Source organism: Salvia miltiorrhiza, chromosome 7 (assembly GCF_028751815.1).
Source record: "Salvia miltiorrhiza cultivar Shanhuang (shh) chromosome 7, IMPLAD_Smil_shh, whole genome shotgun sequence".
In the NCBI taxonomy this organism is placed as follows: Eukaryota; Viridiplantae; Streptophyta; class Magnoliopsida; order Lamiales; family Lamiaceae; genus Salvia; species Salvia miltiorrhiza.
In genome coordinates, this window is record NC_080393.1 from 6,410,210 (window position 1) to 6,524,061 (window position 113,852).

Sequence of the window (113,852 nt, forward strand, 5' to 3'; positions counted from 1 at the left end):
TTCCTGAATCGGCTGAACAATTATCGCATTCAAGACTCAAACTGGACAGCTAGACATGTAAATCATTGATCAGATAATTCACAAGAGAACAGGCACCAGGAATCATGAATCATAAGTTGGAAGGCAAATTGATATCAATAAATCATACACATATAATTAATCAGCTATGTACAAACCCTAGGTTCAGATTAAAAGAACTAGCCAAACATAATAAAAGAAAGCAAAAACATAATTAATGAGAACGCAATTGAAAGAACTGAATTAAATAAAACTCTGAATAAAATAATTGTAGCGGCTTGAATCTTCAATCTTGTGGAAATCCAATCCAAGCTGTAAAAACTGGAAAGCAATAATAATCTAAAGCTATGAAACTGAGAAAATAAAGTTGGAAACTGAAAAACTAAAGCTGGGGACCCTAGATAGGTCAAAAGAAGACCTATTTATAGTATCAGGGTAAAATACAGAGTTTGAGCTCGAAAATAACTTGAAAAATCGTAAAAACGCGGAAGGAAACGGAAACACGCCTAAAAACGGCGACCCGTTCGGCGGTCGCCGAACTGGTCGCCGAAAATGGCCTAAAAATCCTCCAAAAACGGCGATCGCCGTTTTTCTTCCTCAAGGCCAAAATCTGAACAGGGAAAACGGCGACCCGTTCGGCGGTCGCCGTTTTGGTCGCCGATTTTGCTCATAAAATCTCCAAAATTCGGCGATCGCCGTTTAGGTCGCCGAATTTTGACTGCTGCGCGCGACGTTTTTGTTTCGGCCATAACTTTCTCGTCCGAATTCCGATTTATGATCCGTTTGCGCTCACGAACTCGTATCGAGACAATCTACAACTTCTATTTCAGAACATTGTTCCAAATTCGAACTCAATAAATCTGAAAATTCCTTCAAAGTTCGAGTAAGAATCATGTTTCACAAGATAAAGCAAATTAAGCACAAAACAATCATTCAACACTCAATTTCCTATAAAATTAACATCATATGAATATTAAAAACCATGGAAATATGAGTGTTATCACGCCCCAATAGACGAGAGCCTTTTGATCGGCTCCCTTGACGACGTTCAACGTAGCTTTGGCCAAAAAAGTGCATATGAGCGTCATCTTGGCCACAATGTACCCGCCTCGTTGCTTTTATCGCTGTCTGCATAGCAGGTATCCGCCACATCATCGTCTCGAGTAAAAATGGTGTTTAAGTTGATTCCTTCAAGATCCCCCGTAGACATTATGTTTGATTCTTGAGAGAACAACGAGAAAGTTTTCTTGGACGAATTTGAATTCCCCCGGAGACGGGGTTGAATTTTGGAGGTGGTTGCTCCAATAATTTTCCCATTCGATCTTCATCCATTTTTTTTCCACAATAAAATGAAAGAAGACCACTAAAATAAGAATAAAGAAAATAAAGAAGAAGGTGAATTTTGTGTGAAAAAAAGTGAAGAAGTTGTAGTAGTATTTATAGGAGGAGAATATAATAATACAAAAAATTGAAGAATGCCGATGAAAATTGCAACTTCTAGTTTCTTTCTTTTTTTTTTTGGCATGTTAGGTGTTGCTCAAGTTTTTCTCTATTTTTTTCGGCCCATTTCTTGATTGGGTCGTGTATGGGACGCGCTCGCCCCTTTATTCTCCCGGCTCGGCAATGGCAAGGGGCTTGTGTTCGATTCGTGAGCCCCTAAGTACAAATTTTATTGGAGTAGTAGTATTAATTAAATGCATTGTGAATATGAAAAAAAAAAAAAAAATCATGTTCGGAATAGCTTTAAAATAGAGCAAGAGATCAATCTTCTAAAAAATAATGGATAATAAAGTTTAGGTTAAATTAAAATGGTGGAGCACATGTGGTGGAATTTACAAATCTATATTAAGGATAATATATAGGAGTATTACTTTATTGTGGATTATGTCTATAAATACAATAAAATTATTTTTTAAATATTTTAAAATGGAAAATTGTAATTAGTTTCTCAAAGCGAAGAGAGTAAAATACATTCGCGAACTTTGTGGATTTCATTTGTTAAATTAATAGGTTCAAGATCAACTTTATAAATAAAATTAGAAATCATATTCATACTCATTTTATACAATTGAATAAATTGATTTAACTTCGTGCCTATTAACTAACAACACCTACACACTCAAACTCAATTTTATTACGTCATTATCGTATTTATAATTTTCTCAACAAAATCTGAAGTTGTTGCTGCTGGACGAAGATGAAGTGAAAAGGAAGTTCATCAACTCTTCTATCAGCTTTCATCTATTTGATTCGAATTCTTCTGCAGTCTGATCCAAACCCATAAATTGCAGATTCACAGAAGGAATAATGGGATCAGAGAAGAATCCTAAAGCAAATAATGCGGAAAAAGAAGAAGAAGAACGAGAAGAATTTCTTCACCCCCTTTCCGCAGATGATAAATTGCAAACCCTAACCCTCAATAGCGACGGCGAAGAAACCTTCAATGGAGAAGTCTCTACATCCAAATCCTATTCACATTACCGCAGTGCCATGACTACTCTTTCCTCCTCCACCGAGCAACCCCTTTTCCCTCCGCCGTCGGTCGCCACGACTCCCGCCGTCTCGGATCCCCTCCTATTCCCCTCTCACAACCCCTCTCTTGATTCCCCATCCTACGCGGACATGTTCCATCCGTTCCACGAAAGGCTCCCGGAATCCAACGGAAACGGCGAGATCTCCGGCGAGGACACGGTTTCGTCGCCTCTATCTCAGTCTTCTAGCTCTGACTATCTGAGAATCAGCGTTTCGGATCCGCAGAAGGAGTTTGAGCCCTCGAATTCGATTGTTCCGGGTGGGAATACTTACATCAGTTATCTGATCATGACGAGCACGAACATTGCGGATTATGAGGAGTCGGATTTTAGCGTGCGCAGGCGGTTTAAGGATGTAGTTACGCTGTCGGATCGGCTGAGTGAAGGTTACAGAGGGTTCTTCATCCCGCCTCGGCCGGATAAGAGTTTAGTTGAAAGTCAGGTGATGCAGAAGCAGGAGTTTGTGGAGCAGAGAAGAGTGGAATTGGAGAAGTACTTAAAGAGGCTCGCGAGGCATCCGATGATTCGAAAGAGCGATGAGTTGAGGGTGTTTTTGACGGTGCAGGGGAGAATGCCATTGCCCACGAGCATTGACATGGCGTCGAGGATGCTTGATGGGGCTGTGAGGCTGCCGAAGCAGCTGTTAGGAGAGTCGAGTAGTGTGATTGAGCCGCAAGATGTGGTGCATTCAGCTAAAGGTGGGAGGGATATGCTGAGGTTCTTTAAGGAATTCAAGCAATCTGTTGTCAATGATTGGGGTAACGCAAGGCCGTCTGTGGAGGAGGAGGATAAGGAGTTCTTGGAGAAAAAGGCCAAGTTGAAGGATCTTGAGCAGCATCTCACAAATGCGTCGAAGCAGGTTTCACAACATCCAAGCCTGTGTTTTTCAGTAGAGTGATTGTGAAAATTGTTAATATTTCGCATATTGAGTTTGACAAAGTTGCACTTAGTTCCCAATAGAGTTTTGGTTTTGATTGCCATGTTCAAATTCATTTCTCCTGATTTTTTGTATTATGAACTGGTAGGCAGAATCATTGGTTAAGGCACAGCAAGAAATGGGGGAGATCATGGGAGAATTGGGGTTGGCTTTTATCAAGTTAACCAAGTTTGAGAGTGAGCAGGCAACATCAAATACCCAAAGAGTGAGGGCTACTGACATGAAAAATGTAGCCACTTCAGCTGTTAAAGTGAGCAGATTGTATCGAGAATTAAATGCACACACTGTGAAGCATTTTGTAAGTCTTGACAAGTTTGCCCCGTCTATTTTTGATTCACTTATTATGTTTGTTAAGGAATATATGGTTCTTCTGGTTTTCTTACTTATTTGTAATATTTCCATTTTGAGTTCATTATTCTCTTTCAATCCAAAAAATGGAGTGATGGAAAAAAGATTAACTTTTTGTGGGCGGTAGCTGTTGCATCATCAATATAAGAGTTAAACATCTTTCAATATTCTTCTGTTAAATATTGTGATTTTATTTTTGAACTCTAATTTGCATTGCAGGATTCATTGCACGAACACATGGGAATGATGTTAGCTGTACACAGTGCGTTTGCAGATCGTTCTAGTGCCTTACTGACATTGCAAACTCTTATATCGGAATTGTCTGCCTTGCATTCAAGAGCTGATAAACTTGAAACTGCTTCATCTAAAATGTTTGGTGGTGACAAGTCAAGGGTTCGCAAGTTGGAGGACTTAAAAGATGCCATTAGGGTCACAGAGGATGCCAAAAGTTGTGCCATCAAAGAATATGAAAGGATTAAGGTATAAACTTTTAGACTGTTTCCTGAAATTATCTAAACGAGATTAATCCCTTTATTGATTTTTTTTGACTGGTGAGTTATATTGAATTTTCATTACCTGATCTTGTGGTCCTGTACTTGAAGTTTCATTTGTCTGTGTGCTTTACGATTCCCGGCATTTCGGATCTTCCTGTCTAATAGGTTTTAGTTGGAAGTCATGTATTTTCATGGTTTTCTTTTACAAATATGGTGGTGCATCAAGTGTCATTTTAGTATGTGTCTATTGCCATTTATTTTAACGGAATAAATTTAATCATCTTACAGATTTGAATGAGAAAGAAGTTGGAATCCTCTTTTTGACTCTGACATTCAACTGTAGTTGTTTATCCATTTGTCCAACTAAAGAATCTTTAAGAGAAACTTCTGCTACTAGCCAATGCAATCATGTGTATTACATGTTCCTTTTTTAGGTTAAGTTATTTTGAGTTGTGCTACTACACATGAAATTTCTAACTTGGAATAACACACTGCCTTTATTTCAGAGCTCCTTTTTTTAAAATTTATGGAGACCATTTGAGGTTTAGAATATGTTTGTACTTATCATATGGACTTTGATTGCAGGAGAACTGTAGTTGCTTTCTGTTATGACGCTTCACTTTAGCTGTTAGCTTAGAGATCCACTACTTGTTTAAACTGTGGTCATTGCAGACTTGCAGTTTTCCCTATTTGCCTTCCTGTTAATCAGATAACGAACTTTCATTGGATAGTTAAAGTGACTTTGAAGGATGAGATGATACTTTGTGATTATGGTAAATCCTAACTTTGGTACTTCATTAGAGTTTTTGTACGTAAGCACTATATCCTTGTGGTTATGGGCATTCCAGGTTTATGCTCTATCAAGAGATAAAGATCTGTAGAATGTTTTGCTGGAGAACTTCCATGTCTACAGATGTACATTGACTTCTTGTGCATTTTAGGTCTGAGTTTCCCTGATTCTCTAGAGTTAAGAACTACAAGGAACAGAATTCTAGAGTGCAGTGTTCCCACAACATGATAGTTTAATACTCAGTTTGATCTTGACTAATTCATCGTGATAAGTAGTAATTGCTTTTATGTGGAATATGGGAAAGCAAAATACTTCGCCTGAATATTATTCTATTACTTGATATATCTAATATCTTCTTGTCATGAATGATCACAAATACATCTGCAGCAACTCATGTTTTTTCTGGTGCTGGATTGCAATTGAGATAAAAATTACAGAACAATTACATGTTGGCTAGAGATTATTGTCAGTGAGTTCTTTCTGTTTTGGGCTTGATAGTTGCCATAGGTATTCAAGACTTTACTTCCTAAAGGTCAAGATATCGATCTGGTTTTGGTATAACATTATTATTCTTCAGAATGAATGGTTTCAGCATGGTTTCCATTATAAAAACCCTTCTTATATCCTTGCAGCTCATTTGCCAAGAACCCATTAAGCAAACTATGAAGCTATCTTTTCATTTCTTGCCATCTTTCTCTTGTAGTTTTTCTTAATTTTTGGTTTCAATGTGCGCTTCTCCTGCCTCTCCACCAAAAGGTGGGGTTGAGATGCCCATCATGTTTAGAAGGTGGAAAAAGGTAGCGCCGTTTGTCTTCTTCCATGGAATTGGTCCAGAACATTGATGTAAAAAGTGCTATGATCACAGGAAAATAATAGGACCGAAATCCAAAGGCTTGACGAAGAAAGAAAGGCCGACTTTGTTAACATGCTGAAAGGATTTGTTACAAATCAGGTACGTCCCTGAGCAACAATAACTGCACTCTTCCTAGTGTGGCTCCATATCTCCGCCTTTTCAAATGCATCATCTCAATAACATGTGCTGCTTCCTGAAATTTGGCAAGTTTGAAATACACGCTGCTGTCTATCTATAAATCATGTCTGGCAGGCAACTGAAACGACAGAGCTGAATAGTACTACAGAATAAGAGTTCATGTAGAAGAACTGGTTTTTTCTTCTTAGTTGAAGAAAATGCATGATCCTTCTCTCAACACCGAGACCTTAACTTTTGCCATGGTCGTCGCAGGTTGCATATAGTGAGAAAATTGGAATTGAGTGGACCAAAGTGGCGGAGGAGACAAGCAGATACGCGAGGGAGAGCACGTAGAGGACTTGTGTATATTTTCAGATTCTTCTTCAACCTTTTGGTATGAGCTTGTGAAGTAGCTAAGAGGAGTAATGGTGCGTAATAAACATCATACAGAAAGTTAGTCTTAATTTTATTTCTTCATCGCTTAGACTGTTTTTCTGGTTTGTAAGAGGTTGTTTGTACATCCTCACAACTTCGACTGTAATGCTGTAACCATTTTACTCCTATTATACAAAACAATATCTCATACTTTCTCCAATGTCATTTGGTGAGCCATTTCCAATTTCTATGGTCCTATTTTTTAATAACAATAGATAAGGAGTGTGACATCGTTTCTATCATTACCTTACATAAGTCAAAACGACGACGTGCAACCCCCTTATTGTAATTGTTTAAAATGATTGCAATTTTCACTTAGCCATCTTAAGTGGAAACTCATTTATCATGTTGAAGATTCTCCAATAGAGTCTAATTGCATAATTGATGACCTCATGAAAGAATCTAAAATTCGTGATTTAAAAAAAAGAGTTAATTGCATCAAAATACCTGACTTTTTCCCAAAATCTGGTTTTTTGACAATCGTTTTAATTGTAGCAAAAATTTCAACGAGCTTTCAATTTATTGCAATGTCCGTCCGGGGAAAATTTCCGGCCAAATTAAATCTGAGTTGGCATTTCTAATGCCAACGTGGCGTCATAAATGTCAAATCACACCCCCTCCCCCTCCCACATCGCCCCCATGTCGCCCTCTCTTTCTTCCACATCCCCCTTCCAAGTTCCCCATCTCCCTGTCGGCTCTCACCCTCTCTCTCACTTCCTCCAGATCTGCCACAACCGCCACACTATCGGCTCTCACCTCCGTCGGACGCTTCTCCTTCCCCCATCTCCCACCAAGAGAGAAAGGAATCGAGCGGCGGCGGCGAGTTCGCCTCAGCCAAGAGATCCCCTCTCTCTCACTTCCTCCACCACCCTCACTGCGTACACTCCGCCGCCGGAAAACCTCGCGCGGTGGAGGTCCCAGAAAAGGTCGGTCCTCGCTCGCCGACAGTGGGGGATAGGGGAAGGGGAAGCGAGCAGACGGAGGTCCTAAAAAGGGGATCTAGGGTTTCATAGGAGGAATGAGGATGAAGTCTGCGGTGGCTTTGGGTGTTTGTCGTTGAGTTAGAGAGATAGAGAGAGAGGCCGAGAGAGAGAAGCAACTGAGGTTGGCTTCACCTGACCACTGTAGTCGCCAGATTTTAGATTGTAGCAGCGAGAGAGGTTATGTCTGGGCGAGGAGTTCTTACTGTGTGTGTGCTGTGAGATGGTGAGATGTGGAGAGAGATGAGGCGGAGGAAGATGGTGGCGGTGGTTGCTGCCGCCGAGAGAGATGGGGGAAGAGAGAGAAAGGGTGATGTGGGAGGGGGAGGGGGTGTGATTTGGCATTTTTTATGCCACGTTGGCATTTCGGCTGCCAACTTAGATTTAATTTAGCCGGAAATTTTTCCCGGACAGACATTGCAATAAATTGAAAGCTCGTTGAAATTTTTGCCACAATTAAAAGAATTGTCAAAAAACCAGATTTTGGGAAAATGTCAGGTATTTTAATGCAATTAATCTTTTAAAAAATGTAAATAAAAATCAACCGTGTATATTCGAGGCTATAAAACAAAGAAAATGAAAATGTCAAATAGAAAAGATATGAAATAAATTGAAGACTTGCCATGTCATTCAATTTTTATAATGGATGACCAAAATTTTCAAGCAACGGTGCGATCTCGCCACATCTTTACAATTCAATTGGTTTATTGTTATATAATATGAGCATTCATCTGTCTTAATGTGCAATTCAATCATAGAAAAATATAGTTGAATTCAAAAGAAAAAAGAAAAAGAATGTGGCTCATTCTGCGTGATGCGCTAAGTATAACAATTGACTTTTGGGGGACGTAGGTTGTTAGTTAGGCAACAGTTTGTTGACTTGGTCGCAGCTTGCACAATATGTGATGAACATTAAATTATTTGGTAGGCCCATTTCATTTTCATTTAATTTTCAGATGATAAGAGTGGACTAGTCCAAACTTCAAATTTAAAAGAGAGAAGACGACCTTTTTTTTTTTTTGCAATAGTAATTTTAGCTCGTAAAATTTATAGTGAAAAACAACCCAAGAATAAAACCCGTTACACTTCTAACAAAAATACAAGAAAATTTGTTAAACGAAATGCAATTGTTATTTTGTTAGTTATATGTCTTTATAATTTGTCAACTATTTTCGTTCGATAACTTAATGCAACAACAATAATAATAAAACGTTTAATTACACAATTGACTATATGGCATAAATGAAATAAAGTAGTAAATAATAAAGTGAAAAATAAAATGCAAAATATGAATGAATATATATAAATATCACAATAATTACCTAACCGTTTTTTCACCAAGAAAAAAGGAAATGCCAAAAATTAGACTACCGCACCTCTCTGCTTCGCCTCAATCAATCTTGTCTTTTTTTCACCACTTTTACTTTTCTCTCTCAGAAATTCATCACTTTTCTCCCTTTTTCCGCTCAATTCAATTTATCCCTCTCTCCGACTCACGCAATCTGCGTTTCCCCACCACTTTGCGTCGTGTCCAGTCTCCCTTTCTCTCTCTGAATTTCTGCATTCCAATTTCACGCCCCCTTTTTCGGTTTTCGGGTTTCTGAGCTGATTAGGGCACGAGCATCGGGGAGCAGAGCTTCGTCCCACGGAAACAATGGCGGAAAACGGTGAGGAGAAGCTCATAGCCGTTGCTCGCCACATCGCCAAAACTCTCGGTCACACCGACAACATGACCGACGACATTCTCAAGATTTTCTCCAGCTTTGACGGAAGGCTGCGCGAGAAGTTGGCGGAGAAGCTCTCCGACGACGGCATGGAGCAAATCCTAGACGCAATCGACCACCAGATCTCCCAGTTCATCTCCTCCGACCGCCCGATTTGGTCGGGCTCCGCCGATCCCGGCGCCTTCCTCGATTCAGTCGATCAATTGATCGCCGCCGTGCGCGACTGGACGCCGCTCGCGGACGACAAGAAGATCTCCGCCTGCCTCGACCGCGCCGAGGATCTGCTCCAGCAGTCGATGTTCCGGCTGGAGGAAGAGTTCAGAACCCTCGTCGAGCGCGGCGCTGAGTCGTTCGACGCGACTCAGGCCGAGTCAGCTCACCCGCACCATCCCGACTACTCCGACGACGACGACGATTTCGGCGACGAGGACGAGAATTTCATCCCCGTAGCTCAGCCGATCACGGACTACGACATCGTGATCGACGCCCTGCCGCTGGGGACGGTCGGCGACCTCCACCAGATCGCTAAGCGGATGGTGGGGGCCGGGTACATGAAGGAGTGCGCGCACGCCTACAGCTCGTGCCGGAGGGATTTCCTCGAGGAGAGCTTCTCGCGCCTCGGTCTGCAGAAGCTGAGCATCGACGATGTGCACAGAATGCAGTGGACTCAGCTGGAGGATGAAATCGAGAAATGGATCAAGGCGATGAACGTCGCGTTTAGGATCCTGTTCCCGAGCGAGCGCCGCCTCTGCGATCGCGTTTTCCTCGGTTTATCCTCGGCTGCCGATCTCGCATTCATGGAGGTTTGCAGAGGCTCCACAATTCAGCTATTGAACTTTGCAGACGCCGTGGCGATAGGGAGCCGCGCTCCGGAGCGGTTGTTCAAGGTGCTCGACGTTTACGAGACGGTGAGGGATTTGATGCCCGAATTCGACATAATTTTTTCCGATCAGTATTGTGTGTCTTTGAGGAATGAAGCGATTACTATTTGGAAGAGATTAGGGGAGGCAATTAGGGGGATTTTTATGGAGTTGGAGAATTTGATCGGTAGAGATCCAGCTAAGGAGCCCGTCCCCGGCGGAAGAATGCATCCGATCACGCGATACGTGATGAATTATCTGCGCGCTGCTTGCAGGGCTAGTCAGACATTGGAGCAAGTTTTCGAAGAGAGTGTTGGTACTGCTGGAAGCAATCTTGATTACAGAAAAGGGGATGACGCGTCCTTGGCATCGTCATCCTCTTTAGGGGTCCAAATAGCGTGGATCATGGAGTTGTTGGAGAGTAATTTGGAGGCGAAGTCAAAGATTTACAGGGATCCTGCATTGTGCGCCGTTTTCATGATGAACAACGGGAGGTACATTGTGCAGAAGGCCAAGGATAACGAGCTGGGAACGCTGTTAGGTGAGGATTGGATCAGGAAACACGCGGCGAAGGTGAGGCAGTATCATGTGAATTACCAAAGAAGTTCTTGGAGCAAGGTTTTGGGAGTTTTGAAGGTTGATAGCAACTCGATGTCGCCTAATGAGACGTCCAAGAATATGAAGGAGAAGCTGAAGTTGTTCAATTCCTACTTTGAGGAGATATGCAAGACGCAGTCTTCTTGGGTGATATTCGATGATCAGTTGAAAGATGAGGTGAGGGGTTCGATCACGGGGACGTTGTGCCCCGCGTATCGGAGCTTCGTGGGTAGGCTGCAGGGGGCTTCGGATAGTGGTAAGAATGCAGATAGGTATACCAGGTTTAGTGTGGAGGACGTGGAGGCCCGGATCAGCCAGCTCTTTATGGGAGGCAGCAGTGGAAGAAGGTAAGACTAAATAAGTGGTCTTTGTTTTGTTTCTTGTATTGTATGATGGTATACATGATTGTAGCTTTGTTTCTTTATGTCTGTTTTGGCCTTTTTTTCATCTGAAACGAATTGTATGTTAAAATTGAAACCATGATCATCATATGTTGAGAATTGAGATGTATAATTTTGCACTCCCATTTTCTTGAAACTGCTTGTGGGAACTGGAAGAGTGTTCTTGATTGTGAGATTTTTTGCTGCCCACACTTGATTCTAAATTTTAAGCTTCTGAATTTATCAGAGGTTACTTGATATATTTGAGTGTAGTGTGCACATTTTTCATTCTAAGAGAAGTGTAGAATCATCGATGTTGCTTCTTTAGAATTCTTGATTAGGAATACGTGGTGCATTTTCTTGATGAATGTGGTGTTCATTTTTGGAATGAAAATTTGGAGTTGGGGGAATCTTAGTTGATGGAATTTGATAATGGCATATGTAGAAACTAGTGAGTGGTTTACAGGAGAAATTCATTACAAGAAAAATACTATTTAGATAAAACCATGGCCTTAGGTTTACCATCCCATGTAAAAATAAAATAAACATGAGACGTAATTGGATAATTTTTGGCAATCCCCACGTAGTGCTAAAATTCACCATTGGTATAGCACAACATGTAGCCACGTCATTATGCATGTCCATGAATAAATCTGTATTTCCGTCAAAAATCGTATATTCCAAGAAAATAGGTAAACTGGATAAAGTATTAAAAGGCCGTTTGACACCATTGTCTTAAATTTTTGGCAAAATAGGACATTAAGTACTTCCTAATGGGTTTAGTTTTATTCGGAGACGGATTTTGTTGAAAAAAATGCATACAACTTTTACTGTGGAAGAAAACCACTTCTTTTACCTTTCATAAAATATACAAGCAATTGTATAGCCCAACTCCTAGTTCAATTTCTCACAAGAGAGTTAGAGGTGTTTGGCTGAGTTTATTATAATTTCTTTTAAAGTGTCTGAGAAAATAAGTTTCTAAAAAAATTATAAGTTCTAAAAACAAGCTTCAAGAGCTTATATAAGCTTAAAGTTTCTCTACCTCAATTTATTTTTTCATATACTTATATGCAACAATTATTTTATAAATATTATTCAATTATAATTTGTTATTTTCATCATATACCTTTTCAAGTTTACCATTTTTTTTATAAGCTCTTCAAACCAAACACCCTCTAAATCATTAAACACCGGAGTCATTAGGAATTTTATAACCCTCTCGAATCACATGCACACACATAAATATATATGTTTCATATAAAGCTTACTTATACTTGTATTCATAACATACATAACAACCACTATATTATTACATCACAACCCATTGCCTCTTGACTTCATAATATAAAGTACTTCCTTCCTCCGTCCCACCGAGCTTGAGTCGTTTCCTTTTTTTTTTTGGCAAAAATTAGGTAATTTAAAATACTAATTAACAGATTTAATTAGTTTTAATTTTAATAAAAAATAGATTTAATTAATTTTAATTTTATATTTAAAATAATTTAAAATAACTAGTTATATAAATAACTATTTAACCACAAATTTACAGATATAATTAAATAACTAAACAATAGCTCCTTAATTCCCATGCAGCCGTGCTCAAAAGAAACGCCCCCAGTTCGGCAGGATGGAGGGAGTAGTATTATACGTACACACACGCACGCACACATACATAACAAAAGTTTATGTTTAAATTTTAATTTTACTGCTAAAAGATACTCAAACATATCTAGTTTTTATTCTCCTACCTATTAGTTTTCTTAGTTAAAAATACACTTGGAATTGTAATCAGAAAAAGTACTTATTGTTCATTTATTTATTTTTCTAAAAAATGTAGTAGTATTAATTTATACTAGGAGAAATGCATATTTAACTCCCGGTACTTTTTCTGTCTATAAATTGAGTCCATGTATTAAAATTAGGTTATTGCCTACAATTTAGGCATCTACACTTTCAAGAATTTTAAAACTATAATTCAGTGAGAAATGACCTAATTTTAACTTACATGAAAGCCACAAACTAAATTTTGCAAACCAAAGACCGTACATCTAAATTTTTCAAAAAATAAGACAATGAAGTGCTACTTAGTGAGTAAGATATTTTTCCTCCAATCATTAAGTTATTGATTTGAGTCATCATGTGAAAAAATGAGCACCATTATTGATCATTTAAAAAAAATCCAAAAACAAAAGTAGAGTACAAGATTCCAATATGTACAGAGACCCAACTAAAAAAAGTTATAAAACCTAACATTTTTATGATAACTATGAGAGTTCTCGCATTGAACTACTTTATATGTATATCTATTAAATCTGATTGTAAGTATTAATTTGGTTGAATTGATTGGATGATAGGTGTGATGAAACATTTCATTTCAAGTTTAGTAAGCCCAAATTGGAAGATATGTACGAAGATTTGCTTCGTATTCGTGGGCTTAAGTTCCGTAAGCCCAAACTGCATCACCATCATCATCACCACCACCATCATCATCACGACGATTTAGTTCACATTAAAGGCCTCAAATTCAGAAAGCCCATTATGGCCCAACTACGTCGGGCAAGGTATAAAAGCTAACTTGATGCTTCTTCTCATTCCCTTTTTGCTACAACGATTTTGGTCACAATTTTGCACTAACCATAGCCCAGCGTCGTGACGGAAATAGGGTCTAATTTAGTCGAGTCGAGTTCAGTAATAGAAAATTTGAGTTCGACTCTTTTTTTTGTTGTCGAACTTAAATTAATTTACATACACATATTGTATCTCATTATGTATTCTTATTATTTTATAAATGGCAAGGATAATATGTGCTAGATGTTTAAGTTAGTCGAGCCGAGTTATCTTTGATTAAAAAAAAAAAAACTGATTTTTACTCGTTTATTGTCGAGCTTGACTTACCAAGTAAATTCAAGGTTTATGAACTTGTTCAAGTCTTAATTCAGCTTTGTTTCTAAAAATAAAGTCTTAATCGAGCTTAAATAAGATATGTAAATATGCATTTACGTTTGAATATGTATAAGCTGATTTAAGAAAATGAATCATCTTAGAATTTAGAAATAATATTATTTATTGAGTAAAATATATTCTGTTTTTTTTTTTATAACGAATAATACCATCAATAGTAAAAGTATGAGTTAATTATGAAAACAATATTTTTGTGTTTTTGAGCTACGTCGCCAACTGAGTAATGTTAAGTTAATATTTGACTTGTTTATATTAATGGGCCAAACTAAACGAGCTTTTAAACATACGTTCTTCTAAACAGTTCATAATAGTATATGGATTAGCTTCCATTAAATTAAACATCTAAAAGTATTTAGATGTAAGAAAACGACAAACCAAATCTTCGACCACCATTACAGTATCCAAAATAATCATATAATATTTATAAAATAATCCAGAATTTCAGTTTTGCGAAAATTTAAAATTTGAAACCGAACGAGGGGTAATAATTTAGACGAGCTTTACAGAATCATGCATGATATCCTTGATATCTAAAATTAATAAGGGAATTTGTTGGGGGAAAATATCAATATGTGTGGGAAATCTCATACCTCACCAAACACTAGATTTTTCAATATTACTTTATTTTGGCAAAACATGGTCTTCTAGCTAGTATTATTTTCCAATTATTCATTTTCAGATTTCTAAAACCAATTGAAGACTTATTTTATACTTCCGAAAGTATTTTAGGGCTATCAAATTTACAAATAAATAAAATCAAAGCGTATATAACTTGTTTATTCTTATTTCCACTTAAACTAGGGGATATGAAATCAATATATTAGATTTTGACTTTTATGTAATTTGTAAATTTGATAATTTATATCTTAACTTAATGAGATTGGGAAGAGGATGGGATGTTAAACCTACACCTTTTTGTTAACAAATCTTCACTGCTTAAATATCATATTGGCGCCAAAGCGACTAGATGCAAGATGTTTTGAAACCTTCATTTTGTAAAAGTTACAATAAGGTGAAGTACTATGAGCATAGGTGATTTATAATTAATTAATTCACAGTTGCATATGTACGTGCGATAGATCAATGGCACGCTTTAATTAATTATGACAATTATGTAGCTAATCCAGATTAATTTTTGGTACTTGATCTCGAATCTGCTCATTAATCGGACGTATAATTGGACTAAACATAACACTAAGAGACAATTAATCGAGTCTAATAATTACATATAAAACCAATCCTAAATTTGTCATTACGTGCACATGGGCATCATCTCACGTTGTAAGCAATGAAGACAAAATTTGTGGTTTAGGAAATTGACAACAAATTACGATAAGATCTTCTCAACAAGAAATAATTGATTATATATATAATTATTGCTTCTATTTAGAGGGTATATCTAATTATTGTTGGCCATACGTAAACACTTATATTTCATATGTGTATGGTATATACATTATCTGCATATATATATGTGCTTTCTAGTTCCTGCAGATGGCAGGCTCTTTATTTACAGGCAATGTTTTAGGAGATATATATACTTCAAGAATATTTCTGTATGTCTCTTTCGCATGATGTAGTGTCTGAGAATTCTTTTGTTCCAGTTAGGTATCCCTCTAGACTTGCTACCATTGGTATCTTTTTGGTATAAGTATTTAATTTGTTATAGTTGTTTATAAGGTAAATACTATTAAGTGTATTTTGTAAAAAGAGTTGTAGACACATGTTTTTCGAGGGATTAGGTGGTAAACGTGGTTCACATATAAGGTGTGTGCGCGTATCCATATATCTAACATTTCAACGTGGGTCGTTGAGGTTTGGGGAATTACTAAGCATATAATATGAGAGTCTTATTGTGTAAATCATTTTGTAACTAATTATCTCTAGATAGTGAAGTGTTTTCTATGGATGAGACCTCTAACGTAGGTGTGTGTGTTATCACGAACTGGGGTTACCAAATTCTCTTGTGTTAATTCATTGCTTTAATGTTTATGCAAATGTTTCTCCCCAACGTAAAACAAGTTATGGTAGGCGCATCTCACAACATGTTCATATTGTATGTATTTTTTAATTAAATGGAGATTAAACAATATACAAAATACACGTGAAACTTTTGTTCGTTGTTTCATGTTTGATATAACCCAAGTACATTGAAAGGAAATATTGGGATACGGCGGATTAAGTAAAGAGATTCCCTAATATTAATACTTATGACTAATTAGTACAAACCTTAATTCTTCAACTTAATATCGCTCGTGCAATTAATGTCTATAAATTATTATATATCTAGTAAAGTATTTTATTATGATTAGAGTATAATTAAGATTCGATTGGCTCTTAGTTCTAGATGACGAAGCCTTGGCTGCCGGTGCACAAACACAAGGAAACTTCCTCATATTAAAGCTAAAAGAAAAAAAAAATTAAATTAGGAAGAAATTAATATTTACATTTTCCTTTCTATGCATACGGAAAATATTGCTATACATTTGCTGATCATGTGGATGCATGATAACATATAAGTTGATGACGTGTTTACGCGATAATAAATCATTTTTTAGAGTAAGAATATTCTAAGGTTTTTTTTAAAACATGTTTTACTACTCCCTCCGTCCCGTTAATCAAGTCCCATTTCTTTTGGGCACGGGTATTTAGGAGACTAAAATTAAGAGTTAAATGGTATATTTGAAAAAGTTAATGTTACTTTAATTAAGGGTCTCATGCTCATTAACACTGCCGCACCACCGCCTGTGCACTGCCACGCCACCGCCTGTGCACCACCGCACCACCACAATTTCTGAACCACACCACCGGACCACCGTAGCCGCCAGAACAGTGAACGGAAATCAAAACACCACCACAGAGAAATCAAAAAAATGGAAACCTTTCAATTTCTGAAATTAAAACAACAAAAATAACTGAAATTAAAACAACAAAAATGGAAATCTTTCAATTTCCTCTCTGCAAGAAGATGGTGGCGATGCGGCGTTGGAGCCAACGGAGGCGCGAGGCGGCGGAGGCGTTGGAGGCGGAGCAGGAGGAAGGTGGAGGCGGCGCAGGAGGATGGTGGCGGAGGCGTGAGGATGGTGGCGAAGGCGCGAGGCGCCGGAGGTGCGAGGCGGTGGAAGAAGGCGGATGGAAGGTGAAGTTGTTGGAGGCGGTGGCGCGATAGTTCTCGACGGATTTAGGGCTTAGATTTCGATTTACAGAGGGGGAAGGGCTTAGATCTCGGTGAAACCCTAGATCCCTAAATCTGCCCCTCAAGCTTCGATTTCCGACGTCCGCAACGCCGTTCCTCTCTCCGCGAATCGCCGCTGCTGTGCTCGATTTCCGGCGAGGCAGCAGGAGCTTCACCTTCGTCGCTTCCCCTCGGCTAGAGAGAGAGAGAGAGTAGAGGGTGGGGATGAAATTGAGTGTTGAGATGGAGAGGGCGACGAGGCCGACGAATAGCCGTGAGTGTTGCCGACGGCGGAGGAGGGAGGCGCGGTGGAGGCGCCGGAGACGAGATTCACAGAGGAGAGAGAGAGGGGGAAGGGGGGAGGTGGTAGAGAGAGAGAGAGAGACGAATAGTGTGTGAGGTAGATGGGGGATTAAAATGAATTCATGATTAATTAGAAATTAGTTCCCTTAAAATTTACCCAAAAAGGAAAGGGGACTTGTTACATGGGACGCCCCAAAAAGGAATACGGGACTTGAATATTGGGACGGAGGGAGTATAACATTTCAAATTCAAATTCAATCACAAACATTTTTTTAACTATTTTGTCACTCCAAGTCCAATGTGGGCATGCTAAATAAAACCTTTCACCTTATATTGTGATTGAATTTGAATTTACCCACATTGGACTTGGAGTGAAAAAATAGTTTTAAAAAAACAAAAAAAAAACAAATTATAGTACTTATTCTTAAGTTAATCAGAATGAAATCCACCTTTGAGATTTCATAATTCAAATGGATAAAAAATAAACTAGTACTGTAGTACATAATTATAAATAATCTGTAACATGCGGCTCGAGTATTCGAAGTGGTGAGAACTGAAAATTAATGGCTTCGAGTTTGTTGAAAGAAAAATACTTATGGATTTAACATGCTATTTAAATATTTTAATGACATGTACAATTAATATGAAAAAGGGTAAGTACCATGTATTTGTACACATACACGTACACTTATATTATTAATTAGTTATGCTAAACCATAAAGTAACATCAGCCAATTTATTGTCTTGTTGAGAACTTCATTTAATTATCTTAGAAAAGATCACCATATAGATCAAAGACAGCTGGAAGTTTTGGAACTATGCAGATTAATAAGTGCACAAATGTACTAAAATTCTGGATTTGGAAGAAAATGGATGTATTAAACCACAAGATTCGATCGGTGGGTTTAATATTTATTAATTTTGTAGATATTAGTTTAGGTATTTTCATGTTTGTACGTAGTAGAATTTTAATTAAAAAGTTAAGTAGATTTTGTTTTTTAAATTACTAACAAAAAGTGAATAAGATGAAAATAATTTATTACGAGTTTTGTGCTATTATATTTGCCAATAAAAATACACGATGTTAATGAGATAGAGGCAGATTAAAAATATGGTGTTCAAGGGTATATAATTTATTAAAATTGAGAAAAATTTAACAATATAGATATATTTATGCAGTCACTTTGTGGCTACCTACAATTAAACTCGCCAGATAGAAAAAACTTGATTCATTTAATTTATATTTTTAAATAAAATATAATTTTAATTATTTTACTGTATTGTCTGCATTATAACTACGTTTGCAATTTTTATTTTTATTTTATTTTCAAAAAACTTAAAAAAATACAAATAATTTCTATAAAGTAATAGCACAAATTACCAAAAACACTAATCAATAATAATACAAATCTCAACATCTCACGAAGCTCAACAACACACTAGCTAGCTACATCCTATTCTAATATTCTTAAAAAATCTCGAAGTAAATATACTAGATAAGGCTTCAATGTAGACAGCAAAATAAAATAGATTAACCCTTTTTTATTTTGAAAAATAATAATTAATTTTTTTTTCTATTTGACTAATTTATGGCATCACTCAAAATATAAACTGGCTGCAAGTCTATTTATGAGTAAAGTGCTTGTTTTCTTTGAGGAAAAAAGTAAATTTCATTCGCTACTCAAAATCCAAATTAATAATACTAGTGAATAGACTCAATTTCCATAATATGTGATATTGCTATTACGAGCAATAACTCTTCTAACGAGAAAATAAAAATAAAAATTAATCATGGAGTTAATAATACTTATAGAAATTATATGTCTATTTAACTAATCTGTATATGAAAAAAAAATATTGAACAATTGATGCTCATCATGACAATTGTTACTAAATAGATCATTAATTGTAAGTTTATATTTTACCAGTACCATATCTTAGGTCAAATTCATCACATAAAATTTGTCTAGTTAGTTTGATTTTCAGCCTATAGCAACAAATTAAAACAGATTTAACCCATAAAATATATGTATATATACCTTTTTATTAGACCCATATATATCGGAACTAATTATTATATAAAATGAATTTATCGTATAAAATAAGTTTATTATGGATTCATTTTGAAAATTGATGAATATTTAACAAAATTTAATTTTCATCACCACTTATGAATTCAAACTCTAGACCACGAATTCATTTAACAAAATCACAAATCCACTCTAAATCTTCACAAACTGATCTCAAAACAGTTCTATTTCATAAGTATAATATATACCTGAATTTGTTTGAATATAAAGTTATTTATTTGTTTATGTCATACTACTAGGATGCCTATGCCTTCGTTGTGAATAATCATACACATTTATTTTAAACCCAATTAAGTCCTCTTCATATAACACTAGTCAAAATACTCCATCCGTCCACAAAATGAGTACCAATTTATGGACGGCACGGGTTAAGAGAAATGTATTGAGTGTAGTGTGAATAGTTTAAGGGTCTCACTTTTTGAGTGTATTAATTAATTAAAGAGATGTGTGGGTACACTTGCCAAAAAGAGAAATGGATACTCATTTCGTGGTCGGACGAAAAAGAAAATATGAGTACTCATTTCGTGAATGGAGGAGAGTATATATATTAATTAAGTATGTACGTATATGCCGATATACACATAGATATAAATAATTAGACACGGTGACGGATGAATGATTAGAGTTTCTCCTTCCTATATAAACCCCCATACCCCAACTCCACATCACCTCTTACATACAATAATCAATCCATCAAAATCCTAAAAAAAAGGAACTTGAAATCATGGGTAACAGTAACAGCCTAAGTTGTTTGGCATGCATTCTTCCATGCGGAGCTCTCGATTTGATCCGAATAGTGCACTCAAACGGGTACGTCGAAGAATTAACGGGTCGGGTCACCGCCGGCGACGTCCTCAAGAACTACCCGGATCACGCCCTGTCTAAGCCCTGCGCCGGCGCCGCCTCCCGACGGGTCTCGCCCGAATCCGATCTCAAACGGGGCTCCATTTACTTCTTGGTACCTTCTTCCTCCTTGCCGCCTGCTCATCACAAAACTAAGCAAACGTACCACTCTTCTTCAAAGCACCGGACGCCGACCAAGGCGGAGAAGAAGAAGCCGTGTCTCCGCCGACGGAAGGTTACGGCGGGAGACTGGCACCCGCATTTGGACAGCATTTCTGAGGATCTTTGACATTTTTCCGGCAGCCTATTATTTTTTTATTTTTTTCGGACACAATTCCATATTTTTTGCATGGGGTGATTTCCTTCTTTTTTTTTTTTTTTTTTTTGTAGAGCATCAAATTGAATCTGTGAATACTCAAAATTTCAAATCTTTTTACTTTTTTTTCACTGTGGATTTCTGCCTGCGTGTTAAAATGGCAGAGAACGAGTTTAGAGTTTTGTAATTTTTTTTTCCTACTATACGGTTAGTGCAAATGAAATCATTTATATTCATTTCTATCCTATTTTAAAATGCATGTTATTGTTGTCTATGAAACTATACTCTCGAGAAAAATAACTAAAGTAAAAAAAATGTTTTACTTTAATCTCCTCGTAGAATCAAATAATGTATATAAAATAAATAGTTTTTCTTTGAAAAATTATGAATTGCAATTCTGTAGTTTTCCTCAAAATGTCGAGTCTTCGATTTTAATATATTTATGGGAATACCTAATTAAATATTTAATTATAATTACCTCATTCCGCGGGAAACAGATATATGTTAGCTGGCTAGCATCTTCAATGTCATATACTATAATCTTCAGATGTAATTAAATATAAAGTCAAATTATTCCCTAGTCAACTGAAATTAAATTAATAGTAAAATATTTGTTCGAATATTGATTTATTATGAATTCCTTTTAGCATAACTCCAAACGTATTTTCTTCTAAATATACATTTCAATTTCAATATCCGTTTGAGACCATTTAGTTAAAATAACATTATGTATATATCGGAGAAAAGTGGACTTCGAAATTCATAAAATCAAAAGATTTAGTGAACTCTTTAGGGCTACACATTTACGTTTAAAGATTCTTAAATCTTACAAAAGAATTTTTTAAAAAGAAAATCATAGTTGTATTACTATTAGTCCAGTCCACATTATTCTTTAATCACATGGATATCTGCAACTTGATACAACTTAAATTCGCCTAAAAAATATGGTCACACGGTTTCTCTTTTTGGACTATTCTTTCATATCATTTACATATTTAAATAGTGCAACTGTCATATACAATATGTTAATAAAAGTTAAAAATAGGATAATTTATTACATTATATAGTAGTATTGTATACGTACATTAATAAATTACATTATACAAAAAAACAAATTCTCATGTGTGGAGGGGTGGTAATTATGTAGAAGAAAGTGACTCTTGTTTTTTTTCTGAAGGCAAAAGAGAACTTTCATTATGAGGCTATTTAAATTATTAAAAGATCTTTCAAAATATCATCACTTTCTTAGTCGGACTGATTTGAATAGATTCAAATCCGTCTGCACAGTTTCCTAACTCTAAACAAAAGGAATTATCAGAGAGTTTATGTCAAAAATCATCAATGCAAAAAAAGAAGAAACAAGTTCTTAGTCGCTTCAAAAATCTACATACATCTCAAATAGAAATCCACCACAACTTCTGCATGATAGAGGATTCAACTAAAATCAGAATACCGTTTTCCTTTCTTCCTGCACATGGTTTCATAATGAGCCGCAATGATTAGAACAAGGATCAGGCAGCTTTTCCCACAAATGCACAACTATTACAATTACTTGACATTAACAGATAGGCAGCACTCGGCCACAACACATGAACCCTTATTTTTTGGCATACGTGATCACCATGGCATTCTGGGGATTTATTTTGAAGCCTTGAAGGTCCTGCATGGCAACTGAAGATTGCGAATCATCTTCAAATTCTACAAAGGCAATACCTGGCTTCGCATCAACCATCCGAACTTCTCTAAAGCCAGGGTACTGTTTGAAAAGCAACTCTAGCATCATGCTGTTTGTTTCATAAGGCAGATTTTGTATGAAGAGTATGTTGTTGGGCTCAGCTGCTGCTTCTTGTGCACTTGGCTTTCCTTGCCGAGAGGCAGCCTGTAATATAATAAGACATATTCGTTCAAAGGAAAGTTTCGTAAACCAAAGGGAAGTCTAAATGGATGACTGAGGAATCAGATCATATATTAAAGCCAAGTGCCAACAGATGTGTGATAACTTTTGCCTAACAGGCATGTGTTAACCAGAGTAGGCACTATTGAGTGCATTTGTGTTCGTGTAGGCCTGGAAAGATCTGAGCAGACAAGACGGAAGCATAGTAAATGGCGGTAAAAGCAAAATTCTAGTTGCTATAGAATATTGCAAGCAATTGCACAAGGTTGATGAAAAAACAGGAGCTTTCATAAAAACAGGAATCATATATATAGTGGATGGATGTTGTGAGTCACTAAGCAAAAGCATTAGCCTCCAGAAGGTCTGATGTAAAGTCTGCTGATGAGAGGGTAACACAGTTTGGGTTAACAATTACAGACTATTTTGGATATGAATAGCAATTACAATCTGAAATAATCATGCCACAAAAACTTCATAGCTCAATTGCATACATTGAAGCAAGCAAATAACACATTGTTCTTGTATACAACCATATGAAATGACAAGCAATAAGAACCCCAACAGAGCTTGATGGGTTAGGAAAATGAGTGAAGAAGAGCTTACACTTCCAGGCTCGGAATTAAGACAGCAGATAGATATGGTATACTAAAGAAGGAAAAAAAATCATAGTGCAAGGTATATCACACAAGATAATGAATCATTGTAGAAGTCCTATTTTTTTTTTAGCTAGCCGACAAAACCACCCATTTTCTAACAATTGCTGGCTTTCCATCTTCATATGAAAAGCACAACAGAGCCACACAAAGAAGTGGACAACAAAATCTATGTCTACATAATTTGGTTGCTTATTTTCATGAGAAGCGATAAGTGAAGTTCACATAACCAAGCCATTGCTGTTTAATATGTCAAATCACTTTGATAAATATAGGAAGGAAAAGGTAGTTAGTTAATTGAAGCAAGCTTACAGATGGGCCTCCATTACTATCAGCTCTTGGACCACTAGCAGCAGGAGCTGGCTGCCCTTCTTCAACACGTTTCTTTCTCTCAGCTGGATAAACCAAAAGAAATTTTTGTAAGCCCAAAATATTATTCAAAGACTATTGGGTGTAACAAAATTAAATGCTCAAGAGAACTTTCAATAAAGCTGCTGAAGTCTGGTGTCTTCATAAATGAGAACAAAATATAACAAAATCTAGGCTGATCTTGACGGAGGTAAGCCACAAGCATTTAATGCAACCGCAAAAGGTTTCAACGGGATTACAAAATTATATTGACATACACTCCCCACAAAGATTTAGAAGAGCTTGGATACAAACACAAAAGATATCAATGTTTACAAACTAATCTTGAAAATTTGAAATGGAATAGAACTGACTTAGTTTGACAGAAACATTACCTTTTTCCTCTAGTTTCTTTTTCTTGTCATAGGTACCTTCTGCTTTAGCAATGCAATCTGATTTTGATTTAGCATATTGGATTCTCTGTGTGACAAGTAAACAATAAGAAATGAAATGTTAGTAAAGTAAACATACATCAATACAAAAAGACAGCAAACTGAGTGATATTATAGGGGTGGCTAGACACTGAACTTAGAGGGGGAAGGGGGAAACTCAACAAAATAATATAGATCAACATTTTGATAATAAATATACACAGAATATGAAATGTAGTCAGTAGCAACAGAAATTACAACCATGACAGATAACTAGTCTCAAAGTAGTCAGAAGACTGGCAACAGGAAATGTAAACTCACGACCTCAAACTTTACTCACAGCCTCAAATGAATTTTTAAACCACAGTAATGCACATGTTTAACATGCAAACATTATGCAAAACATGTGAACTCATACACAATTACTCACCAGAGGCTTTTCATAAAACTGGAAGTTTTGCATCTGTCGTACAGCATTGCTTGCAGCTGTCACTTCACTGAACACAACCCATGCCTGCCCCCGAAGCTTGGGAGTTTTTAATGCAACGACGTCCAAAATCCTTCCATACTGCGAGAACAAGGCATAAAGAGATCTCTTCAGCTCTGTCCAGAGTATTGAAGACAAGGCACCAGCGTCAGCAAAATAAATCCATGAATATTGGTAGATGACCGTATGCAGGAGCAAAAACACCAAATATATAAAGCCCTATCTAAAACAATCCGCAAAAAAAAAAAAAATCATTATCGAGAACTCAGTTATATACAATATCATATCAACAACCGCACAGGAAATGCTACACAAGCCGGAATATCGAGAACTGTTTCACTGAAAAAATAACGACATAACATATTCTTCTAGACCACATTCTACACTTCAACACAATATCACAGCTGCGATGTGAAGACTACGCTATGCGTACCGTAAATCAAACAATCATAACAATACGCTACACCAATAGCCAGAAACAATGCCGAAAAGTTTAATAATCAAACTCAGTGAAAGAGCAAGAAAGAGCGAAGCTAACCCTAATTGAAAATCCAAATGACCGAGCATAAACCCTAATCTAGCTAGTAACGAGAAAGAGGGGAAAAAGACCTTCTTTCTTGACTTTCTCGTTGATATTCCGAATGTAAATTGTCTGGTTAGGAGGTATATCAGTTGTAAGCATCTTCGCCGCCGTTCAAACTCGCCGCCGCTGTGCGTGAGTGACCTATCGAAAGGAAGACGGTGGAAAAAGGCGCTTGAAAGAAATTTTGACGGTGTGAGTGAGTGAGTAAAAATATATAGTGGGCCGGAGCCATATATTGGGCTTTCCCATTTTAGTGTGCAAAAAAACTAATGGATTTATAAATGGGCCCGATCTTAAACTGATCGCATGGCCGCAATTCTACTTTTGTGCAAGTTAAAGTGACAAACTATTTTTTTTTTTGGAAGATTGTCGTGGACTTGAACACGCTGCATGTGGATTCATGCATTAACCACTCTGATGTATACAAAAATAATATTTCATCCGTCTCATAAAAATATACATAATTTTCTTTTTTCATCCGTCCATAAAAATATGCATAATCCATTTACACAACACATTACAAGATTTCTTAAAACTCGTATCGTCTGTTTTTATAGAATGGAGGAAGTGTATAGTTAATTTTATTCAAATATTATCTAGTAGTATGATGTTATGGACTGTAGTCTGTAAGCGCGACGTAAGTGGCATAGGTTGAGATTCACTGTCCACAATTTGTTGTATACTACCATGCCCACCATTATATTTATATTTCAATATATTTGTTTATAAAAAAAATTATTACTCCCTATCTATCAATAAGTATAATACTTTTGTCATTTATGGCATTTATTAAAATTATGACAATTTTCTTTTTAGAATATCACCTCACATATTTTCATGATTTTTTATTTTTATAAATACCCCTTATTTATAAAATAAATCACCCAGACCCACATTTAATTCAATCTCAATAACTCATTTTATACAATGTTGAAATCTTTCTCCATTACATAGAAATCACCAACCATTTTATTTATTTTTTTGTGGACGAAATGAGCATAACATTATAAATTATACTTGATTCATATTTCAAAAATTGAAATAAAAAAATTATATACCCTTGATTTGGATTTATGAACATTAATAATGAATTATTAACTAATCAAATTGAAATTAAATTTTTAAAAATAATTTATACTCTAATTATATGAAACAAACCCTAATTAATCATTACAAAATTAAAATAAAGTATATACAATTAAAAGTGGGATAACAAATATGGTACATTGTATCTTAAGTGGTCAAAAATGAAATCAATTCTCGATGTATTCATGAGGGAACTGATGTAAGTAATTCTTTACAAAAGTTCGTTTTAAAAAATCTTGTGAGAATTGTAAATTCGAATCAGCTTGTGAAAATTCAAATCCAAGGCTGCATCAGATTTATGTGCCATTTTACATGCAGCTACAGTCATTACTCATTAGAGACAACATCAACTCCAACCACTCATTGCTTTATTTGTTGTGAACATATCTCACAACACACACACACACACAGAGTTATACGAAGTAGAATTGATTCGAGATCTTGTGTTACCACTGGTGTTACGAGATACTTCAAATCCTAAAATGGGATATCTGGATGTTGTCAGCATCAAGCTTCCCAAAATTCCCTCGATTTCGCGTGGCACGAAACTCTCCCCAGTTATAGCCCTTGAACTTGGCAGGGTTATCCTCACTGATCATCTCAATCAGAGGCTCAACCAGTGTGTAATGTGCAGGATAAAAGAAATAGGGGATCGAAAACCTCTCCTTCTCTTCATTCACTATCACTCTGTGCTCCACACTTTCATACTCGTCGTTGCTCCAAACCTATATATATAGACACGCTTCACAAACAAGATCCAACCTCACAAATGCAATCACAAGTCTTACCTGGAGTATATCACCCACGTTGATGATATAAGCACGCGGTGTGGGGTTCACAAGGATCCATTCTCCATCGGTTTTCCTCTTCACCTCGAGCCCAGGAACGTCGTCCTGAGCTAGGATGGTGAGGACCCCGGTGTCCTTGTGTCGACCTAGACCAAGAGCCAGGTGAGGAGCAGGGCAGGCGGGGTAGTGGTTCAGCCTTACTCGACTAGTTTGGTCCTTGAAGAAGACGTTGAACCGATCTTTTGGCAGCCCTAAGCTCAACGCGACCAGCTCCAGCAGCTTCACAACTAGTTTCTCCATCTCTGCAGCGTGCTCCTCACAAGCTTCCCTAAAACATTGTTAATTTGCAAATGCACTTCAACATTATTAATCATCATCTCAAGACATTCACGCCAATCCAAATCTATTTGCTGCTTTTCCATGCAAACAATCTCTATCTCTGATCTCAGACTGTCTATATAAAGAAACTCATCAATGCATGTGCTCTACTTCACATCCAAGAAAAAATAATTTAAAAATTCAGGTGAATCTAAATTGTTCTACTTTCAATAGGTGTTCACAATATAGCATCTTTTGCCACTTTGTAAGATAATTTTTCATGCAAAAATCTACCTCTAAAATTCAAACTATCCATGGAGAAATCAACGCCTTACATTATATAAAACCAAAACACCGCAATAAAAAGGCGATCAACTCACAAAAATTTCGAGAGAGAGAAACACGAATCTCAATTTAGGAAAAAACTGAGGCCACTTATTGACTAATTTCCTGAGCTCCAGATCACCACGCTCGTTCCAAACCGGGAAAACGATCGGATTCTCGACGGCGAAATCGAAGACTTCCTTCCAATCCCTAACATTCTTCGTGTGCTCTCCGTCGTAGTATCCGAACGGATTCGCGGCGTCTCTGCTAACCTTCATCTTCTCCGATTTCGGCAGCGCGAAGAACTTCCTCGACGCAGATTCCACCTTTTCGCGGCATTCCGGCGGCACACCGTGATTGATCACCTGGAAAAAACCCCAGTCCCGGCACGCGCGGCCGATCTCCGCCGCCAGAGCCGACACGGAGTCGGGGTCCGCCGCGGAATTCAGCGGCGACAGATCAATCAGTGGGATGTTTTGCGCTTCGATACAGCGGGGTTTGGGCCGGTGCTCGATGGCTTGGATGAAAGCAGAGTCGAATTCCACCATGGATAATTTTCAAATGTTTGTAATAAATTCATTGCCGTGATCATTTTATTTGTTATTCCTGAAAATGCACTGCACCTGGACGTTATTACGGAATTTTTACGTGTTTTTTTCATTAATTTGTTTGTTTTTATTTTATTTTATATGTTCGCAAAATTAAACTAAAGCATAATATATAAAAAACAAATAAAATTGAAACTGGGTCATAAAATGAGATATAAAGTGTGGTGCACTGAATCTCATTCCTAGCTTTTAAACTTTCTTCTTATTTTTTAATTTTTTTGTCTTACTTGAGTTGCAGTTTTCAAACTTTTGATGTTGTTTCGTATCAAAGACTTGTGTTATTCAATAACTAACCATAATTTAATCCAATTTAAACGTATTCAAAATTTAAAAACTTAGTTGCAACATGACACAAAATTCAAAGAAAACATGAAAGTTTGTTATTTTTATTTGGATCCAAAAGCAACTAAAGAAATTCGTTACATAGTTTTTCATTTTGGAATGAAGCATGGTTTGACAAGCTCAGATAACAATACTGTGATAGAGAAGCATAATTCCCCATCTCATCTTCTGTTAAAAACGAACATTTTATTAAATTCAATAGGAAGCCAAGAGAAGTATAAGCTACAATATCACCTCATATCCAAAGCTTTCTTCCATCGAAGTATACAGCAATGAGACAAGCAACTAAACTACGGTCAGCAAATCCCGGAAAAATTGTTACACGAAACCGGTTTCTGGGGACGAAAACTTTCCCCATTCCAAGCTTGTACATGAGGCTAGTCTGCACAACACATGTAGGAAAGTGTTCGTAGTCAAAACTAGACTCAAGCACCAGAGTAAGAGAATGAGGTACAAAATATATTATGCTTTGAACATTCACAAAAAAGTTTCTGATGCAGAGATATGCCTCAGCCTCGTTGAAGTTACCATACAAGAATTGTAAAGAGAGCAACCAAACAAATTAATATTTTTTGTGTTCTTATTTTGTTCAGAACAAAGGTTACATCAATGAGAGAGTTCTGATTTTCGGCATTTTAGTAGTAAAACGAAGCATTTGTACAGAGATTTCCCAGTAAAAAGGGACTTAACATCAAACAAGAGCAAAAGGGCTGTTTTAAGTTTGTCTAACAGCAGGTGATTCATATGTAAGCATTTCTCATCTCAGTTGAATCATAAGTACGAAACAAAGTTATGGCGTAGTGTGATGTTGAAATACCTGAGCTACAATGGAGTCGCCTTTGTAGATGGTGCAGGATCTCTTGAAAGGGTTGCCTTTCATCAGTAACTCAGTCTTTGAATCTTCATTGCTGTTGTTAACAAGTAACACTCCAAACTCAGCTCTTCTGGACACATCCACACGCTTCTCTACTGTGAAGATCACTTCCTTGTCTTCACCATTTCCCTTATATCCGCGCCATGATCCTTTCTACACGAAGAACATGCCGAATGAAACAACCAAAATGCTTCAGAGAGTGATAAGAAACACCTGAGCACAATATATCACAAATCATTTCAACTTTCCCCAATATGTTCAACAGATATGTATTCTCACATTTTCTCAATATTATCGCGATCATAAATGCAGATCCCAGAGCTACCAACCACACATTTTCAATCAAATTTAGTTATTTCTGGGGACATTGAACAATATACACAATTAGAAAGCATGAATGATACATGATCATACATATAAGCAAAAATTTGAGCAGTTTCACAAGCTAAAGCTTCCAATATGTGTTGATTCTCTTCAATTAAAATGCCTCTAATCCTCCGTAATCTCGATATTCAACGCAAGAAACTTGGATGTCCAAACATTTCCACCAACACAATCCCCAGATACATAATTAGAGGAAGGAAAAACACTCAAATTCTCACCTCCACAATCAACAGTTAATGTCATTCAATCTGCTTGAAATTGCACAAAATTTGGAGATCCAACAAATATTTACTGAATTAGAGTGCAAGCTTCACATAATTCAGCTAAAAATAATAATGATGAGAACTCAAACTCCATCACATCAATACATTCAATAATCCAGAAATCAATCAACCCCACCCCCAAAACAAACGCAGGGACAGTGAGAAAAATAAAAATACGACGATCAGTGAGAAGAAACTCACGTCAACTCGGGCAATTGAGAAAAGGATATTTCCAGAAGAATCGAGGAGCTGCTTCACGCAATCTTGATCGCGAGCAGCTGATTTGTACGACGATTTCTGCACTGTGTACACCGAATTTCCGGTTGAATCAGCGAATCTAACAAATCCTCGAACCCCGAGGCCCTTGTATTTCTTGGATACGAATAGATCAAATGGGATTTCGGAATCGGCCGAGAGCTTGAACTGTTCGAATGGGATCGACGAGTTCTCCCCCATTAAATCATGGGTGATAAATTGATGGAATGAACTTTTTCCAAGAGTTGTTTCTGTTTATTCTTCTTGTTTAACAGAAAAGTAAACGTATATGGTGGAGGAAAAATGTAGCAGAAGTCCAATGATCCAATCCGAGTGAGAACGAATACGGAATAATAGTAACTGATAAGAGATTCAAAGTTGCACTTCCTTTTTTTATCTTTTTTGGGTTTAACAAATCTGGACTATATTAAAAAGCCAGGATTCAAATTCAATTTTAAATTAATTTTAAAATTTAGTGATATTTTTACTTTTTAATTTATTTATTTATTCTTAAATTGTGAAATTCAACTAATTATAAAATATTAAATATGCATATCAAATTAAAAATCACGATAAAAACTTTAATTTGATTATGTAAATATATGATTTAAAATATAAAATTTATATTTATTTAAAAATTAAAATTTTAAAAATCTCTCTCTCTTCTCTTATCTTTTTTTTCTAATAAATCTATTTTTTAATTCTTTTTTAACTTATTTTTTTTGCCTTTTCATAATATGAATTTTTATTATTGTGAATTCTACTTTATTTTTTATTTATTAAGCTCAAATATATTCAGTTAAAATTAATTTTTTATTATACATATAAATATGATAATTTGGTTGGTATTATTTTTATATAAATACAAAAATAGTTAAATATAAAATATAAAAATATTTTATGTGCATTGCATGGGGTGCAAATGCAAGTAATTTTATAAACTTCATGTCAATAAGCGGCCAATAAATTTACAGGTGAAGATTTGTCAAAAACAGAATTGCGTTCATTTTTCGAATTCAAAAAATCACAACTCATGGAATTACCAGTGTAAGAATTTTTTAAAAAAATTTCTTCAGCATGATGCCATATGAACAGTGACGGAGGGAGGGGGTCCAGTGGGGGCACTGGGCCCCACTGGAAATTTCAAAATAATTACTAGTATAGTATATATATATATAGTAATATTTATATTTTTAGTTAAATATACGTACTTTTAATTCTAAAAACAATCATAAATTCACAATATTTTTTAATTTAGGTTGATGTTATTTTATATTGTTTGTTATTATTTTTTATTGATAGAGTAAATTTGAATTTTGAATTATCTATAATGAACGATCATAAAGAAAATAGTAAATTTTGAATTTTAAATGTAACTTTTTTTATAATCACCTTGCAATTTACTTTCCATGTTTATTTTACTTTTTAAATTATGTTATGGATTGTTTGTTTTAGTTTCTTTATTAATAATATTTTTTAATCATAACTTGATTTTATTATGTATTATTAGATATTATAGTTTTCCTTAATAAAATTCCCATTTAATATTAGATATTATAGTTAATATATTTAAGTAATTAATCCTAGTTCATATCAGTTATTAGCTCAAACCATATGCTAGTGAATTAGCTAATTTTCATTTCTTTTTTGTATATATGTTATTCGTATTTACATTATTAATGAGGATTTAGTATTTCTTTAGTTATGTGAAGTAGTGCGTTGGTGAATGAATCCAATTATTACTTTTATTTTCAGATATCAAGTTATTAATTATTATTAATAATCTAAATTTTGTTATGTAAGTTTTTAGGACATATTTTGATTAATTTTAGTACCTCAAATTGAAAGAGATTTTTTTGATTCCACATCGAAAGAGATTTATTTAAATACTCCCTCCGTCCCACGAGTCTTGACACGTTTTCCTTTTTGGCAATAATTATTACATTCTCTCTCCTACTTTATCACCTTTATTATATTCTCTCTCCTACTTTATCACTTTTATTACCTTCTCTCTTCTACTTTATCAATTTTATACTTTATTAATTATATATTTAAAACACTAATCTACAACTCCTTAATTCCCGTGCCGAACTCAAACGTGTCAAGACTCGCGGGACGGAGGGAGTATTACAATGAAGTTTTTATATTATAATTTTAGAATACTAAATGTAAAAAAAATACTATATGTTACTATAATATACTTAGCAATGCCTAGCTATTAATTTTAAATGATGCATTGTACACAAAATAAATTGATAAAAAAAATATTTTTAATTTATATATATATATATATATATATATTATTTTAAAATTATTATAAATTGGGCCCCCCTGAAACAAAATCCTGGCTACGTCACTGCATATGAATATCCCTTCTCTCCCTCTGCCGCCGAAATGAATCTGTACAAATTAGTGCTCAGACAAGAAGCCAGCTGCAGTGAATCTGTACATGAGGTTTGAAGTGAATAGTAATGCTTTTCCATCAACCACCATTCATCCCTTGAGAAACGAAAACAATACTAGTAGTATATCCTAAGCATTTCACCTGGTCTAAACACTTGCATCAACACAATAAATTACTCATGCAGGCATATTGATATTGACGATGTCATTTAAAATACGCACCACTAGTTTGCAAACCCATTAACAAGTCTTTAAACATGTCAGAGCACCGGTTTCTAGACAAGCTAACAGTGGACGTACGAGGGTGATTCACACTACGTAGTGTCTAATATGATTCCAAAACACGGCTCAAACTTGCTTCCTCACCATCATCAATATGATTCTTCATCTCCCCCCAAGTCTTCAAAGTCTTCACCACCATAGTCTGACCAGTCATACGGCTCCGAACCCATGTGAGACAGACCATATGATACTTGGCTTCTGTTTTCGAGATCTTCAGATTGGCTTCCAGAAGTTGTGCTCTCACCCTCTGATTTGTCATCAGATGACCTGCTTGTGGCTTCATCGTCGTCATCCTCCTCCTCCTCAGATGTCTCTTCCTCCGGATAATCATTCAGGGGATTGTTTTCACCTGAGATTCCAAAATATGTCATTCAGGTTACTATGCCTCCCACACACATGCACATACAAGAGAGAGAGAGAGAGGATACCATTAGAATCATCGCTTTCATATTCTGGATCATCCGGGCCATCATAGAAGTCTTCATCATCATCAACTTGAATCCTGATCCAGATTATTAAGTAAGACAAAAGAAATCTTTTGTAGCAAAATCACAATCAAACACTGGAAATGAAAACCTTACATCGGAATTTGGCTAGTATAATCAGCATCCATCCCATTTACATCCTCCTCAACAGTATAGACGTCATACACATAACCATCTGACGATGCCGCATTAGAAGTAGCATATTATTAACAATAAAAAACCTTATATCGCACGAGCAACTACAGGACAGATATTGATATTTAAGTAAATAATACTATATATATATATAGGAAACATCCCTGGATGTGCAAACACCACATACACTAGGAAAAGAACAAACCATAGAGCCAGACCTTGTTTGGACATAACATCATGAATATCGTGTTCAATCTCCTCAGCAGCAGTTGGCAAAACTTCTCTCAGGAGAGGCAAGAATTCAGCCATTATCTTGTAATCATCCATATCTGCTTCCCTGGGTTGAAGATTTGGATATCAGAACGAACACATCATAGCTTGTGTAATGATGCAATATCATCACTTGTGAAAGTGCCCTACTTCTGATTTTTCACCTCAACGATGTGCTCCTCAACATCAACCCTAACAACATCATAGAGTCGGCACATATCATATATAGTTTCATCCTCCGGATCGTCTTTCTTCACCTTTCTGCTTCTCCATATTTGCTCAAAACGAGCATTTCTTGATGTAACCTTAAGGGTTGAACATAAAAGGTTAATGGGTTACAAAAGCATAACCTTAACCTCCAAAATGTGAAATGACTCAATGAGACCTGAAGTAACATCAAGCCACAGTTCTTGCTAATCTATCAAAATGTGAGAAAGGGGCTGTGTGGGTAATGCTCAAGGCCAAATTAGATACAAAGGCAAAAAAATACCAGACATCTATGTTCAATATGCAACATCCATGTTCAATATAACAAACATGAAAACCAAAACAACTCCATAATCACAAAAATATAAAATGAATAATTAAACTCACAAAGTAGGCCAATATGCAACAGTGACTCCATGTTCACATATTTTACAGAGTTTAAAATTGCATGGACCTTGCAAGTACATGCACAGGGACAGTCACCAGTTATTACTTATAGAGGTATTGGCCTCATGAGTCATGATTAATGAAATAATGACAGTTACAAAAGCATGTAATGCAAAACCTTGTATGCACTATACCTCTTGTCTCTGTCTTGCTTTGTCCAATAGCTGACCTTGTTTCTGAAACATCAACATTATAATCAACTATTAGCAATACTTTGTATTAGCCAATAGAGATACTGAAAGCAAGTCTCAGTACAAGCAACCATAATCGCAATACCAAATATCAAATTTTATCAATGTCTCAAAAGTACAATACAACAATGAAACTCATCATATGTAATCGTGAAATAAACAATGGCAAGAGCGGGGATATACCCTGGAACAACTAAGTAACTTAAACTATGAGAAGGATTGTGTGACAGAAGTACTACTGCAAGGGCTTGTTTAGGCATGCAAGACATATTTATTGGACTTAGGAGGAGGGAGGGAGAACTCACATCAACAGTCTTCAAAGTTCGCTTTCGTTCTTCAATTTTCTCTTCTGATTTCAACTCGTCAGATGAATTAGGCTGCATAGCATATACAAATTATCGAACCACCAATAGCTCTCGCCAGTCAGGAATTAAAATGACAACATATAAGACAGCTGTAATTTCTATAGTTACTAACTGACACCACCCAGAAGATGATCATTATTTACACGGAACCGAATAACTGACCACGAAAGATCGCAGGATGTCAAATGTATCCTTGGAGCTAGTAACTGTCTCCACATGTCGTACCAGGATTTTCTGTGTCTTCAATGCCTCCACTAAAAGATATTAGAGGCATTTTTAGCAATTGTCATTAATAAATACATAAACAGGAATCAAATTAAAATAGCATCTTTAAATCTACAAAAGAAATAACATCACAACATGTTTAGCTTAAACCACTGAGACCAATTGAACAAACTATTTCAGCATATAATACATTACGGGTTTCTAAAAGCATGGGAATCTCATATGCTTGCTTCTCGCATTAGTATAAGGTTCATTGTTGCATAGATGTCAAAGCCTTCACCGACACTACAGAGTAAACACTATTTCAATAAGTACAATTTTCCTACAATGTTTTTCTCTAAACCACTTCACCGAGGGGTCATACCGTTTACCTCCATCCCATTCATGTGTTCCTGCAAATTGATTGTTCAAAATCTATTCCAAATCACCTCAATTCTTTGATATGAAAGTTTCCTTTAAACTTTATGTTCATAGCTAACAAATATCTAGCATTACACTCAATAAGCACGTAAAACTCAAGAATCAAAATAACTAATTCGATCAAATAGCAACAAAGTTTCAACACCTAAATAAAAGGTCAAAAGTAACTAGAAAAGGAAAAACACTAAACCAGCACGAAATACAAGATTTAACACACCTTGACTCGAAGAAGCATCAGCTATTGATAGCTTCCCGAAATCGATCAACGGCCGCTTAAATGGCCTCTCATGGATTTCCAGCCCTAATTGAGGAATAAAACGCTCAAAATTCAAGTTAAAAAATAAGCTTAGAGAACACAAAGAAACAAAAATTTCGCAACACAACCACTCACAAAAAGCATCCAGCGCAGACTGAGAAACTTTTCGCTTAACCCTAACAATCACCGGCCTGTCGGCAGTGGGCGGAGCGGAAGAACTCTCCGCCATTAGTGACGCAATTTCGTGAGTTAGGGTTTAGGGTTCCCCGAGTTTAATCTCCCAGTGTGTTGTTTGGTTCAATGGTGAAAATCGCTGGAGGCCGAGGCGGACGCTGAACCGCACCAATACGTGCGCCTCCGTAAGATCTTTCTGTCGAGGCGATGCGAGAATGTAGTGCCAGGCGGCGCTGAGCGATTGCCAGAATGGGTTTTAATTTTTTTTTCGAGGGAATTCTAATTAAATACTGCACTTTCTATCTTTTGACACTATTACTAAATTACATCACAAATCTTTTGCTCCCTCTAATTCCAAAATATGTGTATTTTTTTATTTTTCATTTCCATTGAATCACAATTTTTTTATTTTTTTTTAGAAAACAAAATATTTTTCTTAATTTTATAGAATAAAATATGCACAGAGATCTCTTAATTTGATCGCATTTTTTCTATACCTTTTGCATTATAAAGATAAAAATAAGAGATCTATGTGCATATTTTATTTGAATGTCACAAAATATGGCTCTTTTATGTCTAATAATCCGAATTCAATGCATACAACCATAAACAAAAAAGTTTGTCCCATTCTGCACGAAATAAGTCATTTAAAAACTTCTCAGTTATGTCGCCAATTAAGTTCGCACCAAATATAGTACTCCCTTCTATATCAAAATCGTTTCCACTTTTATCATTTTTATTTATATTTATATTAATGAAATTCACAAATTTCATTCACAATAATAATGAGATCCAAACTCCATTCACAATAATGTTCGTTATTATCCACTATTTTTATTGAAATTGTTGTCGTCCACAAAGTGAAAACGATATCGTAGACGGAAGAAGAGTAGTATATAATATTTGTCAATTCACAAATTTGTGCAATAGTCATTTCTGTAATAATCTTATATTAATAATCAAATTTACGTCGTTCCGAAAAACAATTATACTCCCCCGTTTCATTTATCTTGACACTTTTACTTTGAACACGACAATTAAGAATAATGAGTTAAGAGTGTGAATTGAGTGATGACCATTTATTTAATACTATGTGTAAAGAAGATAGGGATCACATACTATTCAATTTGTAGCTCAAGTTAAAATTTCGATTAATTATATTGAAACTAATGTGTCTCACCAGAAACAGACATGAAATTGTAAAAAAATAAAATAAAATTACACAAATATCTTAAATTAAAGTGGAAGGGATCTTAAATCATATTAATTCCTGCCACTTTCAGTAAGTTCAATAACTCAGAGATGAATTATTAAAGGGTAATTGCCCCTAAATACATTACATTTCCTTATTTTTTTGAATTGTACATTACCTTAAAATCCGCCTCATAATACATAACTTTTCTTTTTCTTCCGGATTTGCACATGGTCAGCCAACCACCAACCGGTAAAATGACGTGGATGCCGGAAACGCCACATATACACACCGGAAAAAAAAAAAACTAATTGATGTGGCAGCCATGTAGGAAATTATAATTTTTTTTGCTATTAAATTCGAATTTCCAGAATATAGAATTAAGGCATTAATTTCTCAAATCCTCAATTTTCCCCTAATCCCTAGTTTTACAATTTCCCCATTCGCAACAAATTGTCGAACAAACAGATCTTTATCGGCTTGCGCCGAACCCGATGGTTGGCCTCCTGACATCGCTGATCGCAACCTTCCATCACTAGATTCCACGAAAACAACAATTTCCCATCAGCCCTGCAGTTCAATCATAATCAACAACACGACAACGATAAATGCATTTAAACTAGCAAAAAAATGATTATATCAACTAAGTTTTCAGCACAGTAGGCTCTGAATAAAGAAAGCAACCCATGCCAAATGCACAATGAATAATTCAAATTGCCGGCTTGTTCGCTTTAATTGAGTTCGTGGAATCTATCACAATTAGCAGCTGATGTTAGGGGAAAGATCGCAATCTAGGTTAAATCAACGGCGACACGTTCGTCTCCTTGCCTGGTTCATCCCGTGAGCCAGAGCCTTGGTCGCCGGTTCGTCGCGTGCGCCGGAGCCTTCGCTGCCGGTTCGTGTTGGTGTAATCGCTAGAGTAAGTGTAATCGCCGGAGCTGGAGCCTCTCTTGGTGTTGGTGTAATTGCTGGAGCTAGGGCAATGTGGAGCAGATCGCTAGACGCTAGGGCAATTGTGGAGCAGATCGAAATTCAAGTCTGAACGCTAGGGCAATTGTAAAATGGAGGAAATTGTAAAATTATGGAATTTAGGGGAAAATTGGAGATTTGGAAAATTAATACCTTAATTCTATATTCTGGAAATTCGAATTTAATAGCAAAAAAAATTATAATTTCCTACATGGCTGCCACATCAATTAATTTTTTTTTCGGCGTGTATATGTGGCGTTTCCGACATCCACATCATTTTTTCGGTTGGTGGTTGGTCGCCGGTTCGTCGCGTGCGCCAGAGCCTTCGCTGCCGGTTCGTGTTGGTGTAATCGCTAGAGCAAGTGTAATCGCCGGAGCTGGAGCTTCTCTTGGTGTTGGTGTAATCGCTGGAGCTAGGGCAATGTGGAGCAGATCGCTGGACGCTAGGGCAATTGTGGAGCAGATCGAAATTCAAGTCTGAACACTAGGGCAATTGTAAAATGGAGGAAATTGTAAAATTATGGAATTTAGGGGAAAATTGGAGATTTGAGAAATTAATACCTTAATTCTATATTCTGGAAATTCGAATTTAATAGCAAAAAAAATATAATTTCCTACATGGCTGCCACATCAATTAATTTTTTTTCGGCGTGTATATGTGGCGTTTCCGACATCCACGTCATTTTTTCGGTTGGTGGTTGGTTGACCATGTGCAATTCCAAAAGAAAAAGAAAGGTTATGTATTATGAGGCGAATTTTAAAGGTGTTGTGCAATTTCAAAAAATGGGGAAATGTAATGTATTTAGGGGCAATTACCCCGATTATTAACTTCATATCTTGAAGGTTTTCATTTTATTCACTATATATCACGTTTTATTTTGTCAATTTACATGCATGTTATTACTATTCGAATTCAATGTTACATATGATTCTTGTATAGATGAAAATTTGAATACGTGAAATTAGAAAATATATATAGAGTGGGTGGTTTTTGTAGTATTTCCACAGCGGGGAGTATATATATGTCGTCTGGGAAGTTTACGTAAGGGCCAAGTTTTAAAACATTTTTTAAGATTAAAAAAATATTAATATCACTAAAATATAAGTATGAATTTGAATGTTATAATTGTGTAAAGAATCTTGGCTACACATGTTTTGCTGTTTGTTTTTTCAATTTATGGTTTGAATTTGGGTTCATAATTACAAGAACCAAACAATGAAGAAGATATAATAAAGTTGAGAGTCTTGAGACAGGTCGGTCATAATTACAAAAAAACAAAAGAAACCTCTCCCTCCTAACTAACTACGTCTTCACTCGGTTAATTTTGTTTTCTTCATTCTTCCCAAATCAACTGCTCACTCTCATTTTTTCTAAATGACATGACACATGTACACACGGTATGTAATAAAAATCTCTATTTACTTACAAACTCCAAATTTTTTGCACTTATCTTATAAAGTAATTGTACTTGACCAGTTGACCTATTATAAAATATCTGCACTTTCGTGGTCATAGGTTCGAATCCTAAAAGAGACACAATTATAAGATACTTTATTACCACAAAAGTGAAGCTACTTTATACATTAAGTGCAAAATTTATAATTTTTACGTTAAATGAGTTTGTACCGAAACTCAACCTTATAATATACACACATACATATATACACCAAGACTCAATGTATATCGTCCATTTCAAACGAAACGAAAGTAATGCATTTCGGCAAAGCAAAGGTATGTTGGAATTTTTTTTTTTAATGATAATTTTTGTGATCTTTGGATTGTTAATGTTCATAAATTCACAATTACATAGTTCTTAAATTTGTAACTAATCACAACTCGAATGTAGGTTGCCAGTGAATTATTAACATAAAAACTCTCATTCACAACCAAAAGTATTATGAGATGTGAATTATTATGAGATGTGAATTATAACATAAAAATTCACAACCAAAAATATTTCGAAAGAATTGCCTAAAAAAGGCCCAAAACTCTCATTTGCAATCAAAAGTATTCCAAATTGTGAATTTAAAAATTTATTTGAATTATTAATTACTATTTATTTGTATTATTGTGTGTCCCATTTATTTAAAATTATTTGTTTAAAATTTATTATAATCTTATTTTTTAGTATAATTAATTAAAGTTCACTCAGCTCGTTCAATTAAGATTTAATTATACTTATTTTTATATTTATTTGAATTATTAATTAACTTCTAAGGTTAATTGATACAAAAGTTGGGTATATATTTTTTAAAATTTTAATGTTTAGTAGTAATAATTATTAATTAACATTGATTATATAAATATTTTTTAAACAAATAATTATAAAACAGCGAAGCTAAAAATGAGACGTGAGTATTTAATTTTGAATCTCCAAGTTGAAGAAAAAATCCTTGACCAGTTTGACTCCTACAAGAAACAGCACAACAAATCACAAAATAATATTCTCAAGCACAACAAAACATGCAATCACAAAGTAATTGTTTCTTTTACTTCTCTCCATTCATATATAACTATCAAAATTAATTAACCAAATCCATATGATTTTTACAAACCAAAAAAACTAAAAATAAAATCCCATTTCATATCAAACTCTTTTATTACAAGCTCGACAATTTTCTCAGCAAATATTCTGCAGCTGGAAGCTCTTCATAAATGCCTCTCCACTGGCTCGGCCTCGTCGCCGCCGTGTGGCTCCAATCCATCAACGGCACAAACTCAAACTTTCCGGCTTACTCCTCGGAGCTCAAGCGGATCCTCTCCATCTCGCAGCTCCAGCTCAACAACCTCGCCTTCGCCTCCGACGCCGGCAAGCTCCTCGGCTGGGTTTCCGGCGTCGCTGCCGCCCGCCTCCCGCTCTGGCTCGTCCTCCTCATCGGCTCCGCCCTCGGTGCTGCCGGATACGGAGTGCAATTCCTCTTCCTCACCGGCCGAATCCACTCTCTCTCCTACTGGCAAGTTTTCTCTCTCACCGTCGTCGCCGGTAACAGCATCTGCTGGATCAACACCGTCTCCTACATCCTCGCGATCCGAAACTTCCCGCTCGATCGGCAGATCGCCGTCGGAATCTCGACGAGCTACGTCGGATTGAGCGCGAAGATCTACACGACGGTGGTCGAGGTCGCCGCCGCCTCTCCATCAGCGCCGCTCGAGAGAGCTAAGGCGTTTCTCCTACTGAACGCCGCTCTGCCGCTCCTCGTCTGCGTGGCGGCGGCGCCGCTGACGGGGTACGCCGACGTCGGAAAATCGAGGAGGCTGGTGGCGGGGTTCGTCACGCTGTTCGTGATTACGGCGGTGACCGGCGGCTTCGCGGTGATCACTAGCCTGATTCCTAGGGTTCTGTCGCCGCCGGCGATCCTCATCGGACTAGTCGTGTTTCTGGTGCTGCCGCTGGTGACGCCGGCGGCGGAGGAGATCGGGGAGGCTGTGCAGCAGAAGTGTTTGATTGTGGTGCACGACGAGGAGAGCCTGAAGCGCGGCGGATTGGCGGGGAAGGATGGAGAAGGTTCGAGAAATGATGGTATTGGTGAGGAGATCCCGCCATTGTTGATGCTGAGAAGAGCTGAATTTTGGTTGTATTTTTTGGTGTATTTGTTTGGTGCAACTCTGGGATTGGTTTACTTGAATAATCTGGGGCAGATTGCTGAATCCAGGGGCAGTTTCGGGATTTCGTCGTTGGTTTCCTTAGCTTCTGCATTTAGCTTCTTCGGTCGGTTGCTGCCATCGCTCCTCGACTATTTCTTCTCCAAGTAACTCTCTCTCTCTCTCTCTCACACACACATAGTTCCATGCAAAGTGTTGGTCTGATTTCAATGGTAAGTTTTACTGGGAAAGTGAAAACAAATTAATCAATAATGAATAATCTTAATAAGGTCTGAAAATATTACCATAGTATTTTACACGGCGTGCCCCTCAAAAAGAATTTTACGCGGCGTGTATTAATTAATCATAAATACCAAAGTATTAAGCTTTCAACTTTCAAGTCGATCGAAAAAAAAAAAAAATCAAAATTCAACTTTTTTCTTATACATATTTTTAAATTTAAATTTATAATTTATTTTTATTATAATTTATTTATTTTTTTAGTTATTATTGATTCATTGTTTAAATATTTGTTAATAAATTAAATTATTTTCTTTTTATAAGATGTATATTATCTTTATATTGTGTTATAAAGTTCTTAGCAAATCTTGAGGGTTGGTTATAAAATATTTTTAGTCTTGTATAATAGAACTCCTTCGATCTCTTTTTCTATGTAGAATTTTAACAATATAAAAAGTACAGAGAAATATGACGTAGTGATCGAGATTTTTTTAAAAATATTTTGACATAATTAAATGGTATTATGTACTCCTATGTATTAATTTTTCGTTCTAATTTTTAAAAAAATTACTTATGATTCTTTAACTGGATATAATTTCTGGGTGGTTTGCCACTATTTGTGTATAAGTGCGTATGAAATCCTATATCATACAATTCCCTGTGGCACACTTAAATTTGCGTCCCATAATGCGATCCATGAATTTAATGCAATCGTGATAGGTAGAATGATGCTGGTTGACGATTTTAAGGAGCCTACTTATTTGGTTAATTTTCCCAAGTGATGTGCCGCCTAACTTCTATAAGTAGGAAACTTCTTTCATTTATTTAATTCGTATTTTAACCTCGTGTGCTCAATAATGTGTATTTAAATTGCATGAATGACAATATCAATGCGTAACGTCCATTAAATTTAAATAATTATAAGTATACTAAATTGAAACAACAAATAAAGAGAATGTTAATGAAATGTAAGAATATTCTTGCCGATTAGGGCAACATAGGGCAGCTGAGTTCGTATCTCGAAGTTGATGGCCTGCACTGGGCTACTAGCAAGATACTTTTTTATGAAATTTTGAGATACTCGTACTTTGTTTTCAAGTAATGAAAAATTTGTTCGGGAATAAATTTTCATAGTTTCCTATACAATAAATCTATGCAACCACATTGTGGTCACCCATAAACTAGTATAATAAGAAAAATCTTGATTTATTTCACATATAATGTGTACCAGATCAACATACACAATGTCAACATCGATTGCAATGGGGTTGATGACGGCCCCAATGAGCGGAGCGTTTTTTCTACTAGTGATAAGCAAACAAGACTTTGCATTGTATACCAGCTCTGCCATTGTAGGGATTTGCAGCGGTGCAGTTACTTCAATATCCATATCAGCAACTAGGGAGTTGTTTGGGACGATCAATTTTGGAGTTAATCACAATATTTTGGTGTCGAATATACCTATTGGCTCATTTTTATTTGGGGATTTCGCAGCATTGCTCTACAAGAATGGGAGAGTTGATGGAGAAGAGAATTGTGTAGGAAATAGATGCTACCAAACAACCCTTTTGATATGGGGTTGTTTGTGTGTTTTGGGGAGTTTGCTAGCTTTGGTGCTTCATGTAAAAACCAAGAAATTGCGAGGACATAAATAGGATAATCTATTCTTTCAAAGTATTTCGAGTTTTAGTCTCATATTTTACTTGGTAATAATTCAAAATAATAGTAAGAGTTAAAGTAATTACAAATATAGATGCATATATGCAATCATGGACAGGGGCTGATCTAGGGGGCTTGGGGGAGCTCCAGCACCCCCAATGATTTTTTTCAACCCTGTAGTTATTAGTTTAGCTCTTCAAAATTTTTGCCTCCGCCCCTTATCACGGTTTGTTGTTTGTTTTAAGATGAAGGATGTACGGTAAAATAGAATTTGCGATTAGTTATATATGTAAAATGGATTAGTATTATTTTGTCGAAGTAAAATGATTTTTCCAAAATTCTATTTACATCTAAAGGTCGGTATGAATTAGAGTCCGTTGACATATAAATCAACATTAAGGGGGGTGTATTCGTTGTGGATTTCCACAGACTTTAAAAAGTCCATAGAATTTAAATTCCATGGAATTCACATAGATTCCAGACGACTTTCAAAGAATTCGTGGTTGGATTTCACCCCGATTTTCACTGATTTTCGAAGAATTTAGGGGATAATTCTGGAATTGAAATCCATGATGCCAACGCCCGCTGAGTCCCAGCACCGCTGGAAACTCAGCGACCGCTGGGAATCCAGCGAGCGCTGGAAACCCAGCAAGCGCTGGGTTCCAGCGAGACTACCAGTTGTATCATTTATCTTAAATATTTCGACTCCATTCAAGATGGCATCATAGTATTGGGGCTTCAGTTGAATGTAAGGATGCAACGCAAGCCAAAGATCCTGCTTGGGAGGCCCATTAGGAACAAAGACAATATAGTCCTTGTGTACGGGGATTCCATTACCACTCGCCCAAGCAATCACATCTGCCTGCTGCTCTGCAGTCTGATTATTCAGGTAGATACTAAAAACTCTTTGATTTGTCTTGGACTCTTGGTTATGATATCTGTGACTTCGCAGAAGTGGAGCCTAACAAGATAAGAGAAGCCAGAATCGATATTGAAGAGCCAAGTTAGGTTGTACTGCTGGTTGATAGATGCATTTGGACCCATTGATCTCAGGGTACTGTATACATCAAGAGGGGCAATGTAGCTTGGGGTCCCCGGAGGGTAAGCAATCGTCGTGTTATCATCAGGGACCTCTGTAACCCCATTTGCTGCACCAAATATATAAACTGAATCATCACGCCACGATCTGAACAGACCTGTATCACCAGATGAGGAAATGTCATTTCCACCCACATTCAACCGATAAACATTCTCCAGCCCAGCGCACGTTCAAATCCAGCGTCGGCTGGACTCTCAACGGTGGCTGAGTTCCAGCGGTCGCTGGCTTCTTGGCCGCGGCCGCTGGAACTCAGCGCTCGCTCAAAACTCCATGGATTTCAATTCTCGTGGTTCTTGGCCGGATTTCGTCGTGTGTATTTTTTGGATGAAATCCATGAAAGTCATTCCGGATTTGAAGTCAATGGAATAACGAATACACCTAGATTTGTATGGATTTTAAAAAGTCTGAAACGAATACACCCAGATTTATATGGACTTTTAAAAATCTTGAACGAATACACCCAGATTTCTGCAGACTTTTAAAAGTCTGGAACGAATACACCCAGACTTTTAAAATCCATAGAAATCTATTAAACTCCGCAACGAATACACCCCCCTAAATATATTTCTATAATTGTTGAACCTTTTCAAATTCTACTTGAAGAACTTTTGAAATATATATGAAACTGAAAGTATGTAGGACCTTACAAAAATACTTTGCGTGTGATAGGCTAATTAATCCAAATTATTTCAAACTAGAACTTACTACCAATCAATTAGAATTGAGCACATTTTTGTAACTCAAATTCAAAATAAATAAATAAAAAACAAACAAACAAACTTGATGTCGTCGTGATTATCAATCTTTCTTGAGTAGGAACCACCGTCTCTGGTTTATGATTAAAATGATGTGGCAAAATTTAGGCCAAGATTTGGCAAATTTTGTCACGATTACACAGAAAATTATCAAGATTAAAGTATTTCAAAACAATCATTGCATAATTGCCCGTTGCAACACGACACATCAAGAGGGATTTACCTAAAAATCGACTATCTAAAATTGACGCATTGCTTATCTAATTTATGCGCGTACTTCGATTAAATATTACTTTAAATTTCAAACTATATTTGCATTTTTAAAAAATGCTTCAAACTATTACAAATATTTATTTAATTCATTAATTTTGTAAAAAAAAATGTTGCATGTCCATTTTCCAACCTCGTGGCCCGCCGAATGTCATGTTATATATAACATGCCATTAGACGAGCTACGAGGGTATAACTTTTTTTGTTATTAAACTAACATAGCACAAAACAAACAATATTGCTTATGCCCCACTAATCAAAAATCCGCTCTGGAATTAAAAGAAAACTTGAAATAATAACATTTTGAACGAAAATTAAACAAAATACTCTAAAAGTAAACTCAATACTAAAGTTTCTCCAATCCTATCCTTTTTTAATGGGATATGAATCAAACAAGTTAACTCAAATTATAAAACCTATATCAAAATCTTCGAAATATCCCAAAGTTCCAATCTGTATTCGATAAACAATAGATTTCCAACATATACTACTTTTCATCTATCTATACTATTTTTCATCAACTATCACTTGATACTATGAAGAAATGGAACCGAGCGAAGAGGTTCACCATAATCATCACATCTGAGAATCCAAGAGGATGCTACTAAACTGAATTAATTAATTAATTCACCTACTAATCCACTAGAACTTGCCAAATTTGTTAGCATTGTAGTTAAGTGTCTTGGACTAGATAGATGAAAACGAATCCAAGAAACATTTGGAACATACCTCAAGACGCCATCTTCTTTCGACTCTGAAACTTGTCACGCCACGACTTCCAAGCGATCCTCACGTCGTCTAGCTGGGATTCGGGGATACCGGTGTTTGCATCTAAAGTCGGCACCCATTCTTTCCAAGGGGAGTTTGAAGAGTCTAAAAACATACACATCTGAGGCAACATCACTGATCGATAGAAATCATCCACTGATTTGAGGATCTCCTCTGATTCCACCAACGCCATCATCTCCGGCCTCTTTTGATTCCCCGGTCTGTTTCGGATAGCAAAACTATTGCTCCTTAGAAACAGACCTTCAGATGGAGCAAGAGGCAAGACGATCCTCGAGAACTTGGATAACGATAAATGCAGAATGTCTCTTGGTAATAACTCACGTTTCACAGCTATAGCAGTTCCTACCATTTTGCGTATCTGATTGTGTGAGCACGATGGTTATATAACGAAATGAACATCAACCGAAATCATCAAATGAAAAAACGAAAGATCTTACCTGATGAAGCATGAATGACTCTCCACAGATGGAGATTTCAACGAACTTAGCACCGGACATCTCATCCAATTTGCCACAGCAACACTGAAAAATCTTTCTGAAATGTGATGCTCCAATCCTGTCGTTCTCATCAGGTTCGTCTAACCACCGAGCAAGTACAGGTACAGCAAGATTTTTCTGTTCCTTCAAGCTGTCCTCGTCTCCATCTGTGTTCCTTTCTGAGACGGAGAGGGGAGAGTCGTGCTCCATTTCCTCAGAAATGGAGGATTCATCGGCTCCGTTGTTATCTTCTTCATCACTTCCCTCCGAGTCAGAGCCAGATGATAACTTTGCCATCTTTGATGGAGAAGTCTTTACAGAGACTCTACGAGGAGAACGAGTTCTGTATTTAGATCGAACCGTATAATTGTGAAACGGGTGGTCTCCCTGTAACAATAAAAAGAGTGGCACAAAAATGAACTTTCCTTTCATTCTCATCATATTACGAGTAGATAGAATGGCATTTCTTTAATCAATTATGACGAGTTGCAGTCGTACAAAATTACAATCTCGCGACTGCCTCAAAGCATAAGATGGTGATTCTGAATATCCGAATAACCCCATCAGCAGAAGAACAAACACTTAAAAGGATTTGAAAGATCTCGTATGCATTAGATATACCTCAAAAGCGTTCAGTATACCATTAAAATCTGATAAATGATGATCAATTTCACCAGCTGTAGAATTATCTTTTACTCCAATAACATCAGCTGGAAGAAGATACGAATACTTGCGGATGTTGCATTCCCTTCGGGCATCAAAACTCCTGAAAATAAGGTCAGGTAACATTTAATTATTTAAAGACTGGAAAAAGGAATTGGCCAGAAATGTAGAAACAGTCCATTTTTAATGCACGATGAGGGATCTAACTGGAGGTGAGGAAACGCAGAACATATTTGTATAGAATCCCCAAGAAATGCAGCAAACTACAAAAATATTTTCTAATAGAGTTTCAGCTACTGGCTTCTACCAAGCTACTGCAACAGAATAAGGAATCACTAAATTATTGTTACACCGTCTTTAAACAATCACTGAATCTGACTAGACATTCAAAATTATGGAAAAAGAGAAACATAATAAAATAACTAAATCAAGAATGTAAAGAAAGTCATTATGCTCCGCAACATATAGTAAGTGACAACATAAAAATCTCCAAGAGCAGTAATGAAGGTGGAATTGGCACAAACATTATTCTACTATTCTTCTCTCTTTCAGCGTAGAGATAGAGAGACACGAAAAAAAATACACTATCCTCATAAACAACTCCGTACCTTTGTGAAGGTAAGATGCTGAAAACTCTTATGTTTTCAGGAAGATGAGAATTAACGTATCTGGCAAGAACAATGCCATTCGGATCATTGTTCCAAGCAAATTCTGGAATCTCCATTTTAAAAGCGATCATGGTTGCCAGCGAATGAACCTGAATGCACGAAGGTTACAGAATCTGGTGAGGCAAGTGTACAAATGAACGTGCGAAAACCTAGCTTAGATAGTATAACCTACAATAGTGACTTAAGCTTACCCCTTTATCAGTCCGGCTACTTCTCGCCCAGCGAATTTTGGTAAAATCCCCAAAGTTGCTATCTCTAATTCCACCAACTTTAAAAATAGCCTTTTCTAGTTCACCTTCAATGGCTGCATAACAAGATCACAGAGCTTTAGTGAAACCTTTTTTTACATTCTACCTCGAGTCGTGTCAAATTCAAATACATTCAATAGTTTTAGTCGTTGTTGGAGAACCAGAGAATTTATAGAATAAGAATCTCTTTGTGCCAACAAAATATAATCAAATTTGTCACTCCATTTTCAAACAAAATTCAACGAGTCCCCTTTTTGTGTCAATATAGTTACATACATGACTTTCAAAATCATGACATCTACTGAACACCTCCAGCAAACAAATCATAATACACGAAAAATATGTTCGATATTGAGTGCAACAAGCAACCGAAGATAATGGCTTTCTGGCAGAAGGGGCAAAGTTAGACAAAATTGATGATGATCAGTGTTTTATCAGCATCAAACAACCGGATATAAACCATGTAATAAAGCAAAATCTTATCAGCAAATACATCAGCATTTTCTCCCAATGCCAGAGGAAGAAACAAACTTCTATTGCACTTTAAACAAGATAAAACATTAGCATATTCCTAACTATCAAAATCTTCTTCCAAAATCATGACACAGAAATCAACATTACATCATTGAATTCTTCAATTATGATGTCTCAACCCTAATAACATAATTAACAGAAAAGAAAAGGAAACAACAAAAGACTAAAGAAATCAGATTAAGAAACGAAGAAAGAGAAGTATCTCACTGGCTACGTCAGGTTCATTTCTCTGAATTTGCAATCCTGCCACGACATTAGAGAAAAACCCAGAAAACCCAAAAATCAGAAACAGAGAGAGCTCAACAAAAACAAAATGAATAAAGAAGCTAGAATGACTGAAAACACAGACACAGAAACACAAACAAAGGATTATCAAAAAGAGACCTCTGTAATCGGATCCCACGTAGCCAACGCGCATTACCACTTTCTTTTTGCGAATAGATTCCCATTTTGGGGCAGTCTCCGACGACCCAACTTCTGCGTCGGCGGCGGCGGAGCTGAAAGATGTAACTCTGAGGGGCTTGAAATCGTATGAGTTTCGTGAGCAGCCTCTTGATAATAACGATGTAATCCAGAGTGGAGAAAAGGGGATTCGTAGTAAGGAAACCGCCATTGCTACTGAAACTGTGGAGATGAAACGAGTATGAGTTCGCAGACGCCATTGTTATTTACTTGAACTGATCGAGCTATCTTTTGCTAACCTTTGAGAAAACGTGAAAACCCTATAGCGATTTTGCTAATGTTACTTATTGGGCTGGAGTCCAATTAGAAGCGATTGTAATGGAAGTAAATTGGGTTTTGAGTCAGAAGCCCATGTTAGGTGATGTTTCTAACCCATACTATCGAGTTTATTTTAACTATGGTTAATTTGCTGTAAATCTAAATACTTATAGTCAAAATCTGAATTTTTTATACTTTATAAAATTGGTGTCAAAATACATAAAGTTTCATCATTTTTTAAAATTTCTTTCGAATTTAAAACAAAAATTTATAGTGCTTTCATGCTTGATAGTTTTATTTCAATAGCAGACAATGTGTATAATAATGATGATATATTATGACATAATTAGGGATATTGGAGTATTATTATACTAACGAAACAAACACAAAATCCAAATGGAAACTATACATGTTAGTTTAGTGAGTTTTTCATCAATTACACCCAGCCAGATTAAAATCGCAAAATTTATATATTTTGTAATTCTATGGTTTGGCGACTCTATTTACGGATGACGATAGTGTTTTTTTTTTTTTTTTTTTTTTTTTTGAAATGGGATGACGATAGTGTTAGTAATATTTCGATGATTTGATTGTGCTACATGAACTCACGTACAATTTTTAATGGGATAATTGTAGTTTGTGGCCTGAACTTTGGAGTCATTTGTAAAAATGGCCTGAACTTTTAAAAATATAAAAAAATGGCATGAACTTTGAAATCATTTGTATTAATGGCCTGAACTTTAAAAACTACAAAAAAACAACCTAAACTTTAAAATCATTTGTTAAAATGACACGAACTTTGAAAATATAAAAAATAGCCTAAACTTTCGTATAAATTGTATAAATAGCCCGAACTTATAATTTTTAACAAAAAAAAAAAACTAAATTACATGTACTAATATATTTTTGATTAATTAAATTACATGTATTAATATTAAGACAACACGAAAAAATTCAGATTATTCAGACGACGATGAGGAGGTTCTAGAAGCTAGAACAAGATTAAGGTTGAGAAGAGATAATCCAATTATTGTTTATTCAGACCATGGGAATGGAGATAACACATTTGAATTGGACATTCCACTCAACACGCAGAAAACTAAAGCTATAGTTTATGCAAAAGATTGTGATCACCGAGTGCTTCAATTTCAACTAGGGATGAGGTTCACAGATTATAAAGAATGCAAAGACGCAGTAGTATTGTGGGCTATTATTAATGGGTATAATATTAAATGGACTAGGTCTAGTAAAATAAGACTTGAAGCTGAATGCTTCGGGAATTGTCCATGGATGTTGTATGCTAGCAAATTGACTTCAGAGCCGACATTTGTGATTAAAAGCTACCACGAAAAACACACATGCATTAGAGCACTACGCAACAGGCAAGTCAAAAGTGATTGGGTTGCTAGTCAGTTGGTTGAACTTCTGAAAAGAAGTCCAAACTTGCAAGGTAAAGAAATACAGAAAGAATTGAAGATCAAGTTTGGAATTGATGTAACAATTGATATGTGTTACAAGGCAAAGGAGATCGCACTAGAAAAAATCAGAGGTTCATTTGTGGAGGATTATAAGAAGCTTAGGTCTTATGTACTTGAGCTTATGAAAATAGACAAAGAAGGAAAATTTGTGTTGAAGACATTGCTTAACAAGGAAGATCAGCCAGTGTTTCATAGATTTTTCATTGGATTCTCTGCCTTGAAAAAAGGTTTTTTTACTGGGTGTAGGCGTCTCATTTGCTTTGATGCTTGTTTTTTGAAGACCGTCCTCAGAGGCGTTTTGTTAGCTGCTGTTGGGAAGGATTGCAACTACAAGATGTATCCTATAGCATGGGCTGTAGTTGAGAAAGAGAATGAAGAGTCTTGGAGTTGGTTTTGTGAAAATCTTTTTGAAGAATTTGGCATAATTGATGGCTTTGGTTGGTCATTTATGTCGGATAAGCAAAAGGTATTTTTAATATTTCTTATTTAATATGACTTTATTATTTCATTACAAGTGGCTAATCAACTAAGGTTACTTGCAGGGGCTAATAAATGCAATACAAAAGTTGGCGCCGAATGGAGAGCATAGACATTGTGCTAGGCACGTATATGCAAATTGGAAGAAAAAGTTTGGAGGCTCGAAGTTCAAATCTTTATTTTGGAAGTGTGCAAAGAGTAATACAACTTCTCAATTTCAGGACAAGTTAGAACAATTGAAGAAGGAATCAACACAAGCCTTTGAAGATTTCTGCACAAGAAATCCTAGAAGTTTTTGTAAGTCCCTACTTTCTTCATATACAAAGACAGACATAATAGACAACAACATTTGTGAGTCTTTTAATAGCTTCATCCTACAAGCAAGAGATAAACCCATTCTACACATGTTGGAAGACATTAGGAAGAAGCTTATGAGTAGAATGCATGACATTGCCAACAGTTTGGATAAATCTGAGGATGAGCTTTGTCCTAATGTCAGGATAAAGCTAAATAAGATTGAGAGTATGACTAGGTATTGTGATATTAGGCCTGCAGTTGGTTCCAAATTTGAAGTTCAGAATTTTGAAGAGTCTTATATTGTAGACTTAGGCACTAGAGAATGCAATTGCAGAGAATGGGAGCTAACTGGACTACCTTGCTGCCATGCTCTAGCATGTATTAATTATGCTAGAGATGATATTATTTCATATGTTGATCCATTTTATCTTAAGAACACTTGTGTTGAGACGTATAAACATGGTCTAGAGCCAATCCATGGTGAGAAGGATTGGCCTATCGATGATCAACCACCTATCATTCCCCCAAAATTTTCGAAACTTCCAGGAAGACCAAAGAAGTTGAGAAAAAGGGATGATGACGAGGTAATCAAGGATACAGCAAATAAATTATCAAGGCGTGGATTAGTCAAAATGACTTGTAAAACTTGTGGGATGACTGGACACAACAAAAGGAGTTGTAGAGAATTGCCGAGTACATCAAGACTTGAGGTAATTTTCCTTTAAAGTTTGTCATCTGTCTCTTTTTTTTTTTTTAAATAACTAGAAGAATTTACTAATCTACTCTCTCTCTTTCTCTTTACCAGGAAGGTTCATCAATACCAATCCAAAGTCACCCGACTACATTAAGAACCGAGGCAATCTAATTTAAGTTTTTTAGTAGCATTTGCTTTGATAGAAGTGTTTACTAATTTCCTCCATTTCTATGTTTACCAGATGGGTCTATCAAGAACAGTTCCAAACATCCCAAGTGCAAATACTCAACCAATCGGAAGAGATATGGGACTTGTATGCATGTTTATATCATATCAATATCCAAACTTCATTGGAATTTTAAGTGTGTATATTATTTAGGTCGTGCTTTATATATTTTGGCAGGCTCAAGCTCAACAAGGTTACGGAGTGCTCCAAGCAGAGTCAGGGAACATATTTTGGCATGCTCCAGTTTCTAGAAGAGTTCAGTTTGTTTCTGGTGCTAGAGCCGTGAGAGAGACAGTTAGGAATATCGAAGTGCAAACCAAAGCTCAATCTTCAAGAGCAAATTCACAATTTGATGACGGTGGTAGCCAAGTCATCGATAATCCTACATCGTCTTTATAACCATTTGAATTTTTGTTAAGATTTTTTAGATTTATTTTGTGAATCAAAACTTTCTATTGATGAACAGTTGAGGAAGTTAAACTTTGCTTTATTTTTTGGTTTTAGAAGGTAGATTGATGAGGAGTTATGTTTTGAAAATTAGAAGCATTAAACTTTCTGCTCCTTTTAACTTATTTGTTTACTTGCTTTTCGAATGAATTTTAGTCTTTGATATTAGTATATCTTTTGGCAAGGATGGTCTTATTCAGGCAGCTATCTTTATTGTGTGAGGTGTTTAGTCTTTAGAGTATGTCAAGGATGTGAAATTGGAAGTTTGGTTCTGCAGGATAATAGTTTTGTGAAGATATTTCCTTGTCCTGGGCATGGATGGAGTGTGTGATACAAAGATATAAAAGTTGTCTCATTAGACAACAAATATGTTATATGGACAATTGAATAATTACAACGAGAGAGAGAGAGAGTCCACATTGCTTCTGTTTGGAAAGTTAAATCTAAAAAATATTTAATGTAATTTAGTTTTTTGAAAAAATTTAATGTGATTTAATTAATCAAAAATATATTAATACATGTAATTTAGTGTTTTTTTTTTGTTAAAAATTGTAAGTCCGGGCTATTTATACAATTTATACGAAAGTTTAGGCTATTTTTTATATTTTCAAAGTTCGTGTCATTTTAACAAATGATTTTAAAGTTTAGGTTATTTTTTTGTAGTTTTTAAAGTTCAGGCCATTAATACAAATGATTTAAAAGTTCATGCCATTTTTTTATATTTTTAAAAGTTCAGGCCATTTTTACAAATGACTCCAAAGTTCGGGCCATAAACTACAATTATCCCATTTTTAATTGATTTAATTCATTATATTTTCTATTTATTGATTTTTGTAACTACAAGGGAACGAAAAACACCTAACTTAAAAGAAAAGGAAATAAAAAGAAATAAATTTATTTAGTTTAAAAAATAGAGATATTACTTCCCTCCCTTTTGGTCGCTCGAAACTCAAAAGTCTTTAGTCCTACATCAATGGCGGCTGACGCTGCAAACATCAAACACCCTATTTCCATACACCGCGATCACTTAAACTCCTAATTCACTAACTATCGGAGATGAAATGAGCAGTGACACAGTGAAATCAGAGAGAAAATGTCATTCCTCAGCCCGAAATCGCTGGCGACGCTGGTGGAATCTGCCGTGTCTGTTCAGTCGCCCCGCCTGGGCCGCGCCGCCCACGCCCGGATCATCAAAACCCTAGGCCTAGCCCTAGAGGGATTCCTCTCCAATCATCTCATCCACATGTACTCCAAGCTCGACCGCCCCGACTCTGCCCGCGCCGTCCTCTCCCTCACCCCGCTCCACTTCCGCTCCGTCGTCACCTGGACCTCCCTCATCGCCGGCGACGTCCAAAACGGCCATTTCTCCGCCGCCATCTCCAGCTTCACTACCATGCGCCGCGAGGGCCTCCGCCCCAACGACTTCACCTTCCCTTGCTTGTTCAAAGCGACTGCCGCGCTGCACGCGCCGCTCCTCGGGCAGCAGCTCCACAGCCTCGCCGTGAAGCTCGTGCTGATCGGTGACGCGTTCGTCGCGTGCAGCGCGTTCGACATGTACAGCAAGACGAGGTTTTTGAGTGATGCGGAAAAACTGTTTGATGAAATGCCGCAGAGAAACATAGCGATGTGGAACGCGAGCATTTCGAATGCGGTGTTAAACGGGAAGCCGCGTGAGGGGATTTTTAGGTTTCTGCAGCTCCTCCACGACGGCGAGGCTGCTCCGAATCATATTTCTTTCTGTGCATTCTTGAACGCGTGCTCCGACGGCCGGTTCTTGGCGCAAGGGCTGCAATTGCACGGATATCTGATCAAAGAGGGGCACGAAGCCGACGTCTCCGTCGCAAACGGGCTGGTCGACTTCTATGGAAAGTGTGGCGAAGTTAGCTTCTCAGAGAGAGTGTTTGAGAAGATGAGCGAGCGTAATAAAGTCTCATGGAGTTCTATGTTGGCCGTGTTCGAACAGAACGATATGGGAGAGATGGCCTGCAACTTGTTTCTGAGGATGAGGAGGGCAAGCGTCGAGCCTACGGATTTCATGGTCTCGAGTGTGCTCAGCGCGTGCGCAAGCTTGGCTGCACTCGAGACAGGGAGAGTGATCCACGGCTTGGCAGTGAAGGCCTGTGTGGATGACAATATATTCGTAGGGAGTGCCCTCGTTGACATGTACGGCAAATGTGGGAGCATCGAGGACTGTGAGAGGGCCTTCTTCGCATTGCCTAGGAGGAATTTGGTGTGTTGGAACGCGTTGATTGGTGGATACGCTCATCAAGGGCGTGCAGACATGGCGTTGGACATGTTCGGGGAGGTGATCAAGAGAAGGGATTCCGAGGGTTTGGTTCCTAACTACGTCACCTTCGTGTGCGTGCTGAGTGCTTGCAGCAGAGGTGGGATGGTGAAGGCCGGGATGGAGGTGTTCGACTCCATGAGGGAGAAGCACGGTGTCGAGCCTAGGGCAGAGCATTACGCGTGCGTGGTAGATATGCTAGGGCGGGCCGGGCTGGTGGAACGTGCCTATGAAGCGATCAAGGAGATGAGCATTATACCTACTATCCCTATATGGGGAGCTCTACTAGGTGCTTGTAAAATGCATGGTAAACCGGAGCTAGGCAAGATTGCAGCTGAGAATCTATTCAAACTTGATCCTCAAGATTCCGGGAACCACGTTGTCCTCTCGAACATGCTTGCTGCTGCGGGGAGGTGGGACGAGGCCAACGTGGTGAGGGAGGAGATGAAGGAGGTGGGGATCAAGAAAGGGGCGGGATGCAGTTGGATATCCGTGAAGAATGTAGTCCATGTCTTTCAAGCGAAAGATGCATCACATAGTCGAAACGCTGAGATTCAAGCGATGCTGGGTAAACTGAAGCGCGATCTCAAGGCTGCTGGGTACGTAGCTGATACGAAGATGGCTCTGTACGATTTGGAGGAGGAGGAGAAGGAGTCGGAGGTGTGGTCCCACAGTGAGAAGCTCGCGCTTGCTTTTGGCCTCGTCGCGCTCCCTCCAGGCGTCCCGATAAGGATCACCAAGAATCTTAGGATCTGTGTGGATTGTCACAGTGCTATCAAATTCATATCAAGGATTGTTGGCAGAGAGATTATAGTGAGAGATAACAACAGGTTTCATCGCTTTGTGGATAACCAGTGCTCCTGTGGTGATTATTGGTGAACACATTTGATGCTACATGATTGATATCCGATTCAGCTTTCCAACATTGAGTTCTCGATTCCAAACCAAAATAAACGAAAGTTCAGATCATTTTTCTAGAAGATTTCAAAGTTCGGATCATAAACTTCAAATGACGATGTCCCTAGTTCAGACACTGATACGGATTGTGAAGCACGTTGACAAGAACTTCTAGAAACTTCTAGAAGAGACCATGAGGCTCTTGGCTCTCAGATTCGCTGCATCAACCTGCTTCAAGAGTGTTATCACCGAAACGCTGATGATTAGGGTGCACAGAATGAGAGGACCTGACACTGTAAAATAAAATGGATTGATTGCCGCACAGAATTTTTTTATGAACAATTCATTCTTTCGTTTTTTCTTTCTCCTCAATGTATGTTTTTACTCTCATGGAGTCTTGGAAAATGATATACAGCATTGAAGGTCATGTTTGGTAAATGTTACAGATTGCAGCACTAATGCTTTTACAGTCGAGCTCCATCGTCTTCATCCAGTTCTCGAAATCTCCGATTTCCTGTTGACACAAACATACATTTAATCACACCACTGAGAAAAAAGAAACTCAGGTTTCAGTTTTGATTCTCAGAAAATTCCAACAAAGAGGTACAGTACTTGTTGAAGTAAATGCATAATGTCAGTTTTAACTTTTAAGCTAAAACCATTTTCAAATAACTTCCAGAAACCATTGCAGATATGCAAACCTTGATTTGCCTGGCTAAGTCGAACAAGGAAGACTAATTCGTCACCTCTAACACGCTATTTATGAAATGATGCAAATGTTTCGAAACCTAGCACACGATACCAGTGAAGGCCACTAAACATGATCTGCCCTATCAAGTCAAGAACACTTATACCAAGACTACATACAGAAACGTTACCAGTTTCAATACTCAAAAGCCATACACAGTAACATGAACTAGCATATCTAGAAACCATTGTTGATGATTCTATATAACTAGTCATCTCAAATCAAGATACACATTGCAAGAACCAATGTGCATTTGTACAAATCATACAACAAAAAACAAGCCAAGAAGCAATAGTAGAAACAATTCGCTCACTAACCTTGACAGCAGTGTTGAGAGCATGAGACGCTGCAAGCCACTGATCATTCTGCTTTGAGAATCGCACAATACTTGCTGCCAGTGCTTGAATTTCCTTATCAATTCGCTCCTCATTGATGAAGACCTCCCGCACGCCACCATCAACGGATTTGACGAGCAGATCCGACACACGGATTGCAGTCCGAATAGCATCTTTCTTCGCTTTCTCTAGATTTTATCCAGCAGAAACAGAGGATGCAAGAGCAAATAAGAACATGCAACTTAAAAGTTCAAACTCCAATATCAACCATCATTATGCAGCACAAGCAAACACCAATTCAACTTGAAAGATAAATCACAATTTCTCCCAAAGAAATCGCTAATTTTAGCTCAAACTCCAAAATTAACCATAATTTCCAGAAAAAACAAATATCAATTCAACTTGAAAGTTTTAAGTTCAAGCTACAAACACACTAATAATACTCGAATTTGATTCAGTATAATTAAAACTGACCAGTTCGTTCCCGTAGCTCAATCGCGGCATGATTGTGATCGCTGATCATTTGAAGCAGAGAAGCTTCGAGACTCCCCGCTTCCACATGATGCGATCGCTCCATTGACGCTGCTTCACATAGCAATCATCAAACGTTCACAGTTTCTTTTTTAGAAGGAAAAGAAAAAAAAGCAGACCGTATCAATTTTCTCTGATCATTGAGTCCAGAGAATTCTAATCCTAATCTTGCGCACAATTATCATCTTCTAATTAGAAAATGCAAAATAAGTTCAATTGGGGACGACGAAAGGCAACCTTGATTTGATCGTGGAATTGAGCCCTAGCGGCCGTGGTTAGTTGGAATAAACCGAACCGGACGGTTCGAGTTAGATACGGATCCGGGATTCCGAGCGTGCTTCTTTATTGACCGAAGATTAAACATTACGCTTTTGAAGTCGATTTTAAATTGAATTAATGATGATTTTAGATATATGGTGTTATAATTGGTTGATTATATTAAATCAATAATGCATCCATAATTAAATTAAAAAAATAATGAATTTATAATTTTGAAAAATATCATATTTAGCCTTAGCATAAATTAATAGATTATTCATATGTTAATGACTACAAGATTATGTTTATCTAAATCTATAATATATCAAAACAACTACGAGTTTTTGAAAATAGTAGCTGTTACGAAATACTATTAAATTTTTTATTTTATTAATGTACTACTCTTTTGTAGTAAAGCTATGAATGTATATCACAACAACCAAATAGGGGAAGCTAAAATTTATATAGCACAACCACCAAATAGGGTGTCATCACATCATCATTTTCTAACCATATTGATAAAATTATACATATGTAATATAACATACATATAAATGTATATGTAGTGGGCCTTCAAATTGTCGGAGGACTGAGGCGGCGGCTTTGATTGACCGACGATCCAGCCGGCTGCTACAAGAACAATCAAAACTTGGCAAATTTCAACTGAGAATTTATTCCTACTTGATACTCAAGATTCTTGGGATTGCGTTCTCATCTCGAATATGCTTGCTGCTGCAGAGAGACGGGGACGAGGCGAGCCTTGTGAGGGAGGAGATGAAGGAAGCGGGGATCGTCAAAATGCTGCTGATAAGGTGCTCAGAATCAGAAAACCTGAAACTATGAAATGGAGTTAAACTTCAAAGACAATATTTTAGAACAAAAACATGAAAAATTATTTGTTTTGTCGAAGGGTACCATTCTCAGTGAGCAGTGATCAATGATGCAATGAGATCTAGCATTGAAGGTCATGTTTGGTGAATGTTACAGATAGCAGCACTAATGCTTTTACAGTCGAGCTCCATTGTCTTCATCCAGTTCTCGAAATCTCCAATCTCCTGTTAACAGAAACAAATAAAAGTCTCTTAGTAAATGGATTATACTGTTGCAGCAACGAGATGTTATGTTTTAAGCTAAAGATCTTCTCAAACAACTTCCACAAACCTTTGCAAGACACCTGATCTAGTTGCCCAACTAAGTCGAACCAAGAGTAAAGACTCAAATTCATTACCCCTTAAACGCCAGTTAAGGAAGTATATGTCTCAATAAGTATATCTTCCAAAGGAGATGACACCAAATAAATACACAAGGTACATAAAGACCACTATGTTTGATCTTTCCATCAAGTTTTTAAATATATAACATTGCACGAGCATGCCAAAACCGACACTGATTTTTAAAGAGAAATTTCAGTTCCCAAAACTACATGTACAAGAATTGGATATTGGCCTGAAGTTGATCTCAACACTGGAAGCCACACACTAACATGAGCTAGCAGTGGGCGACCATTTTGATCACTCTTTATACTAAACAGCTCGAATAAGTATATTTTCCAAAGCAGCCACTATGTGTGATATTTCTTGTCAAGATATATAAAACTGCACAAGCATACCAAGGCCCATGTGCTGATTTTTAAAGAGCAATTTCAGTTCCCAAAACTTCTAGTCTAAATGCAAGAGATGGATATCGGCCTGAAGTTTATCTCAATACTTGAAGCCACACATTAATATGAACTAGCAAATGAGTAACCATTTTGTCACGCTTTATAACTAAAAGGTTTGATCAAGATACACATTGGAAGAACCAGTGTTTATTTGTACAATGCAGAGTGTCTAGCACAATAATACATGAAATGGCAAGCCAGGAAGCAAGGTAGAAACCATTAGCCCACTAACCTTGACAGCAGTGTTGATAGCATGGGACACTGCGAGCCACTGATCAGTCTGCTTCGAGAATCGCATAATCGTTGCTGTCAATGCTTGAATTTCCACCTTGATCCGTTTTTCATTAATGAAGATCTCGTGCACACCACCATCAACGACCTTCACAAGCTGATCCGCCACACGGATCGCAGTCCGAAGAGCTTCTTTCTTCGCTTTCTCTATATTTATCCAGCAAAATACAGAATGCAAGAGACAATATCAGTTCAACTTGAAAGATAATCCCAGTTCCCTCCAAAACAAAACGACAAACTAGTTCAAGCTCCAAAATCAACCATCATAAGCAAATACTAATCCAACTTGAAATTTAAATCCACACGATCCTCAAATAAAATGCCACTCAAAATTCAATATCCAAAATTTACCATAATTTCCAGCAATAGCAAATACCAATTGAACTTGAAAGTTAACCACGATTTCCCCAGAAAGAAAACGTCACTTCAAGTTCAAACTCCAAAATCAACCACAAATTTCCAACACAAAGCACGATCAGTCACACTTATAAATGCTCGAAATCCGCCAAATTCGGCATATCATGAAATCCAGAATAAAATTGGTGACTGACCAGTTAGTTCTCGCAGCTCAATCGCAGCATGATTGTGATCGTCGATCATTTGAAGAAGTGACGCCTCCAGACTCCCTGCCTCCACATAATGCGATCGCTCCATTTATGGAGCTTCATACAACAATCACCTAACGTAAATAATTCTTAGGAAGAAAGAAAGCCAAAACACAATGCATAAATTTTACCCTGATCAGAAAATCAGAATTGAAAATGAATTAAAGAAAATAAAGAATAGAATTAGGGGGCGACGCCGACGAGAGGCAACCTGGATTTGGTCGTGCAATTGAGCCCTAGGTGTCGCGGTTTGGGAGAGTTGATCGAACCGGCCGGTCCGAGTTAGATATGCAAAAAAAAAAAATCGAATCGGATAAATAGGTAACACAACTAAAATAAATCAAAATGCGATGAGCGTGGATCGAACACGCGACCATTAGATTAAAAATCTATTGCTCCACCAACTGAGCTATCACCGCACACGTTGTTAAGCTCATTTCATATATAATAGTGATTTCTAAGTGTGTATTTGTGTACCACTGGATGCTAATGTCTAAGATCAAAATTTTCGAATTTAAATTCAATGTGACGCAGTATTTTTCATATCTCGAATCAAAGCTATGAATGATAAAAATTTGAAATTTTAGATTGTCTAAAGATTTCGATAAATATTAATTACAAAAAACTAGAAGATTATGAACTTATTTACGACATCATAAAAATCATATCGAAATTATAAACTTGGTCGGAACTCATAATTTAAATGATAGTAATTATTTACTAATAAATTAGTAATATACTTTTTAGAAAAAGAAATCAACAAATTGGAGGGTCTCAAGATGGTATAAAGGCATTTCACACGTACAATTTTTTTTTTTGCCAGTGAGTGCTGTATTACCTTCGATAAAAAAAGATGGACATCGTAAATATCAATGGACATTGTAAATATCGATATGGTAAAAAAAATTATCAATGACACGTGGTTGTCAATATCTTTTACCGAGAGATTTATCTATTTCTTTCTTTGTCCATGATAAAAATTCATAGATAGAAGTAGCACGTACGGATTTTAAGACTAGGTTTGTTAAGTGTATTGAGAGTGATGAAAATATATTGTAATTAGTGTTGCGTTTTAATTTGCATTGAACAGGGTGAAAATGTAAAAAATTAATAAAGATAAATAAGGTATTATAAGTGGTGAATTGTAATATAAAATATAATAATAAAAATATTTTTATGAACGTTCCAAAAATGAAAAGGAGATTTTTTTCATCTACGGAGAGAGTCATAAACTTCCGTCAATCAAATGGCCGAATTTCATTAGTGGACACTTTACCACGGATACAAACCCTTGGTAAAACTATACAAGATGAATTTATAAATCTTTTTTTTTTTTTGAGGGAAGATGAATTTATAAATCTTACTCGCATTATTTCTTGGACAATTTCAAGAATTGAAGTCTACAATTATTTAGCATACAAGCTAGCTAATAGCTATTTTTTTTTTTTTTTTTTTTTTTGATCGGTCAAAGTCATGTTAGATGTTAAGGAGGGAGGAATGTAACACCCCGCCTATTTATATTAAGTTTAGAATTTATTTTAAACTTAGATTAGGATGATTTATGCCGGAGAAATGAAAATGAGTTTATTCCAACAAAATTATTTTCAAAAGCTTTTATAAAATTTAGTCTTTTGAATTTATATGCATTGCATATTTATTTAATTTAACATTCAAGTATTTTCAAGAGCTTTTAATTAGCAAACCCTGAAGCATTAAGTACAGTCTCGACGATTTTATCATGAGGGATTTTGGAGTGTCCAATTATCACTCATAACCTATTTCCTCCATCAGTCACCTTACTTACCTACTGCAGCCCCAAAATTCAGGCTTTATACCATGCGTGGCAGAGGCAATTAAATGCCCCATTTTCAGCCTCCAATCTCATCCCCAAGTCAAATATTGCAGGCAAATCTCCATCAAATCTCCTCAAATCTCATCCCCACGTCAAATATTTCAGCCCAGCTGCCCTATTCACAACCCATGCTGCTACACTACTCATCAATCCATTCAATTGTTAACTCATCATTTTTTTTCTTTAAATGATCTTTCCTCAATTCACAATCATCCAACATATTGCATCTCTCACAAGAAAAATCCGAAGCTCAAGAATTCCAGCAACTAAGCATGTTCAGAATCTGATCCAACAGACACCTTATTAAAGGTTTCACCTCCAAATTCTACTCTATAAATTGTAATGTTTCCTTTCGTTCATTCACAGAGAAACACATATGCATACATTCATTTATATATATATACAAACTCATATATGTGTTTAAGCAAACATATCAAATGTTTTACAATGATTAAAATCGAAAATGAATAAAAGAGAAGAAGAAGAATGCTATATGTTTGTTGGGTGTGTGAGCCGAGTCTGGGGAGTGATACGGCGGTCGGCGGCGGCTCATCGCTGTTGTCCGTCCGGCGCAGCAGAGCGAGAGGGAGGTGGCGGCACCCTCGCCGTTGCCAAGGAGGGAGGCGGACGAGGGGTGGTGTCTGGGCGTGAGCCCATAGTTGGTGCGATGAGGGAGATGAGAGAGGGGAGAGCCGAGCGTCGTCAGCGGCTGCCGCTGTTGCTCCGGCAAGCTTCGGCGGCGATGGTGGTGCCGCAGCTGGCGAGGCGAGGACGGTGGCAGGGGAAGAGGAAGAGTGAGAGGGAGACTTGAGGTGAGGAAAGGAGAGAGGTCGAAGGGAAGAAGAGAGGAGGCGGAGCCGTCGGCCTCTGGGGGCGATGGCGCGGCTTACGGCTGTGCGGTCGCCGGAGCAGCAAGAACAGCGGCGCTCCTCGCCGTTGAAGAAGAAGAGGGATGGGCGTCTGTTTGAGGGAGAGAGATGTTGTGCGTGCCGGGGTGTGGAAGAGAGGGAGGAGCGGTGGCGGCTGGGGCTGCTATCGCCGGAGGTAGAATCGCGGTGGCGGATTTCCGCCGGAGGAAATTCGCGAGAGAGAGAGAAGGGGGTTTGGCGTGAAGAGAGAAAGAGAGTGAGAGGGAATGGGGGCGCGGCTGATGGGGAGAAGAAGGGGGGGGAGGGAGTTTTGGGCTAGGTTTGAGTTGGGTGGGCTTGAAATTGGGCTAGTGCTGCTATTGGGCCGATTTCTTTTATTTGCTTGGGCCAAGTCAGTATTGGTCTCAGTTTATTTAATTAGTTATGGGCCGATTTTTAATTTGAAATTGGGCTAATTTTATTTATTCAACATGGACTCAGTTTTAATTAATAGTTGGGCCTTTATTTATTTAAAATTTTAGGCTGCCTTCTATTAATTAAATGGACTACACTTATATTAATTAATTAGATTTAATTAGCTTGATTAATTATTTTAAAGATGATTTGCGTAATAATATTATATTATTATTATGTGCATATTTTAAGTAATTACTTATATGCTAAGCATGACATGACATTGTATTTGCATCATGCAATAAAAGTATTTATGATTTAATTGGTTTTATTTATAATTCCAATTATTAAAGAAAGTCGAGTAAGAATATTGTTGGTGTTCTTAACTCAAGAGAAATGTTTTCAATTAATTATTTATTAAAGTTTAAAAACCCGGCTAAGTGAATCATAGAATATTAAGCACTACACCATGACTTAAATATTAGATTCAGGAGACCTATTAAGATTATAGATTTCTTGTAGGCTTTGTGGATCGTGAGGACTAGCACTGCTATACCAATTCAGAGTTAAGAATAAACGACAGGCTTTGCCTATTCAGGTGGGCTTATTTACCAAATGTATGGTTTAGCTATTGAGCTTAAATGTTTCAATGAAATAAAAACTGTTTATCCGATAAAATATTTTGTGCACTCTGCTCTGTTTAAGGCTCGCAACAATGAATCGATCGAGGTTCTCTCTTGACCTAACACGTTATTTGAGAATTGTGTACACCTATTAGCTGATCTGGTGGGTTGATCTCCATCGGGCACTAATCATGTATGAGGCGTTATAAGGGTGCTCGACGGGATGTGTTCCGGAGCATTGGGTCCCAAATGGGAACTTGACTGGGTTACGCCCTCAGTTCAAGTAAAGCAGGAGTAATGGATCCGTCGGTGGCTAAAAGGTCCGGGATCACAGCGAGTAACGGAAAGGGAGTGTGACAATTGCGCGCAATATAATAAAATGTTTTAACATGCTTAGAAGTTATTTCAATTTAAAACCTTCTAAGTCATGTCAAGTATAATTGGATAAACTGCTCTTATGATTATGAAATGTTTATAAAAATGCTAGCCCACTAAGTACATTAGTACTTAGCCCAAAATTACTTTCAAATGTTTTCAGGTTGATTGGTCGGTGCTGACGGGGCAGAGCTGAGGCTAGAGTTCAACTCCGTATTTTGTCTTCCGCTGTTGCACTAGCTCTTATTTGTCTTTTGTTTCTCCAACTTAAGACTTTTATGTTAAATTCTGAATTATGTTTCTTATCGAGTTTAAATTCTCAACTTCTAGCTCTATGTTATTAACATTGGTTATCGGAAGCATGAAACCGAACTTGTGATCCTAAGGCTTAGAATGTTGTTGATTGATTAATATCACTTGATTTTTGTCTTTCTTCACTCAAAGGCTGTTCCCCGACTTTTATCCCATTATTTGAATCCCACAAGGTTCTTTCCTTATTTATTTCTATGATTTTAGTCGCACCTCGATTATATTTTATTCGTTCAAGAATTTAGATATTCCTAATCAAACTAAACCCACACAAAATCTAATTTCCATTTCAAACACTTTTATTTTTCTCGATTATATATCCCCTTTTCCAGGTGAAATTATTTCCATGATGACCAACTCTCTCTCTCTCTCTCTCTCCGACAAGATAAGAAAGACGTAGTCATATTCAATTGTTCTTACATTTTGTCAACAGCTAACTACATTAGAATAACCAAAAGCCAACTAGCCAAGTTGAAATTAATTAAAAGACACTTAAAACGTACGTTAATTATAAGAATGAGATTCAGCTTCAAATTAAATAGAAAAGTTGCAAAGAGTTTGAGACATTTTTCTTTGAAATTTGACTGTCGAATGTGATCGTTAGTTAATTAGTGTTTAGTGTTACTCTAAAATTTGGAGTTGGATGGCTGTCTCCTTCAAAGATATATTGTTCAACATATATATCTGCGAAATTTAATTTGTGTATCGAAATTAAATGACTTAATTAATTATTTCGATAATCATGCATGCAGCTACATTTATATTGTTCAAATCAATTTATATATGCGATGTATGGTGTCATATCTAATTTGCTATTGCATGTAATACGAAATATAATAATAAACATAATTCTAAGAATAAAATAATTTGTTTAAATCATAATATCAGCTTTCTTCAATTCCTAGTTACGGGAAGCAATATTGCTACAGATTTGAATTGGGTAAAAGTCTTTTAATTTGAGGAAAATATGGACAATTCGACTAACTTTTTTCTTCTAGAAATAAGGGCTAAGAATAATTAAATCAATAATGAAAAGATAGTGGTATGAAAATTGATTTACGACAATGATGTTTTAACAAAATTTTGGGCATATGCTGATATGCATATAATGACATCCAACGAAATGATCCAACCTTACTTTTTGAACTTGTATGTGAAATATTTGTATAAAAACACATGCACCTATACATATACATATAATGTTATTAGTTATACCGTGTCAATTTCACTATTATAAAAGTAAATGGATATAGTACTATACTATGTGTTTCCATTGGATTCGAAATTAATTAGGATGACAGCTCAACTATATATACCACATGTTAAGTTGACAAGATTTGGACAGATTTGAATATCAATAATGCATATGATCAACTCTACATATGTTTTGATGTAAGACTGCTAATTAAAAATCGGTTGTGGTAGACTTTTTGAATGGTAAAACAAATATTTTTATTTGAGAATAGAGAAACTCGTATTGAAACAAATATTTTAAATTATGTTTTAAGGTAAGATTAGAATAATATGGAATTTTCCACTTCTTTATTCGATAAAATGAATCATTCGAGATGGCCCACATAAAATGTACGTCGTCCAATCCTGCATCTGCATGGCAATTTGAATAAGACCCCAACAAATTATTTCTCCATGACTGCCCCGCCCCTCAACTCAATCAATCATATTTTTATCGATTCAATTCAATTATTTCTTCATAATTCGGCACATTAATTATTTCTAGACCCAATTTTTTTGGCACGTAACGTATTCATCAAATATATAATAATATTAATTTATAATGACATACGACATTAACTTAATCAAAGCATTACAAGACCTCGCGACTTTATATATATCACGTATATACTTTTACGTAATAAAACAAATCGTTTGAAGTGCTTCTGATCAACCACTATTCACAGCCTATAAATATATGCATAGCATTTCTAGTGCATTATTTAATCTCTTCACTGAAAATGATAGTAAAAACAAACATGAGACTATTTTCATCTTCGTCTTCCTCCCTTTGCTCTACAATTACGATTACATGCATTTTAGTGATATTTACAGTGTCGATGGGCTGTTGTCAAGCTCAATTGTCGACTGATTTTTACAAAAAAGCGTGTCCTAATGTGTTCGCCGCCGTGAACTCGGTGGTTAAGGCCGCCATCGCAAAAGAGAAGCGGATGGGCGCCTCCCTTCTCCGCCTCCACTTCCACGATTGCTTTGTTCAAGTAATTAATCATTTTTCTACTAATCACACATTCATATTATCTAATCTCTTTCTCTTTAGTATGAGATTTGTATGATTACATTTTTGCTCAAATAGCGTATATGTGTGTATGGGTGTGTTTAGTCCTTAAATTGTAATGCTTACGTACGTGTATTTCTTTTTTCATATTTCCCACGTCCACAAAAAATAAATCTAGTTACCTATTTTTTTACTCATGAAAAAAAAATCTCATTTCACCTTTTGAATCATCACATCATACTTTCTTTTCTATATTTAATTATAGATTGTAATTTTATTCCATTTTGTAACTAATAATATACATTTATTCTACTTTTTTGCACTAACACTAGCTACCTTTACAAATTGGTTTGTTTTACATACGACAACTTTAATATAATCCGTGTCCACTCTCAAACGAGACTCTTTTGCGTAGGCAAAGATCAGGGGGCATATAATTTCTTTTAGACTTAACATACTCCCAAAACTGACAGGGTTGCGATGGATCGATACTTCTGGACGATACATCCTCGTTCACCGGAGAAAAGACTGCCGGCCCCAATAACAACTCCATTCGGGGGTACGAGGTCATCGACCAGATCAAGTCTAAGGTCGAAGCCGTGTGCCCCGGCGTGGTCTCTTGTGCCGATATTGTAGCCATTGCCGCTCGTGATTCTGTGGTCCTAGTGAGTTGTATAACTAATTATACTAATACAAACAAAATAAAATAAAAATGTCATTGTTTGAATGTGTTGGATATTTGATTTTTGAATGCGTAAAATGTAGCTTGGAGGTCCGAATTGGGAAGTAAAAGTAGGGAGGAGGGATTCGAAATCAGCGAGCCCAAATGGTGCAAATAGTGCTCTACCACCACCTACTTCTTCTCTTAACAACCTTATCACTCTGTTTAGTGCCGTTGGCCTCTCCACCAAGGACATGGTCGTCTTATCAGGTAACCCATCCAACTATATTTAAAAAAATATCTCTTCATGCGATGCACGGTAATATATATTTCGCGCCACTCCTGTCTCCCGTTGCGTTGCAGGAGCACACACCATAGGGAAAGCAAGGTGTACATCTTTCAAAGGTAGGATATACAATGAGAGCAACATCGATCCTAGCTTCGCAACGAAACGCCGAGCCAATTGCCCCTTCACCAACGGCACCGCACGAGACAACAACTTGGCCCCTCTCGACCACAAAACTCCCAATTTTTTCGACAACTCCTACTTCAACAACCTCCTCCACAAGAAGGGCCTCCTCCACTCCGATCAGGTCCTCTACGACGGCGGGGCCACCGACTCCCTCGTCGAGGCCTACGGCAAAAACGAGCAGGCTTTCCACAACGACTTTGTCGCCGCCATGATCAGGATGGGCGACATCGCCCCTCTCACGGCCCCCAAAGGCCAGATACGAAAGAATTGCAGAAAACCCAACTGAATACACACCCAATTTAATCTACTTTGCTAAGCAAATCAAAATTATCGACTACTTTTGTGTCAATAAGGTGATTTGAACCTACCATTTTGCTCCTTAATTAATCCAGATGTGTTTAGATAACATACTCTTTTTTAGACATGACAAACTTAATTATTGCAAGCCAACGATTAATAACTATCTTGAGTTTGCATGCTTCGAGTGACATGTTCACATGTTGCTAAATAACCTAGCTATACTAGTAAATGATGGGTTTGCAATAATAAGTTGCACAAATAAAATTGAGTATTAAATTAATCTCAACTCAACCAGAGATTCATGCAGCAATTTCAAAATGCTTAAAATTTATTTGGAAGAATGTAAATATAATTTCTGAATAATTAATATAGTAGTTATCAAAATTGTAAGAGAAAAATGGAATTAGTTATTGATCATTCTTTTAAAATAAATAAATAAATAAATAAAATTCAACCTGAAGCCTAATAGCCAATTAAATATTCTTGATAATAGGCCACACTGTACAAGATAAAAAATTACACAGAGTTCGATTTATGAAGCAGCGATACTAAATAGGGCAGAAATTGTAATGGGCCAAGCATAATATATACATTGATTTTTTACGTCCCGGCCCAATGCACACTTTATATTCGAATTTAGGTGTCATGATTAAATTGGTTGCTCATCAAAACATTGGAGTATTTTGTACCCTTCGTATTTCTGATGTACTTATATATTCGATCAATATTTTAATTATTAGTTATTTGAAATACATGATCATTAAAATATATCCTATCATAACACTGAGCAATAATATGAGTTACTAAAGTCGTGTAGAAGTATGAGATTCATGGTGCATTCTCATGTTAAATTTCATGTTTCACTCGGTGCAAGTCACTTTATTAATTAGATTATCATACCATCTAATTAATACGATATAGTAAATGAGAATCATATCATATACTTAAATAAGAATTGTCAGCACATGGCTTTAGTAAAAGGAAATTTAGGCACCAAGCTTTTAAAACTAGTGTCTCGTAAGAAAATCAGAAGCCATTAATGAATTACCGACTTCGAACCATGTTTCAGAAGCCATTAATGAAAATTCACTAGGAAATTAGTTTTTCATATTAATAACCTTATTTCATGCTAAGAAAGTCAACTTATGTTTATGCTGTATTCATTGGAACCATGTTTCATGTTTAATTTGACAGCAACGACCTTGAGATTGAAGAAAAATTCTCACTAACCGATGCTTAAAAAATATAGTAATTCTCTTTCTTCATTCTATATTAATCTTTGGGGAATATGTAAAATTAATCGTTTTACTGCTTTTTTTTTTTTTTTTTTTTTTTTGTGGTTATCAACCATTAAGACGCAATATTTATTAGAATTTCTAAATTTTAATAAATAAATTTTTCATTTAGTTATGCATGGGGGTGTACGTACATTTTTAGTACCCCTTGGGAGTCATTTAACGATGGAATGAGTGGAATGATCATAATCAAAGATGAGTTCAAATTTTATCGATTTTTTTTAAGATTAGGCACCCGTCGGTAGTAATATGATTTCTTATAAACAATTTATTATTTTTGCATGGATTGCGACTTAATTATTGCACATAAATTTGATATCGAAAGTGCATTCCAACTGCAAAATTCTCTCTTCACTTTAAAAAAAGTATATTAAAATTAAAAATAGCAATACAATCTTGCCCATAAAAAAAGAAATGCAAATATGCAATGCAATAAGTATGTAATTAAAAATAAGGAACTAATTATTTGTTTGGACGTTCTAACTTGAAATTGGTCTAGTTTATACTAGTTTGATTGTTAATTTGAATAATTTAATTATTTCATTGTAACATATGAGCCAGTCATTTTATATGAGCCGTGAGTAAAATAAAAAATAAATCTTGTCCCTTGCATTAAAAAAGGGGTCAATTTGTTTTAAATCCACGTACAAAATTTACATAATTTTCCATTTTTCCCAAAACAAATAAAAACATGTTCTAAATACATAAACTTTCACATTTTTTAAAATTTCTCACGAAAATCAACTCCGATGAAATCAAATCTGACTTGACACCAGATTCTGCTGAGGTGGAAGATGTATATGATAAATACTCTAAAACATGAATAGTTCAGTTATTGTGAAATAAATTGTATCAAATTAAACCTTTAAGATATTCCGCGTCAGCATAATCCGATGGCACTTATCAATTTCATCCGAGTTGATTTTCGTGGAACATTTTGAAAAATGTGAAAGTTTATGTATTTAGAACCAATTTTTATTTATTTTGAAAAAAAAATAATGTAAAATTTATAGATTTAATACAAATTAACCCTTAAAAATTGAGTTTCCGTTAAATTCAAGAGATAAAGACGCTCGTTAGCGGTTAGAGAAGTTAGACGAGTTTCTAATAACTTTTTAGATCAAATCAAATTTGTACATGGTCTTGTAGCCGCGCCCCAATTTAAAAGCAAAAATATAATTTAACTTACACTGTTTATTTACGATTTGCTTAACAATATTTTTAGTGCAAAAATTTTCTCCACTATCAATATAGTACAATTTTTCATTAAAATTTGTGCCGAAAACACCTATGCATGTTTATGGAAAATGAAGAGAGTATTTCTTTTGAGGGCAAAACACATCTTGAGATTCTTATACTTTTGTAAGTATTACTTCCTCAGTCTAGAAATCTTTTTTTGTCATTTTAAGAAGTCCAAAAAAATTAATATTACAATGCACTCGACCATTTCTATTAAAACCCATGACCATCTCAAAGTTTTCACAAACATGTTTCGCAATAACAAATATCTATGAAATTTATAAAAAAAATTTTGATAAATCATAAATAAATAAAGAAATTTTAAAGACCGAGCGACGGAGGACTCGAACCCAGAATCTCAGGTCTTGGACATTAACTTTTTACCGATAGGTCACACACGCATACTATGAAATCCACAATTGAGTTTGCTATTGGTTGTTAATTTCCGGTTTTTGTTTTCCCTTAAATTTTTTATTCATTTGACATCGATAACATCTAAGTTGATTAATTCATTGGTAGAAATAAAACTGAAGAAAACAAGGTCTTATTAAATTATTTTTTATAAGTTTTTTTTCCTAATAATTATCAAATTTTCAAATTCTAACTTGGATAATGTATAAAATTGATTTGAGTAATAATAAGTGACGTGTCATTAATTGACTAATTCTCATTCATAACGAAAAAGTTAACAAACGGAATACGATGAAATATAAAAGTATAAAAACTTAATTACTCTCTCTCCGTCCACGAAATGAGTACCCATATTTTCTTTTTCGTCCGTCCACGAAATGAGTACCCATTTTCCTTTTTGACAACTGTACCCCACACATCGCTTTAATTAATACACTAAAAAAGTGGGACCCTTAAATTATTTACACTACACTCCATACATTTCTTAAAACCCGTGCCGTCCACAAATGGGTACTCATTTCGTGGACGGATGGAGTATATATTAAAAAACACTAACAAAACGAAAATTTATAATACAAAATTTTTTGCCCTATTTTGTCTTTTTTTTCCCCGTATCATAAAGCCTACCGACATACCATAAATAAATAAATAGACAATTCGCTTCAATTATATAAATAAAAACGTTGAAAACGTAGTAAATCTATCATCCCCTTCTAAAAACAATATACTATTTCTATCATCTAACATTAAATATATAATAATATGTCGTATAGTAGTAAATCAAAAGTCGTATATTTCCAATAGTAGTATGTTTTTATATTACAAGCAGCAAACACGTGCTGAAAAGAATATATATTCGTAGAATTTGCATAGTATTATATTACTATATCTTAATACTATTCCAATTTCAGCATTCTGGTATTCTAAAAATTACACAGAAATCCACTAACAAAAAATTAAGAAAAATTCAAATTAAGTACAACACCTAATGATCACACGATTATAGAATAGAAGAAAAGAAAATATAGGATGGTACGGTATATATAAAATTAATCTATGTGGACGGAATTAATTCCTTGTGGAGTAATAATTGTTTGCATTATGAGAAGTCTATTATGAGTTGCATACTAAGATGAGACCCACACGCCAAGAAAACTTAAACTCTCCCGCAACAAATTGTGACACATTTTACTCCCATTTTAATCTCAAAAACCTAACTCACTATTTGTTTCATGCAACACGAAATCTTGTACATTTTCTATCTGATTTTCGGTACGTACGTGTAGTATATAATCGCAAAATAATACTGAATATATATATATATATATATATATATATATATATATATATATATATATATATATGAGCTTAAAAGAAATGGTGAAATGATACAGAAAAACAACCAATTAATGATGCATGGTTGAAAACATTTCAATTTTGTTCAATAATTGGTAGTATTGGGATTTGAAAATTCCCCAAGATAAGACCCTAATTCAGTTCAACACATATGTATTCTCATATTGTGATTATTTATACGTTATCCCACATTTTAATTGTAATGTCATGACATGATCATGTCAAGAATACTTTATCAATGAAATAAATACATTATTTTAAGAAAAAAGTAATTAAATAATAAAAAACTTAGTTGGTAGAGTGAGTTTGAAATTCTACCAGAATTATATATATATATATATATATATCAAGCTACTTGCAAAGAGCTAGTCTAATATGATTTACATATATGTTTCTAGATTAGGTTATAATGAGAATGACTATTTAAGTGAGAAATGAGAATATCAAATAAGGCAGTATAAATCAATGAATCAGATGCTTATAATGCATGAATAACATATTAACATTTTCACTGATCCTTTATCTCTCTCTCTCTCTCTCTCTATATATATATATATATATATATATATATATATATATATATATACACACACGCACACACGCGTGTGTGTGTGTATATTGTGATGAAATGAGTCCAAATATTTATCGTATAAAATAAAAATTATTTTTAGTCTTTAGATTATGAAGATCTACGGTGAATTCACGACTTTGATGAATAAATTCATGGTTTATGAGTGAATTTCATAAGTGACAAAAATTCTATTTAAAAAAACTCATAATTTTTCACATTGAATTTGTAATGTTTCGTAGCTAATTAATAGTGAACTAATTTTATACGATAATTGTCATAAAAAAATTACAGTAGTCGTGATTTGTCATAAAAAAATTACAGTAGTGATTCGTAGCTAATTAATAGTGAACTAATTTTATAGGGAGAGGTTCAAGAAAGAACCATAAATAAAAGAAGACCGGAGAACCATTTTCAGCCATTCGATCATCAAGATCTACGGTGGATGCATCATCTTATTGGATGAATGCAGATCCTGTGTTCGAATCCTGAAGGGAGCATTTTTTTTAAATTTTTTTTAGTGCATTAGTTTTAACAGCGAATGCATTAATTTTTACAGTGAATGCATTAGATTTGATGGTTTTCCCGTTCTCACAAATAATGTAGTTCTCTCTAGAACCACACCCTATATATATATATATAGGGTGCGGTTATAGTGAGAACCACACTTATCGTGAGAACATAAGAACCATTAAAATCAATGCATCTACTGTATAAATTAATGCATTCGCTATTAAATTTAATGCATCCGAAAATAATAAATTTTTTGCTCCCTTCAGGATTCGAACCCAGGATCTGCATTCATCCACCAAGATGATGCATCCACCGTAGATCTTGATGATCGAATGGTTTAAAATGGTTCTCTGTTCTAATTTTATTTAGTGGTTCTTATTTGAACCTCTCCCTATATATATATATATATATATATATATATATATATATATCTTATTTATAGTTTACAGATTATTGCACATAAAATATTTATATAATTGAACCAAAATATACTACAAAAAAAGTTTCTATTAGTGACATGAGGTTTGATAGCTAATATTCGTGCCACAAAAATTAGTGACATTTAAAAGTGAAACTACTATTAGTAACTAGCTATATAGTGCTAGCTATACTATCAAATGTCATTAGTTGAACTTTTTTTTGGTAGTGTATATAGTATACTATATTATAAATAAATCGTTGTACGTATGAGGCAATTATTCTCCAATTATATATATATATATATATATATATAGGAGAAGGCTAAAATAAGAACGCTTCTTAAAATATAAATTAGGAACCATTTTCAGCTCTTAGATCATCAAGATCTACGGTTGATTCATCACCTTGTTGAATAAATTCATGGTCCTGAGTTCGAATCCCAAAGGTAGCAAAAAAATATTTTTCGCAATTCATGCCTTTATACAGTTTATTCATGCGTGTTATACATAAAATTCATGCATTTTTGCTGGTTCGTAATTCTTAAAATAAAAGTGGTTTATTGAATAACCGCCCTATATATATATATACCCTATATAGGGAGAGGTTCAAGAAAGAACCATAAATAAAAAAAGAACGGAGAACCATTTTCAGCCATTCGATTATCAAGATCTACGGTGGATGTATCATCTTGTTGGATGAATGCAGATCCTGGGTTCGAATACTGAAGGGAGCAATTTTTTTTTATTTTTTTAGTGCATTAATTTTAACAGCAAATGCATTAATTTTTACCGTGAATGCATTAGATTTGATGGTTCTCTATATATATATATGCACGGCATCATATATAATTAAGCTCTTACTATGATTAATATTTTTATATTTTTTATCTTATTGCACAATTTGACTAAGAAGCCTTCCTGTAACAGACAGATTCTGATGTCATTCATACATATTAATTTCGTTTGGAAATCAATTAATTAAGACAGAAAATAGGCTACACTTGTAAAATCTTTATATAAGCACCCAGAATTGACCCCTAAATCATTATTTTATTATGATTCACAAACTCCATGCAAACCCTGGAGGACCTAGAATTTTAAATACACACTAAACAATATTAATAAATTAATTATTGAAAAATGTGTAACTGGCCTCTTCCTTTTTAATTGGGATTCAACTATCTTTTTAAGTGATGCTAAACAGTCACATTTTAATCAACCACAAATTAGTTAAATAAATAAAAATTTATTTAATAAAAATAAAATTTAGTTATTTTATTATATTATCTAGTTATTTTTTTGTAACTTTTTTATTTTTATTAAAAAATAAAATGAAAAATGAAAAAAGTTAAAAAATAAGGAGTGTGATATAAACAGTATAGTAAAATAATTAAATCTTATTTTTATTTAAAAAATAAATTAGATAAATTAATTTTTTTTCCCATTGAACTAGTTTGTACAATGTGCTGCATAGATTTATTATTCCTTTTTTTGTCAATAAACAAGTGTATGTAAAGACTGTACATGTATGCACAAATTTACATTTTAAAATCATATACAAATCATATACACATGATAAGATATGACAACGAATAATTGAATGGAGTTAATTCGATTTCTCAATATATACAGTATAGTACATTCTTAACGATTTCGAGTATGTATTGATATCTGACTTTAAACCATTTTTGATTTGTGAGTGATAGTAATTAATTTCCATCTGAATTGCCTAAGTTTCTGCTGTGACATAATAGTATATACTATTTATTAAACTTGCAATTAAAGCATTGGGCAGCGCAATCACCATACCTTTTGTCTCCTCTTCTCCTTTACTATCTCTCTTTAATTTCTCAGCTGCTCCTAATTTATGGTGCACAGACTAGTATGGTTTCAGACTTTAATATATAATCACACAGTCAAAGCTTTAATTTTGATACCCACCACACGTGCAACCTTAAGGTTTGTTTGGATGTGTATGTTCCAACTACCATGAAAAAAAGAAGAAAACGAAAAAACATTTCAAGAAAAGTAAAAATCAAATCCTACCCCACTAATTAACTAGCCCCTACTCCTACCTAGAAAAATCTTTTCCATGCATTAAGGAACAAGAAGAATCCACCTCTTTAATAAGTAGAATCCTTTAAAATTAGAATCTCGATCTAACATGTCAAAATTTGAATTTAAGTTTGTAATTAAATATTCTTTTTGATATCGAATAAGTGTCTCTAAGAACAGTCATCAAATTAAGCTGATAAAGAAGTGGATAATTTTACTCCTTTAATTCTCAATTGTTAATCCACGAGAAACGGATAGAGTAAAGAATATGAGGACATTACGGGCCTAAATAGTTAGTCGATTTTACATCATTTTAGATTTTAATATGTAGTTTTGAGATGAAATACTTAAATAAATAAAAAATCATCTCCAAATAAGATACTTCATTTTTTTTTTAGGATGATAGAATATCAGCTAGTTTAATAATTGCAAATATTAGCTTAGTCTGAAACTTTGAATCCAATATTGAGCCATTTGATTAATTTAATTTGACTCATCGCGCGGTTTTGGATTTTGACACTATGCATATTAATTTGCTACATGGAACTTTAAGAATTCATCCAAAATTTCATCTTCCAAGAAACTTGACCAAATAATTAAAATCTTTAGGCAAAAAAGTAGACAAGAATAGAAAAGGCAATTTGGAGGTATATATGAACACAGTATATATAATAGGGGAAATTAAAGTGAAATTCCACGATTTATATAAAACAAGGGTTTTCTTTTTTATTCCTAATCACCAGATTTGATTTAGAGGACCCTAGTTCTCTACTAATCAGAAAACCAAACTATAAAAAAAACAAAAAAAAAAAAGGAAAAAAGAGAAGATGGATAGGATAGATCGATTTAGTCAAAGAAAGGTATATGGTTATTGGTAATGCTGGTGTAGCTAGCCGTGCTAGAAGGGGATGTGTACAGAGACGGAGCCGAAGAAGTGGAGGTGATGACAATTGACGGCGGCGGCGGCGCTGCTACTGGAGCCGGCTGAGAGGGCGTCGGGGTGGGCGGAGCCTGCGGCAGCTCGGCCACGGACACGGCGAGTGCGGCGTTGGTGGAAGCGATGATGGAATTCGCAGCTTCTCTATACTTATATCTGAGTATCTCAGCCCTCACCGCGTTGAGCTCCGCTTGCAGAGTTTGGATCTGCTGCTGCAGAGCAGAAATTGCACCCATGCACCCATAAACTGGATCTCTTAGTCTCACGTTTGCTTCATACACCAAACTGTTGGCTGCGTCTGCTCTTTGAGCTTCCGGCACCTCCTAAAAAATCACAGTACTATTTTATTAACCTAATTTTTAATGCAAAAAATTGGTTAATTTGAAGAGAGCTTAAATCGAAAAGTTTCGACTTAAAAAAAAAAACAAATATAAATAAAAAAATTAAATTTAGTTTTAAAAAGGTGGTTGGGGATGATGACCGTGTTCGATCCCCTTATATCCGCAACTGACGTCTGTGTGCATATATAAGGCGTCGGTGAAATTTAACAAGTTCGTAACTTTTTGATAATGAGATTACTAGCTAGTCTGCTTGTAACTAGATAAATTAAGAGATCTTTAGATTTAGTTCTTGGAGTGATAGTATTAATTATGTTATGATATATAGATGTATGCTATACATACAAAATGGGACAAACTATTTATGATTTTGAGATCTTGCGTTTCAATTAAATTCCTAATTCTTGATAATCTATTGGGTGCAGTGATTGATTTTTATTCATGTATATGTGAGTGGAGAGTCCCCAAAACCCTTACTTTGGATTGAAGGAAGCATATATATTAGACTAATTTGTAACTCTCCGATACAATCTAACTCTTCGATACGATCAATATGTATTTCATTCTCTCAGTACACGACAAACACGAGAGGAGGACCTCGATTGATCACAATCTTTCAAAAAGTTGGATTTGACAACATTAAATCGACACCTAATTCGGATTTGAGATTCATGGAATAAAACAAAAATGAAAGTGGGAAATTATTACCATGAGCATCTTGGAAACATTGCTAGCTCCGAAGACTTTGTGAACAGCAGCAAATTTGTGGGGTTCGTGTGGGGAGAAATAGGGCGAAAAGGGGCATTCCTCAGCACATCTTCGCCTCAAAAGCTTGCACGCAGCGCACGGCGTGATCGTGTTTAAGCTTCCCGGCGGTCCGAAAACGTGTCTCCTTCCCATACTCACCGACGCCGACGGCGATGAACCATCGATCTCCGTCTTCAGCTTCTTCCCGATCTCACCAACCCCTTCCCTACAAACATAAGTAAGTTACATGTATTTGCAACAAATAATCATCATCATCATCATCATGTTTGTGTGGTTGTAAATGAACAAGACCAAGAATAGGGTTTTTGGGGTTTGATTTGATTTACCTTTCTCTTGACATTCAAGAAATATATATGTAAGAAAACAACAAAATTGAAAGTGAAGAGGCAGAAGATTACAAAAAGGGCTTGCTTCAAAGATCAGATCTCTCTCTCTCTCTCTCTCACACACACACACACACAAAGTAGGGTCAATGTTGTGTTTGTTGAAGAAAGTGGCAAGATCTTTAAGTGTGGAAATTGGTGAAGTAAAAACTATTGAGGGCGGCTGGCTAGCAAGCACAACACAAGGTGATGAGAGAGAGAGAGAGAGAGAGAGAGAGAGAGAGAGAGAGAGAGGAGAATGCCAGCTCTTGAGAGAGGTTGCCCATGTGTGAGATCTCGCAGAAATTGACTTTAGGAAAGCAACACATCCTGACTTTGCTTCACACGTTCAACAATAAATATTTGATTTGATTAAAGAAATTATCGAACTTCTCAAGCTTATATATACATGCATATACAAATTTGGAATGTGGACAGCGACATCTTCCTATATCTCAACTTATTATTGTAGCATCATGACTTCAATAATATTGGTACAGAAATTAATTATCATTGTGTGTTGTATTTTAGCTATTTCAGTGAAATTCCATCACTATCAATATTAGGGTGTGGAATATATATAACGGGAAAGATCTTGGCATGAACAAGAACTAGTGAAAATCTTTTTTATACTGTACCTTTTTTTGTCACCGTACTACCTCGCACGAGTGTCAATTTTCTTGGTAGAATTATCAACAACTAATATTGCATATATTTACATAGACTTTGTCGATTAGTTGAATCTACCTTTTTGTCTTTTGTATGCTACATTGATTAAAATAATGCTAACGCGAAGAAGAATGTAATTTCCTCACTCTTATAACAACCAATCCTTTTATTCTTTAATTTTCTGCACATTTTAATTCTATTTATTTATTATATGCGTATCTCGTTTATAATTAATTATGAATGTGGCTAAATATTTATATTTTATAACTAAACGTTTCAACATGTATACATACCAATTATTTATATACTAGCTATAAGCCTATAATAAGAAAATTTAATCACATAATGCCACATGGGAACTTATTAATTATTACAAATATTTTCTCTCAAACGGCTACCACAAATATTTCAGTTTAACAATACCAATATATTTTCATTTATGTTATGGATGCGTAAAACAATTAACTTCCCCTTCAAAAAAAAAAAACAAGCAAATTTCATCTAGTTTCAATTATCAAATCTCATGTAATAATATTATCCCCTTAAAGTAAAAGGAATGGAAAAAAAAAAGGTGAAATCCGTTTTCATAGAAAGTAAGGAAAAAGAAATGAGAGATTTAAAGAGACAATTTTTTTTTATTCCTCCTTTTTTATGATAAATTTACAATAATAGAAATAAGCACAATCAGCACAAAAAAAAAGAAAAAAAAGAAGATGAAGATAGAAATAAAATAAGCAGTAGAAGAATGAAAATATGAGTGTGCTATAGAATGAGAGTGGGCTTAAAAAAATGCACGGGGTGTGGTATTTGTTCATTTACAAATTCAGGGGTAAGATAGTAATTCTAAATCACAAACTCTAGCCTTGTTATTGGGGTTGGGCTGGGCCATGCTATGATCTTGGGCTGATCCTGACCCAACTTGGTTCGGCCCATTTAGATCTTCTAATCTAATTCATATTACTAATTGAGCTCGAGTTGTGGCTTCTCGACGTTCCGCAGTAGTTGTTTCCTTGCAAGTCAGCTGTTGACTCAATAGTAATCACACGTTTTTTGTCACAACAACGAGCGCCCCCACATCTTTTGTTGGCTCTAGGAAAATTCCTAACTCCTAAGCTATATTAATATCTTTGATCACGCTTCTTATGTTTTCTGTATCTCCACTCTGGTCAGAGCTTAATCACAATTCAAATTCAGCGGTATGTCTAATTTACTTTGTTCTTCTCATTCAACATTGATTTGGGTTTGTATTTTTATTGTTTTTTTCTGATATGGGCTACCATTTAAGTACCTTCTTTTGATTCTCTGTTTCTAGATTCTTGATTATGTCATATTCCTGCGTGTTACCTGTTCCTGCCAATGTCAAAAGTTTGAGCCTTTTTTTGCAGAATTACGATATGAATTTGGGGTTGTGTTGTTTGCTGACAATTTTTGAAGGACTGGGTGTTGTTTGATGAGTCATACTATAATTTTTATTAAGCCTAATTTTAGGAGTGGTTGTTGGCTTCTTGATACACAATTGTGGCATATTTGAGAACATGTTTAGAGTAAAATAGACTTGCATTCACCACTCTTTTGGTTGCTTTCTTCTCATAGGATTGTGTTGGCCGAACTTCCAAACTACTTTGAATATGTGATCATGACTATAATGTTGATGAAAACTAGTTCAAGACTTTGTCGTCATCTTCTCCATTTCGTCTCCTTGTGAATTATACTTAACATGATGCTAATGTAAAGGATAATTGCACGTTTTGGTGTCACATAACTCGCTAGTTCTGTTCATAATCTTGGCCTTATGGTGCATTCTATACATATTGGGTAAATATTAACATCTAGCAGTAGAGTTGGAACTAGGTATTTGGTTACAGTCTTCACTTCTATAAGAGCAATGGAAGATGATCTTCGTTTCGTTGGAGTTACATGAATACACTGCATTGTATTTTGTGTTCAAGTCTTCTTATTGTATTGTGACTAGGCCTCATTTTTCTCTCTCGTGAATTGCCTTATAGGTTTTGGTTGCTCGTGCTTGAAGCTTGTGCTGAGGTTTTAGTCGATTTGGGGCCCCAACTGGTAGGGTTCTTGTGGCTTGACTATGGGTCTTAAGGGGGCTATATTGATGCAAAAATACGAGTTGGGAAGGTTATTAGGCCAAGGGACGTTTGCAAAAGTTTACCACGCTAGGTGTGTCGAGACGGGGCAGAGCGTGGCCATCAAAGTGATTGACAAGGGGAAGATTAGGAAGGCGGATCTCTTGGATCAGATAGAACGAGAGATATCTGTAATGAGGCTCGTCAGACACCCCAACGTCGTTCGTCTCTATGAAGTCATGGCCACCAAGACCAAGATCTATTTTGTGATGGAATATGCCAAAGGGGGCGAGCTCTTCAACAAGGTGGTGGCTCAGGGGAAGTTTCCGGAAGATGTTGTAAGAAAATTGTTCGTGCAGCTGATGGATGCCGTTGAGTTCTGCCACAGCAGAGGCGTGTACCATCGCGATCTGAAACTCGAGAACATACTGTTGGACGGGGATGGGAATGTCAAGGTGTCGGATTTTGGGTTGAGCGCCCTCACTGAAAGCAGGCGCTCGGATGGGCTGCTCCACACGAGCTGCGGCACCCCTGGCTACGTAGCGCCTGAGATAATCGAGAGGAACGGGTACGATGGCGTGGGAGCGGATATCTGGTCGTGTGGGGTGGTGCTTTATGTTCTGTTGGCCGGTTATCTTCCTTTTCACGACCGGAATTTGATGGAGATGTATAGAAAGATTATCAAAGGAGAGTATAAATTCCCTAGTTGGTTTTCGCCCAAACTTCGGAGACTAGTTTCAAGAATGTTGGATCCAAATCCAAATAGTAGAATCTCAATCGCAGAGATCAAGGCAGGTTGTTGGTTCAAGGGGGGAAATGGAATTAAAGGTGAATCAGTAGTATCTCGTGGTGTCGCGTGGGGAGAGAGCAACGAGAAAGAGGCGCGAAGCCTTTCAAATTTGAACGCGTTCGACATCATATCCTTGTCGGATGGATTAGATCTTTCCAAACTGTTTGAGGAATCTGGCTTGGACAAGGAATGCAGGTTCATATTGTGCAAGCCTGCATCCTTGATCATCTCCAGGCTCGAGAAGGCGGCCAAGATCGTGGAGATGAAGGTGAGTAAGAAGGACGGGGGGCTGCTCAAATTTGAGAGGTCCAAGGAGAGCAGAGACGGGGCTGTGTCGATTGAAGTTGAGATCTTCGTCATCACTCCGGTGCTTCATTTGGTGGAAGTGAAGAGAGGATACGGAGACGTGGTGAAGTACAAGAAGATATTGAACGATGTTATAAGACCTCGTCTCGTTGACATCGTTCGACCATCTTACGGCGAGGTATTATATTAGCAGTGGCTACCATAAGTTATAGGTTTCGGGTCGAGTTGGTGGGAGCATTTTCTTCACTTTCGACTGAGCTGAGGATTCTTTTCACATGAATACTGATTACCGAGCATAGCAAATGTAGTTGAAAGTTGAAACTGTCAAAACTTCCAAGTTTTGCAGCAGAGTATAGTTTTGATGATTTTGTTTGATCATCATCGATTTAATTATTTCTTTTTGTTTTGGGTACGTGCACTAGAGAATCCACAAATCTGGATGGTTTCTGAATTCTGGGAACTTTCTTGCTAAAAGCTTATTTCAGAAGGTCCACAATTTTTATAAATGTCAAATTTCTTATGAAAAATCGATCAACTCTACAATAACCAACGAATATCAACCTTTGTTCGATTTCCCAATTTGGCATTCCTTGTAATCACCTCCTACGTTATGGCAAACTCAACATCTTTAATTTTCCATAATGATTTTTCATCGACCCAAATGAAACGGACTAGGTTTTCTTTAAATACGAAGGTCAATTCAATCTGAAATTTATGGATCCGCTCCAACGAGTCTTTAATTTGGCAAGATTAAAGTCGAAATTTTTTGCCGAAAGATATTACTACTACAATTCAAATGAACTAGCTCATACCTCGATAGAGTTGGCACGAAAATAACTTATAGAATTGAATAGCCAAAATATTACTATAATTCAAATGACCATATTTAAGAAAAATATATGTATATTTATCTCTCTAAACATTAAATATTACTCTTTCCATCCATGATAAAAATTTATTAGGAGGGATAGACACGAATTTTAAGACGAGTTTGTTGAGTTTATTGGGAGTTATGAAAATATGTTAATTAGTATTAAACATGTAAATAGTAAAGGAAAATAGTGTATTATAAGTGATAGGGTATAGTCCAAAAATACAATAGGAATTTTTTTTGTAGACATCCTAAAAAGGATAAATATGAAGTTTTGTCATGGATAGAATGAGTACTAGTTATTATGTAAATCGATGTTCAAATGATATTTATTTACGTGAGCGTTCGTTTGTTGTATGGAGTATATATTATCACAAAACCAAAAACGTAAAGTTAGGATCGAAAAAAAAAATTATAAATCGAATTACCCATAATCGATCAATCCGACAATCCAAATAAAAGGAACTTGAACAACGGTAAATTGGAAGTCATCATTAGGGATATAAAGCGAAGTAGAGGAACAACGGTAAATTGGAAGTTATCGTTAGGGGGTGCAATAATGAACAAGAAGCATCAAAAGAAAGAGTGAAAGGTAGAAACAAGCACAAACACACTACACAACTATATTCAAAATCAACAACACTTTACAAACCCAAATTAACCAGAATTTTTCATCTTCTGAAACAATGTATGAAACGCTGCGCCATGAATTTCGAAATCCGGCACTTGCATTCTTATTGTCTGCATCCTACCACTCTATCACAAACTAAGCTTTTTTTCGTTTTTTCATCGTAAATTTATAAACCCTTTGAATAATCACTGAAATATTAATATACAAGAACGAATATGTTTTGTATCGACGACCCAAAAATGAATAAAAAAACACTTATATTCAAACAACAAACAAAAAGTAAGACGAAACTACCCCTGCAACCGCCGTGGGCCGAGTGGGAATCCAAGTCCTAGTCGCTGCCGGAAACCTGCACCTCCGGTCGCCGCAGAATTACCGGCCTAATCTTGTTATTCCACAACCCGGCGAACGCAGTGGCGTCTCCGGCCTTCCGTTTCACCTCCACCACCACCAACCGGTCGGTTAACCGGTAGACGTCCAAGGAGACTACGAAATCACCATTTTGCCCCTCCAGCTCCACCCCGCATTCCTTGGTCTTCCTCAGCTGCAGGCCGCCGCTCTCCGCCTTCACCACCTCCTCCACCTTCTCCATCACTATCTCCGGCTGCTCCTCCGCCGTGAGACGGTCCACATCCTCCGAAGCTACGAACTTTCCGTCGAACAATCCGCTCAGATCGAGTCCTCGGGAGAAGGAGATGATGTCAAACGCGTTCAAATCCTGCAATTTCCTCTCTTCATCCTTCCACATGCCGCAGATGCTCTCGGGTTTCACCTCCGAATACCCCTTCCTGAACCACGGATCACGCTTGATTTGTTCAATCGAGATTCTAGTTTCAGGATTTGTGTCCAGTAATCGACAGAAAAATTGCTTCAGATCCGGCGAAGTCCACTTAGGGCACCGGAATTCACCTTTGTAGATCTTCTTGTACATATTCATTAAATTCGGGTCGTTAAATGGCAAATATCCGGCGGTGAGGACGAACAAAACGACGCCGCACGACCACGCGTCCACCTTCGCTCCGTCGTAGCCTCTCTTGGCGAGGATCTCCGGCGCCACGTAGGCCGGCGTGCCGCAGAGCGTGTGCAGGAGGCCGTCGGGCCGCACGTGATCCGCCAGCGCGCTGAGGCCGAAATCCGAGACCTTCAGATCGCCATTCTCGTCCAGCAACAGATTCTCCGGCTTCAGATCGCGGTGGTATACGCCTCTGGAGTGGCAGTAGCCGACGGCAGAGATGAGCTGCTGGAAGTACTTCCGCGCGAGATCCTCGCTGAACCGCCCCTTGGCCACCTTGGCGAAGAGCTCCCCGCCCTTGACGAACTCCAACACGATAAAAATCTTCCTCTTGGTGGCGAGCACCTCGTACAGCTTGACGATGTTGGGATGCCGCAGCCGGCTCATGATGGAGATCTCGCGCTTGATGTTGTTTATGAGCGTCGCATTGTTGTTCAACCTGCTCTTGTTGATCACCTTGATGGCGACGCTGCGGCCGGTGGCCACGTCGCGCGCGTGGTACACTTTGGCGAAGGCGCCGCAGCCCAGCAGCTTCCCGACCTCGTACTTGTTGAACAGCGCGTTCTCCGGCGACAGAGCCATTGTCGAAGCAGCGGTGGCCAACGGCGGCGCGCGAGCGGAACTCGACGCCCCGTGGATCTCCGACATCAACGGTGAATCTAGACGCCGGGCAACGATTGAGAGATTGTTGAAGAATTGGGGGAATTCCAGCAGCAGAAAAGGGAGGTTTTGTTAGGTCATACACCTAATAATAGTTGTGGTATTAATTTTTTTTTGGAGAGATTGGTTGGTTGAGCCTATTTCGAGATTGTTTAGGAATTATAATTAATCGCATGTTTCTTATACTGTAGTTCTGGTTGACACTAATTTGCGCGTTGTTGTCCAGCTTTGTAGGTTATAATACTATTGTTTGAAAATTGTTGTGGTCCATAAATAAACTTGGAATTTTGCTCTTTCTTTTTTATTTTTCTTCCTTTCTTTTTTGTGAGGTGGGGTAGATAAGAGATGTCTGGTGTTGGGGTTAAGTGTTATTTCAAATCTAGAAGAGGTGGGAGATGGACAGTGATTAGTGAAAGTGATTTTAAAAGATATGAAATTTATTTTATGGATCAAAATTTGTTTTAGACCCAACTCACAAAAAAAATTATGAAAAGATTTGTTTTCGATTTCAAGCAACGATTTTGAAGGAATGGAAGTCCAATGAGCTTCAACTATTGGGTTGGCTGGAATAATACAGAAAAAATAGTGTAATTACTGTTTGTATTTTCAACTTTCGCTATATCGTCTTAAAAGATACTCATTTTTTTAACTTATATTTATTTTAAAAAATCTCCAGCTTTCGCGATGTAACAAGAATATGATAATTGAATTATGAGACTTCTCCTGGTTCTCGCATAAATTACGTAGGTTTGTTTTTCATCTAAACATCAAAGTATGTCCCCAATTTTAGTACTATTTTTTTAGAAAAATATCCTCAATTAATATTTACTTTTTAAATTTTTCCAAACCGTAAAATAAGTTGTAAATTAGGGCCCCAGATCATAGATTGAAAAAAATCTACATAAAATTTTTGCAAGAATTTTGTGAAATGATTCATCTTTTCATCTTTGTAAACAACTATCAAAGCTTAACTACATTCGCTTTAATGTTTAGATAGAAAAAAGTATATATATGTAGAGTCCACACGAATTTGGCATGAAGTGAGGTGATTTATCAATTCGTTATTAGATAAAATCAAGATATTTTTTAAAATATCGTGAAAGATAATAATGACATAAATTTTTAAAATATCACGTAAATTGAAGACACAATTTGTACTTATACTAAAAAACTATGGCTAGATGTGTTTGTGAAAATCTATTTTATATACTTGTTATTATGTATAAATGTCCCATTGAGATACTTCTAATTAAACATCATATAATATATACATACATGTATATGTATTAATAAGGTGAATCATTTGTGTCATGTATCATTATCTACTATACCTTACGGTCCATGTATATCACTGCATAGCAAAAATCAATTCAAATTTGAACACATGAAAGGTGTTGTATATGTCTTTTTCTTAGGCAATTGCAGCGCGTGCTTGTAAGAATATTTCAGGCATATGCCGATGTATTTCATTTTTTCATTGTAAAAGTAATAACTTTGTGTTGGTTTTTGAAATAATAAAGTGGGTGTGTTCTCATTGGACGTGTTCATATTGATTGATAAATTTGTTATGAGAAAATAAGGAATAACAAAATTTATCTATTTAAATGTTTTCTTTCTTTTTTTTTCATTTTCTATAAAAATGAATTTCACTATTTCTTACTCTTTTTTTCACTCTAAAAAAGAATAATATTATCCCTCTATTTTTTATGTGATTATATTATCCCTCCTTTAAGTGAAAAGATGTCTGAAAAATGGAGTAGTGAAATTCTTTTTTGTAGAAAATAAAGAATAAGAAAAATGAGATGTAAAGGGAAGATTTGTTGTTATCCCTCATTTTAGCGATACATATATCATCAAGGAGAACACACCCTTAATTAGTTGTTAATTCATCATGAGAAAATGAGGATAATAAAAATTTCACATTTTAAATTCCTTGTATTTTTCCCTCTCATTTTATACAATAAAGAATTTCTACCCTTTCCCACCCTTCATTTTCATATTATCACACCAAAAATTGAGGGATAATATTATCCCTCATTGGAGTGAAAAAGGAGGATAAAATTCTATTTTTTTTTTGTAGAAAATGAGGGAAAAGAAAAAAAGAATTTAAATGGATAAATTTTTGTTATCCCTAACTTTGTTAATTACTCTCTTTTTTTTTAATATAGTAAATAAATTTAATGACAACACGATAGTGGACTCAAACTCAAGACTTTAAGTCTTAGGCATTAATCATCTACGATTAGAGAAATACACACTAAATTGCACATATGCATGTATTATTATAATTAATAAAGTTATAATATAATTTATTTATTTTTTACTTTATTGGTATAACACAATATAAGAAGATAATTTTCATTTTCTCATTTTAACTCGTGAAGTTCTTAAATTCTTTTTTTTTTTTTTTTTTTGAGAAAAAGTTCTTAAATTCTTCTTTTCAGAAGAAGGTTTTTAGGTAGATGTGGACCATGTGGTGTTTCATGTGTGAATTTGATGTTAACCACTTTCTCCTAATTTGGACACGTTTAATGCCACGTGAACTCGTCCGTTTAAAAAATGAATAACCCGACCCGTTTGTTAGCCGGCCCGGAAAATGGCCTGAGCCATCAATCCCAAATTTGAAATCTGCACGTAGCTATCCTACACGTGTATGAGAAGATTCTTTAGCTAACGTGTCTGACTTTTCAAAATTTTCTGCTTTTAAATTACTCCCTCCGTCCACTAATTCAAGGCCTTCTTTCCTTTTTTGGACGTTCACCAACTCAAGGCCTATCAATTTTTAGTAAGTTTTTATTTATATTTAATTGGTGGGTCCCAAAGCAATACATTTTTTCTCCACTCAACTAATAAATAATACATTAATTGTGGGTCCCTTTCTCCACTCAACTAATAAAAATACACTTTTTCTTAAAACCCGTGTTTTGCTACTTAGGTCATGAATTAGTGGACGGAGGGAGTAATAATTTTTGCCTTTTGATTTTGAAGGAACTAATTTTTTATTTGAGGGTGGCGGCAGGGCGGCGATCGGCCGAGAAGCGGTGCTAAATGGTCGGCGCTTGGTCAAATATTTCTAACCATAAATTTATTTTTCGTGATTGAAAACTATGTTATAAATTACGCAGGCGGCAGCATGGAGCACATCAAGATTCATTCTCAAAGTCATAAATTTTGTCAGTTTTTTTTATCCGGTATATTTTTCTATTCTTTTTTTTTTATAAAATATTTTTTTAATCTTAGTTCTTCACGTTAGCTTAAAAATTCCAGTTTTTTCCCCTCAAAAAAAAAAATTACAGTTTTAGTTTTCCGGACTTATTTTCGCATTTTATTTTTTAAACTTTTTCCATTTTTTTTAATTACCAAATTTTATTTTGATTCTTATCAATTTCATATTTAAGTTTTAATTTTGTTCAACATGTTTGGAAAAATGGCATAATACATTTTGTTTAAGAAATTGGTAATAATTAGTAATCTAACTTTGAACTAATAGTTTCCTTAGTCGAACGCATATACTATTAATAAATAAACTATATAGTTCTATGAGCAATAATTAAGGTCATACCAAAAATGAGAAAATTATGCAAACGCCTTTCGAGCAATAATTAAGGTCATACCAGAAATGAGAAAATTATACAAACGGCTTTCTGATTAGTTTAGCCCAGAAATATTGCTTAAGCATCAATAATTAAATACATTTATGTAATTTAGTTTTTCATACTAAATCGAACTATATATGCTTCAATAATGAAATTTTCCAAGAAAAGAAATACATGTAATTATTTGTTCAGCAAAAACGCCATTAATAATTGTAGATCGGCCGCATGATGATTGATGAATGATGTCTCGTTCAATCGCACATTTAAAATAGCTAAGGTGACAGCCAATACATCCATTCAATAATTTAATAACAACAAATAAACCAAATGACAGCATATGCTTTCATTGCATTATATGCATTGACGCAACTTATATTTTTTTAAAATTTTGTATTAGTGCAGATGCATATAAGTAATTGTATTGTTATTGATATATACATGATGTTTTGGTGCAAACTTAGACTTAAAATTTATATATGTATAAGAAATTATTTTTGTTCATATAATTAAACATTTCTTTTACAGATATCTTTATAAAAGAAATATAGTTAGATGTAGACAATTACAAAATATACTATATATGAGGTTTTCGGTTGTTGAGATTGAATTAGTTCGAGATTAAGTTGACTCGAGGTTGATTTTGTTATATAAGGAAAGGCCAAAATTCATAATTCAAGATTATATATCCTATGTGACGTTGTCCCGAAAATTGAATATCGGGTTGATTCAAAAAAAGTTGAATATCAGGCCGTATCCACTTAACTGAATAAGATATCATAAATTAAAATTAATTTGATCTAATTCTTAATTGTCTGATCATTCAAATCGAATAGCCCTATTTGTACTCTCAAAAAATAAATATACTGCTGTTCTTTCTCTCTCTCGTGTGAAGAGAGTAGTACTACTATTTATTTATTTGAGCCATTCTTGTAAAAACAGACTTTTCAAAACACATGGATATATTATGGTCTAAGTAGTCTATAGATTGAGTTCACTATTTTCTTCAACTTTGGCTAATCTTCTAGTCGATCTTGAAATAATTCAAGCTGATTATAATAGTACTTTCATGTATTATCGGAAACGACTATTTAAAACTTGTAATCATAGAAATAATTTTTGTACATAATAATTTGTCACCAAGAAAACATAACATATATAGGAGTATATAATTGGGGATGAATAAACTGAAAATAAAAATTAATAGTTATGATGGGTGAGCATTAGGATTAGGGTATGTAGAATTTGTTCCGACACTTGCACTTCCAAGCTTCCGGGTAGTACTCTGTTGTCACCGGCGTCCCCGGCGGCACCGGCACATGAACCGGCGTGCACGGCGTGCAGCCGCCGCACTTTGAAGTGCATCGCGGCGGTGATGATCCCAGTCCCCCGATTCTCCTTGCCATGCTATTATTCGCTCCAATCTTGTAGCTTTCTAAATCCTATATATATCAATACATAAATAAATTGAAACATTTCATAGATGTGTAGCCAAAATGAGAAATTTAATTACATCTCATTTGCGAGCTTAACCAATGCATAAATTTGGGCCATCTAGAAAATGCCAAGACTTTTTTTTAGGGTCCTTTTACTTTGATGGAAAAAGAAAGAAAAAATATATCTTCACCCATTTATCATCATTTTCATATGTTTATTATGAAAGATTTTTTTTACGAGCAGGATGATATATTTTTTTAGTCAGCTCATTTTCTCTCTAACGTTAAAATGTTAAAATATTTTGGGTAGTGGTGTGAAAATATTTTTTAATATTTTCTCACATTTTCATCTCTAATAAATATATGATAAAAAGGAGAAAAATGTAATATTTTTTCATCTTTTCTTATCTATCACATTTTCCAATATAAAGTTTACAACCAAAGTAAACGCACCCTTTAAAGGCATATTTAACAATAGAGTAATACTTAAATGTTAAAATAGGGCATACTAACTATTTTTATTAATGCAAATTAATCAATTTATTATGAATTTTCGAACACTAACCTCAAAGGCAAATGTGAGTTAAAGAAGACGCCTAGTTTAAGCGACAAAATTGAGGCATTAAAGCATTAAAGTCTTTATTTTGCAAAAGGTCAATAATTCATTATAATATATGTATTAAAGTCTTAACAACATTGATTGCTGATTTGAATATGATCTAATTTATACTAATTTAATTTAAATCAAAACTGTAGTATATATTTAATTTCATGATAATATATGTATTATTATATTAAAAAAGAAAAGAAAAGAAAAGACTAATGACTAGTGTGAACCGAGGAGGGCATCTTGACATCTTGTTGTGTTATGGTTCCACACAGAGTGGGTGTGTGTGAGAGAGAGAGGGGGCCCGGGTAGGTAGTGTGGGCCAAAATGCTATTTGGGCTTTATTTAGAGCGGGCCCAGCATATTTTGCCTCCTTATTCAACATCTAGTAGACTAGTATTATTTTTAAATAAAAAATAAAGAATTATTTAAAGTCTTTATTCCACTCTTACTATCCACATAAAAGTTGTATGGCTCTAAATTTTGTAATCCGTAAATTGCCAATAAGAAAGAATCCTAATAAGTGATACGTGCATTTTTCCTATTAATAGTATGATGTATTGGATAATACGAGGCTATCTTATTGCAACAAAAAAATACATGGAAAATGGTCAGAATCGTTTCAGTGGTTGTAGAAGGAATTAACTTGTGAATAAAATAAAAATTAAAAAAAAAATCTGAATAAAATCACTAAATTCCGAATTAGAAACCACACAGTCTGGCCTCTGAGCTAGTGGCTATAAATTAAAGACTTTTGATTTGTGGTAATTGAATTTGCCGTAATATATTAGGTACACCCAGAAATTCAGTATATATACTCCAATAAATCAAAATTCTATTGTAAATAATAATTTTTTCTTACCATAAACAATAAAAATTACTAACTTCTTCGTACTCAAGATTAATGTCTATTCTTCTTAACATTCAGTAGAAGTTATATCTAGAAATAGATAGAGTTCCAAAATACTCCTCAAAATTCATTGATTAGGACGTACTAATTTTATTCCAATGATGCATTTATAGTTGATCACACGATCAAGTAACATGCTAATTGATAAAAAAGGAAAACACGAAATTTAAATAAAATGTAAGCCATAAAACTAGAAAGAATTTGTTGTAAGGGTTAATTGCATATAAATTACCAAACTTTCAACAAATTCTCATTTTGCATATGAACTTTAAAATCTTTATTAAAATTATTCAATTATTAATTTCTTCTCATTTTGCATATTTGTCCATTTTCCGACCAAACTTTGGGCCTGAAATGGCGTCGTTATCATCCAACTATACATCACAACATCAGTTCTATTTTTCCACACGGTCATATTTATGCCACTCAAGCATATTCATATCAAGCGAATATATTTATGCCATGTCACCACGATGAAAAATAGGCAAATATGCAAAATGAGAAAAAATTAATAGTTGAGTAATTTTAATAAAGATTTTAAAGTTCGTATGCAAAATGAGAATTTGTTGAAAGTTCAGTAATTTATATGCAATTAACCCTTGTTGTAATTATATTAATTTCTCACCTTGTTTGAAATATCACCACCTTGGACAGACAACAAACGGATGCTCTCTGCATAAGTACCATAAAAGAAGAAAACATAATGAAATTAAACGTATAAAATCGAACTTCGTGATTTAATTTGGGGCCAAATATATTATATTCAGAAATGAAAAAAGATGAAATTTCAAAATCCTACATAATCTGTACAAACTGATCATAAATCTTAAGTTGAAGAAATTATACCACTGACCTGAAAAACATACGAAGAAACAAAAGATTGTAAGAGAAACTGTGGGAATTCTCAACCCCATAAGCCTACTTCTTCTTCTTCCTCTTCCTCTGACTCCGACAGTATTCAGACAGATCTTCATCAACAGCAAGAAAGTTAACTAATAGCTAGGAATTAATAAATTAAACTGAAAATCTTGGAAAATATATTTGTGGGACGATCCAATGATATCTGGTGCCCCATGCAACAAAATTTTAAATATTTTTGGGCTGAATTTTTTAATTTTTGTGCACGCGGTTTAAAGGGTGGGCTTTGTAGGGTTATATATATAAAGAGTGGAGTGAGGTCGCTTCAGCTTTGCCTTATTTTAAAAAAAATTTATTTTGAGGAAAAGTTTTACCTTATTTGGAGGTGAGATTCTGCAACAAGTTTCTATTCTGTTTGGGGTTTAACTATTTCATGTCGTGTCTTTGTTGGTTGTATTTATGTTACTTTGTGCGTCATAATAATCAATGTCTTTTAATACTAGTAGTTGAAGTAGTAGTGATGAAATAAAGTATGAATGAAAATATTGTGTAAGAAATAGAAAGTATGGTAATTTTTGTGTAGTTCCTAAATGATGTAACTCGTAAAATAGTTGAAATTTGCTACATATATATGGTAGTTGCGCAATTATTTAATGGTATGCAGGTTATATATTTCAAGACTTAAGATGCATAATGATATACGTACTCCATGTGCCCACCGTATAAAATACTACTCATTTTGTTATTTTCGTTTGTCCATAAAAGAAGTCCCATTTTATTTTTGATAATTTTATTATTCATAATAAAATGGGACTTTTATTAAAACTCATATAATTTTGAAATGAGTAGTTTTTTTGATGGACTAATAGAATATATAATATAGAGTATATATCAATTTCATCGGCATATGTATATTGGGGGGTCTCGACCATTACAAAGGTTCTAAATTTTTAATGATAGGATCTATTAATTACTTTTATTTAGAAAGTAATAATCAAATTTATTTCACCTTGCTTTAATTAGGATTATTCACCCAATGGAAAATTTTAAATGTGCTAGGGTTGCTTGCCTATGGCCAGGTTTGAAAATGTTTCCCGTTGCTGAATTAATGAATTTAAGTTACGAGAGAAGATTTCTGCATTGATGTATGCTGAAATATATCACATAACACAATTTGTGAATAAATAAGAAATCATGTACTTCATTTATTAGGTTTCGTAATTTGTTATCTATATATAATCTACTGACTAGAAAAAGAAAAAAAATTGAAGCACCCAATCCTTAGATAAGATTAGGTATCCACTTGAACAGACCTAGCTAGCAATGCCTAACAATTGTAGTAGTCCAATATCTTAATCAAATTCGTAATTCGTTATCTTTAAATTATGTTTTAATTACTAAAATGCTTTTACTTCCTTTAGTACAAAGTTTTAAATAAAATGACACAGTTATAACCACCTATCTATTACAAACATACTTCATGTGCTCTACACAAAAGATTCTTTATTTTATTTTTACAGAGAAAATATATTTTTTTTTTCTTAAAATTATTCCATTTCTTAATTAGGACGTTAGCCAACTTTAGATGAATTTGGAACGAATGGAGAAGATTATAACATGGCTTGTAAAAGTAGGTATATATAAATCAAGAAACGGTCGCATTTACATATATATAATCGAATACATTCTCAACTCATCCTCTTATAAATAAAACTAATATTCTAATCACAATACATTTTTTTAAAAGCTAATTAATCACAACATGTATTACACTACAAGAAATTGAGTTTTCGCCCACACACGTAAATGTGGTTAAAGGTATGGTTATGTGTGGGTATAGATAATTACCCACACATAATGCAAATGTCAACATGTGTCACAATAAAAATGTAGAGAAAGGTTTTACCCACATATATATTTATGTGTGGATAAATCTAATAATATTGTCGACACATATATATGTCACTAAAAGTGTCTCTTATGTGTAAATAAATATATTTTTATCATAATATAATGCCGATGTGGAAATTATGTAGATGATGACGTGGCATTCGATATTGACACGTCACAATTTATATGTGTAGGTAATTGATATAATATATGTGTAGGTATAAATTTTAATAAAAAAATTAATATTTAAATATTAGGAAAAAATATTACTTTGTGATTATAAATATCAATTTAATTGTGTATAAAATATATTTTATGTAATTTTTTTTTGTATTTTTATTTCACAATCTGGTATGTGAAATCAAAAATAAAATATAAATACAAAAAACACATGAAAATGCATCTAACACAATTATAACATAGAAATTTTATCAAATAATATTACATAAAATCAAAATAATATGTCAATTGCAAACATTCCAAAACATTTAAATAACTAAGGTGCCAAAAATCTATTATGTGTCTTGAAGATAAACCAAGCTCTTCATCTTCATCGACTTGTCGTATTGCAATCCATTTCCAAGCTTCAACCTAGAAATGAGTATTGAACGAAAATAGCAATAATTAATTAATGGAAATGGTAGTTGAGAGGAAACCACAAACCTCATGAAATTCAGTCAAATAGGAGAAACAGAGGATATGATGAATAAGAACAAAATGGAGCGCAATAAATGAACTGACATTGTAGTTCCTGACAATCCACACACGCTGGCAAAAGGGGCACTCGTAAAACACGTATAACCTTAAATAAAAAGGGGAAGAAAACAATCAGGCTAAAAAAATTTCAGATCAAACTACACATACAGAATCTATAATCCTTCTTCTCCACATCTGTATGTATGCGTGTGTAACTAATTGAAAGAGAGTGAGAGAGTGGTACCTAGTGGTTCCATCGAAGAGTGGTGGTGGATCAAGAGAAGTTGAATTGAAGAGGGGAGGAAGAACTTCTTGCACGCGGCTGATGGAGCAGAGCGGCGGATGGTTCATCGATATGTGAGTTCTGTTCTAAATATCTCCTAGTTTTGTGGTTAAGAGGAGATGAAGTGGAGTAGTGGGACTTCTATTGGAGGGATTTTTGAAAAATGGCGTTAAACTGAAATAAGTTTGGAAAATAGAATGAAAAGATAATGTGTTTGAATAGATTGTAAGATTTGGTTGAGAAAATAACGGGATGGGAATATATGAAACAATTTTATAATCGAACATAACTAAGTATTAATTTTATTTATTTATTTGAAACAACTTAATAATCGAAAATTTGGTATTAGCATGTAATAATTAATTCCTCCAAATTTAAGAATTAAAAAATTGGCGTCCCAAATAAACAAGGAAAAGAAAAAAAAAAGGAAAAAAAAATTAATTTAGAATACACGTAATTAAGTAGATTACATTTAGTTTGAAAGTTAATCTATGATTAAGTTAAAAAAAATTCCCACGTATCTTACATGTCAAGAATAAATAATGATAAAAATTTATTACCCACACATAGATAAATTATAATTATGTGTGGGTAATTGATTCACCTACACATTTTTCCAAAATATGTGTGAATAATAATGTGCGGGTAAAACATCAATTAAGATTTACATAAATAATTAATTAAAGCCAAAATATAAATGTGGCTAAAAATATTTTCTCACGTTTCTTACATGTCAAGAATAAATAATGATAAAAATTCATTACCCACACATAGATAAATTATAATTATGTGTGGGTAATAACTTTTATTAGTTTGCCACGTTGGCAAAACAAATTCAAAAATAAATTTTGTTACAATAAATAAAAAATAAAAATAATCGTAAAATAATAAATGTCACGAAAATATTTTTGCCACACATTTTAAATGTCAATAACTAATGAATTTTTTTTGTGTGCATTACCCACACATTTTGAAATTATGTGTGGCTAAACTACCACACATTATTATGTGTGGGTAATTATGTGTGGGTAAAAACTCAATTTCTTGTAGTGTTAGCAATTATTCAATATCCATATTGCTGCCAAAATGATTCATTGAAATTACTAAAATTAATTAAATTTACCAACTTCTAAGGCTTTCATATATTACCCAATCAATCCAAAATATTAAATTAATTAATTGGGGTTTGTGTTTTTTAATTAAAAAATGAGGCGTCGTCGGTCCCCGCCAGTAGACAACGATAAAAGTATTTAAAAATGTGCACAAACACACAATAATACACACGAATAGTAGTCTTGAGTGTCATAACCCATGTTAAAATGACTGTATAAAAAGGACTATAAATATATTCCGCAATTTCATTGGATTCCCAAAAGCAAAAACAGACAAAAACATAAAAAAATCAAGAATATATGCATTACATATATAATTTCCACAATTTAAATGTCATTTCCTTTCATCCGTTTTTGGTAGGCCAATTTTCTTTGGTGGATTGTAGTTGGATGCAAATACAATCAATTAAATTCACTGCCATTATTTGATTCTTCAATTTCTCCATCAGCTGGCACTTTTATTTTTACTATTCCAAATTCGAATCTATAATACGTACATTTTGCATCGAACAATAAGATATAGTGTCACATGACTCAGATATATAGGGCCAACGATCGATTATTATAAAATCCCAACTTAAATCTTAATAAATATATAATCAACAATGATCGTTTGAAATTTTTTTTATCAACATATATATATACTTATTATCAGTGACGTAGCCAGACTTTTTAGCTAGGGGGGGCCAAATACTCTCTTCGTCCCAACTAATTTAATCAATATTCATTTTTGGACCATCCCAGCTAAATTTATTTCAATTTTCTAATATGGAATAAATATAAGCAAAAAACATCTAATCACTTATTCATTTTATTACCAAATACACTAATTTTGATGAAAAACAAAGAAAAAATACATTTTCATCCATTTTCCACCATTTTCACATGTTTATTATGATGGAAATTTTTCTCGGGCCAGTGTGAAATATTTTATCGGGCATCCCCTTTTCACTCATTTTCTCTCCAATATTAGATAATTTTATTCTAAGATATGGGTGTGGAAATATTTTTCAACATTTTATCATCTTTTCATCTCTAGCAAAACATATGATAAAAAAAAGGAGAAAAATATTTTCTCACCTTTTCTTATCTATCATTTTTCAATAATTTTTTTTTTCAACCAAAGTAAACACACCCTTAAAACACTAGTTTTACAATCGTTCAATAGCTTATCTCCTACACGTAGAGAAAAATTGGGATTATTACTAAAATAAGAATATTTATGTATTTATTTAATATTAAATATAAAATTACTAAAATACCCCTAATGTTTTTTGAAATTTTCAGGGGGGCCCAGTGCCCCCACTGCCCCCCCCTCTGGCTACGTCAATGCTTATTATCCGATCCTATATATAAAGAGTCGTAGTTTGAGAATGAGGAGTGTGTGTTAGTTGATCTCACTATGTTGGGAAGAAACATCAATTTCAGAATCTCAGACAAAAAAGAAGAAGACAAACATAAATATATATGGCAGCCTTGTATTGCAAGACAAAGCCAATTTTAGGGGAGATGATAATAACTGACGATACAAATTACTATATGCGATGAAAACGAATGATTTTTTATTTTTTATTATCTCATCAGACATAAAATATACACATCATGTAATCTGCTGATCTTTGGTTTGGAAGGGGAAACAAAAGAAGCATATATGAATGAGTATCTTATTTCATCAAGAGACGGCACTCTCATGCAAAATACTTAATCAAGTGCTAATTTCGGGATTAATTAAACTATAATTATGAATTACTAAATTCTAGTTAAAACATTAATTAATGGAATCAATTAATTAATGTAACCAAGGCAAATAGTGTAGGCTAAAATAACAATTTGCATGCTATCTAAGTGAAAGATCTGATACGGTTGGTTACGAACAATGTAACTAATTAAAGAAAATACTAGTATATGCTAAAATACTTTAATCAAATTATTGAAAATATTAAAGTTCATTACGGTCTTTTAATTACACAAGATAAATAACATGTATATAAAGTGGAATGCATGTGTATATAAAAGTAGCATAACCTCCTGGCCGAAATCGAGACAATATTATTATTTTTAGGTCCAAAATCGAGACAGTATTAAAGATTCGACAAGTTTTCTTGATGATTTTCACAAGTTTCAAGATTTGATTTTGTCCAAATCGAACCATCAAACGAAGATATCCTCAACACTAGTTCACTGCGCTCAATGAAATACACAAACCAATACCTTAATTCACCGCATAAATATATTGGGATTTAAGGTGTTAATTTTAATTTATAAGACTTGATTAATTGTTTTACGATCAATCTATTAACTGATACTGTGGTTACTCACGCACTAGTAAAATACAAAAAATATTAATTTATTTAATTTATTATTTAAATAAAATTATATTATTGTATTACTTATTTTTTAATAAATTTTAATTTTATTTTATTTTATTTTGTAAACAAAAATAAATAATTACTCCCACCGTCCACGAAAGAACATCCTATATTTCCTTTTTGAGATGTCCACAAAAGAACTTCCTACCTATTTTTGGACTATACCCCATCACTTATATATAATCCTCTTACTTTTCACTTTTCACAATTCTCAATATTAATTATAACACATTTTCACTACTCTCAATACACTCAATAATATTTTTTATTAAAATCCGTGCCACTCCCTCCTAGGAAGTTCTTTCATGGACGGAGGGAGTATAAAAAATCACAAAAATTATTTTTAATAAAAATTAAATTAAATAAATAAAAAAATTCTTTATTTAATTAATTTGTGGGTAGTAATATTGTGGTTGTTTAGCATCACCCATTTTTTCAAACTTCCACATGAATGTATTGCCAACAAAACTTCCATGTGGTTCCCCAAGATAATTTACACCATGAGCAAATACCCTTATAGTAGGTACGTGATGTCTCGCCAAATTCACCTCAACAGGAAGCAAATCACGAAAGAGGCGCCAAGAAAAATGTCTAACTTTTGGAGGACGATTAAGAGCCCAGAGCATCTTCCACCAATTAACCGTATCACTCGTGGAAGTGTGAACATGCAGTGTATAAAACTCGTAGATGCGAGGTATTCGGATTTGACAGTATAACAACCATTTTTCATTAAAGCACCAAAAACGAGAGTCACGTGGGAAAGAATCCTTAAGTTGAATAGAGAAGACCGCTTCTTCCAAGAGCTGAGTGACCAGATTATGAATTTTAGCCACATGCATCCCACTCGCAATCATCATCAGTGAGGCAGGAGATCCTCATGTCATTAGGCTCGTCTATCCCTTCCCTTCTACCAATAGTTTCGAACCTTGGAATCCATGTATCTTCAAAGATCTCGATTTCACTTTCCTTTCCCACTTGCCAACGAAGTCCACTTCGCAAAAGGTCGCGGCCCCAAAGACTCAGAGAGTGATCTTCACGTAAACCAGCAATTAGAGGATATTGAGGCATCCATAATATCAACATCTCTAAAATACCTAGCCTTAAGAACTCTAGCCAGGGGGTATTAGGGAACTGAATAAGCGTCCATATTTGCTTTGCCAAGATCGGTTGGTTGAAGTTTGTGAGCTTTCGAAATATTCCAAGTCCTCTTTTTGACTTTTGCGTTGCACATCGAATTCCAAGAAGCTCAATGCAACTTCTTTCACTCTTCAAAATTGCCCCACCAGAAATTGCAACAAAGTTGTTCAATATTTGTACAAATCTCCATGGGTAACTTGAAACACACCATAGCATAAGTGGGAATTGCCTGTAACTTAATAAGGGTCTCATTTCCTCATACCGAAAACTATTTGTGCTTTCAGTTATTAAGCTTTTTCTATATTCAGTCCCTAAGATACTCAAATTGAAGCTTCCGTTGACGAGTAATAAAAGTTGGGAGCATCTTAGAGAGTGTCCCCTCATCTCTTTAATATCCAGTGGCGTCGACCACCGGACCTCCTTGGATCTCTCTGGCTGTAGTTGTAACAATATTGCTCGTTTAGTATGGGTGCATAATATACCTATGACGTCATAATATCTTGTTTGGTAATAAGTAATACAAAACACACGACCCTTTATAAATTAAAAGCCTGAAAATATTATATTGATTTGAGGGATTCTGTATACCACCTATGAAGGTGGTATATGTAATACAAATCTTAATGATAATTATTATTAACTTTATATAATCTTAATACATTGTATTAAACAATATATTATATTTTATAAATATTTTAATGCATTCTATCAAATATAATATAATAAAAGACATCTTAGTCAAACAAATCACGAGTTATACCTGTTCGTATGTTATGGTATAATTGTAAAAGAAATTCAAATATTGGAATACAAAAAGGGTTTTCTCAAAAAAAAAAAGAAAACTCAAATAAAAACAAAACAAAAAAAACCATATAAATAAACGGTGACTGGTTAAATAAAATTTTCTTTTGAAATTTTATCAATGAAACTACAAAAGTACCCCTAACTCGAATTCGAAATTTTCTCCTTCTTCTCTGTTTGCGTGCAGTCGCAGTTCCCACAGTACACAGATTCCCTCCTGTTCTTTTTCTTCTCGAAAAACACACACACACGCCTGCTCGAAACGGCGTCGTAGCTGTGCCCCACGCACTGGGACGTGCAGTGCGTGTTGTCAGAGACCATGAGCACCACACTCAGATTCCAATTAAACAAACTACTCCTCACTCCTCAGCATGAGCAACTTCACACTCACAGCGCTCTCTCTCTCTCTCTCTCTCTCTCTCTCTACGACGACGTCGTATGCTCCCCTCCCCCCAAATCCCCCCCTTCGTACCCTAATAATTGATGTCCCTAATTTGCTTGCTTTCATCTGATTCATCAATGCCGGAAGCCGCGGCGTCACCCTTACTGCAGCTGTCTGCTCCGTTTTGAGCCTTCTGCGGTACGTCTCGCTCGACATTTTTGAGCTTTTTCTTGCTTTGCCTGATTTGGTGAATCTAGGTTCATTTGACTCGTTTAATTGAATGAAAGGGTGGGTTTTTATGCTTTTGATTTGATTTTGTTTTGAGCTCGTTTTCTTCTTTTTGATATTTTAATGTGAGAGCATCTCCAGCTTTTTTGATCCCTTTAATTCCGGAGATGTTCGAAATCCCATTTGTTTCTCGAGCTCTTTGCAGCGGGAATTTCGGTTTTGGTTCCCCACATTGAGTCCTTTTTCTGTAGCAATTTTTTCTTTTTTGCTTTTTAAAATATTTAATAAGTGTGGTTCTTAGTCAGAATTAGTTGAAGTTGTTGTTTAACCGCAGATCTTGGATTAGGTTGGATTTTTTGCAAATGGGATTGGAGTCAGATAAGCAGGGGATGGAGTTTGCAGCTAGTTCCAAACCCCTTAAACCCCCTGCAAATATATCTGAAATCGTTTCAAAATTCGCCAAAGTTTGTAAATTTAGGTCCATTGGTGTATTTTATTCGTCGGAGAATGTGGACCAAAGCCATGTTTACCCGATGATTTCTGGCGACAATGCTCGTCTATTGGATGAAGAAAGTGGCGAAGATGTTCTTTTTTGTGCCAAGAAAATCTTTCCTGAGCATGCTGAGGTGCAAAAGAGCGGAAATTTATGTGCCCGTGTGGAGCTTGTGCAGTTGTTTGACACGCTTCTGGCGTTAAAAATAGCGTATGTTAAGCTCCAAGAAGCACACATTCCGTATGATCCCGAGAAAGTTAGAGTTGCTGATGAAGAGGTTATGCTTCAGATCGATACACTTGGCAAGATCAAGAAGGCTTACAAGGAGAAGCAATTGAAGGAAGCAAATGCTGTTTCTGCTGGTTCAGCTCTTTTTCTTGCTGAAGTTAAGGTTAAGGAGCAACAACTGGAGAAGTTGAAGTCCCAAGCCAAGATCAAGGGCAAGAGAGTTGCTAATTTGAGTAAAAAGCTTCAGGAGCTGGAAACGAAGAACAAAAAGCTGGCTGAAGAGATTGAGGAACGCGAGAGGGAAAGGTTTGCGGGTTTGAATCACTATTCCTTGGAGAATGTTGTCAGGGCAGTTGGAAAAGCTATTCATGATTTTGCAAAGCCGTTGATTGCCTTGATGAAACATTCAGATTGGGATCTAGACCAAGCTGCTTATGCAATACAATCATCGGTTGTATATGCAAAGAGGTCACACAAGAAATATGCGTTTGAAGCGTATATTGCCAGAAGGATGTTTCAGGGGTTTCTGCAACAGCCTTGCTTTTTAGGGAACATAATGAAGTTGGATGACCCTATTGTTGCATTAATTGAAGACCCACAATCTAGTTTTGCCAAGTTTTGCAGAGCAAAATATATGCTAGTAGTTCATCCCAGGATGGAAGAATCGTTCTTCGGTAATTTGGACCATAGGAATTTCGTGGCTAACGGAATTCACCCATATACCCCGTTATATCGTGCATTTGTCAGAATGGCAAGATGTGTATGGTATTTGCAGGCACTGATTGCTTATATCGAGCCTGAAGCTGAAATTTTTGGTGTTAAGCAAGGAACTGAGTTCTCAGATGTTTACATGGAGGTTGTAGACGAGCTCAAGGAGTACAAGACTATGGACAACGACCACCAAAGATACAAAGTCGAGTTCATGGTAATGCCTGGTTTTATGCTAAGGGGGGCTTTAATAAGGTCTCAAGTATATGCTTCTAAAGGGGAGTTCTCAAATGGCAGACTCTAGGAAGAATGGGTTTTGGGTACTGTTTGTGAGAGCATTTTGCAGTTTTTTGCTTTTCAATTACAGTCCTAGGCAGTGGATCAGGCTTAATGATTTGGCATCACGGGTGCATTCGCTAAAATCGGATACTCGTAAAATTATCAGAATGAAATATATACTCTGTAATTATACTATCTGCTGCAACTTTGACATGTAAATATAATCAGTTTTTCTATATTGTGGATTACTCTTTATATCATGCTATTTTGTACATATCTTACCTTATGTGTTTCAGATAAATATATATTCTTATGTTGTATCAGATGTTGGGTGATCTTATCTCTGGTTTTGAGTTGTAGTATTTTCTTGCTTGGTGAGAAAAGTTTGCATTTGAAGGAATGGTTTAGTTTTATGGCTGTTAGTTTATTGCTTGCTTCAGAAACACATACACACCCAGTTGGAGATCTAATTGGGAATGTGCTATTTCACAAAATGAAAACGGTTTTAGATGGAATGTTTATTCAGTGGTAATGTTTGATTTCATATTTTGTTACGTTAATGCTTTTCTTTTTTCTACATATTTGATACATAGTGGTGATTTCAAATACTCCTAGTAATCTAGGGTAACAATGATGAGAGAAATAATAGTAATAGATTATCCAAATTCTTTCATCACGTACAAGATTTCTGCTGCATTATGTGCGAGTAAAATGATTTATGGACGGCAATAATTATAGCAGTGTCATTATGTGTTGTCGAAATCAAGAGAGAATGTATAATTTTTGTTTTTGTTTTTGGTTTTTTGACTTGGGGAAAACAAAAAAAAACATTTAAGTTTACAGGACAGAGCTCATTGTGTTTCTTTTTTCTTTTTTCTTGTTAAAATTTTTATTTTTTCTTACACGGCTCCAAACCCTTTCGATTTACATGATTATATTTAAGAAGTAATTATAAATCAATACTAAAGTTCTATGATATTCACTTTTACTTTTAAAATCTACTGGATGGAATTCACATAGATAAATATAAATATAATTTATTACTATTGAATTTCTCATAATTATTTAAGGACATGCCTCGAAAATGAATTTGGTAAAGAATAGAAATATAAAATGGAGTAGCAAAAATTAATTTCTGTTGCAGTCATACACACAAAAATCCAATAATTTCTGTCTTCAACACAGGATTGTGTCCAACTTAACAAAATATCCAATTATACACCCTTAAAAAAATCCAATTATATAATTCTTCCCCTTCAAAATTGATTCAATTAATTTACTAAACCATACACACATTAATAATAGGATTTCATATCACATGCATATATAATCCAAATACTTTGCTGCTAAAAATTGATGTTACATTGCGTATTCCATTCATGTTAAACATACGAATACAAATTATCATCATTACATAAACGATATGCAGTCATATAATAAAACACGAAATCGGAATATTATTCTCTAATAAAGAATCCAAAAATTTTATTTATGAGCCTGCAAGCATGGGAGTGACCAATCAACTTTATACAGTTCAAATCGTGTAAGCATCCATCATTTGTGAAGCACATAAAATTGGCAAAATACAGCTCTTTTCTTAGACATATGGGCCTCTATATTTTGTTTTGTTATTTCAAAATTTCTTTTTGAGATAGCGAATCATAGTCCATTATTGCTTATTGATCATACCACACAACTATGTTTTTAGTAGAATAATCACACAAATTCTCTGTAATAAACTTTTCAATATTTCCAAGGCGGAAACTGATTATTGGCTAAAACTTTCACTTCCACGCTATAAATTCTCAGATCTTTCCGTAGCCATTTGGCCCATTTTACTACAAAAATTGAGATATTTTGGTTGTTTTTTGTATTAGAGGCTAATTGACTACTTTAATTTTTAATTTTCATCTTTTTTTCTATATATATATTTATATTTAAATATATTCAATGTTTGTTTGTGGTGTATATTAAATATATATCAGATTATGAAAGCTTGCAGTATAAGATAGTAGTGGCTGTAATTCTACAATCAATAATCAATATGTTCAAAATATGTCTAAGATTACAAAAGTTGTCAGAGAAACTTATCGTCTCACTTTTATAAAATAATTTATTTTAAGGAGCTAAAGTAACCTAAATCATGAATATGACTTTATATTTTTGCATGCCCTGGCCTATCATGAAAATCATACTAGTTTTCATTTCTTTCCTTACAATCAATTGACTTAAGACAGCCTATCCTATTTTCCGATAGTGTTCCAATAATTTTGACTAAACTATATGACTTAACACAAAACAAGCAAATCCGAATATAAGGGAAAAATACCATATTTGTCATAATATTTGACTTTCCATTTTTCTATTCTATTTAAATAATGTCAAGTTACAAAATTTCCAATAAATACACAAACATTCAACATTTTATTAAATTTGACGAGTCCCATATTTCAACACCGAAGAATTAACATGGCCATAAAAATATTTGATACGTACCGTATGCCATATGGATTTTTAGAAAATCGAAATTTGAGAGTCGTGATATCATGAAGAAAGAGTAGAAAAATTATATACCAACTTATCTAAAATAAAAGAACAAACATTATACTAATAAAATATGGAGTAAAACTTTATTAAATAGAACAAAAAAAAAAAAATCTGGTAATGTAGCCCACACTATGCAAAAGAAGAAAGTAAAATAAAATGCAATATGCAAATGTGAGTGAGGCTACTAAAGGCAAGAGCAAGCAAGCAGCAAACCTGGCCTTGTAGCCCACTTGCTTTTCATGCATGCCAATGTTCCCTTCATAGGGCCCACTCTCAATTATCAAACACGCATCATTTTCTAGTATTTAACATCATAGCTAAACATTTCATTTCCCCTAGCACTCAAAAATCTCATTCTCTACAAACAAAATAGTCCATTCTTGTAAGTGTGAGCAAATCAAAAATTGAGATCGAATCTTGATGAATGGGGAATCATAGGTTCAAGCTCTCCGACATGATGCCCAACGCGTGGTTCTACAAGCTGAGGGACATGAGCAAAGTCCGAAGCCACAACGCCGCCAAAAAAGCCATGCAATCTTCCCGAAAATCCTTCTACTACGCCTCCGACTCCGCCGCCAAACTCCGGCTTTCGCCCACCAACACCAAATTCTACGACAGTCGCTTCCCGCACGACCCTCCGAAACCGAAACGAGCGAAACGGAAGACGGTGTACATGCCGTCTCCCGTGAAAATCGCCCCCGCCTCTCCGCAAAGGATGGAGATGGAGGTGGGCTTCTCGTCGGAATCCGACCAATCAAGTGACATCATCATCCACGTCGACGACAACGACAGTATCACAGAGTTGAGTATGATATCGGAGCCACGGCGCCTCCCTCCCATCCAGACGAAGCCTGCCCCCATCAAGCCCAGAAGGAGCTCCACCAGCCCCGGCAGCCGGAAGTCCTTCAAAGTCGGCCGGAAAGGCCGGCGCCGGAGAAAGGCGGAGGAGGAGGAGGAGGAGGAGAGGAAGGCGGGGCGGTTCTACTCCGAGAGCTTTGCTATTGTTAAAGCCTCTTTCGATCCGGAGAAGGATTTCAAGGAATCGATGATGGAAATGATCGTTGAGAATAACATCAGAGCGGCGAAAGATTTGGAAGAGCTGCTCGCTTGCTATCTCTCGCTGAATTCGAATCAGTATCATGATACCATCATCAAGGTGTTTGAGCAAATCTGGGCTCAACTCCATTTTTAGAAATATATAGTATACTTATCTATATATTTGGTTGAGTTTACGGTGTAATAAATTACTAGCTACATGTTTGTAACTCATTAAATGTAATTAACTACTGCTCCCTCCGTCCCGGTCCAATAGTCCAATTTTATTTGGGCACGAAAATTAAGAAACTTGCTTTTTGAGTGTAAAAATGAGTAAATGTATGTGGGACCACATTGTTTGTAGTGTAAAATCATTACCAAAAATAAAAATAAAACTATTGGAGTGGGACGTCCCGAAAAAGAAAATGAGACTATTGGAGTGGGACGGAGGGTAGTATTTTGTAAAGATTCAACAAGATTGCTGCCCTTCTCTTTTTTCATGCTTAGCCAATCATCTTTGATGAAATTACGTGCATAATGCTAATTAGTACTTCATTCGTCTCATTATTGTTGTCCCGAAACTTTTGGGCACAAGAATTAAAAAGAATGTGTAAATTGGTTAAAAATGATAGAACTCACATCTTTTGAAGGGTTACACTTCATCCGTCTCACAAAAATATGAACTTTTCACCATTTTGGTCCGTCTCACAAAAACATGAACATTTTTATTTTTGCACACTACTCTACCACAATCGCTTTACTTTTTATCTCTACTTTTCATAAAGTGGGACCCATTTTTCATTCACAATACATTTTTATATAATATTTTTTTAAATCTGTGTCACTTATAAATGTTCATATTTTTGTGAGACGGAAGAAGTATTATTTTACTACCTTTTATAAAAATGAGACAATATTAATGATAAATTAAAATTGGCAAATTAAATGAAAATAATGGTAGGAATAAAGTACTAGATTAGGTAAAGCATAGATAATAATTCCACTTTTAATTTGTAGTTTAGCTTGATGGAAAAGCAAACCATTAATCTAACCATAGTAAAAGCTAGGGCAACATATTTGATGGGAAATGAAAAGAAATATGTAAAGTTTCCATAAAAAGAAAAAGAATTATGATGAATTTGTTTTTAAAAAAAATGAATTATGGTGACTTATGGAACTATTTGATGTGTAGCAGTAGAACATTTACTATATTTTTTCAGACAGCTGACTACATTAGTTAATTAGTTACTACATATATTCCTTTCTGACAGGTCTGAAAATTACAGTTAGTCTAGTACTTTTGTTGTTTCCTTTTATATTTTCTTTACTGTTTCAAATTAAATATTTGTACCTTTCAATTGTAAGTTGTCGACCACAAATATTTTCACACTCCACACAATATATGAAAACTTGTAGATAAGGGCTAAAGTAAAGCCACTTTTGTTTTGAGGAGTTGTCCAAAATAAAGAATAATGATTTAGTTGTATCGTTCATGCATCAATAAAGGTTGTCTACCTCTTTCCATTATTTATTTCCTCAAATTTCAACGACATATATATATATATATTCATCATGTTTCGCATGCCATAACTCACTAATTACAGTTGTTATTACTGAAGCTGCCAAAGAGTTTAGGATTGCAATTTTAGTTAGAAAAACATTTTTATGTAGAAAATCTTGGGTTTGGTCGGGTTGAAAAAATTTAATTTGATTCAAAAAATTTAATGTAGACACCCGTCAGATCGAGTCACATTTGACAATTCGATCTAGTTCTCTTACATTAAACATTTCAATTTGTATTTTGATGTCAATTTTTCACGTACATTTCGATTTGAATTTTAATGTCAATTTTTCAAATTGGGTTGTTTTTTTTCTTTTATTTGGATTATCTTTAAGTTATACCAATTTCGTTGTTAATTTGGATATGATTTGTACAAGATTAGATAGCTAGTTTTTTATAATATACCTATTTTTAAGTTTATGATATGATTTTTTTCGTTGTTACAAGGGATTCAACCCACACTACAAAAAAGCGCCGGAATACCGGCGGCAAACTTACCGCCGGTAATTACCGGCGGCCCAACGACGGCAAAACAAGGTGGATCATTTTTTTTGTTTACCGACGGCATTGTCGCCGCCTCTAAGTACCGGCGGCATTGTCGCCGCCGGTATTTATAAAATAATTTAATTTAACTTTAAATTTAAATACAATGGGGATTACCGGCGGCATTGTCGTCGGTAATTAGAGGCGGCAAAATGCCGCCGCTAATTGTTAAATTAAATAGGCCTCCAGATCCCCTTTTCACGCAGACCTTACGCCTCCCTCCTGACCCTCCCTGCCGCGCCTCCCCTCCCCCCCCCCAGTCGCCGCCTCGCCGACCCCCAGCCGCTGCCGCCGGCCAGCCACCCCTGCAGGAATTATTTCTCTCTCTTTCTCTTTATCTCTCACTTTCACATCTCATTTAATTTATTTCTTTAACATTTCAGTTGAACGACGCCGCGCCGCTGCCGACACCGCCATCGCCACCGCTCCGCCGCCGACCGCTACCGTACGCTTTCGTTCTCGTTATTTGATTTATTTATTTATTAATTATTTTGTTAGATTAAAATTAATATTAATTAGATTAATTTTAATTAATTTATAATATTTGAAGTATGATTAATTAATTTTAAATTTGTTTTTTAATATTATTTTGTTAGAATCTAATTAATGTTAATTTGATTAATTTTAATTAATTTATAATATGTGAGACTAGATGTAAGCGTTTAAGTTTAATCAAATATTAGTAATTCATAGTGAAATGTATTTATTTTAATACAATTTTCAATTGCTATTGAGACTGGGCGAGAGGATCGGCTGCCTGAGATCTACTTGGAGGTCGTACGGCCCGACAGGTCCCGGCTCTACGGCACTGGAAGTGCCGGTAGGAGCCAGGTTAGTAGGGGGTCTTCTCAAAGCACAGGCACCTCCATGATGTCTCAGCAGCTGTATGAGACACGGATCTCCACGCTGGAAGAGCGCCTTCAAGCCGAACAAGCAGCACGTGAGGCCGAACGAGAGGCTTCTCGAGCAGAACGTGAGGCCCTCGAGCAGCGTATGGCTCAATTCGAGGAGTTCATGAGGCGGTCGGGTCAGCTACCTTGAGCAGCACTTCATGTTTTGGAACTATTAATTTCATGTTTTGGACTATTTAATTCATGTTTTGGAACTATTTGTTTGAACTATGTTTAGGAACAAAATTACACTTGCACTTTCTTTTTACATTTATGTTATGTTGAGCAACTATTAATTTCATGTTTTCAAACAACATTACAATTACTTCGTAACAAAGTAATAAATTCAAAATAACGACGAATGGAAATAAATTCAAATTACTTATCTTATAACAAATTATCTCCCTTGTTTTTTTATAAAAATAAGGACGTATGGTAATAAATTCAAAATACAATTATCAAAATAAAATACTTATGGTGTATAAACTAGATTGATTAAAAAAAATTATAGAGTAATAATAATACATTAATAAATAAATACTTTTGCGACATAAAAATAAAGACAAAAACGAGTTCGATCCGTAATTAACAGCATCTCATGGACACCATCTCGATATATTATAAGGTTATGAATATATGATTTTGTATATTGAATTAGACTTTAAATGAATTAATAGGTACTATATATATCAATAATACGAATGTTCTGTACTGGTGACTATTCGAAAGGAACTTCAAAGTTAAGCGTGCTTGACTTAGAGCACATTTAAGATGGGTGACCAACTGGGAAGTTCGTCTAACTTATGAAATAAATAAATAAATAAATAAATAAATAAAAATAATAAATAAATAAATAATAATAATTAATTAATTAATTAAATTACAAAAAAAATTACCGGCGGCATTATGTCGCCGGTAATTAGCAGCGACATTTTACCGCCGGTAATGAAATAATCTCCGACGGGATTTACCGCCGCCGTCCGGTGAATATTACCGGCGGCAAAATCGCCGCCAGTAATTACCGGCGGCGTATTGCCGCCGGTAATGTGCCGGTAGGTCTCCGCCGTTCACCGAGGAAATATAACGGTGGGACCTACCGCCGTTAAGTACCGGCAGCGTGTTTTGCCGCCGGTAATTGTGTTACCGACGAGAAAATTACCGGCGACGTCTCGCCGTCAATAATGCCGCCGGTAGTTCAATTTCCGGCGGCCGCCTCGCCATTACCGACGGCAAACGCTGCCGGTAATCAAATGTTTTTTTTGTAGTGCCATTCCTTGCATATTGTATTAAAAGCTATTCTATTTTATAATTTAAAGAGGCGCACAAGTCAATTTCAATAATAAGTTTATATAATTAAAAACAAAAAAGTGGTATGAGTATCAAAATTATTAGAGCTCGCCCCAATGTTGTTGTGAAACGTCAGTAAGTGTTCTTGATACTTTCAGTATAAAATAAGATGCTCTTCTTTTTTATTTTCTATATTTGAATGTTTTGATGAAATATTGTAAGAGAATTATGCTTGAAAATAACCCTGAAATTCTGGTTTTTAGGGATTAACAAAATTATAAATTTATATAAACCACTGTTTGCCCATTTGCCAATTTATTAATGTTTTAAGCCCTTCAAACAACAATCAATCATTATTTGGGTTAGTGCCCATAGAAAATAAAAGGTGTGAAGTTGCGGAGACTCACAGATCATAACTCAGATTCAAATATTATAATTCATCAATAAAATTGTAAACTCCTAATTAAATATTCTTTCTCCAATTTAGTATTTCGAGAACGACATAAATTTTAATAAAAAAATTGAATGTATTGTAAGTGAAATAAAGATCTCACCTTTATAAAAATATTAAAGTAATTAAAATAGAGTACGAGACTCATCTTTTATTAGATTGTGTAGAGTATTTTTATTACAAATAAAAAGAAATACTAAATTGGGGGATGGAGGGATTATGTGTTTAAACTGTATATGTAATTAACTTGACTCACTGATCTTGACTCATCAAACAACCTTATATAAGATTTTATGAAAATGATCGAAATTGAAGAAATATATGAAATATAATTTGAATAAAAATTTCTGTGTATGAAAAATGACATTTTGTCTTGGATATATATAAATATGCAAGACGATTCGAACAAATTAACCACTTTTTAAGAAAGTTTCACTCTTCTATTGAATTGTTTTTAGTTCGTTATCTTTTTACTTTGTTTTTTTTGAGGAAATTTAATTCATTATCAATCACACCGAAATTGAATAAGACCTAACCTAACACCTAAGTGAATCATAACTAGGATATTTAATTTTTGGTCTTATGAAAAACATGAAAGTATGTTTTAGACTTATTCATAGCTGTCGAATCTTGTCATCACGTGTATGATATCAAGAAAAGAAAGAAATTTCACACGGATATAGAATTATTAAATTCTAGACATATTCCTTAACAAATGATTAGAGATGATCTGGATATTTTTATTTAATTTATTTCGCATCTCATTGTAATTCTAAGATATAAAATATTAATTGAACAT

At 35.2% G+C, this 113,852-nt stretch overlaps 21 protein-coding genes and 1 non-coding gene across 29 annotated transcripts; 10 read left to right on the forward strand and 12 right to left on the reverse strand.

Annotated features, from left to right (window-relative positions):
- The first annotated feature begins 2,067 nt into the window (after nucleotides 1-2,067).
- LOC130992066 (sorting nexin 2B-like) lies at nucleotides 2,068-6,683 on the forward strand. Of its 2 annotated transcripts, XM_057916538.1 has the most exons (5): nucleotides 2,068-3,408; nucleotides 3,575-3,784; nucleotides 4,054-4,314; nucleotides 5,984-6,070; nucleotides 6,362-6,683. In XM_057916538.1, the coding sequence occupies exons 1-5, from the start codon at nucleotides 2,326-2,328 to the stop codon at nucleotides 6,440-6,442; spliced, it is 1,722 nt and encodes a 573-aa protein (XP_057772521.1). In that variant the 5' UTR covers nucleotides 2,068-2,325; the 3' UTR covers nucleotides 6,443-6,683. The 2 variants fall into 2 exon arrangements, with proteins under 2 accessions (XP_057772521.1, XP_057772522.1); XM_057916539.1 differs by lacking the exon at nucleotides 6,362-6,683 and having other exon boundaries at nucleotides 2,127-3,408; nucleotides 5,875-6,015.
- A 2,150-nt stretch (nucleotides 6,684-8,833) lies between these two features.
- On the forward strand, nucleotides 8,834-13,739 carry LOC130992067 (exocyst complex component EXO70B1-like). Its single transcript, XM_057916540.1, has 2 exons — nucleotides 8,834-11,031; nucleotides 13,419-13,739. The coding sequence occupies exons 1-2, from the start codon at nucleotides 9,158-9,160 to the stop codon at nucleotides 13,636-13,638; spliced, it is 2,094 nt and encodes a 697-aa protein (XP_057772523.1). The 5' UTR covers nucleotides 8,834-9,157; the 3' UTR covers nucleotides 13,639-13,739.
- A 6,447-nt stretch (nucleotides 13,740-20,186) lies between these two features.
- Nucleotides 20,187-20,992, forward strand: LOC130992068 (uncharacterized). Its single transcript, XM_057916541.1, has one exon. It carries the CDS (start codon nucleotides 20,318-20,320, stop codon nucleotides 20,723-20,725), a length of 408 nt encoding a protein of 135 aa, XP_057772524.1. The 5' UTR covers nucleotides 20,187-20,317; the 3' UTR covers nucleotides 20,726-20,992.
- A 1,126-nt stretch (nucleotides 20,993-22,118) lies between these two features.
- Nucleotides 22,119-25,390, reverse strand: LOC130992069 (U2 small nuclear ribonucleoprotein B''). Its single transcript, XM_057916542.1, has 5 exons — nucleotides 25,175-25,390; nucleotides 24,509-24,681; nucleotides 24,043-24,127; nucleotides 23,612-23,694; nucleotides 22,119-22,631 (listed from the first exon to the last, which is right to left on the reverse strand). The coding sequence occupies exons 1-5, from the start codon at nucleotides 25,245-25,247 to the stop codon at nucleotides 22,350-22,352; spliced, it is 696 nt and encodes a 231-aa protein (XP_057772525.1). The 5' UTR covers nucleotides 25,248-25,390; the 3' UTR covers nucleotides 22,119-22,349.
- A 1,107-nt stretch (nucleotides 25,391-26,497) lies between these two features.
- LOC130992072 (protein DMR6-LIKE OXYGENASE 2-like) lies at nucleotides 26,498-28,990 on the reverse strand. Its single transcript, XM_057916544.1, has 4 exons — nucleotides 28,849-28,990; nucleotides 27,743-28,281; nucleotides 27,023-27,350; nucleotides 26,498-26,959 (listed from the first exon to the last, which is right to left on the reverse strand). Exons 2-4 carry the CDS (start codon nucleotides 28,210-28,212, stop codon nucleotides 26,705-26,707), a joined length of 1,053 nt encoding a protein of 350 aa, XP_057772527.1. The 5' UTR covers nucleotides 28,213-28,281; nucleotides 28,849-28,990; the 3' UTR covers nucleotides 26,498-26,704.
- Nucleotides 28,781-30,783, reverse strand: LOC130992071 (protein LURP-one-related 7). The gene is made up of 3 exons (XM_057916543.1): nucleotides 30,337-30,783; nucleotides 29,432-29,641; nucleotides 28,781-28,996 (listed from the first exon to the last, which is right to left on the reverse strand). The coding sequence occupies exons 1-3, from the start codon at nucleotides 30,589-30,591 to the stop codon at nucleotides 28,850-28,852; spliced, it is 612 nt and encodes a 203-aa protein (XP_057772526.1). The 5' UTR covers nucleotides 30,592-30,783; the 3' UTR covers nucleotides 28,781-28,849.
- Nucleotides 30,784-32,981: 2,198 nt separating this feature from the next.
- LOC130992073 (RNA-directed DNA methylation 4) lies at nucleotides 32,982-36,524 on the reverse strand. Its single transcript, XM_057916545.1, has 10 exons — nucleotides 36,212-36,524; nucleotides 36,038-36,121; nucleotides 35,338-35,429; nucleotides 35,116-35,187; nucleotides 34,754-34,795; nucleotides 34,116-34,270; nucleotides 33,914-34,032; nucleotides 33,657-33,735; nucleotides 33,504-33,577; nucleotides 32,982-33,424 (listed from the first exon to the last, which is right to left on the reverse strand). Exons 1-10 carry the CDS (start codon nucleotides 36,303-36,305, stop codon nucleotides 33,165-33,167), a joined length of 1,071 nt encoding a protein of 356 aa, XP_057772528.1. The 5' UTR covers nucleotides 36,306-36,524; the 3' UTR covers nucleotides 32,982-33,164.
- Nucleotides 36,525-40,886: 4,362 nt separating this feature from the next.
- On the forward strand, nucleotides 40,887-43,983 carry LOC130992074 (protein NUCLEAR FUSION DEFECTIVE 4). The gene is made up of 2 exons (XM_057916546.1): nucleotides 40,887-42,161; nucleotides 43,466-43,983. The coding sequence occupies exons 1-2, from the start codon at nucleotides 41,068-41,070 to the stop codon at nucleotides 43,887-43,889; spliced, it is 1,518 nt and encodes a 505-aa protein (XP_057772529.1). The 5' UTR covers nucleotides 40,887-41,067; the 3' UTR covers nucleotides 43,890-43,983.
- A 2,418-nt stretch (nucleotides 43,984-46,401) lies between these two features.
- LOC130992075 (putative tRNA pseudouridine synthase) lies at nucleotides 46,402-50,067 on the reverse strand. Its single transcript, XM_057916547.1, has 7 exons — nucleotides 49,780-50,067; nucleotides 49,603-49,638; nucleotides 48,805-48,917; nucleotides 48,554-48,702; nucleotides 47,904-48,048; nucleotides 47,244-47,669; nucleotides 46,402-47,164 (listed from the first exon to the last, which is right to left on the reverse strand). Exons 1-7 carry the CDS (start codon nucleotides 50,006-50,008, stop codon nucleotides 46,748-46,750), a joined length of 1,515 nt encoding a protein of 504 aa, XP_057772530.1. The 5' UTR covers nucleotides 50,009-50,067; the 3' UTR covers nucleotides 46,402-46,747.
- Nucleotides 50,068-51,079: 1,012 nt separating this feature from the next.
- LOC130992076 (uncharacterized) lies at nucleotides 51,080-53,842 on the forward strand. The gene is made up of 4 exons (XM_057916548.1): nucleotides 51,080-52,059; nucleotides 52,136-53,077; nucleotides 53,173-53,374; nucleotides 53,465-53,842. Exons 1-3 carry the CDS (start codon nucleotides 51,274-51,276, stop codon nucleotides 53,230-53,232), a joined length of 1,788 nt encoding a protein of 595 aa, XP_057772531.1. The 5' UTR covers nucleotides 51,080-51,273; the 3' UTR covers nucleotides 53,233-53,374; nucleotides 53,465-53,842.
- Nucleotides 53,843-54,827: 985 nt separating this feature from the next.
- LOC130992077 (pentatricopeptide repeat-containing protein At4g14850) lies at nucleotides 54,828-57,354 on the forward strand. Its single transcript, XM_057916549.1, has one exon. It carries the CDS (start codon nucleotides 54,828-54,830, stop codon nucleotides 56,895-56,897), a length of 2,070 nt encoding a protein of 689 aa, XP_057772532.1. The 3' UTR covers nucleotides 56,898-57,354.
- On the reverse strand, nucleotides 56,929-58,805 carry LOC130992078 (biogenesis of lysosome-related organelles complex 1 subunit 1-like). Its single transcript, XM_057916550.1, has 3 exons — nucleotides 58,473-58,805; nucleotides 57,981-58,186; nucleotides 56,929-57,429 (listed from the first exon to the last, which is right to left on the reverse strand). The coding sequence occupies exons 1-3, from the start codon at nucleotides 58,573-58,575 to the stop codon at nucleotides 57,340-57,342; spliced, it is 399 nt and encodes a 132-aa protein (XP_057772533.1). The 5' UTR covers nucleotides 58,576-58,805; the 3' UTR covers nucleotides 56,929-57,339.
- A 429-nt stretch (nucleotides 58,806-59,234) lies between these two features.
- Nucleotides 59,235-61,695, reverse strand: LOC130992080 (biogenesis of lysosome-related organelles complex 1 subunit 1). 5 transcript variants are annotated; one of them, XR_009091244.1, is made up of 5 exons: nucleotides 61,555-61,695; nucleotides 61,290-61,417; nucleotides 60,680-60,885; nucleotides 59,703-59,842; nucleotides 59,235-59,618 (listed from the first exon to the last, which is right to left on the reverse strand). XR_009091244.1 is itself a non-coding variant. In XM_057916552.1 (3 exons), the coding sequence occupies exons 1-3, from the start codon at nucleotides 61,390-61,392 to the stop codon at nucleotides 59,753-59,755; spliced, it is 399 nt and encodes a 132-aa protein (XP_057772535.1). In that variant the 5' UTR covers nucleotides 61,393-61,541; the 3' UTR covers nucleotides 59,235-59,752. The 5 variants fall into 5 exon arrangements, 1 of the variants encoding a protein (XP_057772535.1); XR_009091241.1 differs by having other exon boundaries at nucleotides 59,235-59,624; nucleotides 61,555-61,645; XR_009091242.1 differs by having other exon boundaries at nucleotides 61,290-61,695.
- On the reverse strand, nucleotides 61,690-61,762 carry TRNAK-UUU (transfer RNA lysine (anticodon UUU)). The gene has a single exon. It is a non-coding gene; the product is annotated as a tRNA-Lys (tRNA).
- Nucleotides 61,763-67,588: 5,826 nt separating this feature from the next.
- On the forward strand, nucleotides 67,589-69,515 carry LOC130992079 (peroxidase 4-like). The gene is made up of 4 exons (XM_057916551.1): nucleotides 67,589-67,995; nucleotides 68,486-68,677; nucleotides 68,778-68,943; nucleotides 69,037-69,515. Exons 1-4 carry the CDS (start codon nucleotides 67,738-67,740, stop codon nucleotides 69,429-69,431), a joined length of 1,011 nt encoding a protein of 336 aa, XP_057772534.1. The 5' UTR covers nucleotides 67,589-67,737; the 3' UTR covers nucleotides 69,432-69,515.
- Nucleotides 69,516-77,951: 8,436 nt separating this feature from the next.
- On the reverse strand, nucleotides 77,952-80,077 carry LOC130992081 (LOB domain-containing protein 15). 2 transcript variants are annotated; one of them, XM_057916553.1, is made up of 3 exons: nucleotides 79,671-80,077; nucleotides 79,285-79,549; nucleotides 77,952-78,561 (listed from the first exon to the last, which is right to left on the reverse strand). In XM_057916553.1, exons 1-3 carry the CDS (start codon nucleotides 79,682-79,684, stop codon nucleotides 78,148-78,150), a joined length of 693 nt encoding a protein of 230 aa, XP_057772536.1. In that variant the 5' UTR covers nucleotides 79,685-80,077; the 3' UTR covers nucleotides 77,952-78,147. The 2 variants fall into 2 exon arrangements, with proteins under 2 accessions (XP_057772536.1, XP_057772537.1); XM_057916554.1 differs by having other exon boundaries at nucleotides 79,743-79,907.
- A 1,322-nt stretch (nucleotides 80,078-81,399) lies between these two features.
- Nucleotides 81,400-84,082, forward strand: LOC130992082 (CBL-interacting protein kinase 2-like). The gene is made up of 2 exons (XM_057916555.1): nucleotides 81,400-81,571; nucleotides 82,382-84,082. The coding sequence occupies exon 2, from the start codon at nucleotides 82,465-82,467 to the stop codon at nucleotides 83,743-83,745; it is 1,281 nt and encodes a 426-aa protein (XP_057772538.1). The 5' UTR covers nucleotides 81,400-81,571; nucleotides 82,382-82,464; the 3' UTR covers nucleotides 83,746-84,082.
- Nucleotides 84,083-85,027: 945 nt separating this feature from the next.
- Nucleotides 85,028-87,038, reverse strand: LOC130992083 (CBL-interacting serine/threonine-protein kinase 11). Its single transcript, XM_057916556.1, has one exon. The coding sequence runs from the start codon at nucleotides 86,715-86,717 to the stop codon at nucleotides 85,389-85,391; it is 1,329 nt and encodes a 442-aa protein (XP_057772539.1). The 5' UTR covers nucleotides 86,718-87,038; the 3' UTR covers nucleotides 85,028-85,388.
- Nucleotides 87,039-91,372: 4,334 nt separating this feature from the next.
- LOC130992084 (EPIDERMAL PATTERNING FACTOR-like protein 6) lies at nucleotides 91,373-94,445 on the reverse strand. The gene is made up of 3 exons (XM_057916557.1): nucleotides 94,129-94,445; nucleotides 93,901-93,947; nucleotides 91,373-91,764 (listed from the first exon to the last, which is right to left on the reverse strand). Exons 1-3 carry the CDS (start codon nucleotides 94,247-94,249, stop codon nucleotides 91,552-91,554), a joined length of 381 nt encoding a protein of 126 aa, XP_057772540.1. The 5' UTR covers nucleotides 94,250-94,445; the 3' UTR covers nucleotides 91,373-91,551.
- Nucleotides 94,446-96,421: 1,976 nt separating this feature from the next.
- On the reverse strand, nucleotides 96,422-97,244 carry LOC130992085 (uncharacterized). The gene is made up of 3 exons (XM_057916558.1): nucleotides 96,964-97,244; nucleotides 96,765-96,825; nucleotides 96,422-96,614 (listed from the first exon to the last, which is right to left on the reverse strand). The coding sequence occupies exons 1-3, from the start codon at nucleotides 97,068-97,070 to the stop codon at nucleotides 96,465-96,467; spliced, it is 318 nt and encodes a 105-aa protein (XP_057772541.1). The 5' UTR covers nucleotides 97,071-97,244; the 3' UTR covers nucleotides 96,422-96,464.
- Nucleotides 97,245-102,515: 5,271 nt separating this feature from the next.
- Nucleotides 102,516-104,975, forward strand: LOC130992087 (protein GRAVITROPIC IN THE LIGHT 1). 2 transcript variants are annotated; one of them, XM_057916560.1, is made up of 2 exons: nucleotides 102,516-103,001; nucleotides 103,366-104,975. In XM_057916560.1, exon 2 carries the CDS (start codon nucleotides 103,394-103,396, stop codon nucleotides 104,762-104,764), a length of 1,371 nt encoding a protein of 456 aa, XP_057772543.1. In that variant the 5' UTR covers nucleotides 102,516-103,001; nucleotides 103,366-103,393; the 3' UTR covers nucleotides 104,765-104,975. The 2 variants fall into 2 exon arrangements, with proteins under 2 accessions (XP_057772543.1, XP_057772542.1); XM_057916559.1 differs by having other exon boundaries at nucleotides 102,517-103,001; nucleotides 103,378-104,975.
- A 2,431-nt stretch (nucleotides 104,976-107,406) lies between these two features.
- On the forward strand, nucleotides 107,407-108,651 carry LOC130992088 (transcription repressor OFP1-like). The gene has a single exon (XM_057916561.1). The coding sequence runs from the start codon at nucleotides 107,711-107,713 to the stop codon at nucleotides 108,476-108,478; it is 768 nt and encodes a 255-aa protein (XP_057772544.1). The 5' UTR covers nucleotides 107,407-107,710; the 3' UTR covers nucleotides 108,479-108,651.
- Nucleotides 108,652-113,852: the final 5,201 nt, after the last annotated feature.

Coding starts and splice junctions, on each gene's coding strand:
- LOC130992066 (XM_057916538.1), top strand. CDS start 2,326: ATGGGATCAGAGAAGAATCCTAAAGCAAATAATGCGGAAAAAGAAGAA. Junction 3,785..4,053: donor CACACACTGTGAAGCATTTT/GTAAGTCTTGAC, acceptor TTTGCATTGCAG/GATTCATTGCACGAACACAT. Junction 6,071..6,361: donor AAGGATTTGTTACAAATCAG/GTACGTCCCTGA, acceptor TGGTCGTCGCAG/GTTGCATATAGTGAGAAAAT.
- LOC130992067 (XM_057916540.1), top strand. CDS start 9,158: ATGGCGGAAAACGGTGAGGAGAAGCTCATAGCCGTTGCTCGCCACATC. Junction 11,032..13,418: donor GGAGGCAGCAGTGGAAGAAG/GTAAGACTAAAT, acceptor ATTGGATGATAG/GTGTGATGAAACATTTCATT.
- LOC130992068 (XM_057916541.1), top strand. CDS start 20,318: ATGGGTAACAGTAACAGCCTAAGTTGTTTGGCATGCATTCTTCCATGC.
- LOC130992069 (XM_057916542.1), bottom strand. CDS start 25,247: ATGCTTACAACTGATATACCTCCTAACCAGACAATTTACATTCGGAAT. Junction 24,682..25,174: donor CGAGAAAGTCAAGAAAGAAG/GTCTTTTTCCCC, acceptor TACTCTGGACAG/AGCTGAAGAGATCTCTTTAT. Junction 22,632..23,611: donor ATAGTAATGGAGGCCCATCT/GTAAGCTTGCTT, acceptor ATTATATTACAG/GCTGCCTCTCGGCAAGGAAA.
- LOC130992072 (XM_057916544.1), bottom strand. CDS start 28,212: ATGGTGGAATTCGACTCTGCTTTCATCCAAGCCATCGAGCACCGGCCC. Junction 27,351..27,742: donor TTTCCTAAATTGAGATTCGT/GTTTCTCTCTCT, acceptor ACAATGTTTTAG/GGAAGCTTGTGAGGAGCACG. Junction 26,960..27,022: donor ACGTGGGTGATATACTCCAG/GTAAGACTTGTG, acceptor CTATATATATAG/GTTTGGAGCAACGACGAGTA.
- LOC130992071 (XM_057916543.1), bottom strand. CDS start 30,591: ATGGGGGAGAACTCGTCGATCCCATTCGAACAGTTCAAGCTCTCGGCC. Junction 29,642..30,336: donor TCTCAATTGCCCGAGTTGAC/GTGAGTTTCTTC, acceptor TTCTTCGTGTAG/AAAGGATCATGGCGCGGATA. Junction 28,997..29,431: donor GCGACTCCATTGTAGCTCAG/GTATTTCAACAT, acceptor TGTGTTGTGCAG/ACTAGCCTCATGTACAAGCT.
- LOC130992073 (XM_057916545.1), bottom strand. CDS start 36,305: ATGGCGGAGAGTTCTTCCGCTCCGCCCACTGCCGACAGGCCGGTGATT. Junction 35,430..36,037: donor TGATGCTTCTTCGAGTCAAG/GTGTGTTAAATC, acceptor AATATCTTTTAG/TGGAGGCATTGAAGACACAG. Junction 34,271..34,753: donor AAGCAAGACAGAGACAAGAG/GTATAGTGCATA, acceptor TCAACCCTTAAG/GTTACATCAAGAAATGCTCG.
- LOC130992074 (XM_057916546.1), top strand. CDS start 41,068: ATGCCTCTCCACTGGCTCGGCCTCGTCGCCGCCGTGTGGCTCCAATCC. Junction 42,162..43,465: donor CTCGACTATTTCTTCTCCAA/GTAACTCTCTCT, acceptor AATGTGTACCAG/ATCAACATACACAATGTCAA.
- LOC130992075 (XM_057916547.1), bottom strand. CDS start 50,008: ATGGCGGTTTCCTTACTACGAATCCCCTTTTCTCCACTCTGGATTACA. Junction 48,703..48,804: donor GTAGCCGGACTGATAAAGGG/GTAAGCTTAAGT, acceptor TCGTGCATTCAG/GTTCATTCGCTGGCAACCAT. Junction 47,165..47,243: donor AGTCATTCATGCTTCATCAG/GTAAGATCTTTC, acceptor TCACACAATCAG/ATACGCAAAATGGTAGGAAC.
- LOC130992076 (XM_057916548.1), top strand. CDS start 51,274: ATGAGGTTCACAGATTATAAAGAATGCAAAGACGCAGTAGTATTGTGG. Junction 52,060..52,135: donor TTATGTCGGATAAGCAAAAG/GTATTTTTAATA, acceptor GGTTACTTGCAG/GGGCTAATAAATGCAATACA. Junction 53,078..53,172: donor CGAGTACATCAAGACTTGAG/GTAATTTTCCTT, acceptor TCTCTTTACCAG/GAAGGTTCATCAATACCAAT.
- LOC130992077 (XM_057916549.1), top strand. CDS start 54,828: ATGTCATTCCTCAGCCCGAAATCGCTGGCGACGCTGGTGGAATCTGCC.
- LOC130992078 (XM_057916550.1), bottom strand. CDS start 58,575: ATGGAGCGATCGCATCATGTGGAAGCGGGGAGTCTCGAAGCTTCTCTG. Junction 58,187..58,472: donor TGAGCTACGGGAACGAACTG/GTCAGTTTTAAT, acceptor GATAAAATCTAG/AGAAAGCGAAGAAAGATGCT. Junction 57,430..57,980: donor CTCTCAACACTGCTGTCAAG/GTTAGTGAGCGA, acceptor TTGTGTCAACAG/GAAATCGGAGATTTCGAGAA.
- LOC130992080 (XM_057916552.1), bottom strand. CDS start 61,392: ATGGAGCGATCGCATTATGTGGAGGCAGGGAGTCTGGAGGCGTCACTT. Junction 60,886..61,289: donor TGAGCTGCGAGAACTAACTG/GTCAGTCACCAA, acceptor GGATAAATATAG/AGAAAGCGAAGAAAGAAGCT. Junction 59,843..60,679: donor CTATCAACACTGCTGTCAAG/GTTAGTGGGCTA, acceptor TTCTGTTAACAG/GAGATTGGAGATTTCGAGAA.
- LOC130992079 (XM_057916551.1), top strand. CDS start 67,738: ATGATAGTAAAAACAAACATGAGACTATTTTCATCTTCGTCTTCCTCC. Junction 67,996..68,485: donor TCCACGATTGCTTTGTTCAA/GTAATTAATCAT, acceptor CAAAACTGACAG/GGTTGCGATGGATCGATACT. Junction 68,944..69,036: donor GGACATGGTCGTCTTATCAG/GTAACCCATCCA, acceptor GTTGCGTTGCAG/GAGCACACACCATAGGGAAA.
- LOC130992081 (XM_057916553.1), bottom strand. Junction 78,562..79,284: donor ATGTTTCCAAGATGCTCATG/GTAATAATTTCC, acceptor GTGATTTTTTAG/GAGGTGCCGGAAGCTCAAAG.
- LOC130992082 (XM_057916555.1), top strand. CDS start 82,465: ATGGGTCTTAAGGGGGCTATATTGATGCAAAAATACGAGTTGGGAAGG.
- LOC130992083 (XM_057916556.1), bottom strand. CDS start 86,717: ATGTCGGAGATCCACGGGGCGTCGAGTTCCGCTCGCGCGCCGCCGTTG.
- LOC130992084 (XM_057916557.1), bottom strand. CDS start 94,249: ATGAAGATCTGTCTGAATACTGTCGGAGTCAGAGGAAGAGGAAGAAGA. Junction 93,948..94,128: donor TTTCTTCGTATGTTTTTCAG/GTCAGTGGTATA, acceptor GTACTTATGCAG/AGAGCATCCGTTTGTTGTCT. Junction 91,765..93,900: donor GTGGTGATATTTCAAACAAG/GTGAGAAATTAA, acceptor TGATATATATAG/GATTTAGAAAGCTACAAGAT.
- LOC130992085 (XM_057916558.1), bottom strand. CDS start 97,070: ATGAACCATCCGCCGCTCTGCTCCATCAGCCGCGTGCAAGAAGTTCTT. Junction 96,826..96,963: donor CTCTTCGATGGAACCACTAG/GTACCACTCTCT, acceptor TTTTTATTTAAG/GTTATACGTGTTTTACGAGT. Junction 96,615..96,764: donor GGATTGTCAGGAACTACAAT/GTCAGTTCATTT, acceptor ACTCATTTCTAG/GTTGAAGCTTGGAAATGGAT.
- LOC130992087 (XM_057916560.1), top strand. CDS start 103,394: ATGGGATTGGAGTCAGATAAGCAGGGGATGGAGTTTGCAGCTAGTTCC.
- LOC130992088 (XM_057916561.1), top strand. CDS start 107,711: ATGGGGAATCATAGGTTCAAGCTCTCCGACATGATGCCCAACGCGTGG.